A 138,352-nucleotide genomic window follows, 5' to 3' on the forward strand; every position below is an offset into this window, starting at 1 on the left:
GTGTTTAATCCAACAAACCAGTAGGGAGATAAATCTTTTAAGAACAGTCTATGATTTATTCGCAGTTAATTTGGATTTTCAGTTGTTTCTGTTTCTCGTTGGATTCACAGCCTCACAGCAAAAAAAAGAATCATGGCTGCGAACCTCCTGATTCTAATGGAGTTGTTCTGTATGAAGTACATCAGTTTCCTCTCACAGTTATTTCAGGTTAATTAGTGATTCTAAAATGGTACGCGTAGGTGTCAGTGGTTGTCTGCCTCTCTGTCTTAGCCTTGTGAAGATGGACACTCTGCTCACTGTTTACCCATCTCTCACCCTGTGACAGTCCCCACAGCCCTGAAAGCAGTTAAGAAAATGGGCACAGGGACAGCAGAAAATATACAGGAAGAACCAAAAATATTAAGGATGGCTCGTTCTCAGTAATTACTTCATTCCAGCATTTTATTATACCCTTGTTTGTTTAACTCTACATTTTTCCTCCTGGAAAAACAGTTTTTTTTCCCTCCACCCTTTTCTGCTTCCTGTCTGCAGCAGAAACTCAAGAAAAAGATTTAACACGTCCCTTAAGGGCCTGAGTACAAAGGCCCCAGAGTCACAGCTCTTTTGTTAATGTTGCCAAGAGACAACTGACAATGTTACATTGACCTCAGCAGTTCCCAAGTAATGGTATGATCACAGTGTACTCTCCAGTGAAGTCAACTGAGTTCACATAATGTGTTTTTAGTCATACGATGTCTAAAAGTTAATGACTGATACGGTAAATGTCTTGAGTTCCTCCATATCGTCATGCACGAGATATTTTCTGAAATGTAAATCCTATCAGACCGTTTAGGAGCAGGGGCCAGATTTGGTGCTGTACTGCAGACAAGTAACAATGTGTGTGATTCCTCCAAAGGAAGAACAATAAGAGCACTGTTTCCAGGTAGGTCTTGACCAGATTTTTCTGAGAATTATGAGAACACACCTGTCCTTGAGATATCCTCCTCTGGAACTAAACGTGCCAGCATGTAGTGTCATGTTTCTGTCTGCCTGTGCTGACACACATTCATTCTTAAACAAGAATTTCTTTCAGATTTCACACTCCTGTCTGCTTAACCCCCTATTCTTATCTGGATGTTTTTTTAACTTATAAACACTCAAAGAATTCAACACTGTACATTCATCTATATATAATTAGATGAGCAAGCAATCTACAAGTCCCTACTGAGCCCCTGCTTGGTTTAATAGACTTAAACACAGTTAATATGGGAACATTTTTAAACTAATCAAAAAAGGAGACTGATTTTTTTTTTTTTAAAGCTGTGTTTGTTAAAAATGACAAAAAATTAATATGCACAGAGAGAACGTGTTATATTCAGTAGGCTACATGTTCAGTACACATGTATAAGAAGTGTGACACTGAAACATCTGAATGTAGTTGTACTTCTTATAGAGTTAAAAATAAAATTGAATTCAAATTGATCTTCTTTGGGGAGCATTTTGAATTTCTGGTGACTGTAAAGACAATTTCAGTACAGTGAACTCATTGTCTCGGTGGAAGCAGTTGTCAGACAATGGGTACACTGTGTTCATAAAGGGACTGAGATGAATTAGCAACAATACCCATGTGGATTGTAGCATTTAAATAATCCTTAGTTGGTAATAAGGGGTCCAAAGTGTGCCAAGACGATTTCCCCACATTTCCTCCCCAAAATTCACCACCACCACCAGCAGCTTGAACCCTTGATGCAAGGTAGGATGGATCCATACTTTCCTATTGTTTACACCAAATTCTGACTCTATAATCACCAGAAATCAAGTCTAATCAGACCAGATGACATTTTTCCAATCTTCTATTGTGAAATTTTTATGGGCTTGTGCGAAATTGAAGCCTCAGTTTCCCATTCTTAGCTGGTAGGAGAGGAACTTGTTGTGGTTTTCTTCTGCTGTAGTCCAGCTGCTTCAGGATGTTTCATGTTGTGCGTTCAGAGATGCTCTTCTGCATACCTTGGTTGTAACCAGAGGTCATTTGAGTTGCTGCCACCTTTCTATCAGTTCAAAGCAGCCTAGCCATCCTCCTCAGTCATCAACAAGGCATTTTCGTCAAGAGAACTACTGCTCACTGGATATGTCCTATATTTTGGACTGTTCTCTATAAACCGTCGACTAGAGGACAACATTCTGGTGCTCTGTTTGAACATCAGCGGGTTGTCTTGATCATGGCTACATAGCTAAATACATTGACTTTCTGGTATGTGATTGACTGATTACATATTTTTTCCCATGAGCAGATGATTAGGAGTGCTTATTCAGCTATCAGGTGAGTGTACGTTATTATGAAATGGTTTTTACCTCTCGAACCCACCTAAGGTCGGATCAGATTGAATGTGATCCATGAATCGATCCATTCTCTGCTGCACTTTGCTACCATCTGTCGGCTGCTCTAAGTATCATCTAAATAACCTTTTAACAGGCGAACCAGCTTTAGCTTTACCCACAAAGCATATCCGCTATTTTTTAAAATAATGAACCGTCACAATGTGGGCACGTTTCAGGCCCAGGCAAGAAGCAAAGGGGCTACTTCAGGATTTAATAAAATGCCGACTACACGGTATGTAGCGTCTGTACTCTGTGCACTCTTTAAAGGGGCTAAAATTGTTATTTGGGAAAGTTTCTGATTTACAACCTACATTAAGGTGCCCGTTAATTCAATTGCTGACTCAGTTTTTCTTTTGTCGAGTGGATGTTGACGGTGCAAGCATTTAATCCTACCAGCTAAAGGTGCATAAAGCTTTGTTGTCAACAAATTGTTGTGAGTCTAGCTCTGCAGCTAAAGCTAATAGCAGAAATGGCTAGCCGGTGGTACATTCAGTGTTAAATGTTGCGTTTACGTGCGTTGACGTTTTATGCTTATTTTTGTTTCATTCGATGGACAGAGTACCCCAAGACTTTATAGATGCTATGAAACGCTTATCTGGAGGACAACCAGACATGGCTGCTAACACTCAAGCAGCACAGAAAGGTACAGGTAACCTCTGTATGCATGCAAGAACGTCCACAAACACGCGTCCTCACAGAGGTGGTTTATCACTCTTTAGCTCAACGCTTAAGCTTCCTTTGTCTTTGCGATAACCACTCTGCAAATACAACTGCTGTTTTTGTTTACCTTTTGCCTGACTTGATTAATTTCTGAGTCTAATACGTGACTTTGAATTATAATGAAAAAGATTTCAGGAAGTAGGGCAGTGCAGACGTCACCTCTTGTCTTTTTTAATAAGTTACACTCAGCAGAATCACAAGTTCATTAGTAATCAATTCCACCTAGAAAACCCAAAATGTAATGTCCCCATATGAGAACGCAGAGTCTCCGAAAGCTACCGCTCACTGGACATTTTATCAGGTACACCTTAAAAGCACTTTTGCCTTCAGAGCTGCGTCAATACTTCATTGCACAGTTTCAAAAGGAGTTGGAAACATTTCTCAAAGATTTTGACAAGATAGTGTCACGCAGTTGTTTCGGAATTTTCGGCTGCACATCCATGATGTGAATCTCCCGTTCTGCCACGTTCCAAGGCTGCTCTGTTGGATTGAGATCTGGTGACTCCGGAGGCTATTTGAGTACAGCGAACTCATTGACTTCATCAGTAATCAGACTAACTAGATTACATATCTGGAGGCGTGTATTCTCTGAACATATACGTTGCCTTCATTTTTCATTTGCCTTTTTTATACTGCAGCTTCATCCTCAGTTGAAAAATGGAAGTCTTCATTCACACCAATTGGTGATGAAGATGAAGACTCTCAGGACAAAAGCAGCACAGAAAAGTGAGTTGTGTCTCCTGTAGCCTCGGTCAAGGCTGGCCCACATTTGAGGCTTTATATTTTTTATGTGGTGAATTAAAATGTAGAAATAGTGGCTGTCTGCCCAATGAAAGCCAGAATATTTTGTTTAATGTCTAAATGTTCAGTGATTGTTCCAAAACAATAAAAACATTAATTAATCCCTCTTACCCTCATCTTAGGACTGGCCTTTATGACCCTTACAACCCTTTGTCGTCAGACTCTGAGCCCGAGATGCCACCAGACCAAGGCCACAAACTCTCCCCACCCACTGAGGATAATAGTGTGGAGCGTCAGTGTTTAACTTCAGCGAGAGACTGTCCTGACGGCCGACACTGGGGCTCAACCTACTCCAAACCAGGAAGCGGACCCCCAGACAGAGGAGAATTTGGCACTGGAACCAGACCTATAGAAATTCCAGGTCTCAGTCCAGGAATTAGAAAGCATGAACAACAGATTTATAGCCCAGAAGCTGAATCACTTAATTGTTCAAGCTTTGGCTCCTTGAGTGAAGTATTGGGCCAGAGAGGTGGCACACCTGACAGGCGTATTCACAGCTCCTCCACCCAGCAGTTTCCTGTGCCTTATGGACAGAGAACCAATGGGGAGGAGACGATAACAGTACCAGGATATAAGATGGAGGTATAGATTTTGAGAATACAGAATCATTTTTATGCAGTTTGGCAACTGTGGTTCTGAATCCAGTGTGATAACCGATCCTTTCTGTCCTCTTTAGACTATTAGATTATCCCCACCAAGGTCACAGGACTATCAGCATCAGGTGGGCTATATGAAAAAAGGTAATGGTAGCTGGGTTACCTTGTTTGTCTCACTATTTCAAATTAACAGCAAGAAATGGCTGAATGGACTAGATGCTTTAATCACGTCACGTTTTCTGAGTAATTCACTGTATTATATTGTTCTACAGGACGGGACCAAGACGTACCTTCTACAAAGGTGACAAGGAACACGCGCCAAACTGTAACTTTGGAAAAGTAAGCATTGTTCCTTCTGATGTCAAGTTGACAAAGTGAAATCACATTTTCTCTCATCATGTACTCTAATACAGTTTAGTTAAAGTGTTGCAGGTCAGTCTGTAAACCTTGCTGCTTGTTTGCCAGTGTTAATAATCTGTCAGATGCACGGAGTCCAGCTGAGTTTGCAGAATTAGTTTTTGCTGCAGCTGAAGTTTGTAATGCTGGAAGTATTCATAGTGATGTCAGCGTTTTGGCCGCTCCCATGTTGGTTTTATGGAACCAGAAGTAACCATATTTGTACAAGTGAACAGAAGCAAGTTCAGTTAGGAAGCTGACGGAACGTTTCTCCCACTGAAAACGCTAATTATACTTTGTAACTCATCCAGCTGAAGGAGCAATAAGCTCATGTCACGTCATCGTGAGGGATCCATCCCTTCACAAACAAAAGCCTCTCTACTCCCTCAGTATTCAGAATTTATTCAAATTTTCATATAAAGCTAATCAAATAGGTCCTCACCCAAAATGTGCTCAAGGTCTAACCACATTCGGCGTTGACCTTTTAATTCACATTATCTTGTGTAATATAGCCAACCAATAACACAAAGACCTTTCTCTCTTTTTCTGTACTTTACACACATCACAATAACCTGTGACTTGTGACTCACGGGTTTTTGCAGTAAGCTCGATGAGCTGCGTCATTGAAATTCTGGTTTCAGTACCGTGCTGTAAACATGTTCATTTTCTTGCTAAAGCTGGAACTACAGTTTGGCACTTCCACCTTGGCTTCCTCTTTCACCCCTGAAAGTTACCACAAGATGTTAATACGCTAAACCTGATTGACTAAACTCTACAGCTCTTGCATAAACCTGCTTAAACAGTTGGGTTTAACTAAATAAAATGTCAGTCAAAATGTGGGGATGTGTATATCAACCGTTCCTGATAAAAGCACACACGGTTAGTTTTGTGCAAACCAAAACAGCTGTGCTGGTGCTGTGTTTTGGTACCACAATGGTTAAACACAGCATCTGCAGAGCCTGCCAGCATTGCTTATGATGTGTTGTAGGCAGTGTTGGACTGACTGACTAAAGCCCCGCTGAGTCCTGATGAATGTAACTTAAAAAAAATTACCTTTCCTTATTACACAGACCTGTTCCTATTTTGTTATGTACATTTCCATCACAGCAGTTTTAATGTTGCCTCTTTTGTATGCAGTCAGGAGGCAAGAGAATCTGAGTTACCTCAGGCAGTGCATGAATGGTAAAGACACATATTTAAAATAAGAGTATATAGCAAATCAGTTGAAGAGTGGGACTGAAGCACTACGCTGATATGGTTGTTTTAAACGCTGCTTTGTAACATAATATTTTCCAGGTTTGACCTTTTACCTCCTACTGGGGCAGTCTGGATTAGTTGATGCCCAAATATTTTTAAATTGCCCAAATCATTTTTCTTCTAGAACGCCCATCACTTGTGACCTTTGTGAGGTTGAGCTTGCCAATGGGCAGGAGCTGCAGGATCATTTGGACAGCAAATGTCACTGGGACACCCTGGAGCACATTCAGCAGAATAATAAATACGATGACGTAATGATAGCGTTCCTTCAGGTATGATCACTGACAGAAATGGTGAAGTGAATTTCCCAGTCATGCATTCTGGCTTCTGTATCCCAAGTTTGCACTCTGCATGCATAGATGGATGCCCAACAAATCTTTTCTTTTCTTTTCTTTTTTTTTTTTTTGCAGGAAGTGATGCTGTATAAGAGCCATTATTGTAGCCAAGCAGTAGAGGACAATGCTCTTCAAAGTAAATACATGTTTTGAAATGAAAAGTCATGATGTTCATGACAGACTAAAAAAAGAAATACTTTCATCTTACTCACCCCTATCGTGTTGTCAGCTCTACAGGAAAATAACCACATGACAAAGGTGGAAATGTTTCATTGTGCTGCTTGCAAAGTTTACATATCCACATCTGTTGCTGAAGTGCAGGCTCACATCACCTCTGAGGAACACCTCGCTCACACGAAGGTAACGCTGCTGTCCTACAAGTGCAATAACACAGATGTGTTTTCATTAAATAACCTTTTTGTTTACTGTGATTGTTTGACTTTCCTGAAGGAGTTTGAAGTGCATAGGAGACATGTTTGCCTCAGCAAAGCAGAAGCCATGATGAAGGAGCTAAAACCACAGTTTGAACACTTCCTGAAGGTATTTTGCAAGAGATTTCCAAACTATCTAGAGTGTACACAGTGTGCTGGCAGAGCTGCTTAACATTAATCTACCAAGCCAAAAAAGCAGCTGGGGCTTAGACTTTTAATATTTAAACAGTCGTTTTTACAAAGTGGTTATTTTGACCTGTTGAAATTAAAAATATTTTCTTAAGTTGTCCAATTGTGGACTAAGCGTACTCAAAATTAAATCTTCTAAAGATCTGAGGTTTCAAAGGTTTTAATGAAAGTATTGTGTCCGCTTTTTAGGAATTGCACATTTTCAAGAGGCTCAAAAGTAACTCGAAAATTGATTGACAATGAGTTTCATGGCCAGTTTTGAGGCCTGATCCCTGTTTACTCCATGACAAATTAACCAGGTAAAAGATCTGGAGTTGGTTCCAATTGTTGCCTTTTGTAGGCGTTTACTGGAATTTTAAATATGAGGTCCAAAGAGTTATAAGTGTTGGAGACTGAGGGCATCGATTAGGGTGCAAAACAGAAATAAAGCTTTCAGAGAGATAACAAAACAAAAGGAAAGAAGAGAGAGTGGCTAAATTAACAGTCTGCTGCAGAATTCTTGGTTTAAAAAAACCCTCTTCATGTAGTCAAAGCTAGTCAAGCAATGAAGTGAAGAAAGTCTGATATCAAAATTCATCTTGTAAATACAGAGGATTTGCAACAAGGTGCACACCACCGGTTACGGTCAAGAACAGACAGGTTAGAATAAACGTTGCCAGAAGGAGTCTGCACAGTACTGTAGAAGGTTAAATTTGCAGTTTTGTTAATACTTAATTGTAGCTTCCACATCAAAATGTGATACATTAAAAAAAACCCGTCTTGAATACAGAAGTAATTTGAAAAACATTAGCTTGCTTCTTTGTCTTTTATTTAGTACAACTGGAAAGAAATCTTTTGACAGATTAAACCAAAATGTACTTAAAGAACAATAATGGGAAGAGAAATATATGGCCAAGGAGAGAAACAGCTCATCCAAAGCAAATATGGTTGTGGTAGTTTTATGGTATGGGGATGTATGGCTGTCTGTAGTTTATATTGATGAAGTAACTGTTGATAGAAGGACGAACTGTGAAGTGCACACGGCTGCTCTAATTTAGAAAATGCTGCCAAACTGCTTAGACAGCATTAGACAAAAGCAACCCAAGAGTATCTCAAAGCAGAGAAGTGGGATATTCTTCAATGGGCAAGTCAGTCACCCGATCTCAAAACAACAGAGCATGTTTTTCAGGTAAAACTGAATGTAAAGACCCACAATTAAGCAGGATCTGAAGGGAGCTGCAGTAAAGGCCTTTTATCCATGTATTAAAAACAATCCTTATATTTAAAGTTTGTCCAGTTACCTTTGAGGCTCTGAAGATGGAGGTTTGTGTATAAAATTGGTTTTATTTCCTAAACAGTTGACGCATGTTTTTTGTTAAATCCAAGCTGAAAGTCTTCACTTTATATTTGGGCCTGGTATTATTACTTTCCTCATGTTTCTATACATTTATCCAGGATCTCTGGGCTACTTGGATCTTAATCAGTTATACAGATGTCATCTCCTGCATGATGTATTTTGATATTTTTAAGTAATATGAGACTATTGGGTAGATGCAAAATGAACTGGCTATTTTTTAAATACTAATAAAAATCTGTTCTTAATGGGGGACAGTTCATATGCAGAATATATTCATGATTCATATTAGTTCAAATAAGTACAATATTTTGTTAGTGTGTGGGTAAGTGCAGGGGATGTAATCTTCCGACTTGCAATGTTAACTTTAATGAACTACTGTGTGAAGTGAGACGTCAAAGCCAAATTGAAACGCAACGTTGTACATAAAAGTCAGCAGCAAACTATATCTTTATGTATCAAGTGAAAAGTTACTGAAGCCATAAATCTTATTAAGGCATTTGTTTTCACTCGCCGTACACTATGCTTGATTAGTAGAAGCAAATGATAGCCTGCAGAGCTAGGAGTAATTACTAGTAATTAAAGTGTGTGCACTCAGCATGTCTGGAGCTCTACAGATGTAACTATTTCTTTTCTTTCAGGGTGGCAGCCCATTTGAATGACAGAACTTACTGGATGTTGTCATGAGACTGTTTACACTGAGATGCTGCGCGCGTCGGATGAAGAGCAGTCGACTTTACTCTTCATTACCACACAAAACTGCTGTCCCAGTACTCGTGTCTAATGCTGACAGACATGCTGTTGTGGGCCTGTGAACACAATGCAGCTTTTCTTTGTTTATATACGGATTCCCATTTCTCATCTGCCTCGCGTTGCGCTGACTACAGCTGCTCCCAGACGATCTCCATCTGGGTGCCTGTAGAAGTTTAAACTTGCAGTTTTGTTAACACTAATTCTTTGTACCTTCCACATCAAAATATGCTACATTAAAAAAACCAAAACGAAACTTGAATGCATAAATAATTTGAAAAACGTCAGATTGTTTCTTTGTCTTTTATTTAGAACAACACAAATGTTTTAAGCATTGTATCTTTGTGATATAGTACATTTAAAATTAAATTATTTCAAAACAGTATATTTAAACATTAAATATAGGTGACGTGTATGAAGGGCTTGGTCAGCACGGGTTGTGCGTGTTAGGTCTCTCTCTCTTTTTTACCTCTTTTCTTCCTCAACCACCTTCAGTTTAAATCTTATGTTAGAAACAATGCAGTTACTGAAATACTATAAAACACTCTTTCTATGCATGACACGTTTTCAGACATTTTTTTTCTTTTTCATTTTTCCTTTTTTTTTGTTTTGTTTTGCACTTTAATTCAAAATATTTCTCTCAGTAACTCTGGCCTGAAAAGAGACTGTGGGTTTTGATTTGACCGTGTTGCAATACAAAGGAAACATGACTTGATGTGAATATTGATACAGAAGAGAAGTGCTCCCAGAAACTGACTCAAACCATGAGAAATCTGAGGTAAAAGTTGTCTTCATTAGAAATGGATTCCACACTACATTACTGCATAAAACAAAACAGTCTGTCCACTTGGAATTGTATTCCAAAAAAATGGACCATGTAAAAACAGACAGGGTAACAATATCCAAAATAATTGACTTTGTCCATCTGTCCAAATGTGTACAATATCTCAGACAATATTGTACTTTTGGCCGGTAATTTGTTGACTAAAAAAAAAAAAAAAAGTGAACATCGAATATACATACACATACAGTCTAGTGAAATCTAAAAAGGTCCCCACTGGCCTCATGAGGCAGCATGTGTGACTGTCAAGGAGCCATCTTGGTCAGTCTTGAAGGTTGGGGTGTCTGTGGGCAACGAGGTGACCTCTACCATGCCTAGCCCAGTGTGAGGGACGCTAGTGTTCATTATATGTCTTTGTAAATGTTTTATCCAGTCCTCCTGAACTGACAAGGGACCTTGGAAGACCAGGTCACAGAACCTGGAAACACAAAAAGAAATACACCAGGCAACCAGGTTATCTGGCAGCTCGAGACTGGGGAAAAAACTGAATTGGGGATTTTAAAAAACAGAAAGCAAGCACATTACCTGCAGGTGAGCCTGTACATTTCCTCTGGCGTTTGAGTTAAGGGCAGTGTCTTCTTTTTTGAGCCAGGCCTTGAGCGTGTCCTAACTGCTTTACAGTCAATCGCTGAAAGACAGAATTTCATTTACAGCCCAACATTAACACTACAGTATATTTAACATTATAATGGATGAAAATATCTGATGAACACTGGAAAATTGTCTAATGACATTTCAGCAAGAGTTCTTTGAATGGGCTTTGAATGTGTGGACATTTTTGACTTTTGCTGTATTATGCATGGTCGAATGTGGCTAAGAAAGGGCCCAAGATCAAAGCGTGATGATGTGCGCCTGCAGGAAAAGTGGGTCCTGACAACTTGAAGCCACCAAGAGGTCGCTCTGCAATTAAAATCTCTGCAAAAGCTCTGAAAAGCTGATGCCCTCCTACATTCTTACCTTGGGGAGAACACAAATAACCACTGGTGGACTAAATATAACTAAGATTTGGACATCGCAGCTCCTTTTGGTTTCCAGCTACACAGTTTTATCAGGGTGAGATTTCTGCTGCCGCTGGTGCCTGAAAGTTTGTGAACCCTTTGCATAAATATGACCTGCTGTCAGAATAAGAGAGCCCAGTTAAACAAGATAAAAAATATTACATCATTCCTTTTATTCAATAATCCAACGTTACATAAGAAAGGTAAAACTATGTGCTTTTTGCTTTTGCGGTCTGCTCTAACATTCTTGCTAGGTTAGGGGTAAGGATTCTGACTTGGCCGCATAGTCTTTATTCTTCTTTAACCTTAAAGTACAAATATTAGTGATGAAGGTCATTGTATTGCTGCACGACCCACTTTCTCTCTCGAGATTTACGTCGCAGACAGATGTCCTGGTTTTCCTTTAGAATTTGCTGGAATAATTCAGAAGTCATTGTTCCATCTGTGATGAAGAGGCATCTTGGCCTAGATGCAGCAAGTAAGGCCCAAACCATGATACAACCATCTGCTCCTCTCCCTGACACGCACAGCTTTGCTGTTTGGTGTTCTCCTTTTAACAATTTAATGAACCTGAACATTTGCCAGCATGGGAGTGGTATTACCCTGGGGTCCTTTATGATCATATGAACTACACACCTTGCTCTTGGGTGATCTTTGTGGGTTGACCACTCCTGGGGAGTGTAACAGTGGTCTTGAATATCCTCCATTTGTACACAATCTGTCTAACTGTGGAACGGTGGAGTCCAAACTCTTTCGAGATGATTTTATAACCCTTTCCAGTGAAGCTGGAAAGGGTTCCTCAGAACCCTCCTTTGTTCTTGGCATGATGCCGTTCCACAAACAAAGATTCTGACAGACATCTTTTAAAAAAAACAAAAAAAAAAAAAACAGAACAGGATGTGCACTCACACCTGATTGTAATCTGGCTGACTGAAAACATCTGACTCCAATTTTGGATTAACTGATAATCTACGAGGTTCACATACTTAATACTAAAATAATACATCTTAGGACTTGAAAATCTGAAGTTGTTTTTGGTCACATTTATGCAGAAATCTATTAAATTCTAAAAGGCACTACTTTTCTCTGGAGGTTTTAACCAACAGTAGAGCAATTTTTATAAGTAGATGCTCACTTTGTTTGCATTGGGTATACTTGAAAACAAATATTTTGAAGGTAATGTGATCTGACGTGATGCTAGTGTAAAAAGAAAGCAGAAGGGGACTTCTTTGTGGTAAATGCTTCAAGACCAAAGATTTTTTTTTTTTTTTTTAATTTGAAGTGGAACTGCTACTAAAACTGTGGTCAACACTGCAGAAAACTGATTGGGAATAGTTGCAAAAGCCAATCTTCCAAAAATGGTAAAAGGAGATTATTCAGTACCAGGAGAAGCCAAAGAGTATGCACAGAGGAATAATAAAATCACTTGTTTTGTGAGCCCAGCTGTTTTGAGTTTTGATGTTTTTGTTACTGATAAGACCTAGTCAGGAAGAAAGCTAAGACAAAATTCTGGAGTGACACTGGATTAGCACTTTATGGGGACATAGTAGCGTGAATGGTAAGTGTAATTATAAAAGTTTTAAGAAGAAAGCATACAGGTCGTAGTCTGACTAAAGATTTTACTAGTGGCACTTACTGGTTCCCTCGAGTAAGGCAATCCTTTTTCTTTTTGCATATGCCCGGAGGTGATTTGACAATGCAACACCACTGTGGAACGTTGCGTTGCAATGGATGCACACCTTCCTGTTGAATTCACCCTTCTCTGCGAAAAGACAAAATCAATAAGAAGAAAATAAATACAGAGGTTTAGTGAGGTTTACTTATTCGTCTGAGGTGTTGATGAATTGTAGAAACAGACACTGGTAAGTTTATCATGTCTAAAATCAAGCTTTCAACGGTTCCATCACATTTCAGCAAATAAGCCGTCTGTGACAAGAAAGAAATGTACTTGGAAATGCCTAAATGTCAATACTTTATTTAATATTACACTATTAAGTCCAAGGCGATAAAACAAGAATAAAGCTAATCTGTATTATGTGTAACAGGCGCTCCCGTTTCATCCACAATACAAGGTTAACTCTTATTCTCTACCTTTATGCTGATGACGTCTTAATTTCAACACACATGCACACTCACAAACACACAAAAAAAATCTTGACAAAAACAGCTGCTGCAAATCTGAGTTTTAGAACATGCACAAGCTTAGACAATTAAATTTAATAGTAGTCCAATGCATTGTTACTTACCAGATATTTGGTTTGGCAGTGAAGATGCAACTTTTGCTCCTGAATTGTGTTCACTGTTTGAAGAAACTGTTATCATGTTTCTGGATATCTGAGAGGATCCCTTTAGTCTGGCATCTTCCTGACACTTCCTTTTCTTTAGAATTCCTATCAAGGCAGTTGTGCCTGAGAACGAATTTTTAACATCCAAATTCGTCTCCTGTTGCCTTTGTTCAGATTCAATTTCTGCTAAAGAAAAGGTGGGTATCAGTGGTTTGGCTTCAGTGCAAGCGCTTGAATCAGAATGACTTTTTGTGATTCCAGTATGGGGCGATGTGAAACGATCAGCACTGGACAGCTTTGAAGAAGCACCATAGTGGAAATGGTTCCGTCTCTTTCCCACAATCTGAAGGGCCCTCTGGAACTCCTTCTTGTCCCTCATCAGCTCTCGTAGTAAAAGTAATGGGGATTTGTTTTTTGACGCAAAGCTTTTACCAAGCTTTTTGAGGTGGCCTCGTATGTGGTTTGACTGCCCAGTCCTGTTGTCAAACGAGTCCCCACATAACGGACAAGAATGAATGCTCTTCACAGGCTCAGAGTTTGACTCTAGCTGTAATGCTGAGAGAAATAAAATAAAATTAGGCACAAAAACACTGCACCGTATAATATCAGACATTTGAACTTTGTAACACTGAAAGACTTGTAATCTATAAATTAAATCCAGTTTGCAAGTTGGGTTTTATGTTTTATGCTCACAGTTAGTTACATTGGTTTTATACAGGTATCTCAAAAGAATGACTGCCAAGATCTCGGATGCAGCTAGCTACTGTTGGCTAGCGCTTTGTCACATGGAGTTACACAGCGGGTAGCTCTGCATGCTTTATTTGGCAGAGTTTTTACTCCAGAAGGCCTTCCAACTATTCCCATCAGGAAAGGTCAGATAACCAAAGGGGATTTGTGTCTCTGGCTGGAATCAAAGCAGCAATCTTCCACACAATCTTCCAAGCAGATGTGTTAACCACTACACTATGGAGACAGACGCAGCTAGGCGGCTAAACCCCCACCCGCACCAAAACAACATGGAGAATTTGGAAGAAGGCAGCCCCACTGATTTTCACAAAGTAGTTCTGTTGGCTGCAGAAATCACCAAGACCAGAAAGAGAATCTTTAATTTTCTCTCGTTGCTGCTGATGTGGACAGAAGATGACACTGGATTGCAGTGACAGATCACAAACAATGGAAGCCTAGAGTAGATTATGGAGCGAACATTTCATTTGATCTAACCATCTTGCAGAAAACCCTATTTATACAGGGAGTGCAGAATTATTAGGTAAATGAGTATTTTGTCCACATCATCCTCTTCATGCATGTTGTCTTACTCCAAGCTGTATAGGCTCGAAAGCCCACTACCAATTAAGCATATTAGGTGATGTGCATCTCTGTAATGAGAAGGGGTGTGGTCTAATGACATCAACACCCTATATCAGGTGTGCATAATTATTAGGCAACTTCCTTTCCTTTGGCAAAATGGGTCAAAAGAAGGACTTGACAGGCTCAGAAAAGTCAGAAATAGTGAGATATCTTGCAGAGGGATGCAGCAGTCTTAAAATTGCAAAACTTCTGAAGCGTGATCATCGAACAATCGAGCGTTTCATTCAAAATAGTCAACAGGGTCGCAAGAAGCGTGTGGAAAAACCAAGGCGCAAAATAACTGCCCATGAACTGAGAAAAGTCAAGCGTGCAGCTGCCAAGATGCCACTTGCCACCAGTTTGGCCATATTTCAGAGCTGCAACATCACTGGAGTGCCCAAAAGCACAAGGTGTGCAATACTCAGAGACATGGCCAAGGTAAGAAAGGCTGAAAGACGACCACCACTGAACAAGACACACAAGCTGAAACGTCAAGACTGGGCCAAGAAATATCTCAAGACTGATTTTTCTAAAGGTTTTATGGACTGATGAAATGAGAGTGAGTCTTGATGGGCCAGATGGATGGGCCCGTGGCTGGACTGGTAAAGGGCAGAGAGCTCCAGTCCGACTCAGACGCCAGCAAGGTGGAGGTGGAGTACTGGTATCATCAAAGATGAGCTTGTGGGGCCTTTTTGGGTTGAGGATGGAGTCAAGCTCAACTCCCAGTCCTACTGCCAGTTTCTGGAAGACACCTTCTTCAAGCAGTGGTACAGGAAGAAGTCTGCATCCTTCAAGAAAAACATGATTTTCATGCAGGACAATGCTCCATCACACGCGTCCAAGTACTCCACAGCGTGGCTGGCAAGAAAGGGTATAAAAGAAGAAAAACTAATGACATGGCCTCCTTGTTCACCTGATCTGAACCCCATTGAGAACCTGTGGTCCATCATCAAATGTGAGATTTACAAGGAGGGAAAACAGTACACCTCTCTGAACAGTGTCTGGGAGGCTGTGGTTGCTGCTGCACGCAATGTTGATGGTGAACAGATCAAAACACTGACAGAATCCATGGATGGCAGGCTTTTGAGTGTCCTTGCAAAGAAAGGTGGCTATATTGGTCGCTGATTTGTTTTTGTTTTGTTTTTGAATGTCAGAAATGTATATTTGTGAATGTGGAGATGTTATATTGGTTTCACTGGTAAAAATAAATAATTGAAATGGGTATATATTTGTTTTTTGTTAAGTTGCCTAATAATTATGCACAGTAATAGTCACCTGCACACACAGATATCCCCCTAAAATAGCTCAAACTAAAAACAAACTAAAAACTACTTCCAAAAACATTCAGCTTTGATATTAATGAGTTTTTTGGGTTCATTGAGAACATGGTTGTTGTTCAATAATAAAATTATTCCTCAAAAATACAACTTGCCTAATAATTCTGCACTCCCTGTAGATAGTGTTCATAACTAATTATTGCAGTTAATAACTGGTCAGCAACAACCAGTCACTAGAGAGAACCCAACCAATTGGCGAGTGGTTGGCGAGTGGTACCTTCAAATTAATTTAATTAATCTGTTGATGGTTTAGTTTTTGGAACCACATTTTGAGATCTCCTGCAGTATCTGTTACGGCAAGAGCACGTTTTAACAGTAGTAATAAGGAAAGCTGTAATGCACAAGAGTTTTTCTTTTAAAGAAGAACATGCAATAAGCACTCAAGTACCTTTTTTCAATCGGCGTAATGCTGACATCTTCCGTCGAATTCGCGGCCTCCTGTCTTGACAAGCCACCTGCTCAGGAGGCACAACGTGGCGCGCATTGTAGCTGAGCCCTACCCTATGAAGATGCCCTCGGACGTGATTTGACAATCCAACACCTGACTCAAATACTGCAGGACAATAAGGACAGTTCTTGCGGTCCGATTCCAACTCTGACAAATCATCTCCGAAGGATTCCCCCAATGGTATTTGGTGGGCTTCAAAGGTTTCTTGAAACACTTCTGTTTCTATGCATTCTTCTTTGATTTCAGGGTCATTCTGTTCGTGCTCTTCAGTCTTTATCTTCTCAAAAAGCCTTTTAGATGCTTGCAGGGCACCCCTCATAGACATTCTTCTGCTATATGTGTAAATGATGTTTTGTTTTTCTTTTTTGATGCCATTGTCAGAAAGGTTACTGTTTGCATCTGTATCTTTAAACTGGAAAATATCCCTTTCATCATAGTTGGCCACTTCTTGATTGACTTTTTTCGGACTTGGCAATGGTTTTGGTAAGATAAAGCATGAGTCTTGGTCGGAGGTGTTGCGATATGGGGTGGACATCTTTCTTTTAGATGGTGTCTTTTTGACTGTCGAGTGATCTAGAGTCACACTGGAGCCATTTGGGGATAAAGTTGATTCTTCATCCTTGACTGTCAATGTTTCAAGCAACTCATCACAACCATCTCTGTCACTGTCCTGAACAGGTGTACTACAATTATTGCGTTCCTTCTTCTGCTCTAAACTCTTTTTTCCATGTCTTTGTCGAGACAGGAGAACATTAATAGATTTGTCCAGTTTTGACTCTGTTACTTGAGACCTGGGGCCTCTCTTAAGCTTGCTATTTTTGAATAAGTCTGAAATGTCACTGGACCCATTAGGTGAACAAGCTCTTTTAGAGGCAATCTGATTTTTGATAGAGATTTTAGATGTAAACTCTGCATCTTCGACAGGAGTTTTACAAGTAGGCACTTGCTGCTCCTTACCTAGTTGTGCGTTTTTCTCTCTATGCTGTGCGGCTTCATATTCTTCAAAACTTTGTTGATGGCGTCTGAGAAGGTGATTCTTAAAAACATTTTTGCTAAAAGCTCTATAAGAACAAATATCACACGAGAAGATTCCATGATCATCCTCCTGCACTTGCTTTCTAACCGTAATAACAGTGTGCTGCATAATGTCATGTCTCCTAAGATCATTTTCACTAAGAGTCCTGAAGCTACATTTGTCACATCTAAACTTTCTCTTGTCCTTCTCATGTGTCTTTGCATGTTGAACAAATGTGTTTGGGCAATTTGTTCCAAATGGACACTGAGGGCAGAAAAACTTAGCGTTTTTATCATCTTTTTTCCGATCATTCACACCTTTGATCTCCTCAGTAAATCTTGTTCTCTTGTCCTTATGGATGGACATGTGGTCAATAAGCAAACCACTTTGTCTGAAAGACTGGCCACACTCTCGGCATATGAAGGGCTTTGGTGAAATATTGGGAGGTTCAACATGAGACTTCATATGACGATGCAAATGATGTTCTTTCTTGAATATAAGTTTACATTTTGAGCATGGGTAACAGGACGGCTTCCCCTCTGAATGAGAATTTATTGTGAGTCTTCCCTTCAATGGAGAAAGTCCGTGTTTCATGTTGTTCTCATGGGAATTCCTTGAAGGTCCATTGTAAAGAATTTCCTTGATGGCCTTTACTGTTCCATTTGGATAGTTTGAAACTTTTCCTGTTGGTGATGACTGTGACTTGGAGAATTTCCTTGACTTTCTCACTTTTCTGACAGGAATGGAATCTTCTTGGCCTTCAGCCTCAGACAGTTCCTCAGATGACTTGGGGCTCAATTCAGGGTAAAGGTCTTCTGAAGGATCTACCATCACAACCATGTCCATTTTCCGTTTCCTTCTCCTTTGGCTATTAGGAGTAGAGACTTCCTCTTTAGTCTCCTCACCAGGGGAATCACTATGGTTTTCCCAAAGAAACTGCATAAATTCTTTGTGTGGGTCCCAATTTAGGTCACTGGTGCTACTAAAATTATCCAATGAGTTCTCAGGTGACTCATCAAACCCCCAAATTCCTGCAGTGTCGATTTCATGTACAGTTTTTAGAGGCGTGATACTCTTTTCCTCCTCTTTTTCAGAGGAAATGCTATTGAGTTCATGGGCTTGTGTGGCCTGATGGGAAGAAGGTCCATTTCCCAAGCCAACCGGAGACAACATATCTTCATTCGACAGAACATCAAGGACATTGTTTTGTTTTGGGGAAGGCTTGCCAAAGGAATCAGTGCAAGCAGCGGATTCTTGCGCCATTCTCACTGGTTCCTGCAGGAGTGTGAGGGCATTGATCTCAGGATCTGCATCTTTGTCATCTTCATCAACACCTGTCAGACATGACATTTCTGCTGCCATGACCTAAAAAAGAAAAGACATTCTTAAATATACTCACTCACAAACAACTAAATAGTATTATTCAGTTCAAACCTCTGGCCTGAAAATAGACCATTGGTCTGGAAATTATGTAGCTTTTTTGACTTCCTCCTCATAGTAGTTACATATATTTGTAAATAAAAGAAAACTTCTGTGTTAAAAAATTGTATGGTAATTTTTTCACATCATCACACGTGAGCTATTGAGGTCACATGAGGCAAGGTGTGCGTGAGGGATTAAATCAGGGATCACGTTAGGATAGCAAACTATAAGTTAATGCTCTCATGCAGATATTTTCTAACCAACTATTTTCTAACCATTCATCCATCGATCCATTTGCTACGACTTATCCAGCCAACAAAGAAACCTAGATCTCCCTCTCCTCAGCCACTTCCTTAAAGTGTTCCTATGACAGTCAAGACATATAACCTCTCCAAGGACATGCCGTTCTTCCAGGACATGTCCTTTTTCCAGGACATATCCTTCTTCCATGTCATGTTCTTCTTCCAGGACACGCCTGGAACACCCAGGAGACACCATAATCAGATGCCCAAACAAGCTCCTTAGTGGTTCTACTCTGAGTCGGTGAATGACCCAGCTTGTCCCTGACCTGGAGTGGGTATTCTATCCTTTTCTGACTGACAACCATGGCCTCAGACTTGTATTAAGTGTTAATTCTCATTTCTGCCAATTAACACTGGGCTGCAAACTGCTGACTTGATGAAGCCAATAGAACCAGTGTTTACGAAAAGCAGAAGCCACCAAGGTGAAAGCCTTCCGGCACCTGTTGTTTCCACCTGAAGATTCTGTCCGTAAAAATTAGAATAGAAACTGTGATAAGACCTGGTAAAATCCAACACTCACTGAAAACAAGTCTGGCTTATTCCCAGCAATGCAAACCAAGCATTTTGTTTTTCCTTTTGGTACGATAACAAGGAAAAAAATGACTATGTTTTTCCATCACATTCATGGGTGAAGGTAGCAAACATGAGGTCTGCTGGCTCAGCCAGCGTAAATGTCGGCCATGCATAGTACCCATAAACTCAGGTAATATCCATTAGGTACTCAGGTACCTAATGGATGAGGCTTACCAAACCTTTTTGACATATGCACAGACAAAGGTTTTAAGATAATATACCTATGGAACAAAGGTAAAAAAACCCAAAAAAACATTTGGTGCTCCATCTTATGATCTCCTTGGTCACAAACAGACCTCTACTGTGCAAAACACTCGCCATTTACTCTCCTAGCTATAGTAAAACTTGAAAAACAACAACATGAAGGCCGTACTGTTCATGGAGCTGTTGTGGTTGTTGTTGTTTTTTTTAATCATTGATGTTTTTGTCACACTTCTCCCATTCCTGTTGAACTCAGTTATTGCTCCCTTCCCAGTTCCAGCCCACTTGTCAACCAGTCAACAGTCCTCTGATGCGCAGCGTCATCCACATTGAGCACCGAGCAATTGGAATTTTGGATGACAGCATGGGAGCATCTTTGTAGTGGTTGAAAACCCCTTTCCATAGGCAAATACCTCAGCAAATGTACACAACTATGAAACCATATTAAGCATAAATCTATTAACAGTTGCTTACTACAGTACTAGTCATGAACATGGTAAATAGTAAATGGCCTGTATTTGTATAGTGCTTTACTTAGTCCCTAAGGACCCCAAAGAGCTTCACACTACATTCAGTCATCCACCCATTCACACACACATTCACACACTGGTGATGGCAAGCTACATTGTAGCCACAGCTGCCCTGGGGCGCACTGACAGAGGCGAGGCTGCCGGACACTGGCCCTCTGACCACCACCAGTATGCAACGGGTGAAGTGTATTGCCCAAGGACACAACGACCAAGACTGTCGGAGCCGGGGCTCGAACCGGCAACCTTCCGATTACAAGACGAACTGCCAACTCTTGAGCCTTGAGGGATGGTTACTAGCTAGCTATAACTTAGATATTCATCAAGTAACTTATTATACTAATAGTCAAGTATAAAATGTATATACCGATTAAAACCGGATGTTTTTATCAGCATGCCAATATTATTGGCCAAAATTTGCCATTTGGAAACCTATCAGTATTTATGATGGTCGATAATTTAAAAACTCGAGAGATGGGAGAAACACCCTTCCTGCTATGAATATTGACATCACATAATTTTTCTGCCTCTCCAACCTCTCTACACACAAAGGAGGGCAGGGCATAAACAATTAAGTAAATAACCACACACAACAACTGTTAGGGTAACTGTTTAAGGAAAAAACAATCTGGCCAACATATTGGAACATCGATTTTTTAACTCACCAAACAAACAATTTTTGCAATCTTGAAGTAACACTTAAATTGCACATTACCGTTAGCTAATATTTTTGAACTTTTTCATACCTTGCTGCACAGGAATAAATGTTTATTTTGAACCTCAAGGGCGTAGGTAGGAAAAATGGTGCAATAAGCATAGAAGCGCCAAGAAGCTGCTGCCAAACAGCAAAGAGAGTCATCAGTCAACCGGAAGAACATTATTCATTTAATTGATAAGCTTCTTTCAGATGCTCCCATATTCCCAAGGGGTCACCACAGCAGATGGATCCACACAGATTTTGTACACGTTTTCATGTTGGAAACCATTCCTGACACAACCCTGTATCTCCACCCATTTTTTTGCATGTTAGGCAAATGTGTTAACCACTACACTGCTGAGCCACTAATTGTTGTTTTACTGAGTATTTTGACTATTCGTGTCATTTTTCGAAGTAAAACACAATTCCTTCTTCTAAATAGTACTTCTTTATCTTATGCATTAGGTGAAAGAATGGGTTTGGTTTTGGACTATTCTTAAAGCCAAAATTCATCTTAAATTTACAAAAAACTTGTTTTTTGTTTTTTTTTGACACTGTAGCAACCAAGAGAACAAACATTTAATGGTAAAAATCATTAACCAGGAGCCCAGAAATGCAAATATAGATTAGTGGTAGTTAGCATTTTCTGTACATGCAGCTTGTAGCATGCTTTAGCAGATAGTATAAACTTGACAAAACAGGAAACTGTTCAAAATAACATTGAATATTTATATTTTTAAATCTGCAATTTGTAGTTCTTGGTTATTTAGATGTATAAAGTAAAGAGTTTGGCTATGCTACCAGAGTTGACTTCCTGGCTCAATCAGCATTTACTGTCTACAAAATAAATAAAGCTAAATACAAAATACACTCGATCCTGAGCTTAGATGATTCATTCTGGTCATTGTTAACACCACAAGGTCGAAAGAGCGAGAGGTGTTGTTTTTGAAGGGCAATAAAAGTGTCATACCAAGTGAATGCTTCTGTGGCACACAAAGGTGTTCCTAACATGTACGTAGCAGCACCAAATCTGCACAGGAATGGACCTTATAAATGGCTTTTGGTGAGCGGTGTTGGATTTTGTATAGAGCTAAAACTTTCAGCACAGTTGTTCAGGTACATGCCAGCCGACGATAGTTGGGGTCTGTTTCAAAATATGCCTTTGTTCAGAGCAAATACGATCATCTAGATAAATGTTCCGTTCAGGGATCATTACATTTCTTTGACGTTTATATCACGATGTGTTGCTGGATGCTGCTTGCAGGAGCTGCAGACCATTCCATTAAGGCTGTTCCACAACCAAAACCTATTCCTCAGGCTAAAATCCAGCTAATGACAATCGTTACTCGCTACTCATAATACAAACACCATTCCAAATGATGAAAAACAAACAAACGTTACCTCTGAGCGGTGTGGATGAAAACAGGGCGCAATTTATACGCTGCATTGAATAATTTCTTACTTTCGTCTTCCATCTATTTCACAGTCGCCATTTTCCTGTGGTGGTCTGGTGTGGGACAGATCATTTCTTTCGTACGGGTAATCGTACATGTAATTTACTCTAGTGTAAGAGAACAAACTTTTATTCAAATAATAACGTTTAATCCTGTGGCTGTTTTATATAACAGCTATAGCAATAGCTCATGTTTTCGTCAAGTATTATTTCGTCGCGTATTGTTTCGAGTCGGCCTCACGCTCCCCCGAGAGATTTGTAATGGTTCAGTCCAGATAGGAGGCATAAAAGCAGAGTTAATGACCATCTCTTTTGGGTAGCAGATTTTTGGGGGGGCTTAATGTCGTTTAATCACTGTTTTAATTGATAAAGGTTTGGTTTGGATTTTTTAAAGCACACATTTGGTTTTGCTTTTTAAAGTTGCTACTGACGCACAGACAGGAATTGTATGCCAACACAGGAGAAATGTTAGACCCCCCCCCCCCCATATGGTTGTCTTCTCTTGGGTCTTTGTTGCGTTTGTAGCCGGTTATTAGCCGGTTCAGTTACTCTCTGCCTCGTAGTTTAAAGACTTGAGACACATTTTTTTAAAACACACGCGACAAAATATAAAAATAAATCCTGTAACCACTCTTATACCTGCCCCTGATTGTTTATAAGGGCATTTTTCTATAGCTGGGTTCAGCACTGTCGAAAGGAAAACGTACTAATAAAACCATTGTCAGTCACTGTGGCGTGAGGTCAGGAGGTTAAACTCGGGCCTGACTAAACAATGTCTTCGTATCTGCAGAGTAATGTCTGTTATCACAGGTGGGTACACAGTCATCATTTTAAGAAAGACATTGTTTTTAACTTACCTAAGCGGTGAACCGTCAAAATGTCTGCATAATTTACTGTTATTAGCTGGTTCTTACATGTTAGCTAAGCTAAAGCTACCGACACTCAGGTGTCCTTACCTTAACAACCTAGAAAAGTAGTAATGTAAGCATTTTGTTCTTAAACACCTTTATTTAAATGCAAATGAAATGCAAACAGATTGTATGTGGCTTTGTTCAGGAGGTGAGCTGTCATGCTGTAAACATTTTCAAGAAATCTGTTAATAACTTGTATTAGCTTAAATGCTAAAGCCATATCAACTGGATTATGACTAACAGGAGGGGTGTGCAAAAGGCCTTTGCTAGGAAAGTGGGCGGTAGGTGCAGTGATTTATTGAAACATGTTCAAACGTCCATGAAAATGCAGTATATAAGGCAAAAAACAACAACAACAACAACAAAAACAGAGTTCATATAATTCTAACGTGCTTGAAAGTCGATATTTGACCACCTTTATTCTTCATCACAGCCTGAACTCACTTAATCAGAATCAGAATACTTTATTAATCCGTAGGGAAATTACGTAGCATTAGGCAGGTAGAATTAGGCACCTTTCCTGTAATTTCTCTAAGTAGTCTTGCTAGTGCTCCAAGCTTCTCGAAGGACATTCAAAGGTCGTCTTTGGATGTTGGCTGCCTTTTGTTCTGTCCTCTGTCAAGATGATCCCACACTGCTTCAATAATGTTGAGGTCCAAGCTCTGGGGAGGACAATCCATAGTGTGATAGTGTTCCATTGTGTGTGTGTGTTTATATACAGGCATGCTTTTATTTTATCTGCAGTGTGTTTGGGATCAGTGTCATGTTCAAAAACAAAGGTGTTGTCAATCAGACGCTTTCCAGATGATATTGCTTGGGGATCGAAATTAGGTCATGACTTTCAGATACTGTTCATCTGCTATAGATAGTTTTGTAGGCCTTCTACTTTTTCTTTTGTCCTCTACTTGCCCAGTTTACTCTTTTCCTTAGGAAACTGCACACAATACTGAGATCTGATCTATTTTCAGCTAACAGCTCTTTGGGAAGGACCTTGTTGAAGCAAGAATGTTATTTTAATGCCCGTCAAACTTTGTAATCTTTGGTATTTTTTGTACTAAAGAAATGTAAAAAAAATTATTTGCTGACCAGCTGCTAGTAACAAAGTGCATAAAGATAGAATTTAAAATAGGTTCTTTTGTAAATTGCCTGTTATTTGTAGACACAACACTGGTACCCTTTAATGCTTCAGTGAGTCATAGGTTAGTTTTAAGTGGCTTAACAAACAACAACAACAAAAAATTCGTAAAATGGTCAGGTACAAGGACTGGACTGAAAAAGCAGCCGATGTCCAAAGGAAAACTTTGAAACACCTGCAGATGATTTCTTTTTAATACCGAGAAAATCTGAAATCAAAATATTTTAAAAAATGAGGGATGGCTCAAGATTTTAGCACAGAACTGTATACTAAAGGTAAATCATCTCCATGTTATCTGCCCAATGCTATGATACTGTAGGGATCGAAAACTTTAAGGCCATAAGGGGATAAAAATGGTATAACTACATCATTAAGAGGCTTGATTGAGCCTCTGAGGTCATGAAAGAAAAATGAAGATAAACCTGTTAGCTCTGTGTTAATCTTTACCACAGACCAAAGTCCCTTGGTTTGCAGCAACAATGGCAGTTTCCCCACATTCTCTAATCTAGATTTTATAGTGAACAGGTCAGTTTAGCATATGCATTTGTTGAATCTCTATTTTCATTCCTCTTAATCATTTTTCGCTAAACCGGTTTGTATTCAAATTCAGTGAGTACATAGCTGTATTATCTGATGAGATGTTGGACTCTGATGACTGCACCTTGGCCTTGGATGGTCTTTTTTTTGACAAACCTGCTGTCCATGAAGTGTAAGTACAAAGAGGTGCCCCACATATTCCCTTTTGTCTTTACCCCTGTAATCTGAATTATTCTGTTTGACAGAAAACCACTGCACCGGGAGGTCAGTCGATGGCAGCTGGAAGAGCCTCCATCTCTTACTCATATTCCAGCCACTCAGGATATACAAGAGGAGGCCAAATCGCTCTCTACACGATACAGTATGTTGTGCTCTGGATTAGGTTGAATTCCTTTTCACTTGACTTGAGTAAACTGCTCAGTATCAGGCCAATTGAAGCCCTACTAAATTTAACTCTGTGACTCACTGACTCAGTGGCTTGAATAGGCTTGAAAGCATTCCCAGTTTTCTTTGACTTTGCATAAACAAATCTGAATCTGGGTCTTATGTATATTCAGGTATAGATGGAAAGGTAAATTCCCCGATGTTAACTTTGTTTAATCTCGTCAAAGCACTGAAGGTGGCTTTATTATTTTTTATAGAGGAAAACGCATCACAGCTACCAGCAACTTGGATTCAACTCTTTCTCACTCTTCAATGTGACTTGCAGGTTTCTCAGAGGCAACCCATAAGTTTCAGCCTCCTTTTAAAGGATCTGCTGGCCTTAAGGTGCTACCTTCAACAATCAGCAGTTCCTGCAGTTTTAACAGTGATAAGAAAGAGACTGAGAAAACTAAGGGAGGTAGCAGCAGCAGCACCAGCCAATGCGATGGCCTCCAGGGAGGTGAAGGGTTCAGGGATTGCTCTCAGGGTGGCTGTCAGAGTGGCAGAGGTGGCGATGAAACCCTGCAGGACTCTGGTCATGTGGGCCTCAGCAGATGGTTGTCTCAGGACTGCAGCAAAAGCCCGCCTCTATGTACAAGGAAAGTCTTAGTTATGTGCACATTGTTTTCAGGCATTTACTGTGTTGCATGTGTTTAATGATGAGTAGAAATATGCACTTTGTGTCCGTAACAGTTCCTTGATTTCAATGCATTTTAACTGCAGATTTGTAATATGTGACCCATGTAACGCCATAAAAAGCAAGTCAACTCTTTGTTGATCTGCTTTTTATGGCCCGTGGGATGTTTAAACTAACAGGATTACTATCATTCACTCTATAAAACACACATTTCTATTTTTTATACATGTGTATTGTAGTGCTGATTTACTCTTTAATCTCTGGACTCATAAGAACACAAGAAGATGCTAAGCCATCCTCCATGTTACCCTTGTTACCTGATTGTGCAGCCCCCTAACAGTCTAATCTGCTTCCACCTCTCTTCTCTTCCATTTCTTTATTTCCTCCTCCTTCCCACAACAGCTTGTTCAATATTCAGGTGTATACCAGTGGAGGTGACTCTTTAAACACAGGTGACCTCAGTAGCAGTGGCGGCAGCAATCAGACAACATCCGGACCTCAAACTTTTCTCAGTCAGGTTACCATGGCGACAGCGCCTCCTCCTCCTCTTCCTCTTCAGCCGCCACAGGCGACAGTTGGCCGCGCAGCTCCTCCTTTCCCCTCCAAGCCCCCCCCTCACCCCCTCCCATGGGTTCATCTGCAGCGAGTGGCCGACCCCCGCAGCAGGCGCCACACTCCGAGACGCAGGACAAGGGCACAAAGAAAGGTTTCGTTCCGCCCATGACGCCTCGGCCGCTCCTAATCCAAGGTGTTACACTGCGCTGATATACTGGCAGGCAGACGCTGTGCTCACTGTGTAGGAGCTCTTTAAATACAGCTCATATAGCTTCTGTAAAGTGTTGCAGCTCATCGACATGCCAATGTCTGGCCATGGCAGCAGCTGCCATGGTGTATTTGGGTGTGATGAGGTGAAATGAGGTGAGCTCTGCCCATTGATTGCTCCAGTGTAATGAAACATACTGGTCACTAGGTGGTGAATAGTAGACGCAGTGGACAGGAACAATAGAGGGCATTTTAACCCATTGTAGTCTGCAAAGAATCAGCAGATTCTCTTTTGTCACAAATGTACAACACTACCAAATGCTGCATATTCAATTCAAGGTGTAACTGTTTCAGTGAAAATCTTGCATTAATGAAAATTGTCTTAAATAACATTGTCATTTTAGGATCTTCTGGATCTGGAGTTTTGCGCCCAGTTTCAGAAATACGTATCCTTTTTCTTGTTCAAATTGACACAATTTGAAGCTGTTAGGTAGTGTCTGAATCAAAGTGATGTTTCCTAAAACCTGTTACACAGCATTTAAGTTCAGATCTGTCTTCAGTGAGTTTCCCTTTTTCAATTACGTTCAGTCCAAAGCTCTGGATGATGTAAGCATTTGTTTGTAAATCTGCATGCACAGAAATCATGAAAAACACATCTGGTTAAATGTAAATTTACACCTGTGTAAATGTAAATTACCCCTGGCACTGTGTCCTCCAGTGTATGTGTGTTTGGTCTGTCTGCAGGTTCTTTACACAAATAAAAACTTTGTGGCCTGTGCTCCTACTGGATCTGGTAAAACAGTGCTGTTTGAGCTGGCAATCATTCGCCTGCTAATGGAGACACCAGAGCCCTGGAGAGATGTCAAAGCTGTATATAGTGAGCATGCAGTATTATTGGCTATAAGCTGTTAAATCCCACTGCTCATTCACAGCTTGGGCTGTTGTATCTATTCAGTGCTTTGAAATGGCACACCTAGCTATAATCACACACTGGGGCTTTGAATATGTACTTATATGTGTGTTACTTTCACCATGTTCTGATTTTTTTACTCCAATAATTTTTGGGGGGAGGATTTTTGAATTATGAAGCTCTCGTATAAAGACTAATTGTTTATTTTCACCAGTGGCCCCTATCAAAGCTCTCTGCAGTCAGTGCTTTGAGAGCTGGAAAAAGAAGTTTGGTCCTCTAGGGCTGACCTGCAAGGAGCTGACTGGTGACACAGAGATCGATGACTTCTTTGAGATTCAGGACTCCCACATCATCCTGACCACGCCTGTGTGTGACAATATGAAGCAGTGTAATTAGGCAAATGCAAAATAAAGGGTAGAAAGGGAGGGGAAATGTAAAATAAGATGTTATGTCTTATTTAAATATTGTTATATTTATATGCATCATAGATTCATACATGATCATTTATATTTTTAAGGAAAAGTGGGACAGCATGACCAGAAAGTGGAAGGATAACTGTTTGCTGCAGCTGGTTAGGCTCTTCCTTATCGATGAGGTCAGTGTGTTTGTCACATATTGTGCTCACAGAACCATTTTTGGATGTTACTTCTTGCCTCTTTATTTTCCTGCACAATGGGGGATGCACTGGCTACTTTGTGTCTTATGATGGAACATTGCATGATAGCAAATAATTAGCCTCTGCACTCAGCACTTTATTTTACTTGAGGTTATCCATTAAAAATGATGGAACATCTTGTTCCTGGAGTCTGTTTTATGGGAATACACAGACACTGGCCTAGTTCTTTTAGACTTGCACTTATTTATTTAATAATAAAACACAAAGATTGATTTTGTATTTAACGTGCATACAAAAAATATGATTGTACCAGGTGCATGTCGTGAAGGATGCAACCCGCGGTGCCACGCTGGAAGTGGTGGTGAGCAGGATGAAGGCAGTACACACCTTCAGGACTTCACAGTATCCAGAGGCCAGCCTCTCTATGAGAGTTGTGGCTGTGTCTGCTACCATACCCAATGTATCTGATGTAAGCACCCCCTCTACCTGCTTGCATTGTCTCTCATCTGTAGATCAGTAACTTGTGGGTTCTCAAACTTCCTGCCTGTTTTTAGATAGCAGACTGGCTGTCAAATGAGAATGGCCCGGCCACATATCTGGATATGGATGAGAGCTACCGTCCAGTGAAGCTAAGGAAGGTGGTGCTGGGATTCCCCTGTGGTTCAAATCAAACTGAGTTCAAGTTTGATTTGTCACTTAACTACAAGATGGCCAACATCATACAGACGTACTCTGAACAGAAGCCTGCACTTGTGGTGGGTTGTAAAATTTAGCCAAACTGCATGTTGTTTATGCTTTCTTTCTGAACATGATGGAAGATGCAGGTTTTTGTTTTTTTTTGCCTCATTATCTGAAAATTGTGTCTCGTAGTTTTGCTCTACGAGGAAAGGAACTCAGCAGTCAGCTGCAGTTCTGGCTAAGGATGCTCGATTCATCATGAGCATCGAGCACAAGCAAAGGTTTGATGCTCAATCATCCGTAGTGACACATCCACGCACGTGCAAGTTTACAGTGCAGGCTGTTCTGATTGAACTTGTGTGATTTGTTTGACTCTGCAGGTTGATGAAATATGCAAACTCCATTCTCGATTCTAAACTGAGAGGTAAGGTATCTGAAACATTAGTGGTACTTTTTAAAAGAAAAATGACCTTGGGGCTGCCTTTAGTGGTTTGCAGTTTGCTCAGTGATGCTTTGTAGTTTCAGTTTCAACATCCTCTTGGCACAAAGTAAGGTCTAAAGAAATTAGTTTGAAGAGCTTGAATGGCCTGCACAGAACTCACAGATCTCATTTGTACTTATGTACGATGAATTGGAGAAAAAACATTCAATAATGCAGATGTTGCATTTGGTCATAATTATGTGAGTTTTGGCATTATCAACTGATGATTATCTGACACATTGGTGTATGGTCGAAAAGTAACAAGATGACAAAGACACTTGTAGTGCAGACATAATGTATATACAGTGTATTCTACCAATGTATCTATGAATTTATTTTAAAGTTGAGGTAATATACTGTTACTGAGACAATGTCCCTTCTTAAGTTTTTATGTTAGTGTGACATAGTTTGAAATGTTAATAGTTGTAAGAGATTACAGCTAATGTAATGCCTCAACCAAATTTTGTTTATAGAATTTGAAATCTAGTGGCTGAAAAGGAGCAAATCACTTCAGCCAAGTTTTAAAATCATGTAAATGTTTTTCAGCGTTAATGTGTCGTTTGAGACAAATGCTTTACTCAGATATTTTAACCACTTTTGTTGATTGGGTTTTGGTAAATCCAACCACCCCCACCCCCACCAAGAAAACACAGTTTCAGTTAAATAAGGTGACACAACACACTCACTTTCACTGCACACGGACAACTCGTGCTTAGCTTGTGTGTAACCCTGTTTATTGAAAACTTTGTGTTTTGAATATGCAGCTGAGAAAACACAATAGTTTGTCAAATGTCTAACATAACTTTGTGGTAACTGTGTTTGCGGCCCAGATTTGGTGGCGTTAGGAGTCGGCTACCATCACGCAGGAGTTGACTTGTCTGATCGGAAGTTGATAGAAGAAGCCTTCACTCTGGGAGACCTGCCTGTCCTCTGTGAGGCACAGTTTTATCCTGCGCTGTAAAGTAATATGTTACCAAACAAGTGTGCAGCATGATGCTTTTTTTCCTCTGTCACACTGCTGACATAAACAGGAAGGACAAGTACCACAGGTTATAGCAGTAATTGTTTTTACACATCAGCTCCTTGAACCAATCACAGGGTTGTGTGAAAAATAACTTAGGTTTCTGTACCGTAATATGTATTAATAATAATAACAATAACAAATATTGTTATTTTGATGGTAATAGTATATCTATTTAAGAAGATATACTTCATTTGTCCTAAAAGTGGTGAAATTCTGTGACAACACCCAAAATATGAAACACATCCTGTACAAAAAATACCCTAAATGAGGAATAGCAGCTAATTAATTTGAACAAAATGCGACAAAACAAAAATTAAATAATTAAAAAAAACTGCAAACAGAAGCAACAGTGAGAGCTCAGTGAATAAACATATAAACATTTAAGTAAACGATAAAATATATTTTATTATATATCCCAGATTTCGCAAATTCGTTTGTTGTGGCAGTTCAAAAATTTAAACTCATAACAGATAGCAGGTACTTCAGTAAAATTATGTGCAACACTAGAATAAATGCCAGTCTTGTTTAATTAAGACGCAAATACAGTTTCTGAAGTCCAAAAGGTACAAAAGTCCATAAAAGGGAAACAAGTTTAAATCCAAAAATTCAAAGAACTATGGAGAGGACACGAGACAAAGGCAGGCAGCGCTATTTATACGAATACCTTGGGAGTGGACACGGCTGCTACAAATAAAGCATAGGTGAAGACAATAAGAAAGTCAAGGTGGAGGAAGTAAAATTCAAAGTCAAGCACATGACACACCAAATATTAAGTACGCACAGGACATATCAAGAAGACTAAACTCGAAGAGCAGGAAACTCACTGAACGAGAGACGAAAGCGAGACTAGCAGAATAAACCAGAAATACAGGAAATAAACGAAAAAACGAAGATAACTAAAACTCCATGAATGAATACTAAACTAGACAAATACAAACATTAATAAAAAATATGGAAAACTCAACCCAATGATGCTAATAATGATAACTCTGGAATAACAGTGAAAAACCAAAAACTCTAATGTCAGGCAAATCCTCAGATCATAACAAACTGAGTCCTAGTAGAATAACTTAACCAGTCTTCTGTTTTATGTTATGGTGTCTCAATTTGTGTTTGCTCTCTCATTTCTACTATCCTAGTTACCACCAGGACTTTATCCATGGGGGTAAACCTACCAGCTCACCTGGTGGTGATCAAATCCACCATGCAGTATGTTGCAGGCTCCTGTCAGGAATACAGCGAGGCAGATCTGCTCCAGATGATAGGCCGTGCTGGAAGACCACAGGCAATGACATGTTTATGACAGAATATAACAGCAATGAATGCATTATTATATTTAGGTTTTATGATGTATTTTCACTTTCATCCTTTCTGCCTCCAGTTTGACACATCTGCTACTGCTGTGATCATGACCAAGATTCAAACCAGAGAGAAGTACCTGAAGCTTATGAATGGGATAGAAGTCATTGAGAGCAGGTATGACCAGTAGTAATGCTCTCTTTAAAATCCCTTCTGTCTTTTTCTTCTTTTTCTTCATATCGCTCTCTCACAAGTGCACACAGGTGAAACGATCATGGGGTAACACTAGACTCTGTTTCCTCAGCTTACACAGCCACCTGGTGGAGCACTTGAATGCTGAGATTGTTCTCCAGACTATCAGTGATGTCAAAATGGCTCTGGACTGGATTCGCTCGACCTTCCTTTACATCAGAGCCCTCAAGAACCCCACACACTATGGTTAGAGCCTTCTCCTATCTTCTGCTTGTCATTAATTAGCTGTGAGATCCGTTAATTTTTGTGAAAACCAGCGAGTGTCAGTTTGTCTTCATTTTCATTTCAGGATTCTCTGCCGACCTAGACAGATGTGGAATTGAAGCGAAATTGCAAGGTGGGCCATAGCTGTCCTTTTCTGAAACTGTTAGGCTACTTTAAGAAAAATACAAAAAAATTCAAGCCACAGTAACTCGGCTGCTTAAAGAGGTTTTGAGTTTGCTTGTTTTTTTGCTCAAATGTAAACGTCGGATCTGTTCCCTTATTGAAATTTAAGCTATGTACCGTTTCTGTCATCTTCATTAGAACTGTGTCTGAAGAATCTCAACTCTCTGTCCTCTGTTGGTCTGATCTCTATGGATGAGGATATCACCATCAAACCGACAGGTTCAGGCTATTTTCATGTCTTTTTTTTCAGCCAAAGCCTAATACTGAAAACCTGAAACTGTTAAGCAATTTATTTCTGTCTCTCACAGAGGCTGGCAGGTTGATGGCTAGGTACTGCATTGCCTTTGACACCATGAAACAGTTCAGTAAAGTGTCTGGCACTGAAAACCTGTCTGATCTGGTAGGTTTTCTATACTATTTGATGCAAATGCATTTATTCAAGACTGACTCAGTATTACAGCGTACAGTGTTATCCTTGACATTTCTCATTAACAGCATGCCTGACCTTGCGGTCCGTTCTTTCTCTTGCTGCCTCTCACAACTAAACTAAATTCAGCTTGAGAAAAAATAACCATTATGAGTATTCACTGTCCTTGTACTGTGTGTACAGATTGAGCTGCTGTCAAAGAGCAGAGAGTTCAGTGACATCCAGCTGAGAGTGAATGAGAAAAGGTCTTTGAATGCTTTGAACAGGGACAAGAACAGAGTCACCATCAGGTCAGACACATATACATGATCCACAAATGTATGCAGGGCATCAAAAACTATGTTTTATACAGGAAATACATAATAGGGGGGGGGGGTGAGATAGAAACAAGCCAGTGAAAACTAGATCTTTATGCGTTTTTCCAGGTATCCCATTGATGGAAAGATCAAAACCAGTGAGATGAAAGTAAACTGGTAGGTTTAAAAAAAAGTGTAGTTTTATGTAATTTTATGTTTTTCAAAATTTCAGTGTTAAAGAATTGTCTTTCTGACTGTCCATGTACAAATATTGTGTTTTGTAGTTTGATTCAGGCTCAGTTAAGCTCCATCCCAGTTCAAGATTTTGGACTTACACAGGACACAGCAAAGATCTTCAGGATCGGCATGCGCATCAGCAGATGTACGTTCAGGGAATAAGCAGCGTACAAAAGACAAGTTGTCTGTATTCATGTTTTTAAGCTTTGATTTTATTTCGATCCCATTCAGGTCTGTCTGAGTTTCTGAGTCAGAGGGTCAAGGCTGGTTTTTCTGCTGTGCTCAACTCCCTGATCCTGGCTAAGTGCTTCAGAGCAAAGCTTTGGGAAAACTCACCCTTTGTTTCCAAACAGCTGGAAAAGATAGGTGGATGCCTCTTTATGTTCTATCTTTTTACATTATAAATTTATATTGCAAACTGCATTGTAGGTCAACTGCTCATGCAGTAATACTAACAGGAGTGTTGGGTTTTAGACTCATTATTGCATATTTCAGAAGAAATATTATAATGCCACAACTGCTGCATAATGGAAATATTAATAAACCAAATATTCTTTCTGTTAGGCGTACACTCACTGGACACTTCATTAGGTACACTTTGCTAGTACTGGGTTAAACTACATTTCATTTCTGTCTTCAGTTCTTTATGTCACAGATTCAAGAAGGTGCTCTAAACTTTTCTCAGAGATTTTGGTCCATATTGACATAATCACATCACACAGTTGCTGAAGATTTGTCAGCTGCACATCCATGATGTGACTCTTCTTTTGCATCACATCTCTAAGGTGCTCTATTGGATTGAGATCTGGTGACCCCCGGGGCCATTTGAGTCTAATGAACTCATGTCATGTTCAAAAAAACAGTTGATCTGAGCTTTGTGACATGGTGTGTTATCCAGCTGGAAGCAGCCATCAGAAGATGGGTACACTGTGGTCATAAAGGGATCGACAGCAACAATACTCAGGGAGGCTGTCGTGTTTTAAAGAACTTCAGCCGGTACTGAGGGGCCCAAAGTGTGCCAATAAAATGCCACCCCATTACACCACCCCCCACCCTACTGTTGATGTCATGTTGCTAATGGCATATTCTAAACCCTGCTTTTTTGAATGTCGCAGCAGAAATTGAGACTCATTTGATCAGTTAAAATGTTTCCAGTGCTCTGCATTTTTGTGAGTCCCTCCAGTTTCCTGTTATTCACTGACAGGAATGACACCCAGTGTGGTTCTTCAAGGTTCCAGAGATACTCATCTGCATTCCTTGTTTGTAAAAAGTAGTTATTTGAGTTACTGTTGCCTTCTTATCAGCTCAAAGCAGTCTGCTTATTCTCCTACTTGCAGCGTGGACCATTTTCTCCCAGAGAACTGGCACTCACTCACTGGGTACTCTGTCTTTTCAGGTCATTCTTTGTAAATCCTAGAGATGGTTATGTGGGAAAATCACAGTAGATCACAGTACATCAGCAGTTTCTAAAATACTCAGACCAGCCCATCTGCAATCAGCAACCACAGCATGTTCAAAGTCATCATGTTAAATCATTTTTTCTCCATTCTGATGTTCACTTTGAACTTTAACAGGCAGTTGAACAGGTGTACCTAATAAAGTGACACAATAGGTAAGTGTATATTGTCGTTACAGTTTATAGTAATTAATTAATAACATGGGTTGTGTTTCAGGCCAGACTCTGTCAACTGCCATGGTGCATGCTGGACTCACCACATTCAGCAAAATAGAGCAAACCAACGCCAGAGAGCTTGAGCTGGTAAGTCTGTGTAATACTTAAAAGCAAAATGCTTTATAATCTGAAGATAATCTAATAATTAATCTAATATAAATAATCTAAAGCTTTTAACTGGTGTGCTCAGTTTGTTGTTCAGTGGGTGTGATGGTTGACGTGGTACATTTTGGTTCACATGTGTGTGACTACAAACTTTGGCCAGTTCATGAGGAAGTTGCACCACCCTACACCCACCTACTTTTACCTTCACATGATGCCACTATTTCTTTCACACTATGGTTAATGTGAAAAAAAAAAACAACACCTAAAAAACAAGCATAGACAACAATACCTAGTTTCTTAACCAAGTATCCTGGCAAAACGTGTCATAGACACGCCGGTCTACTGTGTCCATTTCACGTTTGCCTCTCCATTCCTGAAATGGACACTTCTTCATGCCTGTCCATTTCATGTTTGGAGAGGCAAACCGTGAAATGGACACACATGAAGAAGTTGCATTACTGCATGCCGAAATTGCGTTACCAGCAGGAGGAGGTAATATATTTAAAGCCAGAAAGTCGGTATTGAGCTGAAAACGTAAGTGCATTCCAGTGTCCTTAATCGTCTGAATCTATTAAACTAATATGTACGTACACTTAAATGTGTCTGTTTAAACGCTTTCCCATGATTATTTTCATGTTGGCTTTAAAAAAAAAAAAAGTTTCCCTCTGCTGTTACTGCAGATTACTGCGACTTCTGCATGCTCGTACATGTCACATTTTGGAGCGGCAAAATGTGAAATGGACACAGTGAACCGGCGTGTCTGTTACACACTTGTTGTGATATCAGGTTGATGTTAAATGCCAACAACTAAAGGTGAAAGTGTAATTCTGTTTATTCAAAATCAATCAGTTAATGTTAAGCATCTCCTCAAGCACTTAATGTCTGCTGAAAGTCTTTGGGTGTAACTTTTGCAAACTTTATGTTCTTATGCAGATTCTCAATAGGCATCCGCCATTTGGAAACCAAATCAGAGAGTCTGTCATACACCTCCCAAAGTATGAGGTAACGGTGGAGCAGGTAAATGGCATTGCAAACTATTGTTATCACAGCACAAGGCGTGAGCACTTCATATTTGTTGATTTATAAAAAAATAATAATAATATAAAAATATATAATATATAAAATATTTAAATATAAAATATCATAAATCACAAATATTTGATCATAAATGTAGTGAAAAATAGAAAAATACACTAAAATGTGATTTTTTTTTGTGCTGGATGTTTAAACCACGTTCACATATTTCATTCTTGACAATTTGTGCCTCTGCTCACATGAGAGCTCCAAGAGTGCAGTTAATGTGAGTGTGATTTCTTCTGGGCACGGCTACAAAGAATCAAAGGAGATTATTTTGAGCTTTCAGTTAGCCACGGTTCCCTCTTTAATGCGTTTTAGCCAACATAATCTCTTACTTGTTAATATGTAAAATGGCACAGTATACTGTTTGCTTGCTGAAGGTCCAGCATTTAAATTATTGATATTTTCTTGGCTTTTATTTGAAAGCTTTTTCAAAATTTTAGCTTTTTTCACCCATATCAACACATTTAAGTGTTTATTTCCACGTCTGTTCTGTATCATGTTCCTCTAAAGCTGTTGTGATTTATAGCTTCCAAGGTACAGCAGTGCCACAGCAGAGGTTGTGCTTAAAGTGAGCCTCAAAAACCAATCACAGCTGCTAACCAGGAGAGCAGCTCAAGACCACCATTATGTCTCTGTTGTCATCGGAGACGCTGATAACAATGTCGTCTTTCTGCAGAAACTCACGTGAGGAAAAAACACCTTGTCTTGACTTTCACCTTTTGTAAAAGAAGTCAAAATATGGAATGCCAACATATACTATTTGTTTTCCAGGGATGTATTGCTGCTGAAGGGTGGGAGCTGGTCAAAGAAGATTGATGTGCCAAAGGCTATGAAAGGAGATGGGATCAGTGTGCATCTTATCAGTTCAGAATATGGTAAACCATGGAAGCACATTTATTTGTAACCAAAAAGAGGAAAACAGCAACATGTTGTTCATTTGGTTCCAATTTTCTGTATTTTTTTTAAATGAAGGTAACAGCTCACTGTGTCCTTTCTTCATCTTGTATGCAAACAGTGCTGTTGTAATTGTATTTTTAGGAAGCTATCATTTATTGGAAAATTAAAACTTAAAGTCTAATTTCAGCGATTTTGGTCTATAGATTCTTATACTGGACTGAATATATGTAAGGAGAAGATTTACCATGCGTTTCTTCTGCTGTAGTGGGTCTAGACATTGAGCAGAAGTTCACAGTGTACTACTCTCCAGCTCGAAGATTTGGTACTGAAAATCCACACAACACAACGCAGGGCACCAGGAGACCGCAATCGGTGCTGAAACCACTATCAACAAATCAGGCTGCAACTCTTGAGGAGAACGGCACATCTGTGGGAGAAGAGGGCAGTCGTAGCTTTGGTACAGATTACTTTTTCATGCTTTATTATGATACGGTTTATAAATATGGTATTTCTTATGAGGCAATTGTATATTTTGTTTGTTGGTACATTTTTTCAGACTTCAAATTTTATATTTTTTCTCTTTTTAAATGTTCTTTTGCAGATTTAGGCAATAAAAGACACTGCAACCACTTCTGCAAGAACAAGGCTTTCTGTGCCCATGACTGTTGTGAGTATGATGTATTTTATGAATCTGCCTGTGCAGAGGTCCTTCCTGCCACAGCGTGCCAACGAGAGTGTTCATGCATGTCCTCCCAAGGTAAAGTAGGTGTTACTGTGACAAGAAAGAGGTCAGCAAACCAAGAAACCAGTTTCACTTCATATTTGAAAGACCCGAGGAGCCGATGTGACACATTTGCACCTACCCCTGTTAAGCGACTCAAGGTGAGCAAAATACCGTATCTGAGTCTAGATCTCATACTTTCAGTAGCTTTATCTAGACTTTTAAATGTGTTGTGTGTCTGAGGGTGTGCTATATCCAACCAATCTTAATAGGTCATAAACAGTACAGCAGAATAACATTGAAACATGTTCTTACTTCAGTAGTTACAATAAAACAATTTAAAAAAAATTTCACTGAGTCAAGTAGGGATGTTGCAAATAAAAAAACATTTGTGCCATCCACACGGCAGACTTACATATATGTCCTATTATATAATTAGGACATATATGTAATATAAACAATCCTTATTGTGGATTTATAAGTGGATATTTTATAGTAGCAATAAGGAACGTTGAAACATATAGTATAGTATGTGCATTAAAGTTGTACTTGGCATACAGAAAATACAATTATATAAAAAAGAAAGTCTTCACGGGACTAAATAACTACACCTAACAAATGTTATGGCACTTAGTTTAGTTTTTTGGGATCTAATACTGATCACTCAGTCGTGAAACTCCAGAATGCATACATGACATGGAGTGTATACAGTGCTACATAACAGTCACTGTTTTGGGTGTTAGTAGTGTGTTAAAAAAATCAGAATGTTGGATTTTTAAATTACCAAATATCAGTATCGATCTTAAAAATCAAGTCGAGCTCTAAAACTTGGCTCATTCTACTTTACAGCATTGCTTAATTTCTCGTCATTTCTCCTGCCACAGTCTTTTGATCAGCTTGAGGCCTGGACTTTGACTGGGTCATTACTACTCCTTGGTTCGTTTTTTTTTTTCAGACATTATGTTGTAGATTTGCTGCTGTGCTTCTGTTTTGTGTTGATCGCCCATGACCCAATTTCAGCCAAGCTTCAGCTGTGAGACAAATGACTTCACATATGAGTTTAGAACAAGTTTGGTATACAGAGGAGTTCATGGTCGACTCAAATAGTCACTTCTCCACCAACATGCTTGACAGTTGGTTTACAGTGTTTGTGCTGATATGCTTGATGATTGTGGTGCTGTGCATTATGGACAACTTTGATCTTGTCTGTCCAGAGGACATTGTTCCAGAAGTCTTGTGGTTTGTTCAGGGACAATGTGCTTCCATGTTCTTTTTATAGAGAAGAGGCTTCCTCCTGGAAATCCTTCCAAGCAAGCTGTACTTTTTCAGTCTTTTTTTCTAATTGTACTCCCATGATCTTCAATGTTTAACATGCTAACTGAGGCCTGTTTTTGTTGAACATTGCATGATCTAACCTTGTGGTGAATTTGAGAATATTGTGCCATTGTGTTAACTCAAACATAAATGCTCCAAGCCAGAAAACTGCCAAAAAGTTTGCTTTATAGAGGTGCTCACACTTGATGATGATCAGTTAATTAACTGTATTGGATTAGCAGCTGCTAATTACCCTTTATGTTGGTTTTATTAAGTATAAAATATAAAATTTTTCATAGCTCGTTCTGTCCAAAGTTCCCTAGGCAGATATACTCTGTGTATAAGTATTAGGGCATATATATTGTTTTGGGTTTCTGTAATATATTTTGTAAAGAAACCATCTTCTGCACACGGCGAGCACGTTGTCTGTATTCCTAAACTAATTAATAATATGTGTGATGTTCTGTTTTATTTCTTTAGATGAAAATGGCTGAGGAGTCTGTGTCGCTCAGCATGCAAAAGTTTGCTTACAAACCCAAAGAGATGCTTCCACCCCCTTCCTGGTACACACAGCCACTGAAATTACAGATTTATCTTGATTCTTATGTGCAAACATGTTAATAGTTTCCTTAAAAAAACAGCTGAACATTAGATTCTCAAGAATCGTGAGCAAAGACACACTTGGCTCACATTACTTTCAAGCTCTGTTTTATTCCATCTGAAGGAATAAAGAAAATCTCTGTAAAGCTTCAGTGAGACCTCAGTCTGGGACTGACTTGGCAAGTGAAGCTCAAATACCTGATGTAGAAAGCCTGAATGACCTCGACGGAGGTAAACAAGTGACATGACTAAGCTCCACATATTCCTTAACATTTGAATGTCACTTCTATCATATCTTCTTTGTGTCACGTGTTATATCATATATCATAATATGTTATATCATCAGCTGTTTTCTTTCTTTTTATTTTTTGAGATTATGATGACTATTATATGGAAGACATGTACACAACGATGGGAGGGCGTTTTGGGAAGGCCCTCACCATCAAAGTATTGTTAAATAACTTCAAACTCAGTTCCAGACTAACTATCCTGTTTGTTCGCATGTTTTTGTTCTGCTCAGCTTTAAGTTCTGCTCAGAGGAGGTCCAAGTACAGCCACTTGTTATATGGACTGTGGTAACAAAAGAAAACATATTAATTAAGTCAGACATACTCAGGACCAGGTTTATTCAGCATACACAAGATTAAGTGGTAGACTTAACCACGGTCAGCTTTGAAATCAACAGCTGCGAGATGGAAGAATATATCTAAAAAGATATTAGATAGATGTTATTGTTCAGGTTGAATTTTTAAATGCACACAGTTGAGGAAGATTTGATGATGTGACCATGCTTTTATTTTCCTTTGTGTTGAGGTTCCTCGGTGTGGATGACCACAGATATGAGTGTTGGGAGTCAGGACTCTCAACAGGATCTAAACCAGGTCAATACAACCAGCACGGTTTACTCAAAGAGCTCCACAGCAGTGCCAGAACAGGCTGCTCTCTGCAAAAATACTTCATCCCTCCAGATACCGACTGTCAACTTTGACCTTGGAAACGAGTGGGATGACTGGGGCGATTTTGATGATGATAATCTGATGCATGCAAGCGAGCCAGCACTGACTTCATACACAACTGCACAACCTCAAATTCAGCAGTGTGGTGAAAACCGCACACCAGGTAGGGTGAACAAGTCGGAAATCAACTTCTCATACATTTCAGTCATCAGGACTTCATTGTGACATGAACACAGTGATGTTTTAATATCACTGGATACCCTTAAGCACACATGCCCATGTGGGATTATACATCAGATGTTCTTATGGTTTAATTAACATATACATATGTCTTTATGTAGGCTATGTTACAGCACCAGTATTACTCAGCCACTCACACATCAAACCCTCTATAACCACTGTGACTACACCACTGAGGTAAGACCACAGCCTTATGCACCATTAACCACCAAGTGAGGTATAACCAGGAAGCCAGGAATCAGAAACTGTGTGACATACTGTATGTGCAGTGAGACAGTATCATTAACCATTAGAAAATTTGTCATATTTGCAGACTCCAGTTGTTTATCCTGGAGTTTCTAAAAGTGAAAGCTTTCAGGCTCCCCTTCTGTGGAAACAGCTCCCAGTTTGGAATCAGGAGACAGCCGCCCTCTCTTTTCTATTCTTTTAGTTTTAGTCGATTAAAAATCGTAATAGTGTAGATTAAATCTAAAGTAAAACACAAGTGTCAGAGTTTGTAGTTTTTACACGATTTACAATGACAATTTGATATCACATGCAAAATGTGTCTATTCTTCTCTTTTGTTGCATTTTCATGAGAAACAGGGAACGTGGAAGGTGGTTGGACTGTTTAATAACAATACATGTGTAATAAATTTAAATTGAATAGAATATTTTTCATGATTATTTCAGGTTGACTTTAACAAATGTCAGTCCTGAAATCAAAAAAGCGGGACCCTCAACAGTCAGCCGGACATTCACTCCACAGAAGAGAATCACACCCAAGTGGAATCCGAAAGTCCATGTATGTGCACACGCAGGAATGTGTACATGTGTATTTGTGCAGAGTTAGTGGCTATATGTAAAAATACTGAGAACGCCATTTTCTGTCTGTTGACATCTTTTAGTTATCTATTATCTATTTAGCTGTCTATTTATTCAGTAAGTACAGTAAAGCTCATACTTGTGCTATTTTTCTTCTGACTTCAGTTAATGCTTCTAACCTCACCTTTCTCAAATGTAACAGCCAGCAGTCAAGCTAATGTGCAGACATGAATCATGGCTCTATTTCTTTTTGTTGTGCAGAGGCCAAATATTTTCAGTGAGGAAACCACTGTAAAAACATCATTAGAACTTCTAAAACAGCCTGAGGAGGCAAAAGTGACTAGGAGATTGGATTTCTTTTCAGCATTGAGTGCCCCACCCAACGCCAGCTCATCTCTCAATAGAAGGTAAAAAAAAAAGTGGCCTTGATTCACACCTATTGCATGTTTTCTCACCAAATAATAAAAGTGATCCTATATGCAGGGGATATGGGATAAGCATACTTCCTTACAGGATTAATAAATACCCTTTTTCCTTTTTTTTTTGCATATATTCAACACCAGCAGCAAAGAGGAAGATGCTTTTGTTGGCATTTTTGATGGAATATTTTAGAAGTACTGGTGGACACACTCTGATATAAACATGTCACTAATGTAAGGTGCTTTCTGTTTCCTGTGAGATTTACACCTGGAGTTGTAGAGTGTTGCAAATTCATTCTTATTTTGTATTGTAAAAGAAACAAAGTTCAAAAGGGTTTTTTGATGTGATTGTATTTATGTGCGCTGTTTACTTAATAAAGCCTGCGTTCACTGGAGGATTCAGTGGAGTCTTTGGGTAATTTCTCAATGTCTGAACTCACTTGTAGACTAATTAGAAGTAGCTTTGTGACAACTGTCTAGTATCATAGGTGTGTATTCAAAGACTGCCATTCAAGTTGTTGCGTACTCCAGTGAAAGTATTAATTTCAACTTAATGCAAAGGAATAAGTATACATGTCTCTACATCTAAATCTTGTTGCATGGTGATGCAAAAATAGTATTTTACTGTTATTTTTAGATTTTTTTTGTAGATTCAACTAGCTGTTGTGAAAGTAATGAGCCTACTAGTGACAAAGTACCTAAAGATACAATTTAAAACTGGTTCTTCACTAAGTTGACTGTTTATCCCTTGTGTTAGATGATGACTTTTTTATGCTTAGTTATAGGTCAGTTTTAGGTGGCTTAAGAAACAAAAGAATTAATTTCTCTGAACATGGTCATTGAAAAGACTGAAAATGATTTTTAAAAAGCAGCCAGTATCCAAAGAAAAACTTCCAATGAGCTTTTGAAAACCCGGAGAGAAAAAGTATAAGAAATTCTGTCTCCTTGAAAACAAAGTAAAACCAAGAAATGAGGACTCAAGACTTTTGCACAGTACTGTATATCCAAGGTTATTAAAAATATAACCACAGCTAAATGATAAACCTATAGGAGGTGTTAAAAACACGTTTGCTAACCGAAATGAAAATAGCCAGACATGAACAAGAAAAACAAGAACAGAAATTATGCAGTAGATAATATTAAAGCCAATTTATCGGTGGGACAATATTATTGTAAAATATGAACTATTTCACAATCTGTTGATTTATGCATTTATAACTGCTGATAAATGGGAAAAAGTAAAGTGATGGGAGAAACACCACTCAACCATGTTAAGAGTTTTGATGAGGCACAATTTGTCCACCAGAGGGCGCTCTGAAACTTCATCTGTTTTTTGTGTTTGAAAGGGAAAAAAGAATATTGGACTATTTCAATTGAATATTATATTTTTTAATAAAACATCCGTGTTGAATGAGCTCCTAAAATATACATGAAATGTTATTAGTTTTAGTCTTTTTAAATTTGCTCAAAATTGTCAACAGCCATTCTTATGAGGCAACGACTCATAACGGAGTAACAAGGGAAGTAATCAGAAAACACTAAACTGTTATTTGGCAGTGTAACGTGTAATTCACAGGCAGCAGTTTTTGTTTTATCTAAGTCATGCAGCGATACGTCACAGGTATAATTAAATTCTCGTCCGTGTGCTTGGGATGTCACGTGATTTCTGCTGCTGTAACGCGAGATTTCTTTGACGTCACTTTTAGCGCGGAGTTTGTTGTTGGCGGAGACGCTTCAATCCGAAAGTCTGTACAAAGTTGTTCAGGCACCGCCAGAGCGGAATATAAACCTATAATTGATGTTTTACCGGTATAGATGTTGGTCAGGGCTGTGTGGTGACTTTATGAGGCATTAATTTGAGACACTTTTGGACTTTACAACCAACTGAAGCGGTAAGTTTCTTTGTGTTTTTGCTCTACGAGCTGCAGTTAGCGAGCTAACAATATGCTAGTGGTGTCTAGGAAGTCAGACCGCGCTCTTCAAAAAACTATAACTGCAGACATTTACAGTAACGAGGACTTGTACAGCTACAGAATATCTTAAATAAAGTGTTTACCAAACTTAAATCACGAGTGTTTGCTCCGTCTGTAAGTGTCTCTATCGATGTTCCTGTTTTCTGGTTTTCAGATGGAGTTTTCTCCTGCCTGCGCTGAGCCCAGCACAGACGGATGCCTTATGAAAGCTGACAGAGGTCACAAGAAACGGAAAATCTCCCGTGAGTTGGACAACTGTGATATGACAGAAATATTTCAGTAGAAATGCATCCTTATATTGGAACTACATTATTATATTATGGCTGATATACACTTAAAATCTTTGTGCTCAGCTATAGTTTGTCACTGTAGCTTCAGACCCAGCAACACACTCAGACAGAAACTGGTTCACCCGAAAGGCAAAACTCCTAAACATAAACTGAACAATGTGGTGTATGCTGTACAGTGCAGCAAGGAATGCCCAGACCTCTACATCGGAGAGACCAAACAGCCACTTCACAAGCGCATGGCACAACATAGAAGAGCCACCTCCACGGGACAAGACTCAGCAGTTCATCTGCATCTAAAGGACAAAGGTCACTCTTTCGAGGATGCCAACGTTCACATTTTGGACAGAGAGGACAGATGGTTTGAAAGAGGAGTGAAAGAAGCCATTTACGTCCACTGTGAGCGACCATCTTTGAACAGAGGCGGTGGTTTACGACACCAACTGTCTGCCATCTATAATCCAGTTTTGAGATCCCTTCCCAGACCCCTTAACGCCCACTCACATCCTGGGCCATCTGACCTCAGGAAATCACATGATAGGGTGGGGCCAGGTTTAACAATGAGCTCACCCGAAACCCTGGCTGATTGGGACCCACACCCGCTTTCACACCTTGGCTCATGTGATTAGGTAGAGGATCATCAGGGGGTCCTTTGTCCCTCTTTGGGGGGAAACTCCCACTGGGTTTAAATCTGGGACTCTCCACCATTTGACCCTTAGAACTGAAGAAGCTTCTCGGATGAGAGGTGAAACGTCTTCAAGCAACTTAAAGAAGTCCAGACGCTTTCCTTTCCAAGCTCCTTAGACTACAATGACCTGGATGACTGAGAACCTTCACAGACACACTGTAGCTTAGAGTTTGCACACAGTATTAGTAACCTCACTCTGGGCAGAATTAATTTTTAAGACAATCATATCATATTTATTTTATATTTAGTTTGCTTTCTTTGTTCTTTTAAAACTTACTTTAGGGTTGTCGGATTTTTTTAAAACAATACCATAAGTTGAGGTGTAGCAGTGTGGCCGCCAGTATTTTTCTTTAACTCCAAATTATGTCACAGTTATTGATCCCCGTCGGGAAAGTCTCTCTGCATTTAACACATTCACTCAGTGAAGCAATGGGCCCGGGGAGCAGTGTAGGGGTACCTCAGGGTAGCCGTTCAGTGGATTTGAACCCTCAACCTTCCGATTATGGGGCCACCACTCTACCTGAGCTATCCCTGCCCTGCCCTCAATGCAAACGCCCAACATGGGCCTCGAACCCACCACCCTGAGATTAAGCCGGGCTTATACAGCTATATCGATACTCTGTTTATCTCTCTCCCCTCCTGTTCCTATTGCTTTCTATGTGTTGACTATATACACCACACTAGTAATGGTGTTCTGACAGTGGATTTTTTTTTTCTTGTTTGTTTCCAGCGGAAGTGGAGATGGACATTGAGTTTCTTTACAAAGCTGTTCCTCAGCTAGCCAAGGTTTTCCGCATTATAGACAAAATTGGAGAAGGTACGTTGTCAGTTTTGGAGTTTTTATACAGCTGGGAGAAGGATTGTTAGCTGTTCACTAACCTCATAAGGAGAAGTGCTGATGACATTTGTGTGTCTTCATTAGGTACGTTCAGCTCAGTATACTTGGGTGAGGTGCAGATGCGAGATGGGAGGAGAGAGATGTTTGCACTGAAGCATCTCATCCCAACAAGCCATCCCACACGCATTGCTGCTGAGCTTCAGTGTCTCACTGTTGCAGGGTGAGTCCAATGCAGGAACTTATAATTTTATTGATGTTACACAGATGTTTTTTCTATCAACATCTATTCCTTTATTTAGTTTGTGTTACTGTAACCCTGTACACTGTCACTAATCCTTCTTAAAGAACTGAAGCTGGTTAAATTATAGAGTTCCTTTGAGTTGCACCTTGATATTTGGCATTTCTTACATGCCTAATGCATTGAGTTGCTGAAATGATATTGGCTGATTAGATATTTTCAATAATGAGCAGGTAAATAGGTGTGCCTAATAAAGTGGCTGGTGAGTGTATGTTTTTATTATTTGACAGATAATCCAGGGATTCAATTTGATTATTATTTAATTTTCCTATAATTCCACGTGGTGTTGGGAGCACACCTCAATATTCACTTTTCTTTTAGTATTACTGTTTGTGAAAGAGCTGAGTATCCCAAAAATGTAAAATCAGAAAAGACCAAATTTTATTCGATTCCTTGCTTTTAAGTTTATTTTTATGCTGTGGTAAATCGGTGCGTGGGTTTCTCATTTGTGTGACATCTTATGATTCAGTTTAACCTACGCAGTTTGGTACACTGCTGGCTGGGGTTGACAGGACGTGCAGCATAAAGCACACCAATTTATATAAATGAGTGTGCATTTGTGGTTGAGTGCTTCTGTAATGATTCTTGGAAGTGAACGTCCGAGATTGACATTTCTTGCAGACATAACACATTATAATGAAATGACGCCTGTCTTCTGAGCTGTGCCCTTAATCCACTTTGCAGAGGCAGAGAGAATGTAATGGGAGTGACATACTGCTTCAGGAAGGAGGATCACGTGGTGATTGTAATGCCCTACATGGAGCATCAAGCCATTGTGGTATGTACTTTGTCATATGTTACCGCAGTGTTTATACTGAAGTGATTTATTTATTTTTAATGGACACAATCTGAGCTTCTAAATCAGTCTCTTCTCCTGATTATGTTGACGTTGCTTAAAAATGTCTTTTAAAACCTCTGATTTAAACTAAACATATTCACCAGGATATCATTGGGTCGCTAAGTTTTGAAGAGGTCCGCCTGTACATCTACCACCTGTTAAAGGCTCTGAAACACATCCACCAGTTTGGCATAATTCATCGAGACATCAAGCCAAACAATTTCCTCTACAACAGAAAGAGCAAAATGTAAGAAGCTGCAGAACATTTGTAATGTTTTATCTGTTGTCAATTCTAATGCTAATATGCTAATATTCTGATGTAGTGCTCATGAACTGATGCTATGTGTTGTCTACATTGCAACAGTGCTGGAGCATCACTCAGCTATAAGATTAGAATGTATGTTAAAAAATAAATTACACTATAATAAATTCCACATACACTTTATTACATTTTGGCTTTTGTTTTTTTGTGTAACTGTATACACAGGTACGCACTGGTGGATTTCGGCCTGGCACAGGGTACAGCTGACACCCAGATTGAGCTATTGAAGGTGGTGAGACAGAGACCATCACAGAAAGGTGGAGGGTCCACAGGGAAACAAGTGGCTGCACAGCGGAGCAAAGCACCGCCTAAACTCTCTTCAAAAACCACAACAGTCTCCACCTCTCTTCCACTGCCTGCACGGCAGCAAATACCCCCACCACATTCCTCCTCATCTTCCTCCACCACCACATCTTCTTCAACCTCTCGAAAAGCACTGATTAAAAAAGCACATTCTGCTACCACCACTGTGACCACCTCTCGCACAAAGCACACAAAGGTGTCTGCACTTATTTTATTTATCATCATTTTTATCTTCATTGGGTGTTTCTCTAATTACACTTCACTGTGTTGCGCAAGACAGAAGTAGGGTTAAGCTGTACTTGGATGGTTATAGCATCTGTGTTTCCATTTTCTGGACATTGTTTATGTTTTGCTTATGTCATCGTCCATGTTGGTTTTCTTTAGGATTTGATGGGATTACACAAAGCGCCACGGACTGTGTTTGGAGAGAGGAACCTGAACAGCTGCACACCAGCTCTCTCCAACACCAAACAAGCTGCCATTAGGACAGAGGTAAGCAATGGGGAAAACTACAGTAAAAGTCTTGAGCTGCTGCTCATATCTTTAGATTTTCTTGCAAGTTTTTCTTTGGACGTTGGCTGGACCCGAGCATTTTAAGAGGAAAATATTTTGTTTGTTAATCCACTTAACACTGACCTTTGATCCAAGCATAGAAAAGGCACCTAACTAAAGGGATGAACCAGTGTTTGTCTACACATAAAAGACAAATTAGCAAAGAAAAACATTTAAATTGTATTTTTTTTCTAATAACCTGTTACAAAATACATGTTTTACTATGAAGTGATGAAAAAAACAATAACAACAATAGCGCATTTTGAGAGACATAAATAGTATATTTGCACCATCAGGGTGATTCCCAAAGAGCTATTGGCTGAAAGCTTTCCATAGCTCAGCATGGTGTGCAACACCAACAAACATACTCAGCTCATCTACAATTCTGCAGCATGGATTATTGTCCATTGAAAGTTCACACTGAACATGTCACAGCCATCCTAACCCTAGCCCTTGCTATATTTCCTCCCTGTACTGCAACTAATTACCTTTAAAATATTAACACTGAAAGCTTTTTGTAGTCTTTGCACTGCATATGTCACTGACCTCCTGACTTTATTCCCTCCCACTCCCTGTGGCTCATCAACAGGTTTACTGTCATTAGCTTTCATCAGCATGAACACGATGGGTTATTAGAGGCTTCTCTTATGCTGTGACAAAACTCTGCAACTCTTTCCTCACACATTCACATGTAGGACTGCTTAACAGAATTAAAATTACTTTTTTAAATAGACGTATTCAGTTTGATAGCATTAGGTGCATTTTTATTTGGTAAATGGTAAATGGCCTGTATTTATATAGCGCCTTACTAGTCCCTAAGGACTCCAAAGCGCTTTACATACCCAGTCATCCACCAATTCACACACACATTCACACACTGGTGATGGCAAGCTACATTGTAGCCACAGCCACCCTGGGGCGCACTGACAGAGGCGAGGCTGCCGGACACTGGCACCACCGGGCCCTCTGACCACCACCAGTATGCAACGGGTGAAGTGTCTTGCCCAAGGACACAACGACCGAGACTGTCCAAGCCGGGGCTCGAACCGCAACCATCCGATTACAAGGCGAACTCCCAACTCTTGAGCCACGATCGCTCCTATTTGTTTTATTTTACAATTTTAACCCCATACTGAGCTACACTGTGTTCCCTGCTGCAACTTTTCCTGCTGGGTCTTATTATATATTATTAAGTGATATAAGGTGACCTTGAGTGTTTTGGAGGTGACATTAAAAATTTAATTATTATTACTCTTTAGCTGGTAAAACCTAGTAAAACAGAGGACGCAGCCAGCCGTAAGTACTCTTCAGCCACCCGGGCTCCCCTGCCTGTCAGGACCCAGAGCAGCAGTCAGAGACCCGTACAGCGAGGCCTAACCTGTAACTGCTACCTAACTGATCGAGTCTGCAACGTCTGCTTGTCCAGGTAACTAACAAAACGTCCTCCTGCACCTCCTGTTTACATTGCACATGTTTTGGGCAGTATTCTAGACAGTGAAACATTTATATGATTTATTTCATTTATATGAAATATGATTTAATGGTGCTTGTGTCAGCTGTACAAGAACAAAAATTATTTATTTATTTATTATTAAAACTAAATTCTCGTTACACTAAACGAAGAATTGTTAGTTTCTGTTTTGTGTCACTTCTAATACCTCGTTCCTGTCCTTGTTTTTGACTGCAGAAAGTCGCAGGTGGCGCCCAGGGCAGGAACTCCAGGGTTTAGAGCACCAGAAGTCCTCACAAAGTGTCCCAACCAAGGCACGGGTGGGTGTCTCAAGTCGTTATTTATAATACATGTTTAAAAACAAAGAAAATAAATATATGTATCTACCACATTTTAGCCCATCTGCTTTGATGTGGTTATGTTGAATGTGATTTAAGGTGCTGTATGTTCAGAGATGGTCTCTAGAATTAAAAAAAAAAATCTGTTTTCTCATGCTTGGTAACATTTCCTCTCATATGAGCCAGGCAGGTTTTCCAAAAATTGCTTAAAAATAGCAAATTTCTCTTTTTTATTCTTACTAATCTGCACTCTTGCACCCTACCCTGTCCTGTCATCCTGCACTGCAGCCATAGACATGTGGTCAGCTGGTGTGATCCTGCTCTCACTGCTCAGTGGCCGTTACCCGTTCTTTAAGGCCAGCGATGACATGATTGCGCTCGTTCAGATCATGACCCTACGAGGCTCCAGAGAGACCATCAAGGCTGGCAAGTCGTTCGGTGCGTATAAATGTCTTGTTTTGGGGGTTTTTCCACCACAAACCGTCTTCTGCTTCTGCAGAACGCAGATCCTTACTGCACCTGCAAGACTGCAGCGACTAATCCTGCAGGTAGTTCATCACCAACAGAGTCACTATAATTCTGCAGTGGAACAATATTCTGCAGCACAGTTTTCAGAGTTGATGCACTGCATAAATATAAATATTAAACAAAAAAATCAAGTATAGTGAAATGAAAATGGTGCAGAACAACATATGAAACTTTTTGTGTTGTTTTAAATTTGATGCCAGCTCCATGTTTCTGCAAAGGTCTTGTGGCAAACTCTGTAACCTGATCAGACCAGGGGTGCAGTGAAATGCTTTCCTTCTCTCGTGTGATTTAGGATTTCAGAATTAATGGCTTCCTTTGTTGTATTTTTGATTTTGATGATGCTCCAAATGCATTCAGGGGGTGACAGCTCTGGCCTGCAAACATCTTAGTTTAACACCTGGAGCCGTGCTGCTGAAATGAATACGAAATGAGATTCAGCAGGACCTTCCCTGAAAAAGACGTATGCAGATGTTCCGAAACATTTCAGAGATGATCTGGATAATCTCCATACCTCAGAAAGACTGAGAATCTAGGATGACCTTTTTAGCTTGACTATTTTTTAAAAATATATTTCACACAGTATAGAATTATTTTTTTTATTAGGTCCTGAGATGGGAAGAAAAAGATTCACAAATCACTGTGTTCTGTTTTCATTTACATTTTAGTGTCACATTTTCAGAAACAGGGTTGTACCTTGGGTATGTGTGAAAAACCTCTATACAGAGTAATCTTATTTTTTGGGGGCTTGAATCTCATTCAGGTAAAGCGGTGGTGTGCAGTCGGGAGCTCCCTCGACAGGACCTCAGGACCCTGTGTGAGACGCTCAGAGGATTGAGGCCATCGCCAGATAACAAAGTCACACCACTTCCTGAGGCTACGGCAGATTCCACTGACACTCATCATCACAAGATCCAAGATGATACGCCCACACACCGTCCCACTGAAAGAACACTCAAACCACACAAAGAGGAAGCAGATGGAACTCCTGCAGAACTCTTGTGTAGTCACACGAACAAGAACAAACATTCAGGTGGTAATGACACCGCAACTCGCCTTCCAAAACAGAAAAAGGTGGAAGAGGAGGAGGACGAGCGTGGCTGGGACAGAGTTCCCGATGAGGCTTACGACCTGCTGGATAAGCTGCTGGATCTGAACCCTTCCACCAGGATCACAGCTGCTCAGGCTCTTCAACACCCGCTGTTCAAAGACCTGTGAGACTGTGCTGTGAGAGCACAAGGAGCCTGTCTATGTCAGTAAAACTATAATGTCCTAGGCTGTGCTTCAGGTGCAGAAAAGGCACGTGAGCATAAGAGAGAACGTTCACTCCTTGCAGTCCTGCAGTTTTTCCCCCCTCCCATCAGCCCCCTTTACATTTAAGTACGAGCGTTTATTAAATGTTTATGTAAAATAGGTTTGGCTTCGTGGTTGACACGGTGCACTTCAAAATAAAAATTTCTTATATTCACAGCAGCTATGATGTAGTCTAAAGAACTGTGAAGAAGGGCATTTTAATGGTGGAAACATTGCAGATATTGCTATAACTCTTGACCTTTTAAAGAGGGAATAATCCATATTTTGTTTACAGTTCTCACTGCCATAAAGGCTTTTACTTTGAAGGTGCATATCTGTATCCTGTGAATTTCTGCTACATTAGTGTGTGCATGTCTGAATCTGGTTTATTTATATAAAAAACTGAAGAGTTAACAGTTTGTCCCAGTTCAGGTTAATAATAAAGGCAAAAAAAATGATGTCTCTCATTTAGTTTATGTGGCTATATTCATTTGGAAGGATTTTTTTTCCCCCCACTTTTTGTTATCTGGAGCCAAGAAAACAGCTCAGCATTTATTTTTTTCTGTAGTAACCTGGGGTAAAAATATGGGTTGTAGTGATATAACGTGTTTATGAATTGCTAATATGACCAATTTTGCAAAGTTATTTAAAAATGGTTGAATGAATGAAAGGAATTATTTTCTCAAGATTGGACTATTGCTGCTCTCTCCTCTGGCATTAAGAAAAGTTTCTCTCGCCAAAACTCGCCTGTGGCCACTGTAGCAGAACCGCTAACCCCATGTGTGCCTGCTCACAGCCTCGGGTTGGACCCTTCAGGCTGTGCTAAAGGCAAGAATTTAAATCTGCAGGTGATTTTGCTTTTCTAGGGCCCCTCACACACAGAGCCAGACTTCCTTTGAATCACTGCTTAAATCTCATTTCTATAGACTTGCTTTTAAATAATTCTGTTACATGGGATACCTTTTATTACTTTAACTTTGTTTACCCTTTTGCACATAGTAAACTTATGTATCGTTTTGTGAGCTACATTGCTGAGTCTTTTTTTTTTTTTTTACACTGTTATAACCTTTAGCAGAAAGAGATGTTTGGAAATAGAGTGTTCTGGGCAACACAGGCTGCATGAACTTGAGATATTTTTGTAATGGCAGGAGAAACTGGAGCTTTCAAAGGTTACAAATTATTTTTACCAAACCACAACTTTTTTACACTTTCACCGGAAATGAAAACGCGTGATTTAACCTGCGAGTACAAAAGTTTGAAAGTTTATTACTGAGCTGATACAAACTTGCATATTTTTTTTTTTTTTTTTACCTCTAATTGTCAATGTATGCAACATTTTATAATTACACAAAAACAGAGAGACCAGCAGGGCACTAGCACTTTGTTTTGAAACATGTAACAGTTTTCTGTTTGAGATGATGAGGCTCTCTGGTAGCTGAAGTGTGGTTACAGGTTGTCCTTCACCTCGATGAGTTCCTCTATCCGTGCCAACACGCTCTCAATCATGTCAAACGTGTGCAGGGCAGAGTGCAGAGCCTGGCAGGACCATTGAAAATGCAGTCAGGAACATCACAGTGCTCTTTCTTAATCCCCACACATGTAAATACGTGATATGATGCCATCTGATTGCGTTACTCACCTGAATCTGAGACTCTGGGGTCATGCTGGGCAGCTCTTCACCACCAACAGACACAGAAAGTACAGACTCTTCTGTGAAGAAACAAATGCTGTCAGAAAGCCTCATCTGAACACTTTTGACGATGCTACATGTTGAAAAACTGCCATTAAGAAGTAGTTTGAGTTAGGATGAGTACAAAATCACAAGAAGCCTGAGAAAAATGAAACCTGGTTATTCTCAGCACTCCTGTGCATGCATAGAGTCTCCATGTTGTACTAAGAAACAGGGAACTAAAGTAAGAGTCGCTGATCTGACCTTTAGCCTTGCTCTTCTTGGCCTCCATTGTGTTCTGCAGCTCTCTTTCATAGTGGGCCCTGGACATGTTCACACCAACACGCAGGGGTTTCATGAATGTATCTTCTATTTTATACAGTTCTGTCCAGATGCCGGTCTTCAGCAGCATCAGAAAGCACAGATAGAGAAAGCTTATATACCCTTATAGGCCATCATAAAGGTGAACAGCTTGTTTTAAAATGTCATTTTTGGGGTTTTCAGCAGCACCGAAAAAACCCCAAACTTTTCAGCTCAACAGTGCACTCACCTGGTTCTCTGTCACTTTGTCTCTGATGACCAGGTAACGCAGCAGATTTAGAGACTCCATGATTCTGTAGAGATCAACACATGCGCTATTTCTTGATCTACCTTCCAGACATTTCCAAAACTTTCAACTACTCTCATCCATAAAGTCCAAGATTTTGTTGTTAAATAATGACTTCTGATCAGGGCGACACGTACACTCAACCAGCCACACCGATTCAACTGCTCATTAATTCAAATATCTAATCAGTCAGTCACATGGCAGCAACTCAAGTGCATTTAATGAAGTGACCAGTGAGTATATTTTACTGGCCTTTTTTAAAAACTCAAAAATCAACAGCAATACTACTTTGTTTATACTTATTGCACAATTTAATATAAAAAGCACCAAAAGATGTTTGTTTTTTAAAATCCTATCGAGAAAAAGATTTATAAAAGGTCCTCTTGATTACACAGAAGTGTCCAATTAAATTTAAACATCTCATATTTTCTCAGGAAGAAACAAAATTAAACAATGTGACACTTTCTTTTAAACAGTGTGTATGACCCTTTTTAACAGTGTGTGTTGGGACTGGCTTAGTGTGTGTGCACAGACCTGTCCAGGTACTGCAGGAGGTCTGTCTCTGGGCCATCTGGAAGAATAAGAACCTTACGCAGCAGAGGCATGAGCTGAACGCCTTCAAACCAGACGTTACTGTTACCTGGCTGGAGACGGAGCGGTAAAGAGATTCTTTTAGGTCCCCCAAGAAATTTTAAACACTGCCTACACTGTCATTTTTTCCTTTAATGCACATCTTCACCTGCAGGGCAATGTCTATCTGATTCTTGATGTTTTTAATGATGTAGCCTTCAACTCCTGAGTGGTTACTTGTCTTCAACATGTACCTGAAACAAGAACACAGGTCACTAGAGTGGGAAGTGGCAAAGACACATATTTCTGATTAATTTTCAGGGAAGAAAGGTGGAGCTCACTGGAAGAATCTGTACTTGGCTTCAGTGTTGAACTTATCAACGCTCAGCTGGAAAACCTTCAGTCCTTTAGTTCTCTGAAGACAAAAAGAAGTTCCAACATAAAAGTTTCATTCTAGATAACAAAAATGTGATGAAGGTGACACAAATAAAAGTCGATTTCAAATCAAATGATCTGACATTACATTTTAAACACATAAAAATTCATTCAAAAACTTACCAGTTCATGCTTTGGACATATCGTCATGACCTTTATTAAGTTCTGAAATCAAACGCTGACATTAATAACATTATATGATGCACACAAAACACAACGGTAGACCCAACAGGTCTATAATGAAGCAACTGCGTTCACCTGAGGGACTGTGAGGAAGGTTTTAATCTCCAGCAGGTCTGCACGCAGACTGCCGTCCTCCACCCGCACCAGACTTTTCTCATACAGCTCCTGTGTGATGCACATCCATCATACGCTGATGACTGCTTTTAATGTGCAGAGGAAGATTTAAGTAACACAGTGACCATTTTACTGGCAGGTAATGACCCTTACAGCCTCATCCTTTCTCCTCTTTGGCTTCTTACAACTGGCTATTATAGGAAGAAATGTGGGGAACCTCAAGTTTTAGAGTCTAAAACCTCTCCAAACGCTAACCACATTATTTGAAACGTTGGCCATGTTGAATATGAGCATCCAAGATGATGACCGTACATATCAAACCATAAGAAAACAAACTTTTAAAAATGTTAAGTATTATTAAAATATCACCATGGAAAAATATAGGATTAAATCCAGGAGTCATGTACGGCATTTATGACTAAGGCCATTATAATTTATGTAATAAACAACTAAATGATCAGTGAAAACATCACCTACCAGTCCTTTCTGAAGCTTGGACTCCTCAGTTCTATAAAAGATAGATATTACTCATTACAGGTTGATCATTAAAGTGGTGTGTTATAAATGTGTGTATAATGTGCACATTTATATTTTACAGCTTTTGTAAAACACTAACAAAGATTATAACACCACACATTATTATGTCATGTTACCTGGACAGGAGGAGAGAGACGTGCTCGATGTTACATCGAAGACTGAACACAGGACTGCAGAGAGAATACGGAGTGTTGGGAGCATTAAGAATCTATTTAAATGTTTCAATATTTGTTAATTTAGAATGAATGCAACACCCAAGCACAGATCCATTTCAAACCAAGTGTGAATAATCGCACATTGTGCATCCAAGGACAAAAATATGTTTTCAAAATACCTGAAAACAGTGGGGAAGGTGTCTGCAGCCAGGTGATGGACAAACACCAGATGAGCCAAGCTGGCCAAAGACTCTTTAGGATAGCGCACCTCCTCCTCGAGAAAGCCGGGAACCTGCTTTCTCTTCAAAAGAGGCTGGTGCACAAGCCCAGCGATGGACTCCCCAATAGAACCGAGGATGTTCTGCAGGACAGAGAAAGCCACAGTTACCATGATATGCAAGTACGTGACAAACTGATGACATATTAGAAACCAGCAATGAAACCGTTTACGCGTTTGAAAAATGCTTTTACCAAAATCTCGGTGGCAAAAGTCCTGAGGGGGGACAGAGCCAGCGTGTCAGGATCCTTGAGGTGTACTTCCAACAGAGGATGACTCAGACTCTTCATACAGCTCAAGAGGAGACAAACAAAAGGGAAGCCTCAACATCATCAGTTTTCAAGAGCCCTGCAGTGCTTTTCTATGACATGATGTCGGACTATCAAACGTGAGTCTGAGCTGGAAAACGCATTTTTTTTCACTCACAACTTCAGAAGTTCTGTCCGCAGCTCATCCTCTTTATCCTTCCCCTGTCTGCCCACAGTCCTGTTTGTGGTCTCGCTCTGCATTTCATTATTCAGCAGGTTATGCCTGACTTCTTGAACAAAAGGTCTGACGAAATCTATCATGTCAGTGCAGCAACGGCAAAATGAAAAGACGTCATCCTCCTCTTGCTCCTTGGTGTGAGGGAGAGGCAATTTGGCCACCTGGTCCAGCACGGAGGACAGCGCCATGCCCAAGGATGACGCCTTACGGCCGCCCAGGCACAGCAGCACTGTTAGAGGCAGGAATCAGAGAATACATCACAATAATAACAGCAAGAAAAAGTATCCAAACAGCAATATGCAATATATATGTAAGACAAGAAGAAAACCAATAAAAAGAGTGGCATTAAAGATGACTAAAAAGATTCTTTACCTTTCTGTAAAGGCTTCAAGAGCAGATGGAGACTCTCCACTATCGTATCAGGATCATCCTGCTCCAGCTGCTCCAACAGGCCGATCAGCAGCTCTTTGGGTCTGCATGTCTGCAAAACCCCCCACAAAGATCACCCTTAAAATGCCACATTCATCCAGTTTTCATTGGTGATGTTTTATCTTAAGTCCACTCCTGACCACTGACCTCCAGCAGGTGGTTAAAAATGGCCAGACACTGAGGAAGATTCTTGTCTTCTTTCTTCAGCAGGACCTGGATCAGCGGAGGCAGCAGGTTCCAACCCATGCATCTCACGATCTCCTGCACAGATGAAAACAGTTACACAGATGAGTGTGTGACAAACCTGAGAAGCAGTGATTGGTGTCAACTTTGAGAAACGTTACCTGATTCTTTTCATCCAGCACAATACTGAGGACCTGCGCGCTGTTTCCCTCCTCGATACATGTCCGCCCAGCAACCGTGAAGATGTTGTGATCCTCAGTGGTGTAGCTGTCGTCTGGAAGAGCCTGCTGTATGCAAAAGAAACAAACACGTGGGTAGAAATAGAGAAAACAACATTTTAAACAGTTTCTTATTAAATATTATATTTCATCAAATATCTCAAAGACAAAATCTTATTACCCTCTGGTTTGGGTTCAGGACACAGTCACCCCCTCTACTTTTAAGATTAGGCTTTTTGATAAAGTTTACAGTTAGCGCTGGATCAGGTGACCCTGAACAATCCCTTAGTTTTGCTCCTTCCTCAGGATGCTGGGGGACATCCCATGATCCACTGAAAATTTCTCCTCTATTCCCGTCTTCACTAACTAAGCATTTATACACTGCTGCTGTATGGCAGCAGTGTATAAATGTTGTAAACTTGCGTGCATCCCACAGAGAGACACACAGAACAACCAAAAGGAAATGGAAATGAAGAAAAGGAAAATGAAGAAAAGAAAAATGAAGAGACAAAAAAATGACCACAAAACAGCAACAAACAGAAGCACAATGAGCAAATTGTTTATAAAACAATAGAAAACATCTAGAATCTAGGTCACCAACAGGTGGACCACCCCTACGCCATTCTTTACGGACTCAGACCTACTAGATTTTCACGAACCCTTTCTTTTTACTATGTGCCACCTTTTCCTTTGTCTTTATGGTCATATATACACAGCAAAGCCATTGAATCGAAATACATAGACCAATGGCGTGCTTAACTCACTCAACGTAACTCTACTCAGGCAATCCTTTACTCAGAGCACGTGTAAAAGTAGAAAACTCAGAGACGAGAAGCAGAAGCCCAAGGAATTAAGTCAGGGAAACAGACAGGGAGAAAAGGAGGGTTTAAAGTGAGATGGTTTACATGTGAAATGTAATTTAGAAAAAAGCCAAAGAGGGGAAATTCAAAATACAACTTTTCATTATTTTAAATTATTTGAAGACAACTTTTTCAAAAGCTATTATTTGATTGCAAACCTTATTTTACTTGAAACCAAAAAAGAACATTTACATCAGAGAAATGAATAAAAAATATTGTTAAAATACTGATGAATTACACTCTCTTTGCTTTACTTTACAAGCAGTTATTGCCCATATACTTACACTGTATAACTGTTAGGCTACTTCAAAACAGACTGCACTTATTATAATTATAATCATGTGGAACTTGATTATATTTTGGGCTTGGAAATGTTCTCAAACTGGACCTCCTTAAATTTTAATTGAATACCCCTGATCTAGAATATGCTCTGGTGAGGGACTCATTCTATCACTGTGAGTGGGTACCAGCATGCAGGTTGGTGCCAGTGACTGTGCCGACATGCTGTTTAGGGAATGGATATCAGAGTGAAGGAGGGGATGTGGGTTACAAGTCCCACTGAATACTTACACATCTTTGGACCACCTCACTGAGCTGCTCCAGAGCCATCCCTGCTGTCTTCATACGGGTGTTGTCCTCATGCAGAAGTCCTCAAAAACAAAGGGGAAACTTCAAGTATATAAAAAACAGGTCCAAAGGTGTCAGAGGTTAAGCTCTGAGCCTGTGTGACTGTAAACACAGCAGAGCAGCAGGGATGCTAACCCTGCTCTGAATTAGCCGAACAGTGGCTAGCCAAACAAATTCACCACCACTAAAAGAGCCGCTGATGTGGACACAAACGGGACCGAGGTGAAGGGGACACCTACCTCAGCTTAATTTCCACAAACAGCCCGGTGAAAAAAAAAAAGCACACGCACACACATACACACACACTGCACGCTATGGACTCACCTCGCGAACGCAAAATTGTCCCCCCTGGCTTGCCGTAGAGGGAGACACGTCACAGGTCAAAGTTGAAAGCGTAGACAACAGAAACAGCATGGAGACGGAGGAGAGAAGAAGGAGCGGGAGCTCCAAAAAACCTGCCAAAAAGGGTTCGTTAAAAGCCTGTTTTTTTTTTTATTTCTCGGGTTTTAGAGAGGTGTTTACGGCGCTGCGGAGGGTTACACGGGTCTCAGAGCGCTCACAGCTGGTTTGCGTAGCGGTTCGTTGGTTTGTTTGGTAGAGTAACAAGATCTCTGCCCTCAGAGATTCAGTTAACTCGTATATTCAACATGTTTTGTTGTTTGTGGGGCAGGTGGGAAACGTGTCAAAGCACTCACCGCGGAGGAAGAAGCGAGAAGGTGAGAAACCCCTACTCCACCAGGACATCTCTACTGGACGCTTCAGCTGCACCAGTAATCATTACCAAACATTTGTTGGTTGTGGAGTAAACACAAACACTTCTTCACATGTGTGCTTTATGTCAGGAGAGAGGAGCTGAAGGAGAAGCTGAGGGAGAAGTTGGAGCTGGAGAGGAGAGCTTTGAAGGTGGTGGAGCGGCTCCTGGACGACAGTGTGGCTGAGGACTTCCTAGTGGACTGTGTATGTGTCACCGGTGACTTTAGACATGGCACAAGCTTTAGGCAAACCAGGAGACAAAGTCTTCCCTTACTTCTCTCACACCCAGGTCCTGTTACCCTTACATCACTGCCAAGCCTCTGCCATACTAAACCTGTCTCTTTTATTCACACAACATGTCTGCCACAATTAATTAGACTCTCACAGTCTTAGAACATGGCCCAATCTGCAGTTTCCAGGGTTTATAATCACCATGAGATCCCATGATTGAGGTTTTTCCATTGGGCCAGCATTACACAGCCTGGCTGTAGTATGTTATTTAGACCTGTTATGAATTTGAATACACCACTTCACTGGTAGCAGTGCCATTGCCTCACAGCAAGAAGGACCTGAGGAGTATGCTATGAAGGAAGTTCACCACAGCCAGGCTTTGTTTGCGTTAGCTGTTGACAAAGCTTAAAACCCCAGTCAGAGATAATGGACATCATTATGATGGTTATCACCTTTCTTTGTTTAACTAGGCTTGTTGTTAAGGTATGTCATGTTCTACTCTTTTTCCACACAGAATGATCCCTGTGAATGCTGCCTAATCAGATGTTATAAGGTGATAATGATAAAATGCTGTCAAAAGTCTATAAAGAAGAGGAAAAATATTACAATAAAATGCAAAACTGTTACAGACAACACGAGATATTAATGCTGTGGAAAAATGTCAATCTTGGGATTTAGTGCATAGAGGGATAAAATAAACAATCTAATGCATTCAGCATTAGTTACCATGAGGTTTTAGCCAGGTGAAAAGAGAGATGGACTGGCAACCAATCGAGGACTCCGCCTCTCACCCTATGGCAGCTGAGATACGCTGTGTGAACACACACTTTTTTTTCCATTTCTGATCACAGACTTTAGATTACAAGCAGGTTTTCAGTCAGTAATCAGTTAATTTAAAATGTCACACAATATTAATTTTACACAAATTTAAACCACAGAAAAGCTGCAAAGTAACTGAGTTCTCTTTACTTCACAGGCCAAAATGATCACCCCAGCTAATTACAGAGATACTGTAGAGGAGAGGTCTATTGCTAAGCTGTGCGGTTATCCCATCTGTCCTAATAAACTGGGCAAGGTAAGGCCACTGATACTGCATTTCGCTGCAAATAATAAACATCTTCATGTCTCATATGTGATGACTGAGTCTGCGCTGCTGTTCACTTTCTAGATCCCAACTCAACAATACAAAATTTCTACGAAGACCAATAAAGTGTATGACATCACAGAGCGCAAGGTGAGTGTTTCTACATGAAATTGCTTTTTGGTTTTTTTTACACTTACCAGAGTGTGCTTAAAGACACATTTTGGTCTTTGCTTCTTTTGTCTTTAGTGTTTTTGCAGTAATTTCTGCTACAAAGCCTCCAAAGCATTTGAGCTACAAATACCAAAGACGCCTCTTTGGGTTCGGCAACATGAGAGGTGTGTGTGCTGCTTCTCACCTCTGTCCTAAATCACCTGATTGATCTAATTGTTGAATGCAGTGATGTTCTGTATAATGTCTTTGCTCCCTTTCTCTCTCCCAGTCCTCCTGAAATTAAGTTGTTGAAGCAAGGAGAACGGTACGTAATAAGTTTCAGTGTTTAGTTTTCCATGTTTAGCCTTATTAATAGAAAGACTGATCCAGGGTTACATGTGTGCATTCAGTGGGAGCTCTGGTGAGGAGGTGATGCTGTCCGAGAGGTATCTAAAAGAAGAGGACATCGAGAACCCTGTGGCTGCTCAGGACGAGGATCTTCACAGCTCTCGTGATCATCCTGCTGGAGGCAGCCACAGTGATGTCAGTGACGGCGAACATGAGCAGGACTTTGTCTCCAGCGTGGTCTCCCAGCAGCAGAAACCCCGGGTACACTGGGGTGACCTGCCCAAACTCTCAGATAAGGATGATAAAGGGAAACAAAGGAAGTCTGAAACAAGAAAGATAAACACCAAAGAGGGGAATGAAGAAAAGATCGAACCTCCTCAGAGTCAGAATACAGAGGAACAGAGAAGTATGATAGAAGACGAGGAAAGAAAAGAGGCAGACGTGCGTAAAACTGAAGTTACTGATGCTGAAAAACCCAAAGAGCTGCAGACGACACATACGGACCAGGCGGCTCCACGAGAGAGAGAGTTGTCTGAGCTTTCTAGTGTGGAAGAGACTACAGCTAAGATGAGCGTGTGCAGTTTATCGGAGACGGTAACTCACAGCGTTCCTCGCTCGAACCCTCCAGCAGAAAGCAAAGAAATTCCCGCCACTAATCAAAACAGTCACGGCCAGCAAGAACTCAACATCACGCAGGTGGGTATGAGCAAAAGGGGGGCGGCGGGGCTGCGAGATCTACTGAAGAACCACGCCGAAGCCAAACCTGACTCTGTACGGATGAATCTGCTCGAGTGCCTGAAAAACACATTGAAGGAGTGGTGTACGGATGAGACGTTAACGTTCCTATACGGCTCCGATCACTCCCTGGGTTCTCCCTATGCCGAGGTAAGAGAAGAAGAAGGCAAAGAGGAGTTGGATGAAGATGACCTTGAGGATGAGGTGACAGCCGACAACACCGAGGACAAGAAGAGGCCGTCGGCTGCAGCTCCAAACTATGACACGCTGCGGAGGGAAACCCAGGATCTGGAGCTCCGGGTCAGGGAATTTTATAAGGGCACGTGGATTCTGCCTGACGAGAAAGAGGAGCCAAATAGAAAGCAGGTAAGTACATATTAAAAGACTTGCTTTAAGAGTTTGATTTTAAATTAGGTGAGCTCACGGAGTAAGTTTTGTTCTTGAACCCTCCCCACACCAGGTGGCAGTCCAGGAAAGCATCAAGGATCCGGTCCTGCCGCTCGTTGACTCTCATGCTCAGAACCTCATCCAGAAACGAATCACAGTGGAGAAGCTCTCCAGCTGGTGCGTGGCTGTTTGTCCTTTATCTCTTGGATGTGGGACACAGAGCCTTATTAATTTCTTTTCCTGGTTTTTCTGCTCAGTAGCTTTGAAGGTCCCATGAACCTCACTGCTGCACAGTTTGAAAGGGCTGCACATAATCATGATTTTCGCGATCAGTTAATCTTAATTCTTTGCTCTCTTGTCTTGTTTTGTGGTTGTGCTGTGCAGCCTCAGAAACATTGTAGGTCCGCTGCATCTCACCATGAGTGACATCACTACCGACCTCAACAACCTGGTGCGGACGTTCAGGTCAGTACTCTACACACTCAACTTATATGTGGTGTCTGCTAGTCTGCCACCAGAAAGGACGGACACACACACACACACACACACACAAACAGGAGAGGGGAGGCGGGTGTGAGTTTATAGCGGATGAGCTCTAGAAATGTGTCAAAAAAGGCTGTTAAATTTAATTATCTTAAGGGAAGGAAATCTAGTGTTGAAACTGCCTTGTTCTGTGGGTTCATATTAAGCTCAGAAACATAATAGTGAAACTTGATTGTTTGTATGTAACTGAATGGCAGTTTACTTCTGAACAGCTGCAGGATATAGACATGTCCCGTTACCCTCTTTGTTGTAAACCTAAATCTTTCACTTGTGCAAAAGCTCACTAATTTGCAAAACTATGAGCATTTGTTATAGCCATGCCATACAACCCCAGTTGGAAAAAAAAAAAGTTGGGATGCTGTGTAAAATGTCAATAAAAACAGAATGCAACCATTTCCAAATCTCACAAACACTGATTTTATAAACAATAGAAAACATATCAGATGTGTAAACTGAGACATTTCACGATTATGTGAAAAATATTAGGATCAAGACTGAGCTGCTAGAATATCATATCAGACAAGAATGAGACACGTACCTCTTCTAAAAAGATGCTACACAGCAGTAAACACGACTCGGTATTTGGACTCTATTCATAATTAACTGTTATCACACCACATTGGATCTACTGAGAAACACTGAAAAACCAAGCTGCATAGAACAGGAAACCAACTGATTGCTTATCTGTTGTGATTCAGATCTCCTCTTTTATCTCCTTGCATGAGAAAAACATGACATGAATGTTCTTGGGATCGCTCTTATTCTTCGGAAGAACTCAAAGAAATGAGTCTAACATGTATTTAATGAGTTGATTTCATCTAAATTCCACAACACACAGTTGTTTAGCTCTGCTTCCCCCTACAGGCAGACATGAAGTATGATGAGCAGTAGTTTTATTGACTCTTTAAAACTTGTATCTTTTTCATGTGATGGGGCTAAATGTCTGCTTCAAAGAGAATTATGGCTGTTTTCTAATCTTCTCCACATCAAAATAAGTATCACAAATGTCATATATCTCACAGTGTGCCACACATGCTGTACATCCACACAGGTATTTGAGAGGAAAACGGGGGTTACTGATAACAACAACAGTCCTTCTCCAAGTGTAGCTACATGAAGTGACACTGAGCCAGCATGCATGACACCAGGAGTAGAATGAATTATTATATATGCTTGCTGTTTTTACGCATTCAGCATATCAGTATGGCTTCTGTTTCTCTATAAGAATGACAGAGCTCGGTTTTAAGAAAAAAAAGGGCGAAAAATTTTTTAAACTTGTGCCAGAATTGAGCATTTCCTGCCTTAGACACACCCTGGATTCCCATTGGCTGCTTAGGATGTTTTCAACAGGCCTGCTGTTAAATCACTGTGTCTGTGATTTAAACGCACATCAGGCTATGGAGCAACACCGCCACAGTCCTGCTTCCGGGAATTGTCTTTGTGCTGTCAAGAGGCCCCGCTAACAAGAGGCTCAAACCAAAGAATATACACAGCGCTGGCAGAAAGACATAAATCATTGCTGCATGTAGTGTTCTTGGTTGTTGCTCTCGGTCTGTGCACAATTTATATTTCTAGTTTATTTATACCTAGAATGAAGCATTTCTGTAGACTATCTGCAGAGGGACACAGATGTATGGTGAATGTGACCCAGAACATACAGCGGGTTATGATTTGATGTCCAGCTGCTCCAGTCTGAATTCTGAAATGTCGATGGGCGAGATACTGGAACTGCTGTGCATCCTCCATACAAATGTGCTGTTTAAGAGACAGACACACACACACACACACACTCTGTACTTAACAGTGGTGCTTTATGTTCACAGGTTCACCAACAAAAACATCATCCATAAAACTCCAGAGTGGACCCTCATAGCTGTGGTGCTTCTGCATCTGTAAGTTTTGTGTGTGTGTGTGTGTGTGTGTGTGTGTGTGTGTGCGCGCACGTGTTTGTTTAAGTTTAATGTCAGCTGGCGAGCTGCTCCTCAGCAAGTCCAGTTGAACATTGGAGAGAAAAAACATTACAAGGAAATGAAGAACCATGGTTTCTCGGGAAATAGACCACGTCAGCCATCTTTACCGGTGTGTGCAAATGTTTGCATGAGAAAAGTGTGTATTTAATGTTTACTGTGCTGGTGTATGATAAGATTTTTTTTTTTTTTTGTAAAACGAGCAGGAACCAGATTTCTAAGCAATAAATGAGCATAATAACGTATGACTGGGTGAAGATGACCCATATAGACAGATACTGGATTTAACATTATGTTATTTCCAGTCTGGTGCATGAAGAGGTGCTTAAATCAGAGATGCGACAGCAATCTGCATTTTTAACACTTTCAAATTGAAAGAAAAGAATAAGAAGTCGTCATGGTGCATTTGACAGACTGCTGTGTGCTTTGGCATTGTTTGGCACCTACCATATGGTCTGTGTGTGTTCGTGTGTATGTGTGTCTGTGTTGCTGGCAGTTCACGGACAGTTCCGTGCTGCTCCCGTCTAAGTACACAGAGACGCCTCATGGCCTTATCTCCACCTGATTACTTTTGTCCAGATCCGTGATGGAGGACAGAAGGCACACAGTTCCTGCGTGTCCTTTATATTGCCCTAGGCTGGGAAACCTTTCACCTGACGCCGACGGCTGATTCTGATTTATTACTCCCTCAATGGTTCCTGGTCAGTTTGCTTTAATATCAAGGCACACTGTGTGTCGTCTTGAACTTTAAAAGAAGTGTTGCGCAGCTTTAGGTACTGTAGGTCATCTGCCACCGTTGAAGAGCCAAGAGGCCTCTGAAACCTGCCTGACAGAAAATTTTCAGGGAAATAAAAGGAATAAAATTCAACTTGTAAAACAGAAGCAAGATTTCTCATCTGTGGCCTGAAGTGATTTTGCTGTTGCAAAAAAAAGAAAGATAAAAGGGTAAAAAGGTTAGTGAATGCTTTGGAATTACCAGGATTTCAGCACTGATTACTCACAAAGTGTGTCTGTCACATTGTGACTTATATGAAGCTCAGACCGCCTTTTATGAGTAATCGCTGCAGAAATCCTGGTAATTCCAAAGGGTTCACAGAAGGGTTTTTGGGAACGGCGTGCATCTGTAATTCTGACAGTTGTTGTGATACATTTTCAGATTTGATTTTAAGAACGTACTGACTCCACTTCTCAACAGTCAACATTCATTTGTCAATATTAACCATTTCATTGGTCAGATCTGACACTGGTGCTCTATGATTTCATCGGTTTCCATTTAACATCCACTCCATCCTTCCATTCCTCCATCATGAATAATTTGGTGTGCTGTCTTATCTGTCTGCTGCATGGCAGCTGTGGAGCTAGTCTGGCCGCTATTGTTCAGCCCAGCTGAATAATGGATGCCCCCCCTGCAACACTAGACCCTGGGCTGAACCGGAGATCGGCCAGGAGTGTACCTCCTCTCTGGTAAGGGCAGGTAGAGAGGCGTGGGTGGGGGAGGATGATGGAGACTGATGGAGGTTGGAGAGAGATGACAGAGAGTACTTGGGGGCTACAGACAGTGAGTTTAGTGTTGGAGGGAAATATTCTTGCACTAACTTGACAAATACTCTGTTTTTTGTACTGATACTGTGAGTTTGGCTTCATGTCACCCATGACTTGTTTGAGCTGCGATCTTTAGATAGAGCAAGTGGGTGAACAGATAAAGGCCATCTCATTTAAATTGGCGGAAACTTTGACCGTCTATCCTGATAAAAGATGAATCTCACAGTGTAATTTTCCATGTGACTGAAGGCGTTTCCCAAATAGAAACACGCTTTCATTTACCGTTTTTTTTTTTTTAAATTCAATAATTATTTACTTTGATTTATTTCAAAACAGTGGACACTGAGTAAAACACTGGAGCCTGTCCAGCTGTCGTAGGGTGAGAGACACACGATGGACAGGTTGCCTGTCCATCACAGAGGCAACAAGCATTCACGCTCACATTAACACCTGCAGTAAAATGTTGAATCACCAGTTAACCTATCATGGATTTTGTTGCATTTTGGGAGGAAACCCGGAGCACTTGTGGAAAGAACCCACACGACCACAGGGAGAACCCGTGCGATCGGCGGATTTGAACCCATGACTTTCTTGCTGTGAGGCACAGCGGTTGTTTTTTGTTTGTTTTTAAACAAATATATGCTCATTTTGATGATGCAACACTGAAAGTCAGATTTGTTAGGCGTTCAGCTACTCAACAATTCAGAGCCTCTTTTGTCCGTATTTGGTTTCATAATGGGCCAAATGTTTCTAACGGACTGCAGGCAGGCCAGTTTAGGCTCTTTTGTTACCGATGCTGTTATAGTGCGTGCATAACCCCCTGAGCCACGGGCGACCGTACTTGGGGGGGCTTCCCAACCCCCTGGGTCGCCCGTGGCTCAGGGGGTTGGGAAGCGCATCTGTAACCGGAAGGTCGCCGGTTCGATCCCTGGGCTCTCTGTCCTGGTCGTTGTGTCCTTGGGCAAGACACTTTACCCTCCCGCCTACTGGTGTTGGCCAGAGGGGCCAGCCTCGCCTCTGTCAGTCTGCCCCAGGGCAGCTGTGGCTACAACTGTAGCTTGCCTCCACCAGTGTGTGAATGTGAGAGTGAATGAATAATGGCATTGTTAAGCGCTTTGGGTGCCTTGAAAAGCGCTATATAAATCCAATCCATTATCAATCCATCATTTGCTGACACAAGCGAGGCCTTCCCTGGGAAAAACAGCACCTTGATGGCAGCATACCTGTTTATATCTCTCAGCATTAATGGGCCTTCAAAGATGTACACGTTCCCCCTGCATGTGTGTACTTTTGAGCAGCCTGGAAGGTTCCACTCCTCTTTAGCTTATATCTAGTTTTGTTTTTTGCTGTATTTTTTTCCGTGTGATTAATAATAATATGCACAGACACCAATTATCAGTATGCCTCTCAGCAACCCCCACACTACAGCAAAGCTGAACATACACTCCTTTTACAGTGACTCAGCAGAGACTGAGCATTATTATGTTCATGAGAGTAGGACTGACCACACGGCAGTATCAGCTTGTGTCATATGAATATACACGACAGTGTTGGCCTAAGGCGCTGTGTGATTTTTCTTTTTGTAGACGTACGCTGTGAAGTATTTAAAATCTATTCTCTCATGTCAGTCTCTTTCTGCACGACGTTCAGAGCTCGTCTTTACAGCTCTAAAAATGTAGTCGATGGCCAGATTTTTAATAGTGTGTGTGTGTGTGTGTGTGTGAACACTTTCATGAATTTAAAAAAAAGCAGGATATTTTTCTGCCTCAAGTCTGCAATAATTCTATTTGACTTGATCACTTTGCTAAGGAAAATCTCTATAATTAAAACTTTCGAGTTCGTTTTATTCAACAAATTTTATCTGTATGAGTCAGCAACCGCTGCTTTCTCATAGTTCTCGGTACCTTGGCGAAGAGAGGCTTGTGTGAGAACATGGCTTAAAAAAGAACTGACTGCTAACTTTACACAGCACGCTATTGAAGGCTGAACATGTCGTCTTTGACTTTTAGGGTAGTCTTAATAATGCTTACAGATCCCTTTCTCCTAAAAACTGGATTGCGTTTGTGCTGGAAGATAAGTCGCCCGTTTAGTGTTGAGTTGGTTTTAATTTGTTGGTTTTTCACATTTCAGGTTGTCAGAAGTGTCTCCATTGGTGCGAGAAGCCCTGGAGACTTCGGCATCAGCGGAGTATTTGAACACGCTGATGGTGGAGCTGGGTCTGCAGGATCAGGACCTTCTGAACTTGGTCCAGCTGTTTAAATCCCCAGCACGTTGACGCAGATTTGGATAAAACAATAAAACTGCACTCTGTAACTGTGTGACAAATGTTTTTTTGTTTTGTTTTGTTTGTTTTATTGTTTTCTGGATTGTCTGTTCCCACAAAATAAATGTATCCATAATAATAATAATAGTAGCAGGAAGTTGTGTGTTTTATCCTGTATGTTGTTGGAGACTGTTGGTGTTGCGCACACAATCTGTGGTGAGATATGCCCAAATCAGATCCTTGAAGTTTTAAAGCTGTGGCTGTTTAACCTAGGCGGGGCCAAATAAATCACACCCAGCTTCTTTTTTTTTTTCTTCTCTTTCCCCTCAGTGAAAACGCCATGTGGGCACGCTGCTTATTGCTGCTGCTGGAGGAGCTCCTCCTGCAATAAAACCAGCGCTATTTCGCCCGACTTCCTTTACATGGAGGTTTTATGGCGCCATAATATCATTTATTATACGGGTATGCCAGCAATGCGCTTGTCTGAAAATATTTGGTTTTGACCAGGTGGCGCATGCAGCGAAACGTTTCTGCTATTTAATGTCTGAGATATAACTCCGAGACGTGATTGATGGGTCTGCACGGCTGCGCTCACAGCTTCTCGTTTTTTCACGAGTCGAATGAGTGGACCGGTGAACGGTGGGTTTACCTGGTGAAGTAGATGTTTGTGGATAAAAACTACATGTGTCTAACCGGTAATTAAATGTAGAAATATGGGAAAAAATGACAACTGCTCTTCTTAAGTTAATATTTAATCCGTTAAGAAGTCTGACTAAAACAGCACGGTAAGCTTATAAAAGCTTGTGAAATTATTTAGTTTTTTCATAATAATAAAAACACAACAGATAAATAAACAATCAGCATATCTTAGGCTAAGTAGGGGAAAATAAACCAATTACAGCAAACGTAAAGCGCCACAGGTTTCGGTGAACTCCTGCTTATTTCAGTCCGTGCTGCGTCTCTTTGTGCCTCCTCAGGTCCACTTTCCTCTGGAAACCTTTCCCGCAAAGGTCACAGCCGAAGGGCTTGAAGCCCGTGTGTTTCCTGCTGTGTGTGATGAGGTTGGAGCTCTGACTGAAGGCCTTCCCGCACACCTGGCACTTGTGCGGCTTCTCACCTGCAAGCAGGAACAAAAAAAATGGAAAATGTTAGGTCTTCTTTTTTCTTTTTTGCACGTCTTCATTACTTTGACTTGCTAAAGCGTCTCACCTGTGTGAATGAAAGTGTGTTTTTTCATGTCTGACTTTTGATGGAACCTTTTCCCGCAGTACTGGCACGGATAAGGCCGCGTGTCGGAATGGATGAGCAGGTGCGTAGAGAGGGTTGAGGAGCGCTTGAAGCTTTTGCCGCAGATCTTACAGCTGAAGCTCCTCTCCTGTAAAAGACAGCATTTTGTCAGTCTCAAGAAACCTGGAAGTATCAGATTTAAATGTAGAAATGCAGCTAAAGCCAAGTCAGAGAGGTTTGTAGTGGGGAAAGAAAATGTCATCTGTGGCCTTTACGTCAAGGATGTGGATCTAAAGCGGGTTTCGGGGACGTGTGCACTGGTTTATTTCCGGTTTGGAGGCCCATACCTGCGAGTGAACCGCTCTGTGCTGATCCAAGCTCACTGCGTGTCCGAAGGTTTTTCCGCATATCCCACACTCAAACGGCCGCGTGCCGCTGTGCGACCGCCGCACGTGAACTTCCAGCCCGTGAGGCGTGGAGAACACCTTTGGAAAACACATGGATGATTCCAAATCAAACCCAGAATGAAGGTAAAACAATGTGATACCACGATGTGCTGAAATATGAGGGTTGGTCGTCACTTTTAGAGAAAATGTTAAAGAGAAAAAAAAGAAAACTGAGCAAAATTTTTTTTTTTTTTTTTTTTTTTAAAAGATGACTTTAAGTGAAATTAGGAAAACGCCTACCTTGCAACATTTAATGCACTTGTATGATCCACTCGACTCGAGGTTTGCGCGGATGAAATCGTTCTCAGACTTGATTTCCGCCACGCGGGCCTGTTGCTTCGCATCCAGATACAGCTCGTCTCTGTCCCGCATCCTGCAGATTTGGGCCGTTGAAGAATAACCCTGGTAACATCCGGCCGCGAGGCCCCGCTGTGCATAAAGCGACTCACTGCCGCTGTCCTCTCCCCTGTAGATGCTAATGGGTGACTGGGACTCCCTGTGGCTCTGGAGGTGGTGGTGATAAGACCCCTGAACCAGATGTCTCAGCTCGGTTCCTGAGTATGCCGACCAGGAGTACGGAAAGATTGGCATGTTCGAGTGACCGTCCTCCGCTGCAGGAGTGGAGCATTTCTCTGAATCTGAAAGTTAATTTGGATTTCTTTAAAAATTTCAAAGAATGTCCTGCATTAAAAAATGGACACGTGGAAAATGCACTACACTTTATTGGACATGATTCCATACCGTGCGTAAAAGCCAAAGCAGAACAAAACAGAAAAGTTTTAAGTCGTTATTGGGTCGTGTGTCCGGTCACTAATCACAAGTGTCCTTTTGATTCTTTCACCAAATATTTTATATGTGAAAAAGAAGTGGAAAAAATAAAAAAGAAGATATGAAATATAATTATTTGTATTTTTATCACTTCATCAAAAACCTTTAAGTTTTTATGTTTAATTTATAGCCCAAATGATTTCTGCTTTCATAAACAACAACAATAACAACAATAACAATAACAACAACAATAACAACAACAACAACAACAATAATAATAATAATAATAATAATAATAATATTAATAATTAATAATAGTTAATCATACACAAATATCGTTGGACAAGTAGTTGGACTGGCTTTCGGGTTGAAAATGTGTAAAGGTTTTAACATCTCACGAACCCAACACCAAATGAAACGAAAGATTAAAAAGAGAAAGAGAAAAACTCTTTAAATTCCAGACACAAACTGGTGATATTTTTGTCTTGATAAGAACAGACCTGGTGAGGACGAGGGGGACGGGGGACGCCAGAAATCACAGTCGGAGGACCGGTCACAGGCGCTGCCTCCGCAGCTCAGCGGGGAGCTGGAGGACAGCGACCTCGGGGACCTCAGCCGCGACCCGGGGGACAGTCTGTCAGCGCCGATCTTCACGTCTTCCTGCTCCAGGTTGGAGTCGAACTCGGCTTGAGATTTTGTTTCTATATTGGCACAAGAGGATAATCAATGAAAGAAGTTATGAATTTGTGCACTTGAAATTTCAGAATTCCCACTAAGACGACTCCTTTTTCTTCACCAAGTTTCGTGCGTATTTACGCACAAATGCACCCACCTGCGCACACATCAGCCAAAATAGTGTCCAGTCTACTGTAGTCATCGTCGAAGTAGCGGTGCTGGTGGTAGCTGTGGGCCCTTTTGCTTTTCACCAGGAAAGATCTCGGCATGTTGTTGAACTCTTTTCAGCCTTAAAGCTCGGCGCTGCTCGGGTCCGAAATCCTTCACTTCTGTCCCCTCAGCGCTGCTCTGACTTTATCTCTGGACAGATTGGAACACTATTGGTTGTCAGGCTATACGGTGTTAGGATTTTTGGCAGGCTATTACGCATGCGCAGAGAAGCCGTATCGTTTACCAGGTGACGCCGGGCAGGTGACCAAAAGTGGAGCCACCTTCCCCTCAAAGGGTAGATATGCGTCTGAAGACCAGATACTGCGCTTCAATCCAGTTTACTGTAACGGACGTCAGCTGAATCACAGAAGAGGAAGTCTGTATGTATGTTTACGTAGCTCGTAGAGTAACGTCGGCTTAAACTACATACGACCTAAATTAAAAGCATATAGGCGGCATAAGTAGTGTAATAATATTCAGTGATATTTTTAAGTAAACCAGTTTAAAGTAATTTTGAAGATTTTAAGTATAATGACATCTTTTATTTTCTTCCATTTGCAATATTCTAAAGGCATTAAAATACATTTGGAGCCGAAATTGTATTTGTGTGCTGAGTAGTTGAGATTTGTATAATCAAAGCATAAACTAACTGAAATTATCCTGACAACAAATAGATAAGGAAATAAATAAAAATAAGTTGATTATATAATTTGGATAAAATGAGACATGAGAGTTGCGGGTTTGAGGCTGGTGAACACAGGCAGAGCAGGCAGTGATGGATAATGACCTATTTGTTTGACTGGTTGTAAAGTGATCTCGTTAATGAGACGGCGCACGGCCGCTATGCGCAACAGCCTGTTGGTGGGGAGTCGAAGTATCCCTTTACAGTCGCTCTGCTTCAGCTTACCCGCACTGACTTCAGCCTTATTGTTTTACATCATTAAAACCTCCTCCAGGTTAATAGACAGGCCCAATTAAGCAGTCCACTGAACAAAAGTACAAGAAGAGTCACGTGCAAGTGCCAGCTGGAGAGGATAAAAATGTGTAAATACTGATGATAATAATAAAACCACAAAAGCGAATTTTTCCCCCCTTTAAGCAGAAATCTGTCAGGCTCAAAATGCAAATCATTGCGAAGATTTGGGTTCAAGGTCATACGAAAGCAAAGCGGTATCGATTTTATCCGTTTGTGGGAACAGACTTTGTTTGATGCAGCTGCAGCAAGTTAGAGACCTGCAAGCAAAACTCAGATAGCCGAGGCACGAAGCCGAGCGCACATGTCCCATACTCACACGGCACTGACCCTGCATGCAGGCACTAATATCCCGGCTTCGAGAGCACACACTCCAGATCTCTGTCCGCACTGGGTCTGACTGTCAGAGAGCCGCTTTTCATACTGTCTCAACGCATTCACGCGTGCACACACACACACTCACACACACACACACACACAGGCGTGCGCGAGCTCCTTGTCCCTCCCGATCTCGTCCCCTCCCTCAGAAATTAATTTTAATGTCAATCAAGCATGACGGTCAAACAAAAACACTGATTCATCTTTTGATAAAAGAGTCCCCCAGTACCAAAATCGTTCTGCATTTGCATCGCACAAAAATAAATCCCGCTGCCTTTTTAGAGGCGATTTCCTTCTCATGAGTGTCACTCGCAGCCCGCACTCCGAGCCAGATTTCTGTCCATTTCTCTGTGATATTAAAAACAAATTTACGCCGCGTTTCATTTCTGTGATTGCCGTTATTTTTTCCTGATAAGATACCAACGTTTACTTTCATTATTGCACTCACTGAAAAAAGAAAGAAAGAAAAGACAAAGAAAAAGAAAAGAAATATAGTTCAGCTATAAAATCAACAAAAGTCCTAGCCTCAAACTCACCATTTGTTTCTGCTTCATGGTTGCTTAATTACACCTAGCAAAGAAAAAGAAAAATTCAAACGCACATTTAAATTGCCCTGTTTGAATATCAGCCGCTCTGATTATTCTTAAAGCTGTGAGAAGTGAGAGAGAGAGAGACGCACGCAGAGGGACAGAGCCGACAAGTGACAACAGTCAAACTCAGGGTTACACACTGACTCAGAACAGGAAACCATGCAGAGTGAGAAGACGCTATCAGGGCTGCCACAGGCTCCTCTCGTGTGTCTCCCCCTCCCTCCCCCCAACACAGACAGGCCTTGATTCTTGCTCTTTTAACTCTTACAGCAAGTATGTGATTGAAATAGAAGCTCAATCGCAGCGATCACAGAGAGGGGGTGGAGGAGGAGGGTCTCTTTTTTTTTTTTTGCTTTGCTTCTTTGCTTCAGTCGCCACTCATCAGCCTTGTCTACCTGCGAGTCACAGTCCCACGGGGTTAAATAAAGACTTGTGCTGCTGAGCCATGAGGTTATTTTCTCAAGCTGAACCTCGAACCCCCTTTTTGGCTCTATAGCGAGGAAAGACAGAGGCTGTGGGGGGACTCCTCATGGTTTTAAATATACTTGAGGCTACAGCTTTCGCACCACATGCATGTGAATGTCGACAAGAAGAGGTGCAGCATGCACTGTGACTTGTCACATGTCTTGATTTTGCCTCTTGCACGTCAGGTGAAGTCAGGCCTGTATAACTCCAGTCAAACCTGGCCACTATCGATAACAACCATGGGTTCTTCAAAGATTTTAAAGAAAGCCATCAAGTGTTTTGGTCTAACTCTCTTAACTGTTGGCCTTACTTGGTAGCTGAAGCTAACATTTTTCATCATTACCCAGCCATCAGCATGCAGGGCTGACAACTGAAACCACCAAGAAGTACCAAAAACGGCAGTTCCTGAATGCCGCTTGAGGCTCAAAAAATGAATCAGGTCTAGAAGTTCGCTGTGAAGATATCCTCTTTTTTAAAGGCCCTTAAGATAAAAAAAAACATTCCTTTTTCAAGGGAAACCTGGCCAAGAAGGGAAACCATTACAAGATTACAAAAAAGTACGCTGTAAAGATGACACGAACAGAAAAATAGTGAGCAAATGAGCAACATCAGTCCAGCTTAGGCCTGGATGCTGCAGTCTTCAGGTACAGAATTTGTGATAGGAGCTCTGAACTTTCCCTGATGGACAAAAATATTCATCTTTAGTGTATTCTAAAAGTCTTTCCCTGACCAAGGGGCAAAATAAGAAAATGTTGCTCTATCATATTCAGAAACAAATCTAAAGGAGCCTTCAGCTGTCTGCTTTTGATTGTCTGAAGTGGACCTTGGCCATATTTGTGGTGCCGATGCCATTTGGAGCATTTTCACTGCAAGTATGTGCCAAATAATATGGTTTGATCTCTGCTTAATGTGCTTGCAGCCTATCCAAGAAGTCTGTGGTCAAGTGTTTCTGAGTGAATTTCTAGTATGTTATTTGTATGTTGCTTAGCACTAATTAGCAGATATCTGCAGGATGCATAGTTATAACTGAGCTAGCTAGCATTAGCTAACATTCCACTCTCTTGTCTAAATATGGTGACTTCTAGCTCCAGAAAATCAAAGTGGCGATCCCCAGAATGCTAGAATCTGGGCTTGGAAGTATGAGTCCACAATACACAGATTCTATATATAGACCAAAATCTTTGTAGCTAGTGAAATGAAACAAATTCAGCAGTGCCTTACACCTGCTTTTTCCCCCTATAATGACAAGTGTGAGTTTGCAAAAAAACCTGTAGTTCAATATGAGTCTTCTGGAAAGTGGCTCTTTGGTGCCCTCGCTCTGTGACCTCAGTGAACACTTTCATGATGAGCTGATGGTTTCAGTCACTAATTTAAAGTTTGCAACATGATGTTGAGTTTCATAATGTTTGACCTCATTGGTGTCAAAAGGAGGACTGAACAGGGTATGCATTACCACACGACTATCACATTTTTACAATTAGATCCACCCTTGGCTTGGAACATTAGGATGGTGACAGCAAATGGGATTTTGGTAACCAGGGGGGTGGCTAAGTCCATCTTTGGTATACAGTCCATGCTACAAACTAATGCACAGTACCAGTAGCCCCCCTCCTTTTTTTATGGACTTTGTGGGTATACCAGACTGTTTACTTTCCCATTGATTGCGTGTTTGTTTCCTGGAGATTCATCAAAAAGCTGCAGTCTCACATTAAGTCAAAGTGAAACTGAAGGGGGAAAAAAAGTTTTGTTCTTAGAAAAGTCATTCACTCCTCTTTTCTTTGGTTTTGTTGTCGGACCAGAAAACAGAATCTTTTCAAGCAGTGCTCTCTCCTTTTGCAGAACATAACCACATGAGGCTGATTTTACTAACTGTCCCACTCTGCAGTGGATTCATGGCATAATAACCTGTTGCGGTTAAACTGACTTTCCTTGGTTTATGTCCCTCTTCAGTTCCATGTGTTCAGCACGGAGCGTTCACCTCTGCACCTCCGGACTCTTGTGGCATCTCAATGAAAACCACATCACGCTATCTCATCCCCTCACAGGTTCCTTTGGCTCCATAGCTCTAACCACCATTTAACCTCCCCACCCCACCCCAACCCCCACCGGCTTTCTTTTAAACTCTCTTCATTCTTTTTCCTTCAGTTAGACAATAAGATTTTAGTCCTTGTTTTGGGTTCAACTGTATGCACCCCCCCTAACCACCACCACATCCCACCCCACTGGGAATTACCAGCCAAATCTCATCAAGCTCTCAGCTGGGTCCACCTGCTGCTACCAGATAGGGACAGAGTACTAAAACAATGTATGATTTACTGGATGCAGCTGAACACGAGACAGTTCTTCTTTTACACAGGCGATCAAGAAATGTGTTGCCTTTACTTGCACACTCTCAATCAAGTCTGCAGCTGTGAGCGTGCCTTCGAGGTGCTCTAACTGATTCGTCTCTGTCAAAGTTTTACTTATTGGGTTAATATTCTGATCTGACACTAGAGGATCACGGAGGGCACCCCGGGATCTGCAGTGGTGCCAAATCCCAAGGAGACAAAAGCCTCGGCAGCCTGCGAAAACAGTGAAAAGAAACTGCTCAGCAAATCCTCGGAGTTGTGCTGTAAACACTCCACAAATCACCTCCCTCATTCATCACTTTGGATTCAGCAGCTCCCCTTGTTTTAACTGTTTCTGGTTGTAAATTTCTCTCCCCCTCCACCCACCTCACCCCAACCCCAAGATACAGAGAAACTCAGTGAGGACATTGGTGTCTGGATGTGAAGAAAGCCGCTGGTGTTTCCTGGTCATTGTATCTGTTTGCATGTCTGTGGAGGTGAGGCAACCATTCGAAAGGTCAGAGTTCAACAGGCACGGTCGAGCCTTAATGACCCTTCAGTTCAAGTCACATCTTCCAAACAGCAGGATTCAAACCAAAGAAGTAATTTTATACAGAATTTCTACAGAAACCTCATGTTTTTTTAACTCAAGGGTAAAGACTGTAAAAAGTGTTGTAGGAGGCGTTTTCTATGCTGCACGTACTAAGTTGTTTGAACTTATGGTTTATCACACTGATGCATTTTCACAGAGAAAACACCAGTATGACTGTTTTTTTTCTTTTCTTCTTTTTTCACAGGTTGTTAAACACTGGTCACAGCCGGGAGGAGGTGGAGGAGACCAAAGGTGGCATTTTTCACACAAAAACTTCATCTCTGCACCATCTCTGCTCTTCCTGATATATTCTGCATTGTGTTAAAGCTAGCAGGCTCAATTTAATTTCGGCAGAACTGATTTGGCTTTGCTTAGCATTTGTGCGTCCTTGCATTATTTGCCTGTTTGCTTCAGCATGTCATCCTGGGCAAAGAGCTTTCCTTCCAATGTAAAATCTCTCACTCTCACCCCGAAAAATCTCGAAATGCGCTGGCAAGAACGTCACAGGGTTAATGATGTATATGCACGCTGCAGATTTCACTCCATCTGTACTTCTTCATGGGCTTTAGAGGGGAAGGGAGACATTAAAGTGTGTCTATATGCAAATGAAAATACATGCAATCAGCAGTGAGAAAATGAGCAGGAAAGAGTGTGGTGTGTTTCAACAAAGTGCAGTCTTCTTATCTGTGGTGTGCCTGCGAACACATTTGTTGATGTGTGACTTTCTGCAAGTCATTTCTAGTCCACTGCAACCACAAAAGTCTTCTCTTAAATCTATGTCCTGGCTTTTAGGGATGAACGCATGATTTACATGTAATGAATGGTTTCCTGTTGATATTACAGAAGTGCAGAAGCCCTCAAAAAATAAAAAGTGAAATCCTAAACATTCCACACTTGGAAAACAAGTTCATGGAGCATCTTCTAAGAGAGGATAAACGCACTGCAAGCGTTACCCTTTGTTCCGCCCACCACACCCTCAGCTCAAGTGTGAACAGTAACTGCTGACCACTACTACTGCTGAGGCATGACTGGACAAGTGCTTCTCTTAATTGCGAAATCAGTTCTGCAGAAACAGAGCTTGAACGGCCATGAGCAAGCTCTCCACAAGAGTGACTGTGACTTTTCTTATCTAACACTGAGACATCTGCACCGAGAGTGACAGTGAGGGATATTATCTATTTCACTCGAGCAGAAAAGCAGAAGATCACTGCTTCCCCTTTTCAAAGTAGCTGTTCATAGAGCTAAAGAGTTAACAGGATTTTTTTCTCCCCCCTCGACACAAAAGCAGTCTCTTCACTATATGTTTGGTACCACAGAAGACACTGCAGTCTAATACTGCGCTGATAAAAGAAAAGCCACGTATAACTAACAACTACCCACATAAAATGAAGATTATACCCACATTGAATCAGCGCTGGCATGTAAAGTGGATTATTTTCTCTACACTTGCACTTCACTTCTTTGCTTGTTCTTTTTTTTCCCTGCCCAAATGTGTTTCTTGCATGTCTAAGCTGAATATAAAGGAAGATTAAGCAAACAGTCAGTTTGTGGGTGCCTTTGTGGGGGACTTTTAGCACGTCTTGTGGCACAGGTGACAAAATTCGAGCACATTACAGTTTACTTAACTCTTAGAAAATCTAATCACAACTGCAACGGTTTGCAAGTCCACCGGCATCTGTGTACACTGAGAATTGCAACGTTTTGATGGATAAACTCGATGACTATAGAGAGAGGTCAGCTGAGCAGCGACACCAAGAAACAAGTGCTCTGTGCTTCCAAGGAAAAGGAAAAGTCTGATCGGTCACTGCCACAAGAAGGTGAAGCATGCGACCCTATGAAGGCATTTTTTCTATGTGATTGTTTTTCTGCATGAGTGTTAGTGAATATCTAATTGTTCATCATGACTCAGTGAGTTGTAGAGGTGTGAAAGGCTTAGAGCATACGCCCGTTTTGACAAACTGTGCAGTCTGTGAAAGTTATCTCTGATTGCTTTGCTGCCCACACCAGCCCTGATGTATCTTTGAGATTGGGGGGAAAAAAAGCTTTTTTTACACAAATTTACAACGTACTCTGCCAAGATACTGAAACAATAAACCAAACACAAGAGATCAACTCCTATTGCATCAGTGATGAACTGAAATTCATAGATGTGCAAGAGCAGGATTGTCTTCCTGCCCTTGTTGGAGGATGGGGTGGCAGAAATTTTGTTCGGCCCCTATAATACCTGGAAACCAATTAATTACTTTGGAGCTTAAATAAAAGGCATGTTTAAGTCATTTTAAAGCAAAAATTCACTTAATGCAACTTCTCAAACGTGCATGTGTGTGTGTTTTGTAGTAAACTCAAGATCTTTGGGGTGTGGCAGTTTATCAGGCAAAAAAAAAAAAAAAAAAAGATATTATGAATAACAACACAGTTAGACATGTGCAGAGGGATACTGGATGCACTGGACAAAGGTTGTTGAATATGGACCTGCCAGGCAGGTGGAGACCATAGAAAAGATACATGGATGTTGGTGTGACAGAGGAGAATGCTAGAGATGGGGTGAGATGGAGACAGACGCTCTGCTGTGGCGACCCTTGATAGGAGGAGGCGCAAGAAGAAGAAGAAGATCTTCAGAGCTTTTCTAGTTTCACTGCACCTGCAGCCATCAGGTACACGGACGACGGAAAAGCACAGCCTTGGCTCTGCTATTTCAGAGCAAAGGTCCTGGATTCAAAGGCAAACCCTTCTCTGTCTCCCCATCAATGCTGCCTTCTGCACCCAGCACACCCTCTGAAGAGGTCCTTAATGTCAAATAAATATAATAATAATAATAAAAAGCACAGTGGTGTCTTAGTTTGCATTGTTGCCTCACAGCAAGAAGGTCATGATTTCGACTCCACCATCTGGGATTTCTGAGTGGTTTCTCCCCGAGTACAGTCCAAAGACATGCACTTAGTGGGGTTAGGTTAATTGCTGACCCTGATAAGGATAACAGGAAGAGAATGGATGGATAATAATAATAATAATAATAATAATAATAATAATAATAATAATGTTAATTAATTGATGTTAAAAAACACAAATAAACAGAAGAACATTTTGAACATACCTTAATGTGAAATGAACTGACAACAAACCAAATTAATAAATAAGTAAAATAATTTGGGTATTTAAAACATACTCATACTGTGGCCACAAGAAGAAGGAACCATAAAGTTAATATTTTAAAGCTTGTAGGAAAAATGCTCTGATTAATCAAATGGTCTCAGCTGACGTTGATAAATTTCCTGCTCCAGCCTAAAATCAATTTCTTTCCACACACACAAAGAAGGGAGGCTGCTTTGCTTTGCTTTGATGCGCACTGAGTTTTGCAACTGGTGTCAGGTGCTGATTTTCTCCGCGTTGCTCCTGATATTCTGACTCTTATCTGCGTTTCTTGCCGTGTCCGAATGCGTTCCACGTCCATGAACTCTGTGGATGACATCAGATTAATCACAGCAGAGTGACACCATGGGTGGGGCACTGCTTTGCTCTTTGGAAATAGGTGGTTCCACAGGGTGGGATGGAAGCTTTTGCTGCTCTGGCTGCTCACGTCCCCCTCAGTAACAGCTGATGACTGTCCGCTCACTCATCATATGGCGTCACTGACACGCCACCTCACATTTACAATGTGACTGTATTATAAATAGAGATCTTCGATTGAATATGAAATAATAGCTTCTGTTTTACATTTACACATCAGTAATGACACTATTATAATTACCTAACTTGCCTCACAGCAAGTGGGATTTTCTCAGCATTGTAGTAATCATTCACAAATTCTTTAAGCTCTTGATCACTTTTACTTGACATTTGTTTTACAGCATGACGTTAAGTTGACTTCATTAGCCACATTCGTTCTCATAAAGAAAGAAAGAGCTTTTTAGTCACAGGAAACAAAGATGGAAATACGCAGATAAAAAAGAGAAAAAACATTTTCGTCACAAATTCCATTTCGAGTTTTCCGCTGGACTGAACTTTGCCCTCGTTGTGATAGATAACAATGTTCAAATTTCCATTTTTCTGAGCTCTTTGAGCATTTATCAGCCATGTTTGCCTCCACTGAGACTGAGAGTTCAATGCCGACCCTGGAAACAGCTGTTGAGGTGAAGAAAATCCCACTAGTGGGTCCATATAGTCAGGAGTAGCTTTTGAATGTACTGTACTTGTTTTGGGAAAGGAAATGTAAAGTTAGGGGAGTGAGGGTCAAACCAGCATCTGGAATGGTGATAATACAAGAAAGGAAAAAAGTAGAGTAGCAACATTATTCTGGCATCTCTTTACTTCTGTAATTTTTACAAGGAAAATTTACAAGTTCCAGTAACAGCCCACAGACCTTCCAGGTACAGAAGTGCTTATTTCCTTTCTTTTGGACAATAGCTCCACGACTGGCAAGGAAAAGTGAAAGATTTCTATTACAATATACTACAAGTGAAGGACTCAACGCCCACAGCAGTGACAACTGAAGTCAGAGGAGCCCAAAAAACAGACTGTGAGGCCTGAACACTAATGCCAGAAAGGTTAAATGAGGTCACACAAATTGCATGTGCACACTGGGCTGCCAGCTCATCTACACTAGATTCTGATTCAGCTTTCAGACATTGTGACCTGAGTCCACCCTCCCAGCAGACTGGTTTCCAGCTCGATGCATCAACATTGTATTGCGTGTCTTGATTTCACCATCATGGAGGATGCGTCACCAAAAAAGTGCTATCACATCAGACGCTTGGTGTCACAGAGTGTCTGTGGACAGCACATGCGCAGGGCTGCCGAGGCCCTGCGCACTTCAAAGCTTTTCCTATTCTCTTCTTTTCTCTGTGTAAACTTAAAATACTGACACAATGCAAATGTCATCCTGCTTTCTACGGTGTTGGTTTAAAATAGATCTAATGAAAGATTTTTCTCAGGTATATTTAACTTAAATGCGTGGCTTTTATTCAAATTGGGAAGCACTTTGTAACTATGCTTTTTAAAAATGCAATCAAAATGAAGTTATTATTATTATCCATCCATTTTCTGCCACCTATCTGGGTTCAGTTTGTGGGGACAGCACATCAACAGAGAAGACTAGACTTCTCTCACCCCAGCCACCTCCTTCCAGCTCATCCAAGAAGGATGCTGAGACCTTCCCAAGCCAGACAAGTCCTAAGTCTGCCCATAGTAGGACATGTCCGGAATGCCTCACCTAAGAGGCGTGCAGGAGGCATCCTGGTCAGATGCCTGACTCAACTTAACTGACTCATTTTGATGTGGGGGAAAAGCACTTCTACTCTCTCTGATCCCTCTGGAATGACCAAGGTCCTCACCCTCCTTATTCTAAGTGGATTATTAATTATAAAAATGATTAATTAAATATTAATTTATTTAATTTAAAACATTTAATAAATAATATATTTGCCATTTAATTCATTAATGACACAACGAAACAGTTATTTAATGATCTATGTGACGTATTTGTGGCCCCCCCACAGACCTGTGCTCTCCGTGTAGCTGCTGCCCTCTGTTGGCCTGTGCTGTTTGTCTCCGGTGCAGCAGGGGGCGCTGCCAACCCGCGACACTCTTAGAAAAGAAAAAAAACCCCAACGATACCGACATCAGACTTCCGTGTTCCGGAGTCCGCAAGTTAGTGCAGGAGGGGAAAGAAGAAAAAAATATCCCAAAATGGTGAGTGGATAATGTTCATATACAGCGGGTGGAGACGGTTTGAGTTTATGGAGGTGTGTTTGTTGTTAGATGAGTGTCTAAAGCGGTTTGAGGGTCAGATGGAGCTGGATATTTGCGGCTTGTCGGGCTGTTCCGGCGCGGTGAACCGCTCGGCTCCAGCGTGGCGATTCATGGCTGCTGAAACCTCAGCTGACCTCTTCCTGGAGACTTACTGCGAGGGGTTAAACAGCTTTTGTGCGACTTGGGACAGCTGGGGCCTTGATACTGATGGTATTTTCCTCTTTTGCTGACATGTTGCTCCTTCATCTCTTCTCAGGGTTTCGTCAAAGTGGTGAAGAACAAGGCCTACTTCAAGCGCTACGAAGTCAAATTCAGGAGGAGGAGAGGTAAGTCAACATGAATTGCACACAGGCTCAGATCCCCTTTCTGTGGAGCATGCGCCATTAAACCACATGCTGTTACTTATTATTTGACAGAGGGGAAAACCGACTATTTTGCCCGCAAACGCTTGGTTGTGCAGGACAAGAACAAGTACAACACCCCCAAGTACCGGATGATTGTCAGGTTCTCCAACAGGGACATCTGCTGTCAGGTCAGTGCGAGAAAGACTCAAACTTGAGTGGTCACGTGTTTTTTAAGCATCTGTCTCATCTTGCTCTGTCTATGCTGTCCAGATTGCCTATGCGAAGATTGAGGGAGACCATATCGTTTGTGCTGCTTACTCTCATGAGCTGGCCAAGTATGGTATCACAGTGGGCCTCACAAACTATGCTGCTGCTTACTGCACCGGGCTGCTGCTGGCTCGCAGGGTAAACATGCGCGTGCACGCGCACACACACACACACACATGTTTGTGATGTAATTAACACCAGGGTTGCCATACATTGGAGCAGATTTATGTTTTTGCACCTCTCACACGCCTTCATCCTCCTCCCTAGCTACTGCAAAAGTTCGGCATGGACCAGGTGTACGAGGGCCAGGTGGAGGTGACGGGAGATGAGTTCAACGTAGAGAGCGTGGATGGGCAGCCTGGTGCCTTCACGTGTTACCTGGACGCAGGTCTGGCCAGAACCACTACAGGGAACAAAGTGTTTGGAGCACTAAAGGGGGCGGTTGATGGCGGACTTGCCATTCCTCACAGGTCAGTATGATGTCAGAGTGGCACTCGGGTGGGCCCATTTTTTTGCAGCTTCACCCCTGCAGTAAACATGCGCAGGAACAGAAATGTGTGCATGTTTTTCTTTGAGACATTTTTACAATCGCCTATTTCCAGTTAGAGTTTACGTGGCGGGTTATTCGCTGGTCTCCATCCAGCTAAAGTTTCTCAGTTTAGTTTGCTGGTGCATCTCTGCTTCTCGATGATGATAAAAAGCACGCTGAGCAAAATGTAGTTGGTCCTTCATTTGCATTAGCTGATGTTTACTGTCCTTTTCAAGACGGGGCTGAGAGAAGCAGGATGGGACCGTTTTTAGGATTTCCCATTAGGTGGTAGTTCCTGGTACTGGGTACTTTTTAATACCTGCTCGGGCGGGTTCCAAGTGATCTGAGGCAATCCGAAAATGTGACATAAACAGATTGCATGCCACTGATTGGCTAGTCAGTAGTGTCACACCATGAGTCATGATAGTGACTCCCTCATGAAAATCAAAGCTACCATTGTTCAAACCCGGCAACGAGGAAAATGGCTGCACAAAAACCCCCCACTGTAGTCCCTGAGACTGACAAAACGCCATATACCGAGCAGCAGGTGTACGTACCATCACCACAACATCCCCCATTGTTGATGTGTCGCATACAAATGAGGTCACAGACTTTTGGACGTGCTGCTCTAACAACCCAACACACAATACACATGATTTATACTTCTGCGTCACATCTACGTTGTAACTTGCACCATAGCCAGAACCCCATTTATAACCTTAATGGGGGGGTAACACGACATGCACCACCTGAGAAATGTAACTACACGTCGGGTCGACGCATGGCATGGAAAGTTCCCAAGGAAGGAGAAAGGGGATTTCTGGTTACTAGGTAAGTTGGGATGTAAATTTCCCACAGAACTCAAAATCAAACTTGAGGTGGTACTCTGTTGTAATGGGAAAAGAGCAAAGCTGAGTCAAGCCCAGTAGGTAATAGTGGGAAATGGCTAAAAGATCCCTCGCAGAAGTCTACATCAGGCCTTACGGTCGCTGCCTGTGAGAAGGCAAAGTTGGAGCAGCAGTAACCATCTCAGCACTCACTGGTAAAATGGTGCCTCCTGATGGCGACAGTTCAACTTTGCAGAGGTTAATTACAAAAAGCAGCTGTAACACATTGTTCCACAACAAAGAACAAAACTACCTTGAACCTTGTGTTTTTGTTTTGTCTGGTTTTTGTTAAGATTTTTAAACTTGATTCTTCAGAGGCGTCTTTTAATAGCCTAACTCAGTTTCTTCACACTTTGTTCTTTAGTCTGAAACGTTTCCCCGGCTACGACACAGAGAGTAAAGAGTTCAACGCAGAGGTGCATCGGAAACACATCATGGGCATGAACGTGGCCGACTACATGTCCTACCTGATGGAGGAGGACGAGGAGGCCTACAAGAAACAGTTCTCGCGCTTCATCAAGAACGGAGTCACTCCAGACACGGTAACATGACGCTTGCTGCGTGATTTATTTTTTTATTTTTTATTTTTTTTTACAAACACGGCCTGAACAGATTCTGTCGGCTAGTTTCGTGTCTGCTTAAATCATGGTAACGCTGAGGTGACACTCTCAGATGCATTTAAGATTTGGTTTCCTGTTTCCAGTACTCGAAGTGGTGTTCAACTCAACGATGCAGAAAAAGCTTGACCGCAATTGGTTTTTTTTGGGCACTATATAAAAATAAGTAAAAGTCTGACCTGTTATGAATCATGTAGATGAATATTTCCTCTGCGATTTGATCATTTGGTGATGTTTACATAAACGTAATTTAAATATTGCTTGCATGTCAAATTTCCAAACATGTATCTAATCGAATGGATCAAATGCAAACGGGAAACTTGAAATCATAACAGTGATGATCTCACAAAGATCCAGTATGGGCTTCTCTACATGTAGACCGTATTGGATTAGTCTATTTTTATTTTTATTATTATTATTATTGTTGTTATGTGCTTCTATTTCCTGTTATTTTTCAAGAGAAACGACATAAGCTATTAGGTACACAATGAACAGCTTTGTCATTAATTAAATTCCTGTTTTGTTTTCAGGTTGAAGAAATGTACAAAAAAGCACACGCCGCCATCAGAGCGAACCCTGTACACGAAAAGAAACCCAAAAAAGACGTCAAGAAGAAGAGGTGAGTTCACAGTCACCATCCTGGAACAATAACTGCACTTATTTCATGCCAAGTCAAGGCTGAAGTAGTTACTGGGCTTTTTCTCTCGTGTGGTGAATGTTAATGGAGTTGTTTTTTGTCGTCGTCTCTTTCCGGGCAGGTGGAATCGCGCCAAGTTATCTCTGGCACAGAGGAAGGACCGCGTCGCCCAGAAAAAGGCCAGCTTCTTACGAGCGCAAGAGCAAGAAGCAGGGGACGGTTAGGGCCTCTGCAGAGAAAATACAGCTCACATTGCAGACAAATAAATTTATTTCAAACTCCCGCCGTCTCTGTCCTGTGTCACGAGTATTATGAGTTGCTCCTTTCCCTCAAGTTACACTCGTAACTAATCATCTGTGATCATGTTTGAACCCCACTGGTGTCTATTAACTCAACAGGAAGCAGTGCAGTGGTATGCATTTTAATTGTGCAAAATCATGCTGGGTTGTTGTTTTTTTCATTTCTAAGTAAACATTTTTTTAAACAGTTTCCAAACTCAGCAGCAGTCTGATCTGCGTTGTAGTGGCTTAACACATCCAGGTGTAGTAAGTTCATTTCAGTAACATGTGACGGGTCATGGAGAACCTTTTCAACAGCATGACACGTGAGCACAAGATTTTATATTCTGCACAAACTGTAAACATTCATAAAAAGGACCAGCATGAACTCTATGGCACTGTGATGTGAAAATCCATAAATAATGCCATACGTTACCACAAATGCTCTTTTCAATGGAAAATACAAACGGCAAACATTCACAAATTAAATACATTAATAGTTTTTTGGGTGAGTCAGTGATGCAGCAGTGACTTCACAAGGGTAACATTTGGGAGATGCACATCAATAAGACAGCCAGACTTCTGTGAATAACTTCACATCGGCCACACAGGATACTGTCTCAGTCTATCATGCAGATGAGTGACATTTTTAAAAATCCAGCACTAAGTAAAGACTTGGAATGTATTGCTAAACCTTTAGATTGTGTTTGGAGGTGATCTAGTTTTCTTGTAAACCCAACTCCTGAAAAGGACCAAAATCAACAACCTGCATTTAAAAAAAACAAACAAACCTGTTGAATCAATTGTGCTGCCCCACAGTGGTGCGGGGCGGTAAATAAGGGAAAATCCAAAAGTAGCTTCTTTAGGACAAACATTAAAGGTTGGAGGGAATCTAGAGAAATCTCTGTGTTCAACAGTTTACTGAGGTAGTACTGAATCGTACCGTACTACTTATCAGTATACTATTAAAAAAAAAAAAAGGTAAAATCAGCATTTATGATAGTATGTGGGTATAACTCCAAATGGCATGGGTAACCTGCACATCTGTGAAGGCACCATTAATGCTGAACATTATTCCCAGATTTTCCCTACAAAGGCCTTGCTTAGCTGAGATGACACCCAACTCCATTCTACGTGCATTTGAACAGCTGGCTACATAGTACTAACCTGCATGGATTCAAGACCTGTCACCCATTTAAAACATCTGGTATATAAAATTACAGCATCTGCGCTGGTCTCCTCAGTTTCCAAACACTTATAGTTCTATTGCAATGAGTAACTCCACAGTATAATGCTTTGCACATTTGCCTAACGAGTGAAAGATCCCCTGCAGAGACACAAATCCCTGTAGGATTGCGTCAGGAAGGACATCCGGTGTATAGTCCCGACTTTCTGACAATTGTATGAAACGCATGCACTGTTGCACTTGGTGACACATTCCTTCATGATAACGCACATAAGAATTATGATTTCTTTTTGCTTCTGTGTGGATTCTGTTATGTTTCTGGAAGTACTGATCGTGCACCGAATGAGTAGTAATATGTGAAAACTCTTGTTTAGATACTACAGCACAGTTTGGGTTTTTAGGGCAGTTTAAGTCCTTTTATCTGGCTTTGTTAAAAGTCCACCCTTATCCTAAACTCCCTCAAGTTCTAGGTTTTAATATGAAATTGTGGTATTGATGTTCATTGATTTTACAATCATAATTTTACCAGCATAGTGCGTACTCATCAGCATGATTTTTGTGGCAAAAACAGCAATTCAGTCTCTCAGCTTTTGAGACTTTCAGTAAAAACTACAAGTATGTTTTTTCCAGCAGTGCTATCATGACATTCCACTGTAGTGAACAATACAATACACAATGTGTGTTTCTATGAGCGTGACTGACGGTAGCATGCAGTCATTTAATTATTTAAAATAAGTTTTTCCGGCCTCCAGCTTCATCCATACGTGTGACCGTTCCTAAGTGTTAGTTAAAAATTATTTTAGTAAGTTTGCTACTCTTACATCACAGCCTATTTTATAACCATTTCCTCCTTCAGAGTGACTTCCCCTCCTTGTCACGAGTCCTTGGTGTGTGAGATCTGTTTCCACAGCAGGGCTTTCAGGTTGTTGAGGATAAGCGAGTGCTCCATGTTCATCTGTCCAGCACTACCTTTGAGAGCCATGCAGGCGTACAGCTGCCTCTCGAGCTCCTCTCTCATTCCTGACGGTGCCCCCCGCAGAAGGTAGTCCTTCAGCGCTTCGCAAGCCTTTGCCAAGTTTGGCCTGAATGGCTCCTCCCTGCATCGCCTCTCTGACAAATCGCAGGATGTCTCGCAGTCTGCCCCGTAAATGCAGTCGGCATCCGTCTCGCACTTCAGTGCTCGCATGGTGCGCCTGAACTCCTCCTCGGGAACCACTGCTTGGGTGTTAGTCAGACGGAGCTCATGCCGGTCAGTGTAACCGAAGTGTGCCGCAGCGAGGTCGCAGATCAGAAAGCTCCCGTAGGTGCCGTGAAAGATGTCCTCCACGAGCTCCAGCAGGCCCATGGAGATCTTAGCTTTGCGAGGCCAGGAGGGGGTGAACCACTGGTCCATGGAGTGCTGCAAACCACTAGGAACCCATGAAACAAGAGGCCAGGGCAGAGATAAACCGTACAGGGGTCCATAGGGAACACGCTCTGTCATGTAGAGATCCCCGCAGTAGCCGATGAGACGAGGAGTATGTCCTCTGTCCTGGAGCAGCAGACCCAGCAGCACCTCAAAGGACAGAGCACAAAACTGCCTTAACATCAAGCCTCAGAAAACTGTTCTCCACTGTTAATTATATTATTATGAACTCATGATACCTCATCCATTTGCAGGAGGGCCCATGTAGAGCGGGCTTCTGGCAGCGACACCCGTCCATCCCTGTTGCCATCGGCGACAGAGAGGATTTGGCTGACGAGGCTAGCAAGGTTCGCCTGCTCTCCAAGCTTGGACTGGTGGATAGAGAATGAGAGAAGCTGTTTCAGGCTTTAGTCCATCACAGATTTAGTTTCATCTGAACTTTTATGACTTGTCCTGTTTTACCTTGAGGTGATTAAAGACCATCTCTTTAAACTTCTCCACTGAGGTGCCTCTCGTAGGCTTGTCAAACACTGGGGTTTCCCTCCGTGGCTCTGGTTCCTCACCCAGCTCATAGTGCACAACCTCCCCCAGCTTACAGTGGATGATGCCATCGTGGTCTCCCCAGCTTCCTGTGTATACCTAATGAAAAGCAGAATGGGATAATTGACCGATCACTCACCTTTATCCTTTGCTAATTAGAACTCATAAAAGAATAAACTTTTCATGTAACTCTCAGAAAAAAGAAATTCTTTAATATTCTACAGAGCTCTCCAAAAGTTGATTCTGTTCATCTGGACGTAGCGTTTTCAGTGGGAGAAACGTTTCGTCACTCATCCAACTGACTTCTTCAGTCTCAGCTGACTGCAGGTTTCCCCAATCTTAGCATTGTAAGATGGCGAAAGATGTACCCTTAGGCCCCTCCTCGATTCAGAGATGGTCTTTCCCTTTTCACGTAAGGGTAAGGGTTCAGCCTTCGCCATCTTACAATACTGTGATTGCAGCCATTCCCCAACTCTCTGTGAATGGTACTCATGGCCATTGATCAGTGGCCTTTGATCAGTGGGTTTTGATCAGTGGTTGTTGATCAGTGGTCATGAGAATTTGCATAATTATGATGAAGGAACTGACCTCCCAGCCCATTGTTCCTTCAGTGGTGCTAGTTTCAGTCATTATGCAAATGCACTGTTTATAAGATTGGGGAAACCTGCAGTCAGCTGAGACTGAAGAAGTCACTTGGATGAGTGACGAAACGTTTCTCCCACTGGAAACGTTACGTCCAGATGAACAGAATCAACTTTTGGAGATTTACTTACCTGGATGATTGAGCATGCATCAAGAAGATTCTACAGAGCTAATAAATCTAAAAAATAGCTACAATTGCAAATTCTTTAAATGTTTCTATGTATAAAAATGGCTGTAGAGAAAAGTTCCACAAAAGAAAAAAAAATGTAAATAATACCCTGCAAGAAAAATAGTTACTAGGTGAGCTAACAGAGGCTAATAAAAGCTGACAGAGGCTAACAGTGGTAATCTGTGCTTACTGACAAAAAGTCCAGGATATCCTCAACAAGTTGACTCGGTATCACTGTCATCGGTCAAAAGTGAACTCCACTGTATCGACTGTATTGGACTCTTGTCACAACGTTTTGTAGCCTCCTCCAAAGTAAATACAGGTGGACCGCTAGCCTATTGACTGCTTGCTGCGGTAAACAGGGGCCGACAGCCTACACTCACTACAGATGAACGTCCTGAGTTTTTGAGGTGACATGGAGGGTAAAAACGTAAAAATACTACAAATATTTAATTGTCACGTATCAGTCTTTTATTAATGATTCATTGCTATGTGTTGGTTTTCTAACAGTGTTTAGAAAAATGTTTATATACAGAAACAGTGGAAGAAACATGCCGGCCCATGGCGGCAGTTATGAAGTAAATTCTAAATTTGACGTATTTGTTTGTCTTGGCTCACTAAAACCTGTTTGTCCTACAGCAATCAGCTACGTTTATTCATTTGAACTAGGTGTGGTAAGAAAACAGAAGTCATCTATTGACATCTACCAGTGAGATTTTACACACAGCAATCTAAATGGAAAGTACAGTGGTCTCCTACCTGGTTGTTTGGCAGTGTTGACAGACACCTGCCCATGTACAGTGTTTCCTTGTCGCACAGACTGCTGCAAGCAGACCCATCGATGATCCCCCTCCTGTATTTATCACACTGTAACAAAAAAAGAGGAAAACAATTATTATTCTAACGCGGGTGATATTTTCTTAATAGCCACAACGATTTCTGAGACGAGTTCTTGCAATTTTCAAACCATGGCCTCTTTTAAACTACTGCAGTCACTCACAATAGCATTCTTGCACTCGTGTCCTCTGCACAGCTCTGTGTAGGCGGAGTATTGCACATAGAACACCCAGCTCCCCACCAGCACAGTCAGCCATGTCAGGAACAGGTAGTTCACCCGCACAAAGGAGATCCGAGCCTGTGAGTGGAGAGTTGAAACAAAACTGCGCTGATGGATCCAGATCTGGAAACTCTACAGTACCTAGGTCTCGGCAGTTCATTTCGTTATGAACCTGCATTTCTTCGTATTGGGATTACCTGGATTAACATGTTAGACAACCATGGTTTTGATCTAATCAAACAGGTTTGATCACATAAAAGGTTATTCTAGTGAGAGTTGGGGGTGTCCAGTAACAAGGTACTGGTTGTGTGGTTTATTGCTAGGTGCAACAATAGCTCATTAAGCCAGAAAATGTTTTTTAGAGTTGGAAGTCCCATTCTTCCAGCGCGACATACCATTTTAGTTGTGGCTGGTAACAGCTTACTGCTTGAGTCACAGGATGCACACATCACATGTCTTACAATGCCCCTTTGAGCAGACGTCCTGTTATTTCTGTGACATGGTGAAAGTTAATGCAGTTATTTGCCATCGTGATAAAAATCAGGCAGACTGAAACTTCTGAAGAAAACTACACTACAAAAAAATCTACAAACAGCGTATTTTAAAACAACCTGATATTAGAAAACTCAGTAACTGACTATTTGTGTCATTTTCCTTCACCTGTTAATGAACATTTACAGGGACAAATACATTTTCATCACAAATAATCAGAAGAGCTAGAGGATGTGGCTGGGGAGAAGGAAGTCCGGGTATCTTTGCTTAGACTGTTGCTTCCGTGACCTGGATCTAGATAAGAGGCCAAGGACTCATAGATGGTTACTAAGGGTGGGAGGGAAAAATGGTGCCAGTATTGTACCGATACATGGACACCAGAAATCAATATTTTACTAAATAAATTAAAATGCTCAGGGAGTACTCCAAAGAAGAAGGCTCATCTCATGCACGACCATCCTGAGATTAGCCAAACAAACTTACATTAAATCAGCTCAAGTGAAAGTCCAACACTGGACACACTTAGCTTCACAAAGCTACATCCTAATTCAGAGCTAGCTAATGGCTCGGTCAAGGACTAAAAATATAACAACTTCCTTAGATCCATAAAAAAATATGGAACTTGTGGTGATGATATGGTTGCTCAGAGCTTGTGGGTGTTGCACACTCACAACCACTTTTAATTGCAGGGCGATTGCACAGGTTGCCAGATAGGAAGCAACTTTTCTGCAAACAGCTGCAACCTGACCTGGACTGACTGCAAAATATTGCTGTCTGATTTATAAATGCAGACAGATTGACAACATGTTGCCATCAGTCTGAATGAGTCTTTGTCAGTAAACACAACTCGAGAGGACTTGAGTCAGCTGGATGCTTGTGAGCTGGTTATATTTCTATAGAACAGGAAGGTTGCTGAACGCAAATGTAATGTGAATTTCTTTTAAAAATGAATTTGAGCCTATGTAAACTTCAACAGATATGTGATTTTAAAGGATTTATCACAGTTAATTGATGTATTATTAACAATAGATTGCACTTAATTGCCAACTTGGTCCCTTTCAATCATAGACTATCTCACAATAATTATGGCTGGTTTTAGTGAGTACTGGTATGCTTGCCAATGTTATTGTGATAAAACAGGCACTGACAAAGTTCAACTTTGAGGGCATAATTTGCAAAACTAGATAAATAATATTGTATAGTGTGAAGCCCGGTAATGATATTGTATCATCTGGTATCTGGTGACTCTCACCACTAATGGAATAAAAAACTGAAGTGAAATGAACCAAATCAGAAACAAAAACAGCTGCAGTTGTTGAAAACAGGAAGAAAGATCACGTTTAATGCCAAAATAGTCAAAGTTCAGCTGTGCATACAGAAAGTAACTATTTCCTTTATTACCAACCTATAGCAGTGTTATTTTTGCATCTCTGCGAGGCTGCACTTATAAAGAGTGGTGCTTTGAGTTAAAGTGTAACTTTAGCATGCAACAATAAAAACGATAACATGGCAATGATTAGCAGCTATAACTTTTACCTTGTTTGAAATCCTAGTTTAGTATGCCAACATGCAAACATTTGCTAAGAAAAAAACACAAAATACAGCTGAGGCTTATGGACTCCTTACAGCAGGTAAATACTGATTTGGTGGTGCTGAAGTCAGAGGATTGCAAAAGTCTCTGGGAGGGGGAACGTTAACATTTTGTGTCAATAATTCGTTAATTTGTTCTTTGGTCAGTGGGGCCAAAGGTTGCTAAGCCAACTATCATGGCAATCCACACAACACAGTTACACATTTCACCATCTCTTCTATGGCAGAAAAGTCTGCGGCCTTATCAAAGAGTGTCGAACTAGAATTGCGAAAACTTTACAATAAGAAGTTACAGGACACTTCTGTGAGGTCTTGATGTTGCTCTGGAGCAACAGCTGAAGTCAGTTAATGAAATGATCCTCTCGGCAGCACACAGACTAAGAGAATAATTAAATAAAAGCAAGCAAAAAGATAAAGCAAAGAGGACTGTTGGAAGGCAGAGTGGAGCAGTGAAAAGAATTTAGGTCAGACTGCCTCCGTCGGCCACACTTCTCGACTTTTACCCAAACAAAACTGCAGTTAGTTTTTCCTCCGAGGACTGTAACTGCACTTGGGAGGATAAAGTAATTTTGCTTCTCTCTTTGATTGCATGACAGGAACTGGTTATGCCGTGTGTGTTTTGGCAGCTTGGCGTGCCTCTCATTCAGCTTCAGCAGTGTTTCCAAATCCCAGCAAAATACCCTGGCGGTGTGGCAGGCACCAAGTCAAAAGCCTTTTTATCTTTCATGTGCTGTGATTACTGTAGTTTGTAAACAGAGCAGAACTCTCTGTTATGGGTTTATACACTCTGTGGGAGACATTAAAGCGTCTGATCCGCACTGACACACAGACAGAGGGTCAAATTACTCTTAATTTGTATTCTTTAGAGATTTAAGGCATCTCACCAAATACTTTTACAAAAAGGTTAGGGTACGGGAAAATAACAAATTAATTGTCTCTCTATTTGGTGCATTTCATCAATCTGTTACTGACAACAGCAGGAATTTATTTGAGCTTTAGCAGCTGCTTTTTAATAGAGCAGGACAGATGTCTCCTCTGCATGACCACTTTGATTTTAAACACTGTGTGCCCTGAAGAGATGACTAAATAGACAGTTGGCCTCCACGAAAGAGATGGAGATAAGGATAGAGAGTGAACATTGCTATCACATCTGAATGCCTTGGCATGTGTAAACGGAATTAACATTGCCTATGTGCACACATGGAAATTAAAGGTTGGATGCAGCCCAGCCCTCCATAGTCATGACAAGCAAGTGACTTTGAGTCATGTGTGTCTGTGAACTGTCTGTGGGGTATGTGAAAGCTGAGCAGGACAGAGCTTAATCCTTCATTAAACCCTGTGGTCCCTTACAGTGTCTCCTCTGCAATGAAACCTGATATGTACTAAACGTCTTAACTAGGAAAACAATGGATAAACCTAACTGATGCCACGTATGAGGGTTAAAAAGAGTCAAAAAGATGTTTATTACTATATTACTAACCACAAAGACAGGGACAGAGACTCCACATGTTTTGCAGTTGTATAGCAGCCTCAAGGTATAAATCAATAAAATAAACAAAACAAGATAAGTCAAATAAAATGACTAAGTGCTGAGAGCTGAATGACCTATGCACGACTGAGCTAAGTGACAAAGCACAAAATCCATAGTGCAAGCTTTAGGGTCACTGTCTGTCAACAGATGGTCTCAGTTACCCAGACAAAAGACCCATATCATGTAGAGGGATTTGCGGTGATGGCCACTGTCATTTCATCCCACCTGAAATCCACAGAGCGTCTCAGGACGGAGCTGGCTCTCCTTGTCAGTTTTTGCCTCTAATCCCGCATGACGCACTGAGGGTGGCTAATAATCTCTGATTGAAAACGTGTCTTTACAGGCTCAATGAAGCCTTACTAAACTGGTTTTTAAATGTAGCACGCTTTGACATCTGAGCTACTTGATTTCTGACAGCACAGTTCGGTCCAGGAGCCATATATATGTCAGCTCTGCAGTAAACTGTGATGACTTTGCTGAAACCTGCCTTGTAAGCTTGCTACCTGGAAGAAAATAAGGAACACATTTTGCCGTTGTGAATTTATGAGCAAACAGGTTTCCTAGAAAGTTCTTAGAGAGGCTTTTTCTCAAAATTGGTGAGCCCGTTTGCATTTTGCACTGACCTTTTGTTTGAGAACATGGGGAGAAACTGATTTGAGTAGACCACAAGCAGAACTATTTGCCTAATTACTGTGAAAAATGTGCAGACTGCATGCACAATATGCAGTGAAAACACATGCAAAATCATTTTTTTCTTCTAGGATCAAAGTCCTCTCAGGCCTTAAAAAAAAAAACAACGCCCGGTACAGGATGACATGTTGCTTAGTAGCAACTGATCTCATTGAATTAAACCACGGGCCTACAGGAGACATTGGTTTACTGTAATTGGTTACTGGTTATAGCCAGATGAAATGAGGTGAGCTTGCCAACATGTTTCACACTTTGAGCTCAACATGTTTCAGCTTTCAGTAGACTGCATTAAACTGACTGTTGTGTATGTTGTAATACAGCAGCATTCTACCCTTTTTAAGAGCAAATGCAGCCCTGTACTCTCCTCCTCTTTCATAAGCTCCTTACTGTATTGGGAGAAGTTGCTGGCAGCTGCTCCTCAAATCAGAAGGTTCAACCCTTATTACCCAGCCCAAAGGAATTACTGCTGCCCTGGCACTGCTGAAGGCAAGGAAAAGACTGAGTGGAAGCCCTGGCGTCTTTACAGTCAAAAACAAAGCAGAGCCAGGGAAACGATGATATTGTTTCTAGAGCAGGCTCGCATTCATCAGGTATTTTGCATTTTGCATTCATCAGGTATTTTGATGTCGCCCACACCGAGCAGCAAGAGGAGGTACCCGTTTACTGCCAGCTGTCAGTGTGATGTGGCACCACAGCAAGCTCAAACAACCCCACAGCATCCCCTCATTTTAAACTGCAATCCACTTCACACAACACATCCTGGGTAGCAATCTTACCTGAAAGTAGAAAGACTTTTTCACCCAGGCCCGTGGAAACAGACCCTTCGCCATCACAAAAATAGATCATCTCAAGACGTGGACCTGGCTGTGGGGGATCATCCAAAAACCCATGGGAGAAAGCCTGTTCAGCATCAAACGACGGGCACAGGGAAATTATTGCAGGTTATCCGATTTTAAGCTCAGATTGTCGATTTGTGTTGACGGCGTGAGTCGCTCTGACGGCACACTTTGCCTGCGCCTGGGCTCTGTTTGCAGCAGCTGCTGAATTCCAACCAAAGCAACATAGTTGAAGCTGGGGAAAAAAAACGCAGGTTCAGAGCGCAGGCGCAAACTCTACCAATAAGATGTCTGTTTTTAAGTTTACATGTGATCAACTAATTTGACCAAAACTGCTGTCCAAGCCCACTCACCGATGCCAGATCCCCTCCGCAGATAACGGTGAGTCAATATTGCGTGTTTGCGAAACTCTGGAGGTACAAGCAGGTCAAGCCCAAGCCAGCAAGGAGAGGGAACACAAACATCCGCTTTCTCCTTCAAAATAAAGGTTTTATTGCGGAGACGCTACACACAACTTCCGGCCAGGAGGTCTAATTAAAAATTACCTGTTAGCGTCATGTTATGTTGTAGCGCCATGAAGTGGCCGTACTTTGCACAAGTTTATCAAACATCTCATCGTTAAACTTCTGATGTTTTTGAGTAAACATATTTTATATTTAGAATGTCTCTCTTAGGCAGACACTTACGCATAACACCTCCAGTAAAACGTCGACTAAAATAATAAAAAAAATTTAAAAAAATATGCTTCTTTAAGGGGCGGATATGTTTTGCTTACTAAATGCCCTGCCTACAATTTCAAATGTTTGAAAAAATGGTGAGCGTCGCGGCAGAGACAGCCAGCAGCAGTCGTTTAAGCTCTTCCCATAATGCACTCCCCGATCACCAGCGGGAAACCAAAATGGCGAACTTGCTCGGGGAAAATGAACCGTTTGTTATTTTCTGAGGAAGCCACAAACCCCGCATGTTTTCCAGACACGCTTTGGAAGTGAATTCAGTTGCTCGAGGAGCGGGATAAGAGCGGCTCTTCTGTCCGGTTATTTTTGTCGTACGAGTCGTTTGTAGAAGCGGAGGTGACCGAATGAGGTATTGTTGTCATGTTTTCCTCCCGTTAGGGGGGGTGTGGGTCCGACGGTCAGCGACCTGGCTGGGGTTACGGCTTTGCATGTGGATTATTCCCGCTGCTGAGCTCGCCCAGCTGCCAGCTATTTAATATACAAGACATTATATCAGCGTGCAGCGGCATCCCAAGCTGTCTTTTTATCTTTGCTAAGTGGCTGGCATTGAATATGTCCACTCATTATCCGAACAAAGGAAAGCCTGCATTGGAGGACAGCGTTTAAAGGCGAAGGAAAAAACCCCAATAGTTTCTTAATATCTGAAATTAATAACATTTGTAATAGAAGCTAGAAATATGACATTTTGTATTAGTATGTACAAACTATCTGCTGTCACTGAGACTTGTGGTGGAATGGAAGTGTTCAGTAGTAAGTACATTGGTACATTGGTCTTTATTTCTAAAAGGGTGGTTAGGTTTTTGTTTTTTGTCTTTCATTGCATTGAAGCCATGTTACTGACTATGTGGTTAATTACCAATTAGCACTAATTATGGGTATAATCACCTGTTGTTCAAAGCCAGTGGAGAGGAAATGCCATGTTTCACTCTCTTTTGTAAGCCCTTCTGCAAGCACACAATGCATCCTTGTGTTTGAGGGCTACACATACAGGACTGTTACTCTGCTAGCTGTTATCAGTTTAAAAAAAAAATACCAATAACATGCATTAAGTTGTACTAGTATTCTTTTGAGGAAACAGAATACACCACATATAAATAATTACAATCTGTTTACAGTAAGCAGAAAAAAAAATTCTCCTAAATTAACTTTGAACTTATTCCATATCCGCTTGCTCCATAGTCTAAATTCACATCTGCCTCTGTTCTCTTGTATTGCACTGTTTTTCAGAGACTCAGGGGTTGTGGATCACCTGTCTGTGCATCACAGAGCTCATCCCCCGCAGCGGCAGCAGCAGGCTGTGTCCTTGTCCCCCACAAGCCTTTCTGCCAGGGGAGAGTATGGAGAAGACAGCATGTCTGATAGGTTTTCAGAGGGACAGGATGTCCTGGCCCGGTGGTCAGATGGCCTTTTCTACTTGGGGACAATCGCAAAGGTTAGTGTGAGGATGATGCATGAAGGTAAACGGACTGTGTGGAGAGCGTTGGCAGAAAAACTCCTGAAATCAGTATAGGTCATTTGCAGCAAAATCTGCTCCTGTCGCATCTGGAAACAAGTAAATCTTTCTTTGTTTTGTTTTTCAGATAGATCGGGACAAGCACCGATGTTTTGTGGTTTTTGAGGATCGGTCAAAGTCTTGGGTTCTTTGGAAGGATATTCAAACAGGTGAATGTTGGCTTCGAGGTGGATAAGAATGGCTTCATTGATCCCAAAGGGAAATTTAAAATGTGCAATATATTTTAGTTTAATTGCTAGATAATATGCAGTAAAGATACTGTAAGCCAGTGCAAAGAGGGTGGGGAGTCAATTATCCACAATTTGTGCTGTGCAAACCTTTCTGCCTCTTCCAGGACTTACTTATCTCTTGCTCTTGTCACTGACAGTTAACTGTAGAGTGTATCAGTACAGTCGCAGTGCATTGCTAATATGCAGACGGGCTGCTATCGCTCCACTTAAGCCCCTTTAGCTATTATGGTGTTAAGAAAAACTTATTCTTCATTTTTATTCTTAAATGGGATGGGTCATGAATAAAGCATTAATGAAAGCTATGATCAGACACATTCGTCACATTTGACTGTAAACGATTTGTGGGATAATTTTTATTTATTTATTTTAACCTCAAACCTCATCTCAATAGTTGAATTGTGATATATTAAAAAAGTATGACAAAGAATCACCACATGAGATGCAGTCAAAATCTTGTTATAAATTCTATTCCTGTGCAAGTGTGATAAAGCGCTATGAGGCAACTGTTGCTGTTATTTGGCGCTACATTAAAAAAAAAATAAAAAAAATGATTTGAATAGAAATCCCCCTTTCGGGTCTAGAAAAGACACATAGTTATTACAAACATCCCACACCCTCGAATATGCTCAGGAGGAAGAAGGCAGCAAACTGTCCGCAATCAGGATGAAAACGGCTTTATTCCTGCTGAATCAAAAGTTAAGCCAGTAGATGGAATCTTCTCTCTAGTATCCTGGTGTAGACCTTCAGTGACACGGAAGCGTGATTACCCCCCCCCCCCCCCCCCCCCGATAACCAGACAGTTTGGATTTTATTTATCCAGGTTGTAAAATATTTTCCCTGCCACCTTTCTCTAGTTTCAGCTGGGTGAATTTGAGTCATCTTTTGTTCATGTGATGACTCGGTGTACTCCTCTGACCTCGTTTAACTGAAAGCTGCTTTAAATGATACCCTTAGTCATACCACCATTGATCTGAAACTTTAGTTGCTTACCTTCATGACTTTGGTGCTGTTTAGGGGAAGAAGATGATGAGGATGACGACGACGATGACATTGTCTGCTCCATATGCCAGGACGAAACTTCAGAGGAACCCAATGAGATTGTCATTTGTGACAAATGTGGACAAGGTATCATTTATTGTCTCTGATGTTCCAACATAAGCCAGAAACAGTTATTTTATATTATATTTATAACCCATTTAAACAGCCAGTCTCAGTAGTTTATTTATTCGTCTGTTGGGCTCTAATCTCTGGCCATTACGGATGTGTTCATTTGTGTTTTAGGCTACCACCAGCGGTGTCACTCCCCTGTCATCGATGCTGCTGTCATCGACTCTGATGACAAGTGGCTTTGCTCAGAGTGCGAGCTCACTTCTCTATCTAAGGTACAGATTTTTCTTTAAGAAGAAATGCGTCAAACATTTACCTTGAACAAGTGGTTTAGACGAGTTTGTTAACATGACATATGTCTGTATTGGAGAGTGCATTACTTGCTTTGTTTGTAAATCAAAGTGGATATAAGAGACTTCATAGATTGCTATGGAGTGAATAAAAGTGATTGAGGCTTTAAAGTTTTTATGATCCCAAAATAAAATGTCCCAAGATTAAGAAAACCCAATTAAGTGAATGAGGCTAAACTATTCTGAGGTCATTTATTTATCGGAAAATCCCAAAATATTTATGGAGAAATTTCAAATTTTCTAAAGAGCTTACCAGCTTTAAAAAGCACCTCTTTATATGTGTTTACAAAATTTTCTTTTTTTTTAATTTTTATGTATTTATTTTGGTGGGAAAAATATGCTTTTTGTTTGTTTGGTTCGCAGACGGGTGGTCCGCACAGAAGAGGAGCGTCTGCTAAAGGCTTTTTGCAGCAGGAACAGCAGGAGCCGCAGCACATGGAGCTACACCTGTCCTTCCCATATGTGCTGGAGGAGCTGGTGTGGGACCACGGCCACAAAACCAACATCCAGCAGTGCTACTGCTACTGTGGCGGTCCAGGAGAGTGAGTGACATGGCATCTTCTGGAAAGAGTGAAGAGCTTGGATGGAAATGTTCCCATGTCCACGAAAGTTATAATGTTCATATTTTGTTTGCTTGCAGCTGGTACCTGAAGATGCTGCAGTGCAACATGTGTCAGCAATGGTTCCATGAAGCCTGTCTTCATTGCTTACAGATGCCAATGCTCTACGGAGATAGGTGACCATATTTACTGCTTCTAATGTAAATGTTTTACACTCGACAGTGGATCCTGACTGTATTGTTGTACGTATTCAAGTCTGCTCCCCAATGGCCTGCAAAAGTGTGGCTTTGGAGAACAAGGGCAGCCTATTAAAATGGGTCTTGAAATGATGGTGAATATACTGCTGGGTAATGTTCAGTTTTTAAGTAAAGTTTTGGAAAAAGTGCGTGCACACAAACAGAATGGTAAAAAGAAACGTGTCTCAGTGGACAGTCAGCTAGAGCATAGCTAGGTTTTTATGTTAAACTTTATATTGTGTTCTTGTAGCCTGAGGTCTTTTTTATTTTTGCCTTCAGGTTTTATGTGTTTGTTTGTTCCGTTTGCAACGGTGGACCGGAGTACCTCAGCCGTCTGCCTCTCAGCTGGTAAGAGGAACTTGTACTTTGACACACACAGCTGGCTTTTTTATCATATTAAATTACACAAGCATGCATTTACTCTTCTTCTTAAAAGCTCTGCCACCTTTGATGCCCAGGGCTAGAGAGCTGTAATAAACTTTTACTCCACCTCTGTAATTAAATCTTGTGACTCCAGCAAACATATTTGGTGTCTTTATATTAGTATTTATTTATTTTTTTAAGACAGACTGAAAGAAACAGTATTTACTGAAATATTTCAGGAAGGATGTCGCACACCTGAGCCTCTACAACCTGAGTGTGATCCACAAGAAGAAGTACTTTGACTCAGAAATGGACCTGATGGTGTACATCAATGATAACTGGGAGCTGCTGCAGCTGGGGGAGGTAAGGATAAGTTATGTAATGCACCAGGGACCAATTGTAAACCAACAGATTTTTTTTTTTTTCTTCTTCTGTTATTCATATTTGATTTCATGTCCCATCCATGTTTACTTGTTAGATTTGGCACAGGATGTCAGGAATTGGCAGCCACACAAGTCAGTGTTTTTGTTTTGTTTTTTTGTTTTTTTTTGTTTTTAGCTGCTTACTGCATCGGGTTGATTGGTGGTCTGAAAGCCACACTGTTAGGTAATCCTAGTAGAGGGTTATTTCCATAATAGAAATAACCTGGCCCCCATTTATATTTTTAAATATTTAACTTTTTTCTTGTACAATGTCTTTCCTGTGTCTACAGCTCGCCAACACTCCACGATCAGAGCGATATGAAAATGTTCTGGAGGCGCTTAACAATAATAGCTGCATGTAAGTTTATCTGATGCTCTTGAAATCGTTATGCTGATGACAACATCAAAGTGCCTCAAATATCTCCCAGTATTTGCACAGACTCCATGTTTTTTACATGGGCACCCTTTCACCATCTTCCAGGTTCATGTCAGGAAAGGAGGTGAAGAAAAAGAAGCACTTGTTTGGCCTGAGGATCCGTTTTCCTCCTGTTCCCCCCAACTGTGACGAGCCAACCAGCAGAGCGATGGAGAAGGCTTCACATGAGATAACCATCAAGGGATGCAAGTCCACTAAAGCACTGTCCGCCATCAGGTTAGACATGAAACGTGTCGATTCCCTAAAGTTAAAGGTGCCCACTGGATACTGTGTTAACCTGATCCTGTATAGAACTCATTAATGCCAGGTCCATGTAGGGAGATCTAAAGAGAGATCGAGAATAAAAGCAAAAAGTTGGCATCTGCTTATTGTCAGTACTTATAATGATTATGCTTGTCTGGTGGGAGGAGCTTAGAGCACGTAATGTAGAGTAGTGGTGGGGGATTGAGCCTGAAAGTTGTATCGCCACTTTTCAAGGAAGTTTGAGATAAAGATATTTATGATGCTATGGGGCCAAAAAAATACTGAACATTATGTTGGTGATTGCACCTTGCCGGGATCAGTTTCGATGAATACAAATGAAACACATTTTCTATCTTTTTCCAGTGAAGTGCTGCCATTGATGACATGCTAAGCTAATTTTGAAGTGTGAATCTGTTGCTCTAAGGTGGTAGCAGCCGCAGTGGTACTATAGTGCAATAGAAGTGACACATAACTGAAATGCAGGCACTAAAGTTACCTAGGTAGATTTTTTTTTTTTTCTTTTTTTCTCAATGAAAATGTTTATTTAACAGTAAATAAAGTAACTTAACCTTGTAACAGGATCTACACAGTACCTGTTTCTTAAAGCCCTACTTTACCACCATGTCACCATTAAGCCCGTAGACTGTCTATAAAAGATGGACCTAGCCGTTGTGACATCCCCCCCCCTTGGTTTCTGAAATAGCATTTTGAACCCTTGTGTTTGGTGCTCCTTGCTATGTTGTGTTTTTTGAAACAAGACTCAGAGGAGCTGAGTGAAAAGTTGAGGACAGTGAACCGTCATACTTTTAATCTATTTGGTCACTGTGCGCTGCTTTATGTTTGATCTGACTCAAAATGGGATCATTGTTTATGTCATATCTCATGTTGTAGTCTTGAAGCTAGTAGACTTGAAACTAGTGACTGAAACATAAACCTGTCGGGAAATCGTTAGTCAAGTCATAAATAAAATGAGATGTAGAGCCACAAGGTCATAGACTTCATATAGTGTGACATCTTTTGCAGTGACAGGAGTCTCCCCCTGCTGGCCATTAGAAAGAATGGCCAGGTTCACATTGGCTTCACTTTTCACCACTTTACCTTGAAGCCTCTCCATCTTTTATATACAACCTATAGTAGAAGAGAGATCATTATTTGCTAACAAAACTCCTGTTATTTATTTTTCTATAGTTCATCATTACATGCACAATTTAGAAAGTGCTGGCGTTAGACTGGTGAAGTAAAGGACCAAAAAAACTTTTTTTAGCTGTGCCCCCTTACCTTGTTAATTTAATTTAACAGTGGGATTTTTTTTATGTATTTATAAGAGCATTTTGTTTGTTTGTTTTAGTCTAAAACAAAAACAACGCCCCTTGTGATGTACAGATGAGGACAGAATTTTAGCCCCCTATAAAAATGCCATTTTTGTGAACTATTTTCCAACTACTGTTAAACAGAGTGAGGAATTTATAACTTAGTTTTTCCAAATTATGAAATTATTCTTCTTTGCACATGATACAAGACTATTTCACCAAAACTAGCAGGATTGATATTAGCCCCCCTGTTGCTAATATTCAGTTATCCTTCTTTTGCTTGATAACAGCAAGTCTCGCACACGACTCCTGAGCAATCCCACTCCATTCTTCTTCGGTAAATCTCTTAAGCTCCTCCAGATTTGATCATCTTCTCAAATGGATGTTGGTCTTTAGTTCGCCCCACAGATTTTCAGTGGGATTCAAGTCAGATCTTTGTGCAGGCCAGTCAGTAAAGCTCATTTTGGTCTTGTGGAGGTGGTTCTTTACCAAGAGCAACGTGTGTTGTGGGTCGTTGTCATGTTGGAAGACGAAGCAAAGACTCAGTTTTGCTGCTGACTGCTTGAGGATTTCTTTCAAAATCTTCACATCTTCCTTCCTTAATTATCCCTTCGACCTTGATGTTAATCCCAGATCCAGAGACACTGAAAAATCCCCACGGCATAAAACTTCCACCTCCATGTTTCACTGTGGGGACAGTGTTCTTAGGGTTTTGTGCTTCTCCCTTCTCTCCAAAAATAACCGGCATCTCTGTGGTCAAGGAGATCTAGTTTAATCTAACCTGACCAAAGGATGCAACTTTCTCCAGCTTGTCCTTGGCATAATTCAGTTTGTCTTGAAAGTGTCTGTTCTGCAAAAATGGAGTTCTTCTTGGTCTGAAACCTTGCAGGGTTCCAGTGATCGTCTTCGTTGAGACTACAATTCCTGATTTGGCCAAGTCATGCACTCGTGTCTTGGCAGTTATTCTGGAGCCTTCAGACACATCTCTCACTAGTTTTCTTTCCAAAGTTGTTGAAATCTTTCATTTCCTACCTCTGCCAGGCTGTTCTACTGTTTGGCTCTTTGAATTTCTTGATGGTACTTCTCACTCCAGTTCTTGATACTTGGAAACGCTGTGATAATTTTGAATATCTGTTTCCTTCTTTCTGAGGATGAATTCTTTTTCTCAAGTTTAAACTGATTTCTTTTGCTTTTGGCATGATTTGTTCTCAAGTGAAGCTCAAATCCTCACCAAAGGTTTTATTCTGTGTGTAAATTGGAAGATAACCCACAGTTTTAACTTGGTTTTACAAAACTGAGCATTACAGAGTTGATCACTGCACAGCAGTGGGTTTTTTGGTCTTTTTTTTCCTGAAATCATTCTGTTATTAATTTCTAAAGAATATGTTTAGAAAGATGTTTGAAAAGTTCTTGCTCTGTTTAAAAATAAATAAATAAAGACAAAGTTTTCCAAATTTCATAGGGTGGCTAAGAATTTTCTCCTCATCTATAGATTAATTTCCCTTTTTTGAGATGATTTTCAAGGGTGTCCTAACAGTTCACATAACACATGAACTGCCTAACAGTTTCACTGTTATTTCAGGCACAACTGCCTTTTATATGTAAAACTGTTCTGAATGTTTGTTGTTGCTCTAGAAGTCCCAGTGCTCTCACCAATGGCACAGAGAAGAAGAAGAAAAAGAAGAAGAGAAAGAGGAAGCAAGGAGCACGCTCTCTGGAGACTCTGGCTAAACCACAACGCTCCAGTGAGCCCTTGTCCCAGGTGTGTGTGTGTGTGTGTGTGTGTGTGTCTTAGTGGGCGTGAGCTGGGGTGTGTGCATGGAGGGATGGGTATTTTTGCGGTTATTTTGTATAGGTGTTAGACATTTACTGTTGGTGTTATATGAGAAGAAACCATCTTTTTGGGGTTTTTTCCTTTGCTTTGACAGGAAATCAGGAGACCTCCACCGTTAGAGCCCCATGCATTGGATCACTTTACATCTGTCAAGTAAGTGGGCAATTTTAAACTGTAGTTCTAAAGCAATCAGAACTGTTCAGCTTTGTTAGGGTGAAGATTCAGGCAAAAGCAAATTGAATTATCAATCACAAACACAATGTGTTTATTCTTTGATTTGCTTGATTCACTGTAACATAAAAAGAAGCATAATGTTTTAATCTTTTACTTTCCCCCAAACCACCAGGAGTGACGGGTCTCTGCTGTCTTTAAAAACTTCAGATGTGGAATCCATTGGTACCCTGAGCACTTCAGAAACTACCTCAACTAGCATTTCAAGACAGTCCAGGTATGCCTGCCTGATGTTTGCACTGCACTGAAAGTAGAATTGTGCTGGGTACTCAGACACTTGCATGGCTGTAGACCTTTTAAGTCTTGTTTTCCTAATTATTCTGTAGTCTGTTTTTTATTGTTGCTCTTTGAATTAACAGCATTTTTTTTTAACTTCCTCTTTTTCCTATCAAACACCCTCCAGCCTCTGCAGCTCCAACAAGACACGTACAGCAGCCCCTGTCATGCCTGTTTCCCCCCACCTTTAAAACGGAAACGTGGACGGCCACGAAGGGTCCCCCAGCCCCCACCCCAGACATCCCCCCTCCCAGCTACGCAGACCCACACCCCTCAGCCACAGAGTTGTTGAACTCCCTCCCAGGGCTTCACTCTGCAGACATAATTCACGGCATGGACCCCAACAGCCAGCTCACCCACCTAAAGAGCTCCATCAGCAACTATTTTGGAGCAGCGGGGCGTCTGGCCTGCGGGGAGAAGTACAAAGTCCTGGCCCGACGGGTCACCCTTGATGGCAAGGTGCAGTACTTGGTGGAGTGGGAAGGAGTCACTGCCTCATAGGTTTGTCACGTGTCGCTCGTCACTCCTAACTTTTCACCAGCACCCGTGGGACGTTTATGTCTGTGCTGAGGACGTGTGTATTCAGAGCATTAACTGATTATATGCCTTTATTTAGTTTGGACAGGAGCAAGTTCTGCTTACTGTAAAGCCTACTGGTTCAGTCCAGTCCAGGATGACTTTTACAGTTATACACACCATATATGTGTTTAAACAGTTTCATGGACAGCACAAAGTTGTCTCACAACAGCATTTTTGTGCTGCTGTGGTTCCAACTTTAACTAACAGGTTTGAGTGTTTACAGAGAACGCCCCCTTTATTCAGGGGCAATTCATTGACCTGTATACTGCACCTGTAGGCTTTCAGTGATCTGTTATTGTGCTTAATCCAGTGATATGCTTTCATTTCAAGACACGTTAAAAATAACTGTAAAGTTGTTTTTGTTTTTTCAAATAATATCTTTAAGTGTTATCTTGGAGGATAAGAGAAAGAGGGGGAAGTTTTATTAACTAATCCTTTTTTTTTTTTTTTTTTTTTTTTTTTTTTTTCCCTCTCCCCCTACCAAATGAGGTAAATAATAATCTGCACCCACAGTTGTGCCCCGTCTCTCTCTAGTCCCAGCTACGAGTACCTCTCAGTGCCTTTGGCAGGCATATCGTTCAGCTCTGTGTTGGAAAGTGTGCTCGTTCGTGAGCGGTTAAGGAGAAACTCGAAGCAAAAGAGATGTGCTGCTGCAAATGTTTATTGTTTTATATAGAAGTATACTACATTGATTATTACCCTTTCTACTTGTTCTGTCTCTTGACTTTTCTGTTCAGCGGGGCTTCACACATGAAGTTGATGGAATATCCGTTAGGTCGCCAGCTCATTTTCAGTAACAGTTGGAGCATTTCAGCTTGTACAAGGCAGTATTTGTCATGTATGGTAACGTTCTCTATTTTTAAAAATTGATTTGTCTACTCCTAATAGTTTAAATTCAAACATGGGATTCTTATAATTAATCTCTAAAATTGACGAGCCCATGTATAAGGGCATTCTTGGTAAATTGTGTCACTTTGTTTTTGTCTACATAAATCTCCTTTTTAAAGTGTTTTGAATTAAAGAACCTAACTTGTTTTTTGTTTTTTGTTTTTAAATTTTGTCTGATAGTTAAATAAAATCCTGCATAAAATGAATGTTATATACCCACCAGGAGTATTTAACTGGACCGCATGACTCAACAGAAGGAAAGTTCATCGTTATGATCATTTACTCAGGCTCTCAGTTTTTTGGTGTGTGTGTGTGTGTGCGCGCGCGTGTGCAACAAAAAACATTGCACTTGTTTTTTTGGGTTTTTTTTGTTTGTTTTTTTCCTTTCATGTCAAGTTCACCTTGTGGTCTACACACTCAGGATATGCCCCAAAAATGTCACTGCAATGCATAGATCTCTTCGCTGTGTGGCAGGAGGATTTAGTGTAAGTTGTTCTCATAGTGTTGCTCGTCCGTATTTTATTATATATATATATATATATATATTTTTTAAGACAACCCTCCATGTGTCATTACTTTTGACCATATTTCCATATGTAAGTTTTTGATAAGTCTCATTTGTGGTCTGTTGCAGAACCTACTTGTTTTAAACTGGGTCATAACACAATCACTGGAATATAAAATGCTGTATATCATTGCAATAGGTGAGTATTCAGTTGGTATCTCTTTTTGGAGATGTTTCTGCTTTTGTTAAAACAGACAGACACTGACATGTCTTCTTTGTAGGGGTATAGTCAGTGTATTTCAAGCTACTCTCTACTCAGTCAGTGTCTCAGCCGACATGTTGCTACCACTGGCTTCCAGCAGGCTTCTGTAGCCAAAGAACATACATGTAATGTCAGCTTTGTCTTTTGAGATTTTTCTTATTACATTTTTATACATCATTATATAGGTTGATGTGATTTTTGAAAACCTGTTTTGTTAAAGGATTAATAAAGTCAGATATTTTCAACTGTCCTGTTTCTCATGTCTAACTGCCACATGCACTCACGGTAGGACCACGAGTGTTTAAAAAGGTATTTATAAAATATACAGCAAGAGAGAAAGATCATCTGCGGTGTCCTCTTATCTGCTTTATTTCTGGGAGCTAGCCCCACTTTGAGGTTCACCTGTGGTAACTAGGGCTAGGCATCGCCACTGATTTCTATAATCGATTCAAATTTGATTCACAGAAATATTTTGATTCTGATCATTTAACAGTACTGACACTTGTGAGACTTCATCAGAGGTGTAAGCGTCACAGCAGATGCATTTGTGTCAAAGTAACTGAGGATAAAACAAAAACATGAAGGACTGTTTTAGCAGTTTGGTGGTTGTTGAAATAGTTTTGTGAGCTTTAACCTGAGATTCTGGCGCTTCTGGAAAAAACATATTTAAAAGTCGATTCAGGATTTAATGAATCATTATCGTTTTATTCAAGCTAAAACAGATTTGAATCACATTTTTTTTTAAACCCACCCCTTTTAATATAGTTTTTTAATAGGCATATTTGAAAACACCTGACAAACAAATTCAATAAAAAAATACAAAGTCAAAAGTACAAAATACAGGCAAAAAGCAAGAGGAAAACGATCCACAGACAGGGACATAACAGTATGAGACAACAACAGCCGAGGTCTGATTCTCATACCTGCATTAATTTACTCATAACGTTGAAATTATGGGGGGCGGGGGCAGATCAGCAAATGTTTATTTTTCCCTTTATAACAACTGTGCACAAGATGATTTCTTTAGATGACTCATCATTTAAAATTCTTCAGTGCTTACAGTTATGCAGAGTCAGGCATGGAAAGGCTGATCTTTGTGACAGGTGGGTACTGACATTCATGGGTGCAGCTGCTAGCTGTCCTCTAGGCTTTACCTCTGCTAAACCTGTCTCTCTGAACTGGACCTTGTCAGGGTTTTGTGATCTCATATGATCTCCTGTGATATTTAGTTTGCATACTTGGATTATTCAAATGAATAACTAATACATTATGCTAAATTTATACAGATTTTTTCCATACTGGATATGATAGTAAGAGTTAGTATTCCTCTATTAAAGTCTCCCTCAACAACCTGTTGTTTTTTGTTTCAGAAGGAGAGGCCACAGTGGGGCTGCCAAGCGGCGGGAGGTGGGAGGCGGTCCCACAGTACCTCTCTCCTTCTGACATTGTAAAAAAGCCCCCAAACTTAATCTTTATATATATATATTTATGGATCAGCTGCTGCCATCCCATCCTATCCCCATCATGTTCTTCTGTCACACTAATCCTCTGTATGTCCTCATTCACAACATCCATCAACCTTCTCTGATGTCTTCCTCTTTTCCCCCTGCCTGTCAGCTCCATATTCATCATCTTTGGTCAAATATATCCACTATTGCTCCTCTGCACGTGTAAAGAATCTCATGAAATTACTCGACCTGAGCTGTCTGTTCTGTTTCTAATCTTTTCCATCCTGTTTACTCCCAATTATATTCTTATCATCTTCAGCTCTGCCACCTCCTGCTCCAACTTTAATCAATATATTTACTGATTATTTAATTTTAACCGAACATTTGAATACAGTTGATATGGTACAAATATTATTTTTATTTAACAAATATTAATGATTAATTAAATTATTTGTTGCCATTACTGTGACACTTTTTATCCTCCACACACTGATCGACGCTTTAACGGCAATCACACGCGCCGTTGTTCGCGGCTACCCCTCTTCACCAATCAATTCACAGACAACTCAGTATTACCCAATAGCGAGGTTGGTTGTTAGTTGTAGGCGGAGACTAGGAATTACAAACTGTTTTGGATACCTTCTCCTTCATTGCATCTGCATTGGGTAACATGTAAAGATTTGTCACAGTAGAAACGATAAATGCGTATTTTATGCTTTTATAGCGTTAGAGCAATAAAAAGTAATATTTCAGTTAAAAAGTTGACGCTGTGGGTCGTTTGGTGGTTATTTGCTGTGAAAACAGTGATAAGGTTAAGGAGCTAGCCACCTGTTGATCCATCGAGCAACCCTGTTTACATTTAGCGAGCGTAGTTGTGCTGGTGTAGCCTCGGATACTTAAAACATAGCCACATGCTGATGAAGTTAAAGGTCTTCTGGAGCTTTTCAACCGTTCACACAAGCTGTAAATGTTGCTTCGGCGCCGGAAAGCTAAATCGGCAAAGAGCTAATCGGTTTGAGGGAGCTCAGCCTACACAGAAGCTGAGGTGAGTAATCACAGAGACCCAACCTGTAGCTGGTGTTTTTTGCAACAGAAACCTTCTGCAAATAGGTAGTATGATTCTGTTTTCGAGCTGTCCACCCCATTCTCTTGGTTTCCTCTCGCTCCTCGATGGTCTACAGTCAGTCAGATGGCCGTGGTGATGAACAGGTTCAGTCCTGGCTGCCTGATGTTATAATATCTTGTGGGACGGCTGAGATTGTTGCTCGTAGGTCCAACCTCCTCCAAATCGAAGGTAAAGGGCAAAGGAGTTATTTGTGAATGAAACACTAAGAAAAAGGTGTTTGAATATCATTTACACATTACCTGTCACATCGGACTATGTTACATGCTGTATAAAGGTATGCACGTCCATGAATTAGGTAACTGTTCCCTCAGGTATAAATGGAGAGAAACTATTTTGGTGGGCTAGTTTTGCTTGCATAAAGGGTGACTACCCAGGTGTGGGCTGGTTAGTGGTCTATATTTTCTGTACACGTAAAACTGAGTAAGTTGTTCAAAAATGAGCAGATCTAGTGTTACATAGCAGCTCTAGGGTAAAGAAATAAACGTTTCTCGTCCAATCCTGTGTTATGCCTTTGTTTGTAGCATGCATCATTCAACACTTGTTCTGTAGAGATGGAGTCCGTTTCTGCTTCGTGGAAGAAGATCGGCTGTGTGCGGCAGGAAAACGCTCGTCTGACTCTGCAGGATGAGCAGCTCATCAGTGACCTGGATGCAATGCAGTATGAAATGGCTACCCCCAAGTCTCAGGTATGATATTACACATGTGATTTTTAATTTAATTTTTTTTAAGTGGAGCTTGTTAAATCTTTAAAGACTGTGGGTTAGTCTGCTGCAGATGAATGCAGTGTTAAATTAGTGTTAGATTTCAGGGTTTTTTTCCCTTGAAATGTCAAATATGATATGACAAGTCTCCCGTAATAACTAGCAGAAAGTGTATACATGGGTTATCTGTGTTCTTTTGCAGGTCTACCTCAGGGGCCCTAGGGCTGGGGTTCACAACAATGTGGTGGTCATGAGTGAACAGATTCGTCAGCTTGAAGTGGAGCTGGAGGCTCAGGCCAAAGAACTTAAGTATGTCATTGACTGAAATATCCACAAGGTTTTTATTCTTAACAGAACATAAAAAAACATAGCTCAAGCATTTAAAGTGATTTTTATGAAAGATATTAGCTCATTTTGAATTTGATGGCAGCAGCACATCTGAAAAAATTTGTAATGCGTGCAACAAATGGGTGGAAAAGTAAGTGGTACTGAAAAGAAACAGCTGGAGGAACATTTTACAGTCAGTTTAGTTGGGAGCAGGTGTGTAACATGATTGGGCATAAAAAGAGAGGCTGAGGTTCACCAGTCTGAAAAAAACAAAACAAAAACATCATCTACAAATTGTGGAAGAATTTCAGAATAATGTTCCTTAATGTAAAGTTGTGAGACTGTGAATATTTCATCAAATGGACTAACGAAAAATGGAAAACTGTTTGTGGTCAGGTGAAGCCATCAAAAGCCATCTTTGAATGCATGGAGGTGGATCAGTGGCTGTGAAATGAACAGCTTCCACATCTGGAAAGGCACCGTCAGTGCTGAAAGGTGTATATACAGGTTGTAGAGCAACATATGCTCCCATTTAGAAGGGAAGGCCGTGCATATTTCAGGAGACATTTGGAGCATCATGAAATGAAAACTAGAACAAATTGGAACAGGCAAAGATGAGAACAAACAGGACAACATTCCTCTCCCAAAAGTCCAGCAGCTGGTGTCCTCAGTTTCCAGATGTTTCCAGACTGTTGTTAAAGAAGGGGGTTGCTGCACAGTTACCAACTTTTTTTAGACATACTGTTGGCATCAAATTCAAAATGAGTTAATATTTTTCTCAAATAGGTCGATTTTCAGTGTTTAAACACTTAATGCGTTTTTATTGTTAATAAAATAGAATATGGATTTATAAGTATGCAAATCATTGCATTCTGTTTCTATTTACTTTTTACATAATATTCCATTTTTTTTGAAGTTGCGACTATAAAACTAGAATTGCCGATGGACCTTTGATATAATTTCTCTTGGCCGTACTCCTCCTGGGCCAAGCTTATTTCCACTGCAGGCACCTTTCCAGGGACAATGGCCTCTCTGCTGTTTCTGTCATGTGGACCACATTCTAAATGAAGTTTAGTGGGTTGTAAAACTTCAGAAACTTGGGAGTGCTGAACAGTTTAAAGTCTACTTGTAGCATTTCAGCCAGTGTGTCTTATCTGATTCTGCAGTAGTTTGAAAAAAAATCTGTTAACTTACTTTAAGGTTTACCGCAGAACTTGTCTGTTAGTGTTTCTAAACACATCATTCCAACTTGGGCCCTGCTGTCTGTGCTCAATGAGAGAGAGGAAAGTGAATAAAGGGAGGAAGCGACATCTTAGAAAACAAAGTAGTAAATCAGAGAAATAAAATATTTTTATTTGTGGCTCTGTTCTAAGCCACAGCTATCCTTTATCCTGTTTTTGTGTGTGTGTGTGTGTGAGTGTGAGTGTGAGAGACAGAACTCAAAAGAAAGGCAAAGACAGTCAAGCTGGAACCTTTCAGAAAAAGGTCCCCAAAAGAACAAGTTCACTCTGGATGGAAATGTGGCTCTTTATTCTAGCTTTTCAAGATTTACTTACTACGTTTGCCTTTTGTTTCTTGAAACTGTGTCTTTAATTTTAGCATTAACAGCATAACCTGTATTGTCTGTTTTTCCCAGGGCAGCAGAGCTGAGGGCAGAGTGTTGTCAGGAAGCTGCAGCTCACAGTGACATTGTGGTAGTGACTCTTACTGAAGAGCTGAGCACACTCAGGGAGGAGCTGGAAAACAAGACAGCGTTAGGAAAACGGTGGGCTTATATCCAGGCTCAGCTCTGCTCATGATTTCTATCAGTACAGTTTAAAATATGAGTGAAAATAAAAGAAAACAATCTGGTACTGTGTCTTTTGTCTGTATGACTGTCTGTATTGGGCATCACATTTTCTTATGTTTAGTTGAATTATTTACTGTATTTTACTAATGCATGTGCAACACCATGCCTTGCAGGGCAGAGCAACAGAGGAATCAAGCGCTTGAAAATGCAGAGAAGCTCAAAGAAGCCTTCAAAGATTATAAGGCTACAATTTCCATTAAGCTTAAAAGGGTGTGTTTATTGAAATATTGATTGATTTAAACTAAAAAAAAAAACACAGTTTTACTTGCATGTTAACAACAGAAATGTGTTTTGGTTTGTGGTTTTCAGGTGATGGAGAGTGAAAACAAACTAAAAGAAAGTCTCATAGAGTGTGACAGAGAGAAAGAGGAGCTGGAGATGAAGTGCACTGAGCTGGAGAGGGAGAAGGCAGAACAGAGACAGACAATTGGGTACTTTTAATTCAACTGCATTGTTATGTAGTTCTTTGAGTGCTTGCAGGATTTCTAATAATCATAAAAGTTGTGATTTTGTCTTTTATAAGAAAACTTCTGTGTGCTTGCATAGCATGTTTAATCTGCACCGGTTCTCCTCGTCTATCTCGCAGTCAGCTGATGGAGGAGGTGAAACAGTTTAAGGCTGCGGCCGCTAGCCTCCAAGCCCAAATCGAAGAGGCTGGACGTAAAGCGTCGCACCTGGAGCGGCAGCTTATGGAGCGAGGTGCAGAGTGCAGGGATGTGGCCTCTTTGCGCAGGGAACTAGAAGACCTGCGGACTGTGACCCACAGCCAGGAGCAGAGGGTCGCCCAAAGCCAGAAAGAGGCTCAGCAGAGCCAGACAGAGCTGGCCAGCTTGGAGGCTGTACTGGCCCTGCTGCATCTGCGAGAGGTGGGGAGACGTCTGTGTGTGTCGTTTGTGTTCTTACCCAGTTTTTGAATCAAGGTTGTGCTACGTGATTATTTTATTTGCTTCTTCAAAACAAGTCGCCCTATTGCTGATCGTGCAAAACAATGACATGGTTACTGTTGTCACACATTTTTAAATTTTTTTTCTTTAAAGGGTACTTTGGGGCAAATCTGTGCCAGCCCTTGCATGTTGCCCCCAGTGGACTATACGGGAGCCGCACACCTGATGAAGCTAAAGCCAGGTAGGCTCAATCAGATTAATCATTTCATACTTGCAACATACTCTTCATCTTCTTTTTTTCAAACCGAGAGCAAAATTATTTTTTGATTACTAACAGTTTATTTGAGAGAAAGATTTGTTCTGCATTCTTCTTTGCACTTCATGTATGTAGTTTAACGATGCACGAGTTTAAAACCAGCCTCTAAAATTATTTAATCTAAAAAATAAAAAGGCTAAAGCTTGTGGGTGTAGTGAAGGAGGACATGCAGAGAGGAGAGGATGCTAAGGTTTAGGATGAGATGGAGCCAGATGATCCACTGTGGTGAACCCTTAAAGGGAGTGACTAAAAACAAAGTTTAATGAATAAATTATGAACTAGTTAATGATTTGATGTTTTAAAAGGAATGTAAAGCTAAAAATAAATTCCACTATTTATCATCCATCATCCATAAAAATGCCCAAAAAAACAGAAAGAAAGAAAAATGTATCGACTCCAGTCCTCTCTGTTAATCCCGGCAGGCGAGGGCTACCAACAGCTCATGCGAGTGCTGCAGTCAAAGGAAGCTGAGCGGCTGAAACAGAGCAACCTGATCGAGCGGCTTCAGGATCGTCTGAGCAGGGCCCAGGAGGAAATCTCCTCCCTGCAGAGCTCCATGGCCCAGAGAGCCTCCCACTACCAGAGCCTCCACACAGAGCTGCTGGACAAACTCAAACAAGCCACAGACACAGAGAAAGAGGTAACACACTTTTTCTTATTTTTTCCACACACACCAGTGCTAACAACAGTGTAGCACATACAGTATTATTTCTACTTACTGATTGTTTTATTGAAACAATTCAACCCAAATGTACCCTTTGCATGCAGCTGTGTAGTATAGTATAGTATTTTAGGTAATAAATCACTAGGTTGTAGTGTACAGCGAGTTTTATAGCTCAGTAAGCTTTTGTTCCAAGTTTCAAAAGTCATGACTGTTACTTACAGATTAACTGTCTGTTTGAACTCAGTTAAAGAAGAAAAAGGCACGAGTTGCCGCACTGGAAAAGCAGTTACAGGAGAAGACTTCAGCCTACAGTCTGGCTGCACTGAAAAACACTGAGCTGGAGACTCAATTACAGGTACACGGTTATGATTCAAATGTAGTTTTTCTACCTGCAGAAAGTCAACAGCAAATCAAACTTTGGTTCTTTTTTCATTTTGATCAAAGGAGAAGACCAGCAGCGCCCAGCATTACCAGACATTGCTGACCAAAAAGCAACGAGAGTATCAGCAGTCTCTGGAAAAGTGTCAACAGTCTCATTCTCACCAATTCACAGAGCAGCAACAAAGAATACAAATGGTGATCTTCAGCTTTGTCTTTTACCTCTGTATTATGAATTTATTCATACTGCGTAATATTAAATGTGCTGCAACCAAAGGGTAAAGAGCAGGAAAGATGGAGATAATCTGCACAGGAATATTCCTTGTAGTAAGATTATTTTCTATCTCCTGCAGCTGCAGTTGTCTCTGGAAGAGGTTCAGCCTCGGGTGGCAGAGATGGAGCAGGAGTTGACTTCCCTCCAGAGGGAGCGAGATGAAGCTCAGAGAGCAGCTCTGTTGCTGCAGAACTCTCTAGATCAGCTAACACAGGTCAGAACACTTGTAGCATAAGACCACAAATGCATCCTCTGTTTCAGAAGAAGACATGTAGACAGTAGAAGTCGGAGAACCATTTAATAGACATGTATCACAGTACATATGCTGTTTATGAATGAAAAACCTGAAATTATATTATTTTCAGGAGAAGCAGGTGGAAGTCAGACAGAATGAGGAGTTTCTCCAGAGTTTCAAAGAGCAGGCAGCTCACTCCTCAGCCAAGGTTTGTACAGATAACACTGATAAAAGTTTTGGTTTACTGGACATAAACTTCTAGAACAAGCCAGGAATCACACCACATCAACAACTGCAGTTACCAATGTGTTTCTACACCAGGTGTGTGAGCTGCAGTCGTCTCTGTCAGCATGCAGAAAAGAGATGAACTCATACCTGCAGCAGATAGAAGAGATGAAGAAGAACTATGAGACCGAGCTGCAGAAGAACAAGGAGAAGGTACAGTGTTGGACACAATGCAGGAAAACTCATGCAAATTCATCCAAAACCTACTTCTAAGGCACATGTTCTCCACTCCTTCTCTACTTTTCAGGTGTCCTCTCTGCAGGAGAAGCTTCACAGCACCACTCTGGTTTGTCAGAGCTCCAGCGAGGAGAACCTGCAGCTGCAGCTTTCTCTCCAGCAGCAGCAGACCATGCTCACAGAGAGCAGCGCTCGTGTTTCTGAGCTGGAGGAAAGCCAAAGCCACCTGCACAGGCAGGTGAGTTAAGACGGAGCGAAAACCTTCTCACTTGGAAGGTAAACTTGGGGAAAAATGCATTTTGCATACTTGTTTTATTGTAATTTATGCTTTGTATTTATAAGTGGTACTTCTTTTTTTTTAATCTTAATCATTAATGTGACTTCAATACAGTATCCCATAGTGCAGGTTTGGAAAATTGCATGTAAAGTTCATTGTATCTTTAGCCTTTTTGCTGCTTGGGGACTGTTTAGAAAAACAGAGTTATTGTCATATTTTTAGTTGAATGTATGGAAAATGCTAAAGATTACACAGCTTCAGAACACACATAAAAGTGACTGCACCCTAATATTCAGACCTTTTCTTAGACACGTTTCATCGATAACTTTCTAATTCTGCTCCATGCCGTGGTAAAGAGAGGAGAGGGCAGTTTAAGACTGTGATTCTGTTTATGGTTTGGCACTTTTTTGCTGCTTCTTTCACTGGGTTCACAACAAACAGGAAGAGCTGTGTGGAGCCTCTGTAGATAAACACCTGATCTGAGTAACGGACAAAAAAAATGAAAGAGAAAAAAAACCTGGAAGTGTTCCTTAAGGCTTAAACTGGCCTCCTTTAGTGCCTTTAAAATTGTAACAGTTTGCTGTTGATTTTTACTGATGGGGAATAACAATAATTCAAATCAAAGTGTATTTCGTTGTTGGTACTCTCTGCCTGTAGGTGTCGGGTCTGGAGCAGCAGCTGGAACGAGCCCGAGTGTCTCTGCAGGAAGAATTAAGCAAGAGACAGGAAGATAATCAGGTGAAGGAGAAGAAGCTGCGGGAGATAAACCAGCAGAATGAACAGCTCTCCGAGTCTGTGAGGTGAGCAAAGCTAAAATGAGAGAAACTATAGCTCTTGTTTTAGGTATAAGAACCATGTTTGCTTTTTAAAATGCAAAGCTTGGTATTATGGGCGTAACAGCCATTCACTTTTGTAGCTGTTTAATGCAGTTTGTATGGAGGTTTGTTAAAGTTTCATTACAGTTCTCATTTTAAAAGGACCAAGAAAATGAGCAGAGCTGAGCAGGTTTAGTTTCTAAAAATTCTGGAGGGTCTCCCACTCCCAAGACATGGACATCTTTCCAGCTGTGCTGAATTAAATCTTATAAAACTGTGCAAGTGTGCCTAATTTCCTGCAAGATAATGGTTGGGTTTTTTTTAATTTGTTTTTTTTTGTTTTTGTTTTTGTCTGCAGACATCTCACATTAGAGGTGAAAAAGTGCAGGGAGGAGCTAGTGTCCAAGGAATCAGAGCTGGAGCGTCTGAGGAAGGATGTCGGTGTTAAGACTTCTCAGATCAGCTGTATGGAGGAGAGCCTGCAGCACATAAAGAGCCAACTCATCAGCAAGAATGACATTGGTAAGACGTGTTTGTTTTTCTTCATAGCTTTGGGGGAATTCTTTTATCTTGTTTAAATACTAGGAGCATTAACACAAACACAACTTAACAAACCTCTCACCCTCCTAGTTATGGATCTGGAGAAGGAGCTTAATCGTAGTGAGGCAGATCGGCGCAGCTGTTCTCAGAAAGTCGAAATCTTAGAGGGGCAGCTGCAGATGGTGCAGAACGAGTTGGCTGACACTCTGAAGCAACTACAGGAACTCAAGGATATTTTACAGAGAACCCAAAAGGTTTCAGATGAGCGGCAAGCCTCAGTGGAAAAACTGACTGTCCAGCTGAGGTGAGAGCATGGTGTTATGTGCTCAGATGAGATCTTTTTTTGTGTATTTATCCAGAGAAAATAATTTGCTGTTTAACATTTAATAATGATTTTTATGCTCTAAGTATTTGTGTGTATGACTTTACAGGGAGACCCAAAGGGAGCTGGAGGAGAGAACTCACGAGGTTTTAGACATGGACAACGCCCTGAGGGAAAGACAGGGGGAGCTCCAACAGAGAGCAAAGCTGGTACATCCCAGACGCACGAAAACATAGCTGATGTACAGTTCATTTAATCCGCACCATATTTTGCCATGACTCATCATTTTCCTCTTTCTTGACATCCTGTTATGTTCAGCTTGGCCAACTGGACGTGGCCATCAAAGAGCACAAGCAGGAGCTGGAGAGGAAGGTGGAGTCTCTGCAGCAGAGCCTGGAAGCCAGAGAGAGAGAGCTGAGGGACGCACAGAGGGAGCTCACTGACAGAAACATGAAGGTCAGAGCTCAGAGCAAGTGTGTCACTGGGTTTGCCTTGAAAGATATTTTTCAGTTGGACCGGCATTAAAAGAATGGGAAAATAGAATGAATGGACTGACAGTGTTTTCTGTGCTTCTTCTCACTAAGAAAACAAAACACAGAATGATGTTTACGTCCCTTTTTGCATCGTTCATAGAAAGTCTTTTTGTGCTACATGTTTCATCAACTTGTTTGCTGCTAGATTAAACTGTAGGATATTTGGATATGGAGCAGCTTAAATATGAGATGTTAATCAAACACAGTCAGTTCCACAAATGTTTGCGTACCTTATGTTTGCATTTATTTTGTGTTGTTACTTCATAAATCTAATTTTCATGCCGTACTTTGGGTAAACAGAAGCAGCTGCTCTGAAGAGATGTACAGATCTAGTTTAGAGTCAGTTATAGAGTTAGAAAATGAACTCACTGCTGAATTTGGTGTTGGTTGTGGGGATTGGTATGATTTAGATAACGCACTGTGCTGATGTACAGTTTACATACACTAGTCATAGTAATTTGGGGTTTTTAATGATTTTTTTTGAACTGCTCTGGTTCCAGGACGGAGTGATCATACAGCATACACTTTTAATGACTTGAAAGAACAAAAATTGGGTGCACAGGTTTCAATTTACTTTTCATTTTCTCTAATTCACACAAGGTCAAAAGTATACACACGGGCTCAAATAAATACAGACTCACCAAAATATTTAATAACTGGTTCCTGTCTTTGAACTTAACAACTTCTATCAACTATCAACTTCTCATTAGTGATCATGATTGACCTCTGCTAGTTTCTCTTGTCCACCATTAAATGGATTTGTGTGACAGGACTCATTGGATTGTAAATCAGAGAAGATCTAAGAAGGAGTATTGTAGATTTGCACAAGTTAAGAAGGTCTACACAACTGCAAATTCAGTTCAAACAATTGTAGGTAAATATAAGTTATTCAAACTTGTCAAGGTCTGGAAGAAGACCGAAACCGTCACTCTCAGGTGAGAGGAAATTGGTTTGGATGTTCAGGAACCACCAAGGCTGAAGCCTACTATGAACTGGAAACTGCTGGAACTTCAGCATCACACCTTCAAGCCCGACTGAAATTTGCAGCTGCCCACATAGATGAGCTAAATACCTTCTAGTCAGAAGAAACAGATTGAGACCACAATGATAAGAAGTATGTTTGGAGGAGTAAACTTGGAGCTTTCATACCTAAGAACACTATACCATCTCTCAAGCATGGTGGTGGTAGCATCATGCTGTGGAGCTGTTTTCCACCTGTGGTACTGGTTCATTGCTCAAAGTGAATGAAATAATGAAGAAGGAGGACTATCTCTAAGTTCTTCAACTTAACCTCAAATCAACATCTAGACAGATGAAATTACTCCAAACTCAGATCAAAACTGGTTTTGAAATGGATAAAGTGGGCTAGCATTGAGCTTGCCTTCCCCAACCCCCTAATTAAAACCTGTTAAAAAATTTGTGGATGATATTTAAAGGCTGGATCAGTGCCAAGAAACCAACCTCAATTTCAATGAACTCTACCAATTTTGCCCAAAAGCGTTGTCAAATATTCACCCAGTATTATGCCAGAAGCTTGCTGGTTACTGCCAAGAGTGTCTGGTCAAAGTGCAACTTGGGGGCATTTAACCAAATATTAGTGGGGATGTAAGTATATATTTGAGCCTGTATGTATACTTTTGACCTAGTTTGGATCAGAGAAAATCCACAATAAATTCAAACTTGTGTGCCCACTCTTTGTTTTTAAAGTTATTAAAGAATGTATGCTGTAGTCATTCGACATTCATGCCAATGATGAGTGGATGTAAACTTTTGACCACAACTTTGTCTTTTCGTATATGTGTGTGTTTGTGTTGTCAGGAGTCCCAGGAGCTGTTTGCATGTCAGCAGAAACTTCAGAAAGTTCTCAAAGAGCTTGAAGAAACTCAGGGTCGCTGTGAGGGTCTGACCAGAGAGCTGGATGCTGCCAAGCTGCAGACCAAAGAGACGGTATCGTCAAAACACTGTTTGTTTCTTGATCATTTTAGATCCATTAGCTTTGCCTGCATGTCCCGTATAAGCTAATGCTGGGTGGGGGTGTTCAAACTGTTACTTAGTGAGACCTGAGAACAGCTCGCTAGTCTGCCACTGAGCAATCCTGAGGCTCATACTCAGTGTGTTCACTGCTATCAGCAGGAAGTATCATTGACATTCATTAAACAATTAATGACATTTCAGGGTTTCTCCTGGTTCAGAATCGGCCTTTAGGGAGTGAAGCATGATTGGTTTGCATTAAACAACAGGGGTCTTAAGGCCTCCTGCCTTAACTTCTGTTAAAAACAATATACCATACTTAACAGAGGTCCGCTTGTTTTCCTGTTCTTTCTTGCTATTTATAAAGTATGCTGGAGTTCATGAGTGACTGAATTAAAGGCCACTGATTTTCCTTTGGTGGCAGATCAAATTATATTTATGCAGGAACAGCCCTCTTCTTCATGTTGTACATCTGTTTGGCTGTGGGGTGTGTGCAGGAGGCCCAGCTGTGTGCCGTAGAGGGGGAGCTGACTCTGAAGGAGGCACGCTGGCTGCAGTCGGAGGCCAGGCTTCAGGGCATGGTCACCGGCTTCGAGCAAGAGCTGGAGCTGGAGAGGAAGCAGCACAGCAAAGAGGTACTGTTGTCTCAAGACTGGTGACAGACTGCTCTGTTAACAGTAAACTAACTGTAGACTGTTTTAGTGGGAAACCTCAACAGTGTGTGCCGTGTAGAGTTTGCCTTAGATCTGCTGATTTTAATGTAACTCTGGACTCAGGGTCCACAACACTTGATGGTGCACCTGATGTGTTTGCACCAAAGATAAATAACTAATAACTTAAATAATAAATCTTGAATTCCATGAAATGTACTTAATTTAATTTACGTGACACAAAAGCCCAATCTACTATTTTGGCCTCTAAAATAATCTGTGTGACATTTGGATTTTATCTACCTCTTCAGTTTTTCAGAGAGTCGAGAAGTAAATTTCAGACACTTATTGTGGATTTATCCTGATAGAGGCAAAACTTCTTGGTCAGCACTATTTCTATCAGCTTCCTGTCCGTGAGCCAATATGTATTTAAGCTTTTGTGGTTTTTCAGGTTCTGTAGTCCTAAGTATTGTTCCTGTTTCAGTCTGATTTCTTTTCCTCTTTTTTTTTATTTGTATTTGACTTTTACACGTCAGTGACGTCATATGATTTCCTTATTTTATAGCATCTTGAGTTTCTCACGTTACTCCATCTCTGTTACACACAGCTGAGGTTTCCCTGTTGGTTTCCCTTCTTTGTCCTTTTGCAACTTGTGTTCTAATAAACTCACACTACATCAAAACCACATCATGAAGCAATCAAACAATAATGCTAATATTTATATTTCATATATCAGGTTCCATTTAACTTTATTTTAAACTTTCTGTCATTGGAAAAAAAAAACAAAAGCAGAAAAGCACTTTCCTCACGCGTCTGTTTTCCCTCTGTTGCCAGCTGGAGTCTCTTCAGGAGACTCGAGGCCAGCTCCTCAAAGTCTCGGAGCAGATCTCCTCCACAATGCGCTCCTCCCAGGAACAGCTCACTGTTAAACTTCAGCAGAGCCAGACCCAGCTCGAAGAAGCCAGGCTCCGCTTTGATCAGACCAAAGCCCAGCTGGACCAAACTAAGACGGAGCTTGAGCACGCCTGGAAGCGAGCTACTCACCTCCAGTCACAGTTAGACCAGAGCCAGACACAGCTCCTTCAGAGCCAGACTCAGCTGGAACAGAGCAGGAGTCTGTACGAGCAAACCAGAGCCCAGAACAGTCGTCTGCAGGCACAGCTGGAGGAGCTCACTGCTGTGCTAAATCAAACCAGAGTCGAGGCCGCCCAGCTCCAGAGTCAGCTCCATGCCTCCAAGAAGTCTGTGGAGACCTCCAGTGATTCCCTCCTCATCAAGGTAGAGCTTTTTTAGTCAGCATAATGAAAGTTGCATGTTGTAAGTTCGTTATGATAGTTTTTTTTTTTCAAGCTAATGTTCCCCTGTTCTGGTAGGAGTCTGAGGTGACTCGTCTCCAGGCCAGGATCTCCAGTTTGGGACGAGCTGCAGACCGACAACATCTGTACAGTCACAGCCCGTCTCTCTCTTCTCTGCACAAAGTCACAGACTCTCCCCAGCTCTGCCTCTCTGCTCCTTCCCCTGCATCCTCCCCCAAAAAACTTCAGACGACTATCAGCTCTCCTCCTCATGCCCATTCGACACACCTAAGCTCCCCAACACATGCGCAGACGTGTTTATCACCCTCTGCTCGCTCATACCTTAAACCCACCTCGGCTCTTCATCTCTCTGAGAGCCGACAAACGTGTGACTGGCTGCAGAGCAGCAGTATTGACTCCTCCTTGGACCTCCCTGAGAGCGTAAAAGCCACACTGAGAGAGGCTTTGAATAAGCAACCATGGGAGTCCTTGTCACACTCAATTTCCTCTTTACCAGACACAGTGGACCACAGCTGGCAGGGCCTCAGTGCCTCAGATACCACAGTAATCTCTGATAACTCCTTCAACCCGCTTACTTACATGGTGGACAGAGAAAGTGACAGAAATCCAGATGTGGAAGGCACCGTGATGGAGAGGGATGAAGGCGAGCTGCTCAGTGATTCGAGGAGGGAGTCTGTGAGCACTCTGGTGGGTCAGGAGGAACAGACTGACATGAGTTCACTGACAGGCATGCTGAAGTTTGTCAATCAGACACTGGCCATGCAGGAAGATCCTTCTTTATGGAGATCCATAAACCTACCACAGACATGACACAGCCTCAGGTTAAAACACTCATTTAACGGGGAGTTAGTTGGTCAGGAGAGACCTTTTGAAGAATATTTTTTTTTAACTGTATTTGTGTATTTTACTGATGTTTATTGACAAAATTAATCAATAAGAAAATAAACCATGTTGAAAAGGTCATTTACACTCACCAAAATGCACAGTTCCTGCAAAATTTCACTTCTTTTTTTGCATCATTTGCTCAGTTTTGTTGATGGGTTCAAGGGGTGGTGCGGGCAGAAAAAACAAACGGCCTCCCAACTGTCGTCACATTTGAATTTAAATGTCACTGAGCCCTGATTGGTTCGCATCACACTTAGTGCCAAGTGAGCAAAGACCACTGAAAAGCGGTGTTGAAATGAAACCTGTGTACCTGAATTATCTGCTCTGTTACAGGAAATTACAAGTTCAGACTTTACAGAGAGAAGGTGCTAATGATGGATGTTTCTTTTTGTTTTTAGAGGGACGTCAGAGAGGAGGAGAGTCGTTTTGCATTTCTGTAGGTTAAATAGATTTTTGTATTCACCACTACTTTAACAGTCTGTAAATAATCCACTGTGATGTTTTATTCCAAATTGTAGCATTCTTGTTTCATGTGTTTTTTATTGTAACCAATATTTATGTGTTCTTAAAAAAGCTCATTTGATTAAAGAGTTTTATAGAAACACTTTGTGATTCTCAGTTATTCTCCTGAGAGTTGGTTTTGTTTGCTTATTCCCATGTAGTTGGTGACTGTGGGGTCATGTTACCAGAGCAAATGCTTGTTTTGTGTCCAGAAGAGGACAATTTCTGGCTCAGGCTGATTTAAGTGGGGGTGGGGCTCAAGCTGGTTAAACTGCATTTTGCACTTCTGTGGTTACGTAACACAAACTGGAGCAATGATCAGCCTTCAGTGAGTTTTGGGATTCGTTTTTACCAATTTCCAATCAAAATCACTGAATTCAGGTGTTCCATTCACTTTCATGGCCACAGGTGTATAAAATCCTGCACCCATGCATGCAGACTCCTACAAACATTTGTGAAAAAGTGGGACGCTCTCAGGAGCTCAGTTAATTACAGGGTGGTACCATGATAGGATGACACCTGTGCAACAAGTGCAGACATGAAATTTCCCCATTACTAAATATTCCACAGTCAGTTGTTAATGGCATTATAATAAAGTGACGTGCTCTGTGAAGTGATGAATTAACTCATCTGATGGATGAGTCTGGGTTTGGCGGTTACCTGGGACATGGAGCTTGTCTGACTGCGTTGTGCCAAGTGTAAAGTTTGGTGGAGGGGTGGTTGTCACGAACCGGGCCGTGTAGGGTTGTTTTTCAGGAGTTGGGCTCGGCCCCTTAGTTCCAGTGGAAGGAACTCTTAATGGTTCAGCATACCAAGATATTTTGGACAATTTCATGTTCCCAACGCTTCCCAGGGGAGTTCAAACTATTATAGTTGCAAAGATTGAACTGACATCATATTAAAGCCTATGGATTAAGAATGGGATGTCAAATTCATACACCTGTGAAAATAGACAAGTGAATATTATTGGTAATATATTGTATGATATTTTGAACATTCGTTAGCAAATGTGTAAAAATGTGAGAAAGTAAATCTGTTTTGTTTAAAAGTTTGAAAGCTTTAAAGAACCGCACGCTGTATGAAGAACACTTTCTTGGGGCCAACTGCATATTTTGAGCAATTTTGCATCCACGCAATACAACTCCAAAGATAATTGTGTTTAAAAAAACAAAACAAACCCGAATGTAATGATTTACAAATCTCATGAACCGATATTTTATTCATAATAAAACTATATCAGTACAATATAGCTGAGACATGTTACTGTTTCATGAAAAATACTAGCTCATTTTGAATGTGGTTGTAGCAACACATCTTTAAAAAAAGTTGGTACAGCTCAACAAAAGACTGGAAAAGTAAGTAGCAGGAGACAACGTTCAGATCAGGCATGCCGTTCCTCCCAACCACGCCCCTCCAGGTCCAGTGTTGAAGTCTGCCAGGTGGAGCACCCTCCAGCACCCCATGCTATGACTCCAAGAAGGCTGGGAAACGTCAGTTGCGATCGGCTAAAGCCTCCCAACCACCGGGGGAAACTATAGATATATATGACTGTATCCGGCCTCACACACTAGCAGTGTTGGGGAGTAACGGAATACATGTACCGCCGTTACGTATTTAGAATACAAAATATGAGTAACTGTAATCCGTTACAGTTACCGTTTTAAAAGGTGGTATTCAGAATACAGTTACTTTGTTAAAATAAATGGATTACACGGCGGTACTTTCCTGTTTCATATTATCGCGGGTCAGGACTGTTTGGGTTTGTTTGACAGCTATGTTCTGTTGTTCCAGGCGGCAGCGTTACGGTTGCCATGGTTACAGGGTGACGCTCTCTCTCTGCGTGTTTCCTGGGTGAGAGAGCGCTTTTTTGTTGTTGTTGTTGTGCTAAGCTAATAGGCAGAATGCTACAGGCATGGCCCTAAAGAATGTAGCCTCATGGGCGGTGTAGTCCGTGCTGCAGGGAGAATGGAGTACCGTATCCGTTATGTGTCTGTGAGCGAGGGAGGGAGAGAAAGGAAAAGTCCGAGTTGTCACGGAGCAAAAACGGGAGCTGGAAGCATGTAAATATAATAATAACCACTGCAGCCAAGAAGAGTGCCTGACGAGCCCATTTGTAAGTAAGCTATTAAGACTCGACTGTACGCTGTGTTCGTGTTTTCCTCCGGAAAAAAATAAGTTCCGTTGGAGCAGTCTTTCAACGCCTCTCTCTGTCTCTGGCAAGCAAAGTTGACCCAGACAACAAAGTAAAGCTAGTTTTCGGCTACCAGCCCGGGAACCCACCGTATTAGCCAGAGGTCCCTTTACTACGGTTCGGAGCCGCGGACCTTCAGTAACAGTAATAAATCACAGCAATAGTACATTCAGGTAGTTGTAAACAGCATGATAATATATTAAGTAATCCAAAGTATTCAGAATACGTTACTCTCATTGAGTAACGTAACGGAATACGTTACAGAATACATTTTGGGGCATGTATTCGGTATTCTGTAGTGGAATACATTTTAAAAGTAACCTTCCCAACACTGCACACTAGCTCAGGCTCCTTCCCGATCACAGACGTGATGCTCCATGTCTCAGCCGGGAATCAAACTGCCAGGGGGTCTGCCCTTGACTACAACCCAGCACACATTGCACTCAACCGCAGTGGCGCCTCCTCCTGGTGGTGATACCAGAAAAGGGCGGGCCCATGTTGCCTCTTTGAGCTATGTCTTTGGGGACCCAAAGGACCTTCCTCAGGTTTGACTCCAGGGTGAGGCCCTGGTAATCATTGAGGTTCTGTAAATAGCTCCTCATCTGACCCACCATCCAGGAGCAATTTGCCTTGGGAGACCCTACAAGGAGCAAAAGCCCCTTACAACGTAGCCCCTGGGATTACAGGGACACACAAACTCCCCCACCATAGTAAGGTGGTGATTCATGGAGGTGACATGTGACAAATAATCATGATAATCACTTTGACCATAATCATGGAGTCCTAATTAGTTAACAAAAAATTAGGCCACGATGCAGAAACACTGTGTGATAAATTAAACACACTTTTCCTGTTTCTACAGGAATTAAAAGGGTACGTGGGGGCCAGATGCTGCTCATTAATGCACTTGATCTACTGATTATCATCAACTGTCAGGACCAATATAAAAGCTGATGTTTGGAAGCAAAATGTGATTTACATTTAAAACATAAATAAAGACCAGGGGTGCATCAGAAAGCATGAAGAATAATTAGTATGATAAATAACAATAAACATGAGAAATACAGAATCTAAATCAGTGGAGCACACTCCCAGTGTCCATTAAACATACCACACAGCAAGAAACACTCCCAGAAAATAAATAATTGACAACCCAGTTTCTAAGAATCACTTGTGAATGCAGATTTCCATGAATGCAACCATCAAACAATGCAACAGTGTAGGCAGAAAATTAAAGTGTAATGCAGAAACAGTGTGGGAAAAAGTAGGCATGCACTTACTTCTACAGGAATTACGAGGATAAGTAGCAGTTTGGTGCTGCTAATCCAATGCACTTGATTCAATGAGCATCAGCAAGGTTATATGTTAAAGTGCGTTTAGAAAAAGACTGAACTTGCATCTGAGCAAACTACAAGACTTGTGGAACAATGTCCTCTGGAGAGGTGAGACCAAACTGGAGACATCCATATTTCATAGCTCCATGTTTGGAGAAAACCAAACACAGCATATCAGCACAAACACCCCATACCAGCTCCGATGCACGGTGGTGGAGGGGTGATGATTCAGGCTTTGTTTTGCCGCCGGGGGCCCTGAGCAACGTGCAGTTATTGAGTTGACTATGAACTCCTCTATATATCAAAGTATACTAACTATCTGATCAGGAAGGCTAGCTCTGTGGTCAGCATGAAACTGGACACTCTGGTGTCAGTGGCAGAGAAAAGGACACTAAAAAAATTGCTGGACATTAAGGACAATGCTGGGCATCCTCTGCACACGGCCGTAAACAACCAGAGGAGTCTGTTCAGTGACAGGTTGCTTCTCCCCAAGACAAGAACCAGCAGACTTAAAAACTCCTTTGTCCCACACGCCATCAGACTGTTTAACTCCTCTCTGGAGGGGAGAGGGAGGGGAAACAGGAGGACAAAGGAGGGGGGAACAACTAAGCTGTAGTGCCTCTTCACTTCACTGTGCAATACTTTTTGTGCAATACTTTTTGTTAATAGTCAACGGTGCAATAGACTTCAATACTTGAAATGTGCAATTCCCTTGTATTCTTATTCCTATTTATTCTATTTATCCCTTTCGTATATTTTATTTATATATGTGTATATATATAATATTCTGCTCACGTTCTGTAACTTCTGTCGGTGCTGTGCTTTTGGAAACCGAATTTCCCAGAGGAACCCACCCGAGGGATTAATAAAGTTTTATCTTATCTTATCTCTCTCTTATCTTATCTGACAGCTAAAGCTTGACTAAAAGTGGGTCATGCAACAGAAGGTTTGTTGGAGTACCTTAAAAAACTTTGCATAAATAGATGGCCACAAACCTCAATGAGCTGAAGCAACGCTCTGAATAAGTGTGGTCTGAAGTTCCTGCACGATGTGAGAGACAAATGAAGTCATACAGAAAACGATTACTTCGTTTCTTAGCTTTGCACACACTCTTTCCTCATTTCGGCTCAATTTGTATTAAGAAAACAATTTTGCTATGTCCCAATACATAAAAAAGTGAAACCGAATAAAGGTGTACTTTTTTTTTTTTTGCACTTATCTAGTAATTCACTGCACTCGACAAAGAATTAGTTCCATATACAGCCTCTCTTACGATCATGTCCCACATTTTCTTTGTATAAATTAATGTTTATTTATGAACGTAAGAGATGCTGGTAGCAGAGCAAGCCTAGTGATTTCTTTACTAACTACTTTTGTGTTGATGGGAAAACAAATATTTCCAGCATGTCAAACAATCTCTTTGTGTTAAACACGACAATTCTTAGACAGATACCGGGAAAGCAAAACTAATAGTCATATATTTCAGTCCAGTCAAGATGAGGTGCGCTCACTTGTTTCAGGTCATAAAAAACTGTTTGCTTTGTGGCAGGAGGACAGTCTGGTTTAATGACCATGGATGATTTCCGCCCTACATATGAGGCGTCGATGGGCGCTGTGTATGTTTACACTTCCTCACCATTGGCCTAGCTGTTTATCAGAGGCTTTCTCTTTGTGAGGGTGTTGTGTGTGTGTGTGTGTGCGTGTGTGTGTGTGTGTGTGTGTGTGTGTTTCTATTAGAGACAAAGGCTACAACCATCTCAGTAAACCAAGCTGCCTGTTCTGCATTCTCATGTAACAGCAGGGCTCAGAGATTCTGAATATAAGCTGGTGGATAATTTGAAGCTTAGACTTTCTCAGCTGTATGTATTTCTGAAGCTCCAGCCTTTCTGTTCTCTTTTCTTTTGAGTTCTTCTTAAGAACTCTGTTAGTCTAGAGGATGTGGTTCAGTCTTCGGTCTATTGCGTGCCATAAAGTCGAGCACTAGTTCCCTTGTGGAACTTTTTCTAAAACTGCTAAGTAGAAGTACATGTCTTGCTCTCATTACATAGATGAATATGTATGTTTAATAAGAAAAAAATTACACTTTTGTATGGAAATAGCTGGTGAGATTTCAAATGAATGACAACTACTTAAAGCACATTCTTGCTGACCTGATCTCTATGATTAAGGAACACAAGAAGCTGGAAAAATACCAAGGGCTGAGAGAGGAGATCGAGAATATAATGAGCATGAATACAGAACTCAAATTAGTTTGCTGTTGTTGGTACACACCCAGTGCCCACAGCTACAAACACTCCCACAAAATAACTGACAGCCCAATTTCTAAGAATCAAAGCTCGACCTCTGCAAACCAAACTTGTTACTGCAGATTTCCACGAAGGCAACCATCCGATGACAATGCAAACAGATTTCCCACAGGTGTACACAGGCTTACCATTTTCTCTCCTGTCTATACTGTGTTCCATCAGTGAAGGCTGCCCTACACTTACAACAGTAATATTTTCAGTGTTTTACCTCCTGGCTTCATGTATAATGCATTTACATGATAAGGTACTCAGTAAGTATGAGCAGATATGGGGAGGGAGATTGCTGATGCCTCCATCTTCAAAGTTATAAAGTAGTTTCTTGTTAGTAATTGAATTTTTTTACATTAATATTACTAGTGTACTAACAGTGTTGTGCATTTCTTGACAAGTGGAAGACCAAGAAGAAGATGGAGCATTAAAAAACTCTACCAAAGTATTGACACAGGACCTGAGAAATGCATCTGGCGCTTCAATTAATCCGTCTACTGTTCACTGAAGCCTCGTCAGAAATGGTGTCAGTGGAAGGGTGGCTATCAAGAAGCCATTCTTAAGGAAGAAAAATGGGGAAAAGGATGAGGTTTGACACATAACACAGTGTGTGTGTGTGTGTGTGTGTTGTGTTAGTCCCCGAAGGGAAATTACTCCTCTGCATTTAACCCATTCACCCAGTGAAGCAGTGGGCAGCCACCAGTGCAGCACCCGGGGAGCAGTGTGTAGGGACGGTACCTTGCTCAGGGGTACCTCAGGGTAGCCGTTCAGTGGGGTCGAACCCCCGACCTTCCGATCATGGGGCAGACACTCTACCTACTGAGCTATCCCTGCCCTAAGAACTGGACTAAATCTGTGGCATCGGATTTTATGGCGTGATGAATCCAAATTAGACATTTTTGGTTCAAATTGTTGTCAATGCATGTAGGAGAGAACTACATCTTTGAGTGTCTGCAGCCATCTGTAAAACATGGCGGAGGCTGTTCAATGGATTGGTGCTGCATTTCAAACTGTGGTGTTGGAATGATGCAATTCTGAACACAGAAATGTGCCGATTTTGACCCACCATGAAATACCATCTGGAAAACATAGAACACTCTTCCAATCATGTAAAAGCAAATCTGGATAAATAACACATATTGGAACACTATCAGTCATGGATTGACCTCCCTAGAGGCCAGACCTCAACATTATTGAAGCAGTGTGGGATCATCTTGACAGAGAACAGAACAAAAGGCAGCCAACATCCAAAGAACAGCTTTGAATGTCCTTCAAGAAGCCTGGAGAACTCTTCCTGAAGACTACTTAAAGAAATTACATGAAAGCTGACTAAAACAGTTCAGGCTGTGCTGAAGAATAAAGATGGTCTTTCAAGCTTGTTAGAATTGTACAAACTCTTTTTCTTTTATAAACTGTGTTTTCATGAATGTTTTCTCATGTTTTAATAAATTTCTGCACCTATTTTTCTAGGAAAATATAAAAAAAACAACAACTATACATTTGCACAGTATAGTGCCTGACTGAGTTTGCACAAACAGTCATAAGAGAACCTTTGCAAAGCTAGAGACCTGTATGCCAGGGTTAACCACAGAGATTTGCACGAACACAGGCTGTCTGTTTGGCACACGAGTTTAACCACAGAAGGCAAGACACTGGTTAAGCGTTTATCAGGTAGAACACACTGAACTGTGTACTGCAGACTACAATAAAGTAATAATCCTGTTGTTTAGAAATACGAGATCCTTGTTTGCTCGTTGTCACATCAGGATGTTGGTTCTGTGGGTTGTTCTGCTTTTATCAGGCACTGCAGTTGAAGCAGAGCTGCAGGCTAACAAGATTAATAAGAAAATAAGGTTTGAGTTCCTGTTTCTGTTCTATCTGCTCAGACCACATTTCAGCTGTGTTCTCATGGACTTCACGTGTAGCAGTGCTTTGTCACCAGGTGGGGGATTGTCATGTGACTACATATGATGAAAAAACAACTATTAGTGGTTGACGCTGCTGAAAGGTTATTGTTATCTCCTTCGACAGCCCTCCACAGTCACCAAGCTGCAATTTACTGGCTTTTCCCTCATTCAGCTAAACCTTTACACAGAAGGAGTGGGACTAGAGAGGGTTCCTAGTTACTTATTTATGACAATTCAGGTTTTAAGACATTTGGCTCTGTGCCTGTAGCAGCTTTGGTTTGGCTGACACACACTGTTGACTATTCGGTTCCTGTTATGTCAGGAGCAACTCAAATGTGGTGGCAGAGGGAAAACTAAGAACCAGTAAGAACAAGGTGGGGCATTGGAAGTTATAAATAAATACAGTGTGGAAACTGGTTTTGAAAAACATTAGGCATGATTTTCCAGGTTTTGCACAGTCTCTGAGGCTGTTTACACATGAACCTTCCTGTGTCCAACGAGTGTCAGGATAACAATCAGTCATGGTTCTGGGTTTTTGTAGAGTATTAGGTTTTTATAATTTCATTACTTTTGGTTCTTTTTTGATTTTATTTTTATTACTTGTTGTGTTTCTAGTTTCCCTCTGTCTTTCACACTTTGTTCAAGAGTTTTTACAGAAATTTCCCATTAGCTGTTAAGAAATTACAGAACTACAGAAATGCATTGGACAAAGTAAAAAAGTCTTAAATATAAGGATTGTTTTTTAGTACTTAATGAAAAATCCTTTATAGTCAGTGACTGCCTGAAGTCTAGCCATGGACATCACCAAATGCTGTGTTTCCTCTTCTTGAGATGTTCTGTTAGGCCTTTACTTCAGCCATCTTTAGCTGCTGCAGGCTCTGTTGTGTTCAAGAATAGCCTGATTCTTTGCACTGAGAGAGACTTGGGTTACTTTGCAGCATGATTTGGGTCCTTATCCATTTGCACTTTGAAGTGATATCTGATCAGTTTTGCAGCATTTTGTCTAAATCTGAGCAGAAAGTATAGCCCTGTACACTTCACACGCCATCCTGCTACTTGTACCAGCAGTCGCATTATCAATAGTCACTGATGATCGTATTTCACTGGCGGCCATACATGCATGTGCCACAACTCTGCTGCCACCATGTCTGACAGATAATGCGACAGACTTCAGATTATAAGCTGTTTGTCCTTCTTCATACCTTTCTCTTCCCATCATTCTGGTACACGTTTACCTTGGTTTCATCTGTCCAAAGATTGCCTCTGGAAAAATACAAACAAGTGAATTTGTCACTGAGTAAAATACATATTTGACCTCCAAGCAAAAGACAACTTAGCACTTGATGGAGAAACCCTTGTTGGTGAGCAAACTTACAAATTCAGCAGGAGATCAAATTGATTGTAAACTTAGATGTTAGCTGTTGTGTTCAAAGTCCACACTTCAGTCACATCTCGATTGTCTGATGTGCCTCTGTTCAGAGATGAAATTGCAAAACAAACAAACAAAAAACAAACAAACCAACAAACAGTGCTTTTGTCAAACAAGTCATGGAGCTAAGTGTATTTCAACTGTATTTCCAGATTTGTGTCACCTTTTGCATTGTGAAGTTTTTGCATCATTTTGAAGTAAAACTCAGTTTTTGGTATTTTGGTCTGCCTCTCTGTCTTGCATTTGGGTCAAATAAAATCCATCTACTACCATGTTATCTTTTATTTGATTAATATGTACAAGTCCATAAATGATTTTACAGCTGTGTGACTGTATTTCTTGACTGGATGCACTGACTAAACCAATTGGTTCTTCCAATCTGCTTACAGTGTTTACACTAAGCCTGGGTTACTTAGCAGCTCTGCAGCTGCAAAGTGATGGCTGCCAAATGTTTGCAAGTACCACTGCACACATGAAAGATGTGCTCAGTCTGATAGTGATCTCATGTGAGTCACCATTGGTTGGGTCTGAAGACAAATACAAATCTTAAACTAGGACATCAGCAACTGCTATGTCCTAGAACTGTTGTTACTAGTTCTTGTGCATCAGTTCTGACTCTATTAAAGTGCCCATTACGAGTCTGACAGTGCTGTAAGAATCAATCCATATTGCTTAAGTAGGCTACTCTTTTCATATGTTGACTCAATAAATGTTAGGGTGTTGTTTCATCCCATCTCATCTCAAAAATGAATGTGTATCTCTTAAAATAGAACCATTCTTTGGGTTAAATGTTGTTTTTTGTACATGTAGTCTTTTCAGGCACTAGACTGTAACAGACGAATAAGCCTCCGATGATGAGAGTCTAATCCATTTTGCGTTAGTTGCATTGTCACTGAGGATGTGCTTCAGCCAGCTGTCAGTGTGTGGCACAATGAGCCACAGGCAGCATTTCAGCTGACACGTCACACCCTGCTTAATGATAAGACCACCGAGTCTGGCAACAGTGAGGTCCCCCGTCTGATGCAGATAAACATGAGTTTAAAGTGGTGAAGTGGATTTCTCACTTATAAACGAATTAATCTAAAAAATGACAAAGGAAACAGCTAAGCCCACAGGAAACAAAGTCACAGATTCAGTGGCACAGATGTTTCCTCTTTTCACCTCTGCATTCAGCTGCTTCACTTAAATTGAGTTACTGTAGGTGTGCACAGATATTTAGAGAAACATTAGCTGAGGAACAACTGCACCACGAACTGTGCACACAATTTTAGACAGTTTCGCATACTTGATCAAATATCCGGTTGACCATGTTTACCACCACAACCGACTTCCTTCTCTCTTCGGCTTGTAAAACAAACCGAAGCTTTAATCAGCTGTTACCAGGTTGTTTTCTCATTTAGTCTGCTGCAACAATTTAATTAAGCATTCGTCAGCTGCTGTGGGTTTCATACAGAGAGGAAGCATGATCTTTCATCTGTCCAGCTCTCAAGAAGCCTTTGAGTTCACACTGCATTCTCAGCTTGTGAGTCATGTGTAAAAAACAAAAAACAAAAAACAAAAGATGATTACACTGAAATATTCTGCATGATTTTGTATGAAACTTTCTAATTTCTACACGTTTGCAAGATGCACTTTTTATTTTTTATTTTCATGTGTGTATAACATTCTCCCCAGAACAGAATCTCGAAGCAAATTCACCCAAAGGTCAGACTGTAAAATGTTCAGAGAAACTGGGACAAACCCGAGACTCTACAGGCCTCAATTAGCATTTAAAATTTTAAAGTTCATGACAGTTCAGTTAGAAAAAAAACAGAACAAGTATGGCTTGTTTGGAAGGGTTGGCAGGAGAAGGCCTGCTCTCTTTAAAAGAACATGCCAGCACAGCTCAGGTTTGCAAAGCTGCATCTGAACAAACCACAAAACTTTGCAACAATGTCCACTGGATGGAAAAGACCATGCACCATGTTTGGAGAAAACCAATCACAGCATATCAGCACAAACACCTGATACCAACTGTCAAGCACGGTGGTGGAGGAGTAATGATTTTGGCTTGTTTTCCAGCAACAGGACCTGGGCACCCAGCAGTTATTGAGTTGATGATGAACTCCGTATACCAAAGTATTCTAGAGTCAAATGTGAGGCCATCTGTCTGACGGCTATAGCTTGCCCCAAATCGGGTCATGAAAGAGCGCAATGATCCCAAGCACAGCAGCAAATCTACAACAGAATGGCTGAAAAAGAAAAGAATGAAAGTGTTGCAATGGTCCAGTCAAAGTCCAGACATCAACCTGATTGAAACGCTGTGGCGGGACCTTAATAGGGCTGTGCATGAATACACGCCAATAAGACAGACTGATAAAGTCATAGTGAAAGTAATTACTTCAGGTTATTGCTGCTAAAGGTGGCTATACAAGCTATTAAATCATGGGTGTACTGAGTTGTTCACACACTGCTTTTTTTGAACTAATAACAACAAATATGCAACACATTGCTGTTCATGTGACATTATATTTAAAGAATTTCAGAAGGTATGGACCGGGTGAGTTTTTATTGGTGTCATTAGAACTGAAAGAGGGTGTACTTTCTGTTTCGCTGTACCTGTTGCAAAAGAAGTACAGCAGGTAGAGGCTGGGTGTGACTTGTGCAAGCATGCCTTCAAATGTGAGTGGTGTTTTCATGTGTGCAAATGGTGAGATGCCCCGTGGGATTTGTGCACTATGGTAACAAAGCCAAAAGGTGTTTTACATAATGTGTTTATCCTGAAGCTAATGAGACAGAATGAATGTTCTGAATGCTCTCGTTTAGAGGTATGTGTGGTGTCCTGTATGTGCAGGGGCTGGTTGGTTTATTCAACCAAGGGGGAAGTTGAAGTGTCACTAACATCTGTATTTCAGATCAACACACAGTTGTCTTTTGACTATAGCACCTGACGCTGTTTCCCAGCATCTGATTTCCTATGATACCTCTGCATTCTAGGATGTCAACGGCAGACACATTTCCCTGCTCTTGCTTTTTCCAGTAAGACCGATCTCAAGCCAAACCCAAAGTCACGCATTCA

The 138,352-nt window shown here is 41.0% G+C and overlaps 11 protein-coding genes and 2 long non-coding RNA genes across 36 annotated transcripts; 9 read left to right on the top strand and 4 right to left on the bottom strand.

Moving 5' to 3' along the window:
- The first annotated feature begins 2,050 nt into the window (after window positions 1–2,050).
- On the top strand, window positions 2,051–9,981 carry LOC102080263 (uncharacterized). Its single transcript, XM_005476031.4, has 12 exons — window positions 2,051–2,163; window positions 2,271–2,299; window positions 2,916–3,001; window positions 3,717–3,804; window positions 4,002–4,461; window positions 4,556–4,619; window positions 4,748–4,814; window positions 6,253–6,400; window positions 6,539–6,599; window positions 6,693–6,823; window positions 6,914–7,003; window positions 9,058–9,981. The coding sequence occupies exons 2-12, from the start codon at window positions 2,271–2,273 to the stop codon at window positions 9,076–9,078; spliced, it is 1,245 nt and encodes a 414-aa protein (XP_005476088.1). The 5' UTR covers window positions 2,051–2,163; the 3' UTR covers window positions 9,079–9,981.
- Window positions 9,456–22,722, bottom strand: znf644a (zinc finger protein 644a). 2 transcript variants are annotated; one of them, XM_003438025.4, is made up of 6 exons: window positions 22,622–22,722; window positions 16,363–18,802; window positions 13,252–13,845; window positions 12,642–12,767; window positions 10,533–10,635; window positions 9,456–10,425 (listed from the first exon to the last, which is right to left on the bottom strand). In XM_003438025.4, the coding sequence occupies exons 2-6, from the start codon at window positions 18,797–18,799 to the stop codon at window positions 10,230–10,232; spliced, it is 3,456 nt and encodes a 1,151-aa protein (XP_003438073.2). In that variant the 5' UTR covers window positions 18,800–18,802; window positions 22,622–22,722; the 3' UTR covers window positions 9,456–10,229. The 2 variants fall into 2 exon arrangements, with proteins under 2 accessions (XP_003438073.2, XP_005476086.1); XM_005476029.4 differs by having other exon boundaries at window positions 22,561–22,710.
- Window positions 22,723–26,657: 3,935 nt separating this feature from the next.
- On the top strand, window positions 26,658–42,827 carry hfm1 (helicase for meiosis 1). Of its 5 annotated transcripts, none has more exons than XM_019348099.2 (35): window positions 26,658–27,003; window positions 27,422–27,463; window positions 27,553–27,623; window positions 27,762–27,894; window positions 28,142–28,293; window positions 28,445–28,522; window positions 28,857–29,012; window positions 29,098–29,298; window positions 29,414–29,502; window positions 29,602–29,645; window positions 30,533–30,634; window positions 31,866–32,011; window positions 32,108–32,202; window positions 32,330–32,463; window positions 32,567–32,614; window positions 32,803–32,883; window positions 32,973–33,064; window positions 33,275–33,381; window positions 33,517–33,564; window positions 33,672–33,769; window positions 33,856–33,990; window positions 35,298–35,383; window positions 36,335–36,418; window positions 37,008–37,165; window positions 37,253–37,356; window positions 37,644–37,835; window positions 37,980–38,045; window positions 38,136–38,260; window positions 39,894–39,976; window positions 40,138–40,244; window positions 40,827–41,132; window positions 41,311–41,386; window positions 41,882–41,993; window positions 42,275–42,420; window positions 42,577–42,827. In XM_019348099.2, exons 1-35 carry the CDS (start codon window positions 26,883–26,885, stop codon window positions 42,623–42,625), a joined length of 3,867 nt encoding a protein of 1,288 aa, XP_019203644.1. In that variant the 5' UTR covers window positions 26,658–26,882; the 3' UTR covers window positions 42,626–42,827. The 5 variants fall into 5 exon arrangements, with proteins under 5 accessions (XP_019203644.1, XP_019203645.1, XP_019203646.1 ...); XM_019348100.2 differs by having other exon boundaries at window positions 42,580–42,827; XM_019348101.2 differs by having other exon boundaries at window positions 37,689–37,835.
- Window positions 42,828–44,097: 1,270 nt separating this feature from the next.
- cdc7 (cell division cycle 7 homolog (S. cerevisiae)) lies at window positions 44,098–52,604 on the top strand. 2 transcript variants are annotated; one of them, XM_005476033.3, is made up of 12 exons: window positions 44,098–44,324; window positions 44,560–44,647; window positions 46,111–46,197; window positions 46,303–46,438; window positions 47,201–47,294; window positions 47,459–47,601; window positions 47,842–48,175; window positions 48,364–48,471; window positions 49,791–49,957; window positions 50,219–50,301; window positions 50,608–50,757; window positions 51,608–52,604. In XM_005476033.3, exons 2-12 carry the CDS (start codon window positions 44,560–44,562, stop codon window positions 52,060–52,062), a joined length of 1,845 nt encoding a protein of 614 aa, XP_005476090.1. In that variant the 5' UTR covers window positions 44,098–44,324; the 3' UTR covers window positions 52,063–52,604. The 2 variants fall into 2 exon arrangements, with proteins under 2 accessions (XP_005476090.1, XP_005476091.1); XM_005476034.3 differs by having other exon boundaries at window positions 44,099–44,324; window positions 47,842–47,905.
- Window positions 52,605–53,370: 766 nt separating this feature from the next.
- On the bottom strand, window positions 53,371–59,943 carry glmna (glomulin, FKBP associated protein a). Of its 7 annotated transcripts, none has more exons than XM_025900117.1 (19): window positions 59,812–59,943; window positions 59,431–59,510; window positions 57,944–58,066; window positions 57,747–57,860; window positions 57,543–57,651; window positions 57,111–57,399; window positions 56,879–56,978; window positions 56,587–56,768; window positions 56,369–56,422; window positions 56,193–56,223; window positions 55,677–55,766; window positions 55,542–55,583; window positions 55,325–55,398; window positions 55,153–55,237; window positions 54,948–55,057; window positions 54,357–54,420; window positions 54,071–54,206; window positions 53,777–53,847; window positions 53,371–53,673 (listed from the first exon to the last, which is right to left on the bottom strand). In XM_025900117.1, the coding sequence occupies exons 2-19, from the start codon at window positions 59,482–59,484 to the stop codon at window positions 53,584–53,586; spliced, it is 1,818 nt and encodes a 605-aa protein (XP_025755902.1). In that variant the 5' UTR covers window positions 59,485–59,510; window positions 59,812–59,943; the 3' UTR covers window positions 53,371–53,583. The 7 variants fall into 7 exon arrangements, with proteins under 7 accessions (XP_025755902.1, XP_005476092.1, XP_005476094.1 ...); XM_005476035.4 differs by having other exon boundaries at window positions 57,944–58,069; XM_005476037.3 differs by having other exon boundaries at window positions 59,727–59,831.
- Window positions 59,826–69,623, top strand: rpap2 (RNA polymerase II associated protein 2). Of its 2 annotated transcripts, none has more exons than XM_003438021.5 (12): window positions 59,826–59,954; window positions 60,158–60,203; window positions 60,330–60,444; window positions 61,448–61,546; window positions 61,640–61,705; window positions 61,802–61,890; window positions 61,995–62,030; window positions 62,116–63,154; window positions 63,249–63,352; window positions 63,560–63,640; window positions 65,542–65,610; window positions 69,358–69,623. In XM_003438021.5, the coding sequence occupies exons 1-12, from the start codon at window positions 59,900–59,902 to the stop codon at window positions 69,500–69,502; spliced, it is 1,944 nt and encodes a 647-aa protein (XP_003438069.1). In that variant the 5' UTR covers window positions 59,826–59,899; the 3' UTR covers window positions 69,503–69,623. The 2 variants fall into 2 exon arrangements, with proteins under 2 accessions (XP_003438069.1, XP_025755901.1); XM_025900116.1 differs by having other exon boundaries at window positions 59,941–60,064.
- A 337-nt stretch (window positions 69,624–69,960) lies between these two features.
- Window positions 69,961–71,761, top strand: LOC112842788 (uncharacterized). The gene is made up of 3 exons (XR_003214808.1): window positions 69,961–70,129; window positions 70,468–70,637; window positions 71,636–71,761. It is a non-coding gene; the product is annotated as an uncharacterized LOC112842788 (long non-coding RNA).
- gfi1aa (growth factor independent 1A transcription repressor a) lies at window positions 70,287–74,890 on the bottom strand. Of its 4 annotated transcripts, none has more exons than XM_005476040.4 (7): window positions 74,704–74,890; window positions 72,764–72,966; window positions 72,432–72,632; window positions 71,404–71,801; window positions 71,065–71,202; window positions 70,700–70,865; window positions 70,287–70,607 (listed from the first exon to the last, which is right to left on the bottom strand). In XM_005476040.4, exons 2-7 carry the CDS (start codon window positions 72,873–72,875, stop codon window positions 70,429–70,431), a joined length of 1,194 nt encoding a protein of 397 aa, XP_005476097.1. In that variant the 5' UTR covers window positions 72,876–72,966; window positions 74,704–74,890; the 3' UTR covers window positions 70,287–70,428. The 4 variants fall into 4 exon arrangements, with proteins under 4 accessions (XP_005476097.1, XP_005476098.1, XP_005476096.1 ...); XM_005476041.4 differs by lacking the exon at window positions 74,704–74,890 and adding an exon at window positions 74,120–74,685; XM_005476039.4 differs by lacking the exon at window positions 74,704–74,890 and adding an exon at window positions 74,109–74,685.
- An 8,769-nt stretch (window positions 74,891–83,659) lies between these two features.
- On the top strand, window positions 83,660–87,452 carry rpl5a (ribosomal protein L5a). The gene is made up of 8 exons (XM_003437785.3): window positions 83,660–83,829; window positions 84,146–84,215; window positions 84,306–84,421; window positions 84,504–84,638; window positions 84,768–84,970; window positions 86,281–86,458; window positions 87,064–87,152; window positions 87,292–87,452. The coding sequence occupies exons 1-8, from the start codon at window positions 83,827–83,829 to the stop codon at window positions 87,392–87,394; spliced, it is 897 nt and encodes a 298-aa protein (XP_003437833.1). The 5' UTR covers window positions 83,660–83,826; the 3' UTR covers window positions 87,395–87,452.
- Window positions 87,453–87,786: 334 nt separating this feature from the next.
- dipk1aa (divergent protein kinase domain 1Aa) lies at window positions 87,787–98,413 on the bottom strand. Of its 3 annotated transcripts, none has more exons than XM_019348124.2 (8): window positions 98,273–98,413; window positions 97,940–98,060; window positions 97,527–97,821; window positions 92,391–92,525; window positions 92,150–92,257; window positions 90,502–90,678; window positions 90,279–90,410; window positions 87,787–90,189 (listed from the first exon to the last, which is right to left on the bottom strand). In XM_019348124.2, the coding sequence occupies exons 3-8, from the start codon at window positions 97,578–97,580 to the stop codon at window positions 89,509–89,511; spliced, it is 1,287 nt and encodes a 428-aa protein (XP_019203669.1). In that variant the 5' UTR covers window positions 97,581–97,821; window positions 97,940–98,060; window positions 98,273–98,413; the 3' UTR covers window positions 87,787–89,508. The 3 variants fall into 3 exon arrangements, with proteins under 3 accessions (XP_019203669.1, XP_005476100.1, XP_025755903.1); XM_005476043.4 differs by having other exon boundaries at window positions 98,132–98,273; XM_025900118.1 differs by lacking the exons at window positions 92,391–92,525; window positions 98,273–98,413.
- Window positions 97,844–107,625, top strand: mtf2 (metal response element binding transcription factor 2). 2 transcript variants are annotated; one of them, XM_003438019.5, is made up of 15 exons: window positions 97,844–97,967; window positions 99,548–99,752; window positions 99,901–99,982; window positions 101,078–101,188; window positions 101,345–101,445; window positions 101,884–102,062; window positions 102,161–102,256; window positions 102,596–102,664; window positions 102,919–103,042; window positions 103,392–103,459; window positions 103,583–103,753; window positions 106,726–106,852; window positions 107,019–107,077; window positions 107,271–107,372; window positions 107,559–107,625. In XM_003438019.5, the coding sequence occupies exons 2-15, from the start codon at window positions 99,672–99,674 to the stop codon at window positions 107,620–107,622; spliced, it is 1,434 nt and encodes a 477-aa protein (XP_003438067.2). In that variant the 5' UTR covers window positions 97,844–97,967; window positions 99,548–99,671; the 3' UTR covers window positions 107,623–107,625. The 2 variants fall into 2 exon arrangements, with proteins under 2 accessions (XP_003438067.2, XP_005476099.2); XM_005476042.4 differs by lacking the exon at window positions 97,844–97,967 and adding an exon at window positions 98,446–98,669.
- Window positions 107,626–107,933: 308 nt separating this feature from the next.
- On the top strand, window positions 107,934–109,915 carry LOC109195666 (uncharacterized). The gene is made up of 2 exons (XR_002057223.2): window positions 107,934–109,383; window positions 109,533–109,915. It is a non-coding gene; the product is annotated as an uncharacterized LOC109195666 (long non-coding RNA).
- A 1,785-nt stretch (window positions 109,916–111,700) lies between these two features.
- Window positions 111,701–126,243, top strand: ccdc18 (coiled-coil domain containing 18). 5 transcript variants are annotated; one of them, XM_025900527.1, is made up of 26 exons: window positions 111,701–112,158; window positions 112,295–112,407; window positions 112,789–112,925; window positions 113,143–113,249; window positions 114,904–115,032; window positions 115,230–115,326; window positions 115,426–115,547; window positions 115,703–115,982; window positions 116,154–116,241; window positions 116,739–116,956; window positions 117,225–117,335; window positions 117,425–117,556; window positions 117,712–117,846; window positions 117,998–118,075; window positions 118,189–118,305; window positions 118,400–118,567; window positions 119,264–119,406; window positions 119,780–119,943; window positions 120,052–120,265; window positions 120,393–120,492; window positions 120,602–120,739; window positions 122,635–122,763; window positions 123,285–123,422; window positions 124,272–124,715; window positions 124,811–125,574; window positions 126,037–126,243. In XM_025900527.1, the coding sequence occupies exons 1-25, from the start codon at window positions 112,025–112,027 to the stop codon at window positions 125,561–125,563; spliced, it is 4,389 nt and encodes a 1,462-aa protein (XP_025756312.1). In that variant the 5' UTR covers window positions 111,701–112,024; the 3' UTR covers window positions 125,564–125,574; window positions 126,037–126,243. The 5 variants fall into 5 exon arrangements, with proteins under 5 accessions (XP_025756312.1, XP_003438066.2, XP_005476103.1 ...); XM_003438018.5 differs by having other exon boundaries at window positions 124,811–126,243; XM_005476045.3 differs by having other exon boundaries at window positions 112,142–112,158; window positions 112,761–112,925; window positions 124,811–126,243.
- The last annotated feature ends 12,109 nt before the right edge of the window (window positions 126,244–138,352 follow it).

The sequence above is a fragment of the Oreochromis niloticus genome, linkage group LG18 (assembly GCF_001858045.2).
Source record: "Oreochromis niloticus isolate F11D_XX linkage group LG18, O_niloticus_UMD_NMBU, whole genome shotgun sequence".
Taxonomy (NCBI): domain Eukaryota; kingdom Metazoa; phylum Chordata; class Actinopteri; order Cichliformes; family Cichlidae; genus Oreochromis; species Oreochromis niloticus.

Bases quoted from the DNA above. Each gene is read 5' to 3' on its own strand.
- LOC102080263 (XM_005476031.4), top strand. From the start codon at position 2,271: ATGATTAGGAGTGCTTATTCAGCTATCAG. The intron at 4,815-6,252 runs GTAAGCATTGTT...TTTTTCTTCTAG, and splicing joins CAAACTGTAACTTTGGAAAA to AACGCCCATCACTTGTGACC. The intron at 6,824-6,913 runs GTAACGCTGCTG...ACTTTCCTGAAG, and splicing joins AACACCTCGCTCACACGAAG to GAGTTTGAAGTGCATAGGAG.
- znf644a (XM_003438025.4), bottom strand. From the start codon at position 18,799: ATGGCAGCAGAAATGTCATGTCTGACAGGTGTTGATGAAGATGACAAA. The intron at 12,768-13,251 runs GTAAGTAACAAT...GTCTTTTCGCAG, and splicing joins ACTGCCAAACCAAATATCTG to AGAAGGGTGAATTCAACAGG. The intron at 10,426-10,532 runs GTAATGTGCTTG...TTGTGTTTCCAG, and splicing joins ATGTACAGGCTCACCTGCAG to GTTCTGTGACCTGGTCTTCC.
- hfm1 (XM_019348099.2), top strand. From the start codon at position 26,883: ATGGGTTCATCTGCAGCGAGTGGCCGACCCCCGCAGCAGGCGCCACAC. The intron at 32,884-32,972 runs GTTCAGGCTATT...TGTCTCTCACAG, and splicing joins TATCACCATCAAACCGACAG to AGGCTGGCAGGTTGATGGCT. The intron at 33,382-33,516 runs GTCAGACACATA...GCGTTTTTCCAG, and splicing joins AAGAACAGAGTCACCATCAG to GTATCCCATTGATGGAAAGA.
- cdc7 (XM_005476033.3), top strand. From the start codon at position 44,560: ATGGAGTTTTCTCCTGCCTGCGCTGAGCCCAGCACAGACGGATGCCTT. The intron at 46,439-47,200 runs GTGAGTCCAATG...TCCACTTTGCAG, and splicing joins CAGTGTCTCACTGTTGCAGG to AGGCAGAGAGAATGTAATGG. The intron at 50,302-50,607 runs GTGGGTGTCTCA...CCTGCACTGCAG, and splicing joins GTGTCCCAACCAAGGCACGG to CCATAGACATGTGGTCAGCT.
- glmna (XM_005476035.4), bottom strand. From the start codon at position 59,484: ATGAAGACAGCAGGGATGGCTCTGGAGCAGCTCAGTGAGGTGGTCCAA. The intron at 58,070-59,430 runs GTAAGTATTCAG...TTTTGCATACAG, and splicing joins GTGAGGTGGTCCAAAGATGT to CAGGCTCTTCCAGACGACAG. The intron at 54,207-54,356 runs GTGAGTGCACTG...ATGCTGCTGAAG, and splicing joins ACAAAGTGACAGAGAACCAG to ACCGGCATCTGGACAGAACT.
- rpap2 (XM_003438021.5), top strand. From the start codon at position 59,900: ATGGAGACGGAGGAGAGAAGAAGGAGCGGGAGCTCCAAAAAACCTGCC. The intron at 59,955-60,157 runs GTTCGTTAAAAG...TTTGTGGGGCAG, and splicing joins CAAAAAACCTGCCAAAAAGG to GTGGGAAACGTGTCAAAGCA. The intron at 60,204-60,329 runs GTGAGAAACCCC...GCTTTATGTCAG, and splicing joins GCGGAGGAAGAAGCGAGAAG to GAGAGAGGAGCTGAAGGAGA.
- gfi1aa (XM_005476040.4), bottom strand. From the start codon at position 72,875: ATGCCGAGATCTTTCCTGGTGAAAAGCAAAAGGGCCCACAGCTACCAC. The intron at 71,802-72,431 runs GTCTGTTCTTAT...ATTAACTTTCAG, and splicing joins GTCCCCCTCGTCCTCACCAG to ATTCAGAGAAATGCTCCACT. The intron at 71,203-71,403 runs GTAGGCGTTTTC...TGTTTTCCAAAG, and splicing joins AGTGCATTAAATGTTGCAAG to GTGTTCTCCACGCCTCACGG.
- rpl5a (XM_003437785.3), top strand. The intron at 84,422-84,503 runs GTCAGTGCGAGA...TATGCTGTCCAG, and splicing joins ACAGGGACATCTGCTGTCAG to ATTGCCTATGCGAAGATTGA. The intron at 86,459-87,063 runs GTAACATGACGC...TTTTGTTTTCAG, and splicing joins ACGGAGTCACTCCAGACACG to GTTGAAGAAATGTACAAAAA.
- dipk1aa (XM_019348124.2), bottom strand. From the start codon at position 97,580: ATGGCGAAGGGTCTGTTTCCACGGGCCTGGGTGAAAAAGTCTTTCTAC. The intron at 92,258-92,390 runs GTGAGTGACTGC...TTTTTGTTACAG, and splicing joins ACGAGTGCAAGAATGCTATT to TGTGATAAATACAGGAGGGG. The intron at 90,190-90,278 runs GTATCATGAGTT...CTGTCCTTTGAG, and splicing joins CCCTCCTGCAAATGGATGAG to GTGCTGCTGGGTCTGCTGCT.
- mtf2 (XM_005476042.4), top strand. The intron at 101,446-101,883 runs GTACAGATTTTT...TTTGGTTCGCAG, and splicing joins AGCTCACTTCTCTATCTAAG to ACGGGTGGTCCGCACAGAAG. The intron at 106,853-107,018 runs GTGTGTGTGTGT...TTGCTTTGACAG, and splicing joins CCAGTGAGCCCTTGTCCCAG to GAAATCAGGAGACCTCCACC.
- ccdc18 (XM_003438018.5), top strand. From the start codon at position 112,025: ATGCTGATGAAGTTAAAGGTCTTCTGGAGCTTTTCAACCGTTCACACA. The intron at 116,957-117,224 runs GTAACACACTTT...GTTTGAACTCAG, and splicing joins CCACAGACACAGAGAAAGAG to TTAAAGAAGAAAAAGGCACG. The intron at 117,847-117,997 runs GTCAGAACACTT...TATTATTTTCAG, and splicing joins CTCTAGATCAGCTAACACAG to GAGAAGCAGGTGGAAGTCAG.